Source organism: Anolis carolinensis, chromosome 3, assembly GCF_035594765.1.
Source record: "Anolis carolinensis isolate JA03-04 chromosome 3, rAnoCar3.1.pri, whole genome shotgun sequence".
Lineage (NCBI taxonomy): Eukaryota > Metazoa > Chordata > Lepidosauria > Squamata > Dactyloidae > Anolis > Anolis carolinensis.
Genome location: NC_085843.1, coordinates 88,205,031 through 88,349,209, shown reverse-complemented (window position 1 = coordinate 88,349,209; position 144,179 = coordinate 88,205,031). Strand labels below are relative to the sequence as shown.

General features: G+C 40.7%; 1 protein-coding gene and 1 long non-coding RNA gene across 2 annotated transcripts; one reads left to right on the top strand and one right to left on the bottom strand.

Annotated features, from left to right (window-relative positions):
• The first annotated feature begins 79,036 nt into the window (after positions 1-79,036).
• Positions 79,037-80,159, top strand: LOC134297495 (uncharacterized). Its single transcript, XR_010004253.1, has 2 exons — positions 79,037-79,580; positions 79,666-80,159. It is a non-coding gene; the product is annotated as an uncharacterized LOC134297495 (long non-coding RNA).
• Positions 80,160-88,548: 8,389 nt separating this feature from the next.
• On the bottom strand, positions 88,549-143,677 carry tmem47 (transmembrane protein 47). Its single transcript, XM_003218915.4, has 3 exons — positions 143,019-143,677; positions 114,349-114,489; positions 88,549-94,586 (listed from the first exon to the last, which is right to left on the bottom strand). The coding sequence occupies exons 1-3, from the start codon at positions 143,242-143,244 to the stop codon at positions 94,408-94,410; spliced, it is 546 nt and encodes a 181-aa protein (XP_003218963.1). The 5' UTR covers positions 143,245-143,677; the 3' UTR covers positions 88,549-94,407.
• Positions 143,678-144,179: the final 502 nt, after the last annotated feature.

Below are 144,179 nucleotides of genomic sequence, written 5' to 3'. Positions count from 1 at the left end.
CGCGATCTTGGGAAGAGGCTCTGCCCCCACCCCTAGCCCTGCCCTTTAGTCCTAAAAGTCCTCTCAGGAGAGGTATAGAGGCTCAGCCCTGTCTTGGGCTCTTGGAAGGAGGCTCTGTCTCGTTCCCTAGCTCTGCCCTCTGTGTTCCAACAAGCGCCTCAGGAGAGGTATAGATTCTCAGCCCTGTCTCAGGCTTTTGGGAAGAAGCCGCACCCACTCCTCTAGCTCTGCCCCCTGTGTGTCCTAACAGGTGCCTCAGTTGCTCAGCCCTGTCTCCAGCACTTGGGAAGAGGACCCTCCCCTCCTCTGGACCCGCCCCATGTCCTAATAGGTGCCATCACCGCCCCCTGGATTGCTCCAGCACCCACCAGGGGGTGGTAGTGCCCACTTTGGGAATCACTGTCCTAAACCACTGGTGATTTTCCCACCCCTAGCTCCCAATCACACAATTTTTAAACAATATACTAGTTGCAATATAGCTCCTCATATCTTCAGGGGGAAAACAATGTAGCATATACATTACAGATCACTGTTGCAGATCCCTAACCATTCATGCTCAGTCATCCCATATAGTCAATGCTATAGCATTCCGTGTCTCCTCCTCAAACCCCCCTGCAAAATTTCCTGTTGTTCTGTTTGTTGAGCTGCAGAGACTGAATAAGCGCCCACATAGAGCAACCTTCTGCTAAGTGCACCTCCAAGCAAGTAAATTACTCACTGAAAAGGAAAAGCCTTGTTAACTTATACCGCTGCTTTTAAACTTTGGATCCCAACCCCAAATGAGGTTCCCTTAGCTCATTGATGGGGTCCTGAAAAATTCGGCGATAGTAAGTGTTTTCTGAATGTCACCTGATGACATTCAGAAAACATGTCCCCTGTTTTAGACATTTGCACAAATCTGTGGTGCAGTGTTTCCAGCGGATTCTGTAGAAGATGCTTCAGCTATACTTCATGAAAAGGAAAATCAGCTTGCTTAGCAAATCTGGTAAATGCTGATTTGTTATTGGTAAATATTTGATGTTTATACATATTTTATATACCTATATATACCTACTGTCATGTAAAAAATTATTGTGCTAAGTGGAAAAGTTTAAGGAGCACTGACTTATACAGTTTGAGGAACACCTAGCCACAAACACACAGCTCAGCCAAACAATTAGCCTTAATTGTCAAGAGACAAGATCATCTTATTCTGTCTCCTCCACCATTTTCATTAAAAAAAACCATATCCTGTTGTCCTTATCATATTAGCTAAGCTTTTGTTTGCCACCCAGGGTCATTAATCAATATTTTTCTGTACTGTGAAGTGCAATGGATGTGAGGACTGTTGAAGTAATTGTTGTGCAAGTGCAGCACTGTGTCAATGTATGGTCACCACTGCTGATGCCTTTAATCTGGACTGTTTAGTCACCCGTTCTGTGGTTTTCTTCTTCTGGTGAAATACCACAGCAGAATGCCCTATTTCTCTTCTCTTCCCAGGGAACAGTCATCTAAAGTTTTGCCTAGTAAGTTTATTCAGCACCCATTGCTGTAATAATATCAATACATTCTTCTTGGGTGGCCACAACACTTCTCTTTCCTTATTATAAGTCCTCTTACTTTTTTGCCCAATCATTTTCCCACAGAAAAAATGTATTAGAGCTCATACACGCCAAGTGGTTTAATGCATTTCCATTATTAAATGCATTAAAGACATTTCCATTATAAAATGCAGATTGCTTAGGAGAAGGCTTGAAATGAAACTCTAGTGACCTTTTAAAAGGAAGAAGCTCAGCTGGTCACAGATCCTCAGCTGCTCTGAAGTGAACCTTTCACCGTAATGTCTTCCGCTCACTCAGTTTGGCTTAAAAACAATCTCATTCACCATGGTGATGGCCTGACCCAGAACTGCAACTTCTTATTTCTGCAAAACCTCAAACAGAGCCATATTGACAGAAGAAGATGGAATATTCAGAAAAGCAGCTAAAGATTCAGCTGCTTATCTAAAACCATTTAAATTACAATAGCTGAATGTCATATCATATCATGTCAGTGTTACAAACCTTCTGAAACCTTCTATGTTTGAAGGATAGTCACTCTTTTTCCTGAAATCATGGAGACATTGACTATATAGCTAGATCCAACCTATCTCCTCCATGTCTTAAAACTAGAAGTGGGCTGGGTTACCATAACCATGTAATACCAGATGAGGCTGAGTCCAATTGTTGCCTCCTGCCCAAAAAAATGGAGTATATGTCAATGACTATTGTCACAGCTCTCTCTGGAAGCTACAGTTCAGCATCGTAAAAATTTCAGGGCCAGTAGATGAGACAAAGGACCTCATCACATGGAGGAGTTTTCACAGGGCGATTTCCCAGCCTTCATGGCAAATTGATAGGGCAGGAGGGCAGTCTCGGTGCCCTATAACCCATCACGCCAGCAGCGATGCTTCCCCATCACATGTGGGAAAGTATCAATGTGCAGCTTCCTCCTACACTGCCCCTCTTGTTTCCTTATGGGACATAGGAGGCCTCCTGTGTTCTGGGCCAAGCATCATAGGACATTTGTGCCCCAGTGTACCAATGGAGACCCGCCTGCATTATGTGTTGGCTGGCATGGGGTTCTGTCCATCAGCTGTGCTACAAGCGATCAAGGATGCTTGCAGCCTATCGTGTGATGAGGTCATACATGATGCAAGTGGAACAATCACTGGACCCCACTCAATGGAACAACTTTCAGCCTGTGTCCAATCTCCCCTTTTTGGAACGTGTGGTGGCCTCACAACTCCAGGTGTTCTTGGAAGAAATGGATTATCTGGATCCAGCGCAATCTGGCTTTAGGCCAGGACATGGAACTGAAACAGCCTTGGTTGCCTTAGTGGATGATCTGCATAGGAATCTCGACAGGGGGAGTATGACCCTGTTGGTTCTCCTGGACCTCTCAGCAGCCTTCAATACCGTAGACCACGGTATCCTGGGGCGCCTTGCAGGAATGGGTCTTGGAGGTACTGTTCTACAGTGGCTTCAGTCCTTCCTAGAGGGCCGTACCCAGAAGGTGTTGCTGCGGGACACCTGCTTGGCCCCGCAGCCATTTAATTGTGGGGTCCTGCAGGGTTCAATACTGTTCCCCATGTTGTTTAACATATAAATGAAGCCGCTGGGAGAGATCATCCGGGGTTTTGGAGTTGGGTATCATCTGTACACAGATGATGTCCAACTCTATCATTCCTTTCCACCTGTTGCTAAGGAGGCTCTTCAGGTCCTGAACTGATGTTTGGCTGCTGTGACAGTCTGGATGAGCGTGAACAAATTGAAATTGAATCCAGACAAGACAGAGTCACTCCTAGTCAGTTGCAAGACTGAACAGGGTGTGGGGTTACAACCTGTGTTGGATGGGGTTACACTCCCCTTGAAGACACAGGTTCACAGCCTGGGAGTGATCCTGGACTCATCACTGAGCCTGGAGCCCCAGGTTTCAGTGGTGACCAGGGGAGCTTTTGCACAACTAAAGCTTGTGGGCCAGCTGTGCCCATACCTTGGGAAGTCTGACTTGGCCACAGTAATTCACGCTCTGGTTACATCTCGAATAGATTGCTGCAACACGCTCTGCATGGGGTTGCCACTGAAGACTGCTCGGAAGCTTCAACTAGTCCAATGCATAGCTGCCAGATTACTAACTGGAGCAGGGTACAGAGAGCACACAACTCCTTTGTTACACCAGCTTCACTGACTACCAGTCTGCTTCCGAGCAGAATTCAAAGTGCTGGCCTATAAAGTTCTGGCCCATGTTATCTGTCTGAACGTGTCTCCCTCTATGAGCCCACCTGGAATCTAAGATCATCTGGGGAGGCCCTGCTCTCGATCCCACCTCCTTTGCAGGCGCGATTGGTGGGGACAAGAGAAAGGGTCTTCTCAGTGGTGGCCTCCAGGCTGTGGAACTCCCTCCCCAGTGACATCAGATCTGTGTCCTTCCTCGTGGCCTTTAGGAAGAAACTAAAAACCTGGTTGTGGGACCAAGCCTTTACTCAACAGTAATAAGAGACATTGAACCATACATGCAATGGAGAACTGACATTGGACTGGCCTTGGATTGATGCCTTCGGATTGTGTGATTTTAGCTGTACTTACCTGCAATGTTTTAATCTGTTTTTACTTGGGATGTTTTAAATATTATGGGTTGACCATTTTTAACACTATGTTCATTGTTCATATATTTGTTGTAAACCACTTTGGGTCCTCTAGGGGAGAAAGGCGGTATATAAATGATGTAAATAAATAAACCATTAAAAATAGTTGCTGAGATCCATTGTGTTACAGAGAATTATGTCCATGACATTGTATACTGGTTGCACTGCACCACTGTTATTACAAATAATAATGCTGCACAATCTTGTATCATGCATAAATATACAGTTACACATTGGATGAGAACACACAACTGGCAGCAGAATAGTTACAGAATTCTGCTTGTGGGGTTGTGAACTGAACACACATCTATTATGCAATGGTCAACAAAGCACAACATAATGTGTATGACACCAACTTGTACATGGGAGAATAAAATAACAATTTGGATTTCATGTACGATTTTCTAAACACGTGTTATGTGCAACCATCAAAGGGCTTAGTTGTCATTCTTCTTCTACTCTGAGGGTACCCACATGTAGTATAGTTAGCTACTCCTCCATCTACAAATATTTTTTTGTTCACACTGATTTTAGAATCCTTTAATCCAGTGGTTCTCAACCTGGGGCTCCCAGATGTTTTTGGCCTACAACTCCCAGAAATCCCAGCCAGTTTACCAGTTGTTAAGATTTCTGGGAGTTGAAGGCCAAAAACGTCTGGAGACCCCAGGCTAAGAACCATTGTTTTAATCATAAAATAAAACATGATTTCTCCTCCACCAGCACTGTTCATCTTGAGAGTTTTCTCTGTGAATTTTCTAAGACATCAACCATCACCTTAATAATTCTCCTGAGGTTTATAATCAATGGGGAAATAATTTTGAAGGCATGGTCCCATTACATTGGATCTTCTACAACTTTCCTCCCTTCAGCCTCACTGGTAAAATGCAAGAAAATAATCCATTCCTTTCATATATTTTTTAGGATTCAGAATGCTGGAACACATTTCAAATCTGTTTGCATACACTAGGCCTTCTATTATAGTCATACTAATAGTGGTTCTTCCCAGTGTTTGAAAAATATACAGTTTTAGACTGCAAATCCCCAAATTCATTAGCTAGCCTGACCAGTGTTTATGCTACCTAGGAAATTTTAGAATCTTTGGTTCAAATGTGTACCTTTTCCAAGTGACAGTTTTGATGCTGTTGATGTGTATGTCAGTCTGGAGGGGAGGTAAATGAGAGCTACCTAATTACAGTATTCTATTTTGGTTTTTTTTAATCTTTCCAGTAGGTTTGGCTCTGCATGTGATGTTAAAAAGGACCCTTGGGCACAACTATACTTTCACCCCATGGAATTTGCTTTTTAAAACAGTTATTCCATGATCTAATCCACACATCACAACTAGTTTCATCTCCACCAATAGAAAATCATTCATCTTCACAACTGTTTATGATATTTCCTCAAGATTATTGGATTTAATCTTCTTGCAAATAAAAAAAAGCAAGTGCATCATTTTTATTGTTCTCTTGTGATGTATTACTCTAATGATCTAATGTTAATATAAGCCTTGTTTCTTGTATTATGATTCTGTAATGACCTTCTTATTTGTGATTTCAACCTGGGAGATATTTTGTTCCTTGCAGAGATATTAATCTATGTGAATTACAAGATAAAGCAATAAAATAGCATTTCACATGAATTTGAATACTGGACGAGAAACTGCCATTTGTGATCCCAATTTGTTTTAAAATGTAAAAGATTGTTCCAAAAAAATCAGACACTACCATCCCACCAATTGGCTGAAAAACAGACATTCATAACATTCTTCAGTATGCATTATACTATGTAGTGCCAATAGAAAAGTGATTAAGATGTGTCTATTTTTAAATACACACACTAAATATTTGTGTATGTTTGCACTGGGACCTTGATGTGCACACTCTCTCAGTGATAAATAAAGTCATTCCCCCATTACTTTGATAAAATTGATAAAAAATACAGGGTTCGGCAATAGCTTAAATTACTGTAATTTGCTCTGAATTAACTAGTTGTTGGGTTTTTTGAGGGGAAAAAACCAAACAAACCCAGTATTGGCTCTTGGTATTTATTTTAACATTCATCTATGGAATTGAGTCTGCCCAAAAATAGCATCACTTTTGTCAACTAGATTGTGTCATATTATATATTTTACCTATAAGACTTAATAAAAGCTACAGCCCTACACACATGGTGGCAATGTGATTGTATCAGTTTTTCCTGAAAGATAGTACAGCAGCCCTCATGGTCATCAGTGTTGGATGTTGTAGATAAATAAAAGTTTTACCATTGCTTCTGTACCAAAGTTTACCCTGCAGTGTAATAACATGCCACTCAGGTTTGTGAAATAAGTAACAGTAACTTTACTTCAGTTCAATAGGTCAAACAGAGCAATAATATATACAGTAGTCTCTCTGGCTTCTTACAGAGAACAGAGGGAATAAACAGTCCTTTTAAAACAGTCTTTAAATATGCCTCATTGCTTTAGAAATGATCAGACTTCAGAGAGTCAGCAGCCATTAATTCTCTAGCTGATACCTCTTTGCTCCCTGAGGTAAAAAATGCCTGCTCAAACCGTTTCTCTCAGCAGCAAGCCAGAGACACTAGCCAATCAGAATGTTGGTTCCTGGCACACTTAGCCAATCAACTGCTGACACATGTCTTTCCAGTCAACCCATTACATCATGGTGCCTTTTACAAATCCCCACAATCAGGACTGAACACAATTAACATGTTTATATATTTCATATGAAGTAAGAGGAAGGATATATGAAAAAGGGTGATCAATTTTAGTAGCACACGATCCTGAGTAAGTAAGCATGCATAAAATGAGTGGGATATTATGGAATTATCCATGAACCCTAAATACATTTGGCCAAAATCCTGCATCATCAGACATAACCATGTTGACAAGAGTTCTGTCGTCACAGTAACATGTCTTCTCAAAACTAATATTTTCAGCCTGGCACTGCTCATTGAATATCTATTCTGCTTTCCTCCTGAAATGGGATTTAGACATGTATTTGGAATATTTAGGCCACCAACCATTAATAAAAATGTCCTGTCTACAGCTCTCTTCCAGTTTTAAAACAGTAACAGATGTTTTCATTATTGTAAAATGCCATGAGTAAGCTTATCCCATGAACATAGAAAAAGGAAATAGCATTAACATTCCACTTCAACTATTCTTTTAAAATACTAATACATCATCATGGTATCTCAGAACTAAACATTTAAAATAAATATCCCTATGACATTAGACTCAAAAATATCTTGGTTGAATACTCTATTGGGTTAAGTAACTGTACTCTGATTCTGATTGATGAAGCAATGTACATAAACAACTCCATACTATATATTTGTTCTGACTTTCCAATACCACAATTTAGTATGCAGTTGTAGACATAGCTACCAGTCAGTACAATTCTATCAAAATAAGAGGTTCTTGCTTTTGAATGATATGCTTATGATTATTGTATCTCTTTAATTCTTCTCATGACTATGGATTCCAACAGTGTTTGAGTTTCCCACTTTACATCCATATAGCAGGTCACTGTGGGCCATTGCAGCTCCTTCAGACCATTTAGTAGGCCTATCAACTAGCTGGTTGCCTAGCAACACAGCAACCCCTTAATCCTGAAGCTGTAGCTGCTACAGGAATGAAGGTAGGGAGTAATAAAGCCTCTGAGGCCCCTTCCACACAGCTGTATAAAATCCACATTGAACTAGATTATATTAGATAATTCAGTTCAAAACAGATATTGTGGATTATCTGCCTTCATATTATGGGTTATATGGCTGTGTGGAAGGTCCCAGAGGCAGCAGCATTCTGGAGAAAGTAATGGGGGGCGGGGGGGGGGGAATTGCAGAAAACTCTCCTTTGCCACTTTCCCATATCCCTCTGGAGGAGAGTTAGGAGGCCTGGAAAGCCAGGAGTAGGGCAAAGAGCACACCAAATCCTTCATGAATACCAAGGGAGAGAACGACCAGGGGGAAGGCAAGATAGTTGAGGAAGAACTCACTGGAGAAGCTTGTAAAAGCAGGTCATCTGCCCCTTAGAAGTTAGTTGTGAGCCTAAATTAGACCATTGGCTTGATCCTGCTGAAACACAAACAGCTATACCTGTACATATGTCTACCAGAACTGAATCTCAAACTGTACATGTGCTTAGCCTCTACTGTCCCATCCTGCAAGGGCAGCATCTGGGCTGTAATCTGCCCCTCATTATCCTGATGGGACAGGTCCTTCAACCAATTGCTGAGTCCAGATGTCCGATTCTGAAACAACATGCCAGCAAGAAATACGTGATCATGGATGAACTGGGGAGGGGGGGGGGCACATTCCTTTGTTTAAAATGCCTACTGTGATAGTTGACCAAGTCTAGCAGCTGGATTTTCTAACTACTTAAAATAAAGAATGATGTACTTTAGAGTCAAATCACTGAGTTCAATGACCAAATCTAGAAAAAAACTTTGTATCAGTTTCTGCTCAGTCCAATAGACATTAATCATCAGGTGGCTATATAATGAACCATACTGATCACAACATGGGTCTTTTTCCAGAGCTATGGTTCCCATTCCATGGAATGAATGAGACTGGATGCAATGGAAGAGAAACATGCAACTTGTTTGTAGTTGGAGAAGTCTAATTGAATGTGTTCACAAACCTTTAATTTGTTAATCAAAGATATTATTATGATACACACTTTACCTAGGATAGGTATATATGACAATCTCACAGTTTACATCAAAATCTTCAAAGACAAGAGGATCCATAAACTAGAAGTATACATTTATCATTCTTAATTATTACAATCATGATGCTATTGCCATAATCACAATGTCCCTAACTTACACCTAGCAGCCACATTGAGTAACAGAGGTCTCTTCTGCTGTTGATCAGGGAACAGCAGGATTATGTTTCTAGCACTCTCACACCAGTGATCTGTGATGTGACAATCAGAAACAGGGCCCCTGTCATAACTCTTCATAACACTGCAGATCACTGGCAAGGAAAAGCAGGATATGTCATTTCATGCACCCTGATTGATCATCAGCATAACAGATTTCCATTTCTCGGGAATAGAAGCAAGATGGATTTTGAGGGGGTTGTGTGAAGGGAATGTGTTGAAGGCCTCTCTACACAATGGTAAAAAAAAAGACATAACATTGGTGTAACAGATCCCTTTATCCAGATTGGTCCAGAACTCCAACACTAAGAATCCTGCCACTCATTTTGACTTTGTTCATTTAATTATCTCCTTGTTATTTAGGCCAGTTCCACACACACATACATAACATTGGTGTAACAGATCCCTTTATCCAGATTGGTCTAGAACTCCAACCCTAGGAATCCTGCCACTCATTTTGACTTTGTTCATTTAATTATCTCCTTGTTATTTAGGCCAGTTCCACACATACATTAAACCAACTTTGGAGCAGTCTTAAGAAACCCGCTCCAAGGGGGGGGGGGTTAAATTCACACATGCCAGGGAAAAAACGAGCTTTGCCTGTTGGCTGTCCACATGACATCCCAAATATTCTTGGGATGACATGTGGCCATCCAACCCCACACCCCCAAAAAAACCCTCAAAAATAAAAAGGAAATTCACCAAGAGCCATTTAGCACCTCTTCCTGTCTGAAGGAATATACCAATGACATATGAAAAGACGGGGGTGGAGAGGAGAAATTTGGGGGGTCCCCTTTTTTTCGGGTATCATTAGTATATTCCATCAGACAGGAGGAGAAACCAAACAGCTCCTGGTGAGTTTCCTTTTTATTTTTGAGGATTGTGTGAGGGGCTTTGGGGAGGGAGTGGGGGCCATCTTGCATCTCTGGTCTCCAGGAGCCCAAAAGGTGTGAAATGGGTGCATGGAAAGCCCTCTGGGCAGTCCTAGGACTCCTTGGGGGCATGTCCACATTAGACTCGAGCCTTTCACAAAGGTGTGGAGCTCATGGACTATCAAATTAATACAGAATAAAACAGGGCTTTCCTGCTTTGTCTTGAATTAATCCTCTTTTACTGGAGGCATCATTTGGATGCCACCCGGAAAAAATATGAGAAGGCCTGGGATATGGGCCCTGTCTGGATGGGCCCTTAGTCCCAAGATGGACCTGTGTCTAGGTTGGTTTGTAACTTTTTTATTTTGGCGGTATGTGTGCCCTGAATCCAATCCAGGTTTGATAGAGAGCCAGAAACAGGTTTAAAACAACAAGAAAAGATTTGTTAAATACAGTAGTTAAATAAAATTCTACTAAGCAACCAAACCATGGGGAGTTCTCAATTCTTTCTCAGGTCCAAAGCTTTTCCATTTCAAATTCAATCCTTGTCTGTATCACCTGCAACCCTGTCTGAGACAGCTTCAAACCCTGTCAGTGCAAGCTCAAAATGTTTTTTTGAATCTCACAGAGGCAAGCCTCTGCTTTTATCACATTCTGGCCCTCTTCACCTTTTCCCCTCACCTCTGATCCATGATTGACTACCTTCACATCATGTGCCTAATGCTTCTTTCACAATTAGCAAGTAGAATGTCAGCCAATTATTTCCATTTTTCACATTGTGCAAGTCATTCACAAATAGTTAATCCCGTCTTCTATGTATACTCTGAAAGAGAAATGGTAGGACTTCAAGGATTTTTCAGCATTCATTCCTAATATTATTTCTTAAGATATTATCCTTTTCATTTGCTCAATGATAGGCTTGAACTCAGGCAAAGACAATATTATCATTCCAAGACATAATGGATAAACTCTTGGGATGTTATAAAATGTGGATAATTAATACAATCTCGCTGTAATGTTTCTTCTCACATTAATTTTATGAATCAACATGCATCAGTGACATACAGAGTCCCATGCAGATGAAAAAACGCTGTTCACCAGTGCCATTAAGATTCTATCATTACTTTGTTAAAAGCAGACTGGCCACTCTGTTCAACATTTTTAAATGCAAAATGAGTAGAGTCTTATATTCAGCACCAGTAGACACCAAATCTCCAAGGATCTGTTCTGTTTCTAAATATGCCATAATGTATCTGCTTCATGTCTTGTAGAGAAGTACTGAGCTGCAACAATGCCAATGTACATTTTAAAAAGAGGCTTGCATCATCTTGTCTAATTTCCTGAAGGCATAGTAGTAATTCACCTTTTTTCACCCCTTTAAATATTTAGAGTCAAGACTTTTAAGTTCTCACTTACTTATTTTATCCATATTATCTATTTGAAAAGTAAAGCAATTAAATAATTGAGATGCATTGGTAATAGGGTCAAATAATCTTGTTTGTCACAATTTGCCTTGCTGGAACAAATTCAATTCAAGCTAAAAACGCTCCTTCTGTACTTGATTACTGCAACTCACTGTCCTACTTGTGGGCTCAGGTGTGAGTTCATTCTACCAAAACTACACAAGAGATGCAAACAGTGTGTTGGAAAATGTAGGATGCCACAACTTTATTGGTTAAATGCCAGGTAGTGAGCCCTGTTATCCCTGGAAACACCCATTCACTCCAGCCAGGCAACACAAGTCAATGAGCTCAAACTCAGAGGTTTAATCTCATTGACTGACATTTCTTTCCTTTCCCAGTGTCGCATGGATGTATTGAGAGGAGAAAACTGATCTGCAACCACTCCACACCACAAAAGTCACACAGATCCCATTATCTTCTATTGACATAGAATGACATCCCCTCCTACTAAAATCCCCATGCCCATGACAATCTATTGTGGAGGGAGAGCAAAGAATGGGAACTGAAGTAAGCCAATTTATTTATCTACTGGGAGATGTTCAGGGGCTCCTCTGACTAATGGAATGAAAGAGAGAGTGGAACCATTGTTTTATGATGGCACTGTATCTGGACTTGCCAGACCCCCAATCCAGAATCCAATAGTTCCAGCACATAACAAAAGGAAGAGTCGTGGTGTAGTTGTTTATTTGTTCAGTCGCTTCCGACTCTTTGTGACCTCATGGACCAGCCCACGCCAGAGCTTCCTGTCGGCCATCACCGCCCCCAGTTCCTTCAAGGTCAAGCCAGTCACTTCAAGGATACCATCCATCTATCTTGCCCTTGGTCGGCCTCTCATCCTTTTTCCTTCCATTTTCCCCAGCCTTTCCAGTCTTCTCATTATGTGGCCAAAGTACTTCATCTCTGCCTCTAATATCCTTCCCTCCAGTGAGCAGCTGGGCATTATTCCCTAGAGTATGAACTGGTTGGATCTTTTTGTGGTCCAAGGGACTCACAGAACTTTCCTCCAACACCACAGTTCAAAAGTATCTATCTTCCTTCGCTCAGCCTTCCTTGTGGTCCAGCTCTCGCATCCATAGGTTACTACAGGGAATACCATTGCTTTAACTATGCAGACCTTCGCTGCCAGTGTGATGTCTCTGCTCTTCACTATTTTATTGAGATTGCCCATTGTTCTCCTCCCAAGAAGTAAACGTCTTCTGATTTCCTGGCTGCAGTCTGCATCTGCAGTGATCTTCGCACCTAGAAATATAAAGTCTGTCACTGTCTCCACTCTGTTTGCCAGTTATCAATCAATCTGGTTGCCATAATCTTGGTTTTCTTGATGTTTAACTGCAACCCAGCTTTTGCACTTTCTTCTTTCACCTTGGTGATAAGGCTCCTCAGCTCCTCTTCGCTTTCAGCCATCAGAGAGGTATCATCTGCATATCTAAGGTTGTTAATGTTTCTTCCAGCAATTTTAACTCCAGCCTTGGATTCATTGACTTTTTACTTACTTAGGCAATCCCTCGTAGCTCAAGGACGATTGTCTTCCATTCTTGGTGTCTTGGGGGTGGGTTCTTAGGTGACTGAAGAGACCTATTCTTGACCAGCATATTCTCCCGCAGTGAGGACATTGGTTTCCAGGTGGAAGGTGGTCCCGGTCGGGGTTAGCTTGACGCTCCTTCCTCTTGGCACGTTTCTCCCTTAAGCCCTCCGTTCGTACCTCTTCGAACTCCGCAGCACTGCTGGTTACAGCTGACCTCCAATTAGAGCACTCAAGGGCCAGGGCTTCCCAGTTCTCAGTGTCTATGCCACAGTTTTTAAGGTTGGCTTTGAGCCCATCTTTAAATCTCTTTTCCTGCCCACCAACATTCCGTTTTCCATTCTTGAGTTCGGAGTAGAGTAACTGCTTTGGGAGACGGTGATCGGGCATTCGGACAACGTGGCCAGTCCAGCGGAGTTGATGGCGTAGGAGCATCGCTTCAATGCTGGTGGTCTTTGCTTCTTCCAGCACGCTGACATTTGTCTGCCTGTCTTCCCAAGAGATTTGCAGGATTTTCCTGAGGCAATGCTGATGGAACCGCTCCAGGAGTTTGGTGTGACGTCTGTAGACAGTCCACGTTTCGCAGGCGTAGAGCAGGCTTGGGAGGACAATGGCTTTGTAAACAAGCACCTTGGTATCTCTACGGATGTCCCGGTCATCAAACACTCTCTGCTTCATACGGAAAAATGCTGCACTCGCAGAGCTCACGCGGTGTTGTATTTCAGTGTCAATGTTGACTTTTGTGGAGAGGTGGCTGCCAAGGTAGCAGAAATGGTCAACATTTTCTAATGTTACACCGTTAAGCTGTATTCCTGGCTTTGCAGAGGGATTAGCTGGTGCCTGTTGGAAGAGCACTTTGGTTTTCTCGATGTTCAGTGAGAGGCCGAGCTTCTCGTATGCTTCTGCGAAGGTGTTTAGAGTGGCTTGTAGGTCTTCTTCTGAATGCGCACAGACTACGTTGTCATCAGCATATTGGAGTTCTATAACAGATGTTGTGGTGACCTTGGTTTTGGCTCGCAGTCTGCTGAGGTTAAATAGCTTGCCATCTGTCCGATAGATGATTTCCACTCCGGTGGGAAGCTTTCCATCAACAAGGTGAAGTATCATAGCGATGAAGATGGAAAATAAGGTGGGGGCAATAACACATCCCTGCTTGACACCCGATTCCACCTTAAATGTGTCACTTTGGGAGCCGTTGCTGTCCAAGACTGTTGTCATCATGGAGGAGCCGCAGGATGTTCACATATTTGTCAGGGCACCTGATTTTTTGGAGGATGGTCCAGAGAGCGCTGCGATTTACTGTGTCAAATGCTTTTGCAAGGTCAATGAATGCCATGTACAGAGGTTGGTTTTGTTCCCTGCATTTTTCTTGGAGCTGTCGTGCAGTGAAGATCATGTCCACTGTTCCTCTGGAGGGACGGAAGCCATTCTGGGATTCTGGGAGGGTGTCTTCTGAGACAGGGAAAAGGCGGTTTGCAAGGATTCTTGCGAGGATTTTCCCGGCAGAGGTAAGAAGGGAGATACCACGATAGTTCCCGCAGTGTGTTCTGTCCCCTTTCTTGAAAAGGGTGATGATGGTGGCATCCTTGAAGTCTGCTGGGATTTTCTCAGTCATCCACACCTTTTCAATGAGCTGGTGGAGTTGTTGTATCAGCTCAGGTCCACCCTTTTTGAAGATTTCAGCAGGAATCCCATCAGGTCTGCTGGCTTTGTTGTTTTTTTGTTGGCTGATGGCATTGCTGACTTCTTCCAAACTAGGCAGTGCTGCAAGCTCATCCCTGGTTTGTTGTTGCGGGATTTGTGAGAGGGTCTCTTCGGCCACATTGGAGCTGCGATTCAGCAGGTTCTGGTAGTGCTCTTTCCAACGTAGTGCAATTGATGTTTTGTCCTTCAGAATTTTGGTTCCATCTGATGAGCGTAGGGGCTGTATGCCATGGTTTCTTGGTCCATAAATTATCTTTGTGGCTTTGAAAAATCCCTGAGCGTCATGGGTATCTGCAAGGTGTTGGATTTCTTCAGCCTTCTTTGTCCACCAGATGTTCTTGAGTTCTCTGGTCCTTCTTTGGACCTGAGCTTTTGCACTGGCATAGATCTTTTTCTTGGCAGCACAGTTGGTGTCTCTCTGCCATGTTTGGAAGGCTTTCCTTTTGTTATCAATTAGCTGTTGGATCTCTTTGTCGTTGTCATCAAACCAGTCTTGATGTTTCTTAGTTTGGTATCCAATGGTTTCTTCGCAGGCTGTGATGATGGAGGTCTTCAGTTTGTTCCAATGTTCCTCAACATTTTCGGGGTGTTCTGTGGGTAGATGATCCTTGAGTGTTGTTTGGAGAAGAGTTCGTTTGGAAGGCTCCTGAAGGGCTTGGGTGTTCATTTTGCGCCTTGTTTTTCTTCCTTGGAGTCTGCGTTTGGGGACGATCTTGATAGCCATCGTGGATCGGATTAACCTGTGGTCTGTCCAGCAGTCATCAGCACCTGTGATCAGCACCACCTCTTGTGAGAAGCACATTGCGGCGGTCTCTGGCACGTGTAATAACATAGTCCAAGAGGTGCCAATGCTTTGACCGGGGATTCGTTGAGCCCCGCACATCGCATGATGTGTTCTGAAAGGATGAAAGTTTACAGCCCTGCCATACTCCTTTCCCAATCTTGAACCAGTCTGTTGTTCTGTGATCTGTTCTTACTGTTGCTACTTGGTTGTTATACAGATTTCTCAGGAGACAGACAAGGTGACTTGGTATTCCCATACTACCAAGAACTTGCCACAATTTATTATGATCCAGACAGTCAAAGGCTTTAGAATAGTCAATAAAGCAGAAATAGATGTTTTTATGAGACTCCCTGGCTTCTTCCATTATCCAGCGGATATTGGTAATTTGGTCTCTCATTCCTCTGCCTTTTTTAAACCCAGCTTGGACATCTGGCAACTCTCGCTCCATGTATTGCTGGAGTCTGCCTTGCAGGATCTTGAGCATTACCTTTCTGGCATATGAACTAAGTGCCACTGTATGAAAATTTGAGCATTCTTTAGCATTTCCCTTTTTTGGTATGGGGATATATATATATATATATATATATATATATATATATATATATATATATATTCCAAACTGATGGCCATTCTTTTCCATATTTGCTGGCATATGGCATGAATCACATTGACATCATCATCTTTCAAGGTTTTAAACAACTCAGCTGGAATCGTGTCAACTCCTGCTGCCTTGTTATTAGCGATGCTTCTTAAGGCCCATTCAACCTCACTCTTCAGGGTGTCTGGTTCTAATTCACTCACCACACCGTCAGAGCTATCTTCTATATTATTATCCTTCCTATACAGATCTTCTGTATATTCTCGCCACCTTTTCTTGATCTCTTTAGCTTCTGTTAGGTCCTTGCCATCTTTGTTTTTGATCATGCCCATTTTTGCCTGAAATTTACTTCCAATGTTTCTAATTTTCTGAAAGAGGTCTCTTGTCCTTCCTATTCTATTGTCTTCTTCAGACAACAATTCAGCCAGATCGCCAATCCAGAATCCAATAGTTCCAGCACATAACAAAAGGAAAACTAGTGGTAGAAAGTAGAAAGTAAACACTGAAGTAATCTCCCTAAAGTTCCTTATGGGTATGTTTATTTCATTCAAAATTCTTTAAATCTCATCTAATGTATATAGAAATTATATTTTCTCATTTAACACACAGACTTCATCTTTCTTATAGTATTGCTAGGACCTCATCAGAAAGCCCAGGCAAAGCATCCCGCTTTGCCAGGCTTCTGCGAGGAAAAATGGAGCAGCAGGGGGAATCTCTCACCCCATGCACAGCTTCCTCACTGCAATGCTTTCTCCATCAAAGGGGAAAGCATTGCCCTTGAGGGGAGGCCCCATGTTGGGGTGGAAGCATCCAGCAAGGTTTTCAACCCTGTTGTGGGTGGGTTCTCTGCTGGATGTCACATAACATTATTTGTTGTCACACATCTGTCTCTGTCCCGCAGACAGGATGAAGGCATCCTAGGATGCTAAAATCACCCAGTCTTATGAAGTAGCAAGTGAAACCAATAATATGTAATATACTATTCAAACATTTAAGCCCACCATCTCATGTGTAGGTGGGAAAAAGATATTATGTTATTATATATTGCTGTGATATGTTTCATGAGTCTTTTGTTGTAGTCTTCTAAAAACAATCTATAAATGTTAATATATTAAAACACGAACTATTCTGTCCTCCAGATGTATTGTCTGGTATTTCATTTGCAATGGGTCACTATGTCAGGATCAGTGCTGAAGACAACAATGAAGGGCCTCTCTGCCTGGCATCTAAGTCTGCAGCAGAGTTGGAGCAGCAACATCATCCTGGAAATACTAGTGCTACAGGGGTGATTCAGGAGCTTCAAAAGAATAAGGAGGATGTGTAAGGGCAGGATCAGGAAGTCCCAGTGGAAGACTCGGAGTTAAGCATCCCAGCTTGGCTGCAGTTGAAGACCAAGGGCATTCAGCTGAGAAGATCTCATCAGTTGGCTCAGCAAAGAGCCAGCAAGGGAGAGCACTTGGGAAAGTGGTATAAAGAGCTGAAGGCTAGACAGGTTCTGTGCTGGGAGTAATATTTGTTGAACTGTAAAGACAGAATCCCTAATGGTGAACTCTTGCCTTGACTCTTGTTGGATTGACTACACTTGCCTTGAACTGTGACTCTTGTTAGATTGACTATGCTCGCCTTGAACCTTGATTCTTGCTGGATTTGACTATGCTTTTGAAGATGGTTTTAATTTGTTGATACTACTTGGCTTGAACCCTGGACTCTGTGCTTTGCCTCTGCTGAACTGATTAATGTGTATGACTCTGGACTGCCTGACATTATAACTGGTGAGTGGCAGCTTTGGCAGGGATTCCCAGTATATGTTCCTGACACACTACTGTTATGCCATGGATCTCCATGAAGCCGAATAATGCCCTTTTAGTTGGTGGGGAAGACATGTAGTGTTACAACATACCAATGGGACTCCTTTCTCCATTGTTTGATATTGCAGGGCTGATCCAGTAGCCAGGTCATCAAATCAGGACCACATGTTGGCCAAACAGGGACTCCCTGAACTGCCTTGGAGGTGTCAGGGAGTCTTAAATGCCCATCCATCCCAAACATGGTTTGGCATTACTGGGCAGCCATCTCAGGGGTTCCTCCCACCTCCCCACCATATGTCACAGCTGTCCTCAGCTACAACAGATTCCACCTGAACATTAGGAAGAACTTCCTCACAGTGAGGGCTGTTCGGCAGTGGAACTCTCTTCCCCGGACTGTGGTGGAAGCTCCTTCTTTGGAGGCTTTTAAACAGAGGCTGGATGGCCATCTGTCGGGGGTGCTTTGAATGCGATTTCCTGCTTCTTGGCAGGGGGTTGGACTGGATGGCCCATGAGGTCTCTTCCAACTCTACTATTCTATTATTCTATTCTATGAACACCCCACCTACCTTGTCCTGGGTGCTTGGGTGACATCACATTAAGGGAGCTAAAAGGGAAAAAGCCTCTAACCACAACAACCCACATACAAGCATTCCAGCTGACATCAACCAGGATGTCCAAGGGAAGAAATGTGGGGTGTTGTGGTTGGGACAGCTGTGATGTGTAAAAGTCAAGATTCAGGGTTAAGTCAGGTGAACCCCATGCAGTATGTCGGCACTGTGAGACTGATTCGATCTCACTGACCTAAGTAGATAGATGAGCCCATGGAAAGTAGATCTTGATGTATTGGTGGCATGCAATCATTCTTGTTTCTTCATGTTTCACATGAAATGCTCTGTTTTCTAGCTATTTACCACTGCATAAACAGTGCATGCCTCCTTTTTAAGAGCTGTGATTATATTGTGTTACAATTATTTAGCTGTTCAATAATATCTCTCACAAGACCCTCTTTGAAACAACTATTCAGGGCTAGCAATGAGATCAAAATAAGAGGGAAGAATCACTTGAGTGGAGCCATTCACTTCTTGTTTACCTTGCATGGCTGTATGATGCCACTTCTTTTACATCCTTCAAATCCCTACTGAAGTACAACTTTTCCATTAAGCCCTTGTCATAGCCCTTGAGTTTTCTTATCTTATCACTTTATCTCCTCAACGCAAAACTAGGTCATCGAGATAGAAGAGTCTACTTGAGATGTGTAATGGTGCATATGATTAGGTTTGGTCAAGTTTCTTTTTAGGTTATTAGAAAAAGGAGGAAGTTAGATCCTTTGCATTTAAGTAAAGCTGTTGATTAAAAATAAAATGATAGTATGGATATGTGTATACTAGTTTACCAGCTGTTAGGATTTCTGGAAGTTGTAAGTTGAGAACCATTGATATATATATATATATATATATATATATATATATATATAGAGAGAGAGAGAGAGAGAGAGAGAGAGAGAGAGAGAGAGAGAGAGAGAGAGAGAGATTAAATAAGTGGACAGGATTCCAATTTTGAATATTGAAGATGTGTTCAGTTTATGGTGCTTAGTGGATGGAAAGTAGCAAAAGGAGGGGAGCAACCTAGTGTGGGAGCAGTTGAGACATGTGGTCTCACCCAGACCCCCTCCCCAGCTTCCCCTGGGTGAAACACTTGTATAATTGGACACTTCAGACAGATATCTGATAAAGATGCCTAAGAATTAGTACTGATTTACATATTAACACTCTCTAGACAGCCTTTTACTGTGCAAATCCTTTGTTGTCCTCATCATCACAATAATCTTGTAAAGCAGAGTGGTGATGATGTTTGGTTTCACATTTTATAGATAGGCAATGTGATGGAGATAAACTCACACAGAAAATGCCATATGCTCCCAGCTAAATTGGGGTTGAGAGAAAAATGCTTTCAGGAAATCCAACCACAAACTTCTGACAGAAAATTTTAATCAGACCTCATTTTTCCAGAGGATTGAACAGCCTTTAATATTTTGCTTAGTGATAAAAAGTTGATTTCCAAAAGAAAAAAAACTTTCCGCAAAATAAATGTCTTATGAATCAACAACTCTGCCTGCAATGAAACAAAATGAGAAGACGAGGGTTAGCAAAGAAGCTTTATTGAAGAAGATGCTACATTTACTGATCTGTTTCTGATGCATCAATATTTACTTATTCATGTACATCAGACCTAGAGAGAGACTCAAATTGTATTTCTCAAGAAACAAACTTTCCTGAATACACTTGAATACACTTCTAGGACCACTCAGATGTGCACTCAGCCTGCTTGTTTCTCAAACTCCTCTTTCAAATTGTTTCTGCTGTGATGGACAGAAAGAAATATGTGCTATTGTCAAAAGGTTTGATGGTTACCTTTATGCTACAGTAAGTTTTCAGGGAGGAAGTGTTAGTCACTTTGATTATGTTAACTCAGTTATTTGGAATTTAAATATACCATGCAAGGGGAAAGGGCAAGAATGGAGTATTTGCTAGATGTGAAATATTGACAAATTGTGTCATACAAAAAGAGAAGAGTCACAATCTTGTAAGAGCAGGACTGGGCTTATAGGAATAGAAAGGAAATGTGTAGGTATCTGAATATTATATTGTTACCATAAATGATGATGCACTATTGAAATGAGCCAGACAAGTGCTTTCAGGGTCAATAGACACACCAGTGACAACTTTAACAAAGGAAACAACTTGCATTGAAATGTTATTGGATCTCTTAAAATCATCCCCTTGTCATAAAAAAAAAAATCAGGCTAGCACAATATGGAAAAATTACCTTTGGGGCTGCATATCCAAGAATCCTTCTGAAAATGTGAACAATCGCTTTGCTGGGGGGTTTCTCCTAGGGATTCAGAAAGTTGTCCCCTTTCTCAAAAACACAAACTTGCAAGTGTGTATCTGTAAATTCTGGTAAAATAATTGTACTTGAAAACCCTCCTGAGCATCCCCCCTATCAATCAGGATTGATAAGGAGCAAAATGGAATAATGCAGCATTCTAATTGATACAACATCTGTTGGTAGACAATTGGAACATGAGGATAACAGTGGTCCTTGCTACATCCCTAGAAACTGTTAAGTTTTACACAGTTAGAAAAGAGCAGTTGAAAGTGCTAGTAAAAAAAATTATTTAGCATGATATTGGCAAATGAAAGAAACTGGGAAAAGTGGGAATATATATGGGGAAAATACATGATAAGCAGTTTCTGTAGGTTTGTTAATGTGTGCATCCAAACTGTTAAGTTTTACACAGTTAGAAAAGAGCAGTTGAAAGTGCTAGTAAAAAAAATTATTTAGCATGATATTGGCAAATGAAAGAAACTGGGAAAAGTGGGAATATATATGGGGAAAATACATGATAAGCAGTTTCTGTAGGTTTGTTAATGTGTGCATCCAAATGTGTGACACACAATATGTAGATATATGATATCAAAAACATGATGCAAACTTCTTCAAGGAAGACTATGGAAATCTACTCATTTCTCCTCACTTGGTAAGATTCTTTTTCTCTGCTCTTTCATGTAGAAAGATCTGTATAAGCTAGCTCATACTATATAGTTCTTGATCACAAAATAATACACCAATATACAGGCAGTCCCTGAGTTACAAATATCCAGCCAACAAATGATTCAAGTTAAAAACAGGAATGAGAAAACAAGTTAGATAAATCTAAACCCTCAAAAGGGAAATTCACTCCTGGGGAAATCATGGGAAACGGTATCTCCACTGAAGTTTTATCACCAATCCTTGTTTTCACAACAAGCCAATTTTTTCAAAATCTAATTATCACAGGGACAGAAAGTCAGGCAAAATTTTCTTCACAGGGGCACAGACAGCTAAACAAACACAACGGGAGTGTTAATCCTTCCATGTGCTATCCAAAACACACACACACACACATCTATATATATATAAAAGAGTGATGGCATCACGGCAATTCACAAAACAACAAAAGTACAGGCCCCCCAACCTCAAAATTTGACAACACAACCCATCATCCACGCCTCAAGGTTGATACAACAAAAAGAAAAGAAAAATAAAGTCCTAATTAGAGGGAGAGCAATAATTTTTTTTATCCAATTGCTGCCAGTTTAGAGGGCTAATCTCTGCCCACTTGGTTGCCTAGCAACCAAGGGACAGCCAGGTTTCAGTTAGGGGACAGGCAGATTTAGGCCTCACTTAGATTTCTTCCACAGATTATCTAATTGCACTGGATTATATGGCAGTGTAGAATCAAGGTCCTTCCACACAGCTATATAACCCATTTATAATCTTATATTATCTGCTTTGCACTGGATTATCTTGACTCCACACTATCATATAATCCACTTCAGTGTGCATTTTATACAGCTGTGAAGAAGGGGCCTCAGATAATCCAGTTCTAAGCAGATAATTTAAGATTATCAATATACAGTAGAGTCTCACTTATCCAATGTAAACAGGCCGGCAGGATAAGTGAATATGTTGGATAATAAGAAGGGATTCAGGAAAAGCCAATTAAACATCAAATTAGGTAATCGTTATACAAATTAAGCACCAAAACATCATATTATACAACAAATTTGACAGAAAAAGTAGTTCCATGCACAGTAATGCTATGTAGTATTTACAGTAGAGTCTCACTTATCCAACACTCGCTTATCCAACGTTCTGGATTATCCAACGCATTTTTGTAGTCAATGCTTTCAATATATCGTGATATTTTGGTGCTAAATTCATAAATACAGTAATTCTATATAGCATTACTGTGTACTGAACTACTTTTTCTGACAAATTTGTTGTCTAACATGATGTTTTGGTGCTTAATTTGTAAAATCATAACCTAATTTGATGTTTAATAGGGTTATCCTTAATTCCTCATTATCCAACATATTCGCTTATCCAACGTTCTGCTGGCCCGTTTATGTTGGATAAGTGAGCCTCTACTGTACTGTATTTACAAATTTACCACTAAAATATCACAATGAATTTAAAACACTGACTACAAAAACATTGATTATGAAAAGGCAGACTGCGTTGGATAATCCAGAACATTGTATAAGCGAATGTTGGATAAGTGAGATTCTTCTTTAATATGAAATAATTACTTGGATAGAATAATGCAGAACAATATAATCTCTAAAACCAGGACAGTAAATAAACAGGGGAATTCCAGACAGGAAACAATCAGGGCCAGCTAACACCTCCCAACAAAGTATTCCCATCATCAAAGTCTGGCAAATCCTGTTTTTTCAGGGTCACAGACAGTAGAAGCACATAAAATATCGCAAACAACACCACTCTGAAAACAAGGGAATTCCAGACAGGAAACAATCAGGGCCAGCTAACACCTCCCAACAAAGTATTCCCATCATCAAAGTCTGGCAAATCCTCTGTTTTCTCAGGGCCACAGACAGTAGAAGCACATAAAATATCGCAAACAACACCACTCTGAAAACAAGGGAATTCCAGACAGGAAACAATCAGGGCCAGCTAACACCTCCCAACAAAAAATTCACTCAGGGAGGAAACAGCCAGGCTTTAAAGCTGCAAGGCCATTACATCCTAATCATTTTTCCTAATTGCAGCATTCATACTTGCCTCCAACAAACAAAAAAAAAACCAATCAGAAATATTGTATATTCACAACCTTTAGGAAATAATATCCCCTGATGGCGCAGCGTGTTAAAGCGCTGAGCTGCTGAACTTCTGGACCAAAAGGCCACAGGTTTGAATTGGGGGAGCTGAGAGAGCCCCCACTGTTAGCCCCAGCTTCTGCCAACCCAGAAGTTCGAAAACATGCAAATGTGAGTGCATCAATAGGTACTGCTCCAGCGGGAAGGTAACGCCACTCCATGTAGTCATCCCACATGACCTTGGAGGAGTCTACGGACAACGCCGGCTCTTCGGCTTAGAAATGGAGATGAGCACCAACCTCCAGAGTCAGACACGACTGGACTTAATGCCTGGGGAAAACCTTTACCCTTTACCTTAACTACCACCAATTCCTCAATACTTTATTTCCCATACCACCATACTTCGCCACAGCAACGCGTGGCCGGGCACAGCTAGTATATCTATATAGATATAATAATGTAATGTTCGTTTTACTATGGAGTAAACAACAAAACCACTGAACCAAATCACACCAAATTTGGCCACAAAAGACATAGTCATCCAAAATATGTCTTGGATACAAAAAACCTAGAAAAATTAAGCCCAAATTAGAGGATGAGAAAGAACTGTTTTTCCCCCTTGCTGCCAGTTAGAAGGGTAGGCTCAGCCCACTTCATCTCCTAGCAACTCACTCAGCCAGAAATGGCGCCCAGGGCCTGTTCACTCAGGCCTTTTGCACACTGCCTATAAAATACATTATCTGATTTGAACTGGATTATATGGCAGTGTAGACTCAAGGCCCTACCACACACCTATATAACCCAGAATGCCAAGGCAGGATAATCCACAGTATCTGATTTGAACTGGATTATCTTGAGTCCACACCGCCATATAATCCAGTTCAGTGTGGATTTTATACAGCTGTGTAGAAGGGGCCTCATATAATCCAGTTCTAAGCAGATAATATGTTGCACCCCAAGGCAGCATGAGCACTCGAAAACCAGACAAGAGCCAATATAACACACTATATCTTTATTAAAGCAATTATATATCCAAAGGAAATTAGGTATAGAGTCTGAGTAAGGAATAGTTCTTTTTAGAAAGTCAATGGTAGTTCCAAATGGGTAAAGGAAAAGGTCCAATCCACAATGAGAACTCGATAGCTCTCCAAAGAAACCAAAGTGTGCATGAGCTAAAACAGAGAAACAAGGCTGGCTGAAAACAGAGTTCAATCCACTGAAAATACTTCGTAGCAATCAAGGCAGCAAGGTTGTCAAAGCTGAGGCAAACTTGAATCAAGAACAAGGAAACAACTGGAGCAAAGTCAAGGTCTACTCGAGAGTTGCGGCACGGCACAGCCCGACTGGAACTGAAAAACTTGGCTTGGAAACGAAGAGGAGCTGGGGACGGAGAACCTCTCTCAAGGAAGAGCTACGTTGACACCGCAAGAAAATCTACTCAGAGAAAACTTTTAACAGATTCCAAACTGTTCACAATTTAGGGAGTACAAACTCCCAAAACTTTCCCATGGGAACACTAACCATTATCCCATCTATTTGCCAGTCTCTGGCTCCGACGGACCCCTTGTTTTGCAGTTATCTCCCTGGTTACAAAATCTCTACAATTAAAAACCCCGTTCCCAAGCGTCTCTACAACATCTGGCTCTATCTGTGAGGGAGGAATAGAAGAATCTTCCCTAATTAGCAAGTCTCCAGAGCCAATATCTTAGGGCACCTGCAGCTGCAAAGGCCCCTCCGTGGAGGGTGAAATGTCAGTATAATCCTCAGCATTATCTGTGTCAAAGTGCAAGTCCTGAAACACTGCAGGCACTGGTGCCATGGCTGGCTGGGATCTAACATAATATAAGATTATAAATATAATATATAATAATTACTGTGGTATAATAATACAGAACAATATAATTTCTAAAATCAGGACAGTAAATAAAGAGCAACAGGGAAATTCCAGAAAGGAAACAACCAGGGACAGGTAACATCTCCCAACAAAGGATTCCCCCAGGCAGGAAGCAGGAAGACTTTGAAGCTACAAGGCCATTAAATGTTAATCAAGGTGGCTAATTGCAGCATTCATACTTGCTGCACTGAGACTATTAATTGCTATTCAACCTGGCCAACGAAGAATTCCATATGGTAGAAAACCCTCAGGTTTTGAAGCCATGAGGCTATTCCGTCCCATTCAACCTGGCCAACGAAAGATGCCCCTATGTAGAAAGCGGCCAGGCTTGCAAGCAGCAAGGCTATTCAGTGCTGTTCAACCTAGCCAACCAAGATTTCCCCTAGATAGAAAACCCTCAGGTTTTGAAGCCACGAGGCTATTCAGTGTAATTCAAATTTAAATGTTAGAAATCATAGCATTTCAAATAAGGCATACTCAACCTGGGTTGCTGTGAGTTTTTCGGGCTGTATGGCCATGTTCCAGTAGCATTCTCTCCTGACGTTTTGCCCGCACCTGTGGCTAATGGCATCCTCAGAGGTTTGTTCAGAGGTTTACAATATGTTTCAATACTGTGTCCAATTTTGGGCACCACAGTTGAAGGGAGATGTTGACAAGCTGGAAAGCGTCCAGAGGAGGGCGACTAAAATGATTAAGGGTCTGGAGAACAAGCCCTATGAGGAGCGGCTTAAAGAGCTGGGCATGTTTAGCCTGCAGAAGAGAAGGCTGAGAGGAGACATGATAGCCATGTACAAATATGTGAAGGGAAGTCATAGGGAAGAGGGAGCAAGCTTGTTTTCTGCTGCCCTGCAGACTAGGACACGGAACAATGGCTTCAAACTACAGGAAAGGAGATTCCACTTGAACATCAGGAAGAACTTCCTCACTGTGAGAGCTGTTCGACAGTGGAACTCTCTCCCCGGGGCCGTGGTGGAGGCTCCTTCCTTGGAGGCTTTTAAGCAGAGGCTGGATGGCCATCTGTCGGGGGTGCTTTGAATGCGATTTCCTGCTTCTTAGCAGGGGGTTGGACTAGATGGCCCATGTGGTCTCTTCCAACTCTACTATTCTATGATTCTATGATTCTATGATTCATATACACCATATATTCACATAGCCCCAGGTGGCACAGCAGATTAAACTGCTGAGCTGCTGAACTTGTTGACCAAAAGGTTGACACTTCGAAACCGGGGAGTGGAGTGAGCTCCCACCAACCTTGCAATTCGAAAACATGCAAATGTGAATAGATCTATAGGTACCACTCTGGTGGGAAGGCAACGGCGCTCCATGCAGTTATGCAGGCCACATGACCTAGGAGGTGTCTACGGCCAACGCCAGCTCTTCGGCTTAGACATGGAGATGAGCACTGACCCCCATAACTGGACATGACTAGACTTAACATCAGGGGGAAAACCTTTACTATTCACATGGTATGAAGTTAATTTTATGTACACAATGTTTCCAATAATTCTGAACAAACCTCTGAGGATGTCTGCCATGGATGCAGGCGAAACATCAAGAGAGGATGCTACTGGAACACGGTCATACAGCCCAAAAAACTCACAGCAACCCTGTGATTCCAGCCATGAAAGCCTCCGAAAATGCTGTTAGGGACATCAATTCAGAACCTTAAAACCATGATCCAACATTTAAGGCAGGCATGGGCAAACTTGGGCCCTCCTGGTGTTTTGGACTTCAACTCCCTCCATTCCTAACAGCCTACCATGATTTTTCCTAGATAGAAAACCCTCAGGTTTTGAAGCCACGAGGCTACTCTGTCCCATTCAACCTGCCCAAGGAAGGATGCCCCTATAAAGAAAGTGGCCAGGCTTTGAAGAAGCGAAGCTATTCAGTGCAATTTTTCCATCTATGTCAGGCTAGGCAACTGGCTCCCTACCTATCTAGGAATGACCTGGCTACGGTGATCAGGGCGACGGTCATCTCGAGGCTCGACTACTGTAATGCTCTCTACATTGGCCTTTGTCAGTGATCCAGAAACTGAAGCTGGTGCAAAATGCGGCGGCTTTTCTTCTCACTGGGGTGCCGGCGAGGTGACATATCACCCCAATTCTACAACAGCTGCACTGGCTACCGATTGAGTACTGGATTACTTTCAAGATACTGGTACTAACCTTTAAGGCATTATATGGTTTGGAGCCGGCATACCTGAGGGCCCGCTTATCCCCCTACCAACCCCAGAGATTACTTCGGTCCGAAGACCAAAATTTGCTTGAAGTCCCTAACATACAGACTTATCATTTGTCTTCTACTAGGCAGAGAGCCTTCTCGATTGTAGCCCCTCATTTATGGAATGCCTTGCCAGTTGAAACTCGAACTATCCGAGACCTGCTTGCCTTTCGGAAAGCCTGCAAAACCCTTCTCTTCCGACAAGCTTTCGATGGGTGAAAAACTTGGGGCTATGTCTGTTTTTATTGTTGTTTTTATTGTTGTTTGTATTGTTATTTTAAAGCTAATTGTATTGTTTTAATCTATTTCTGTAAACTGCTCCGAGCCAAACTGGGAGTAGTGGTATACAAGTCTAATAAATAAATAAATAAATAAATAAATAATAAAATTCAAATTGGCCAAAAAACCATTCCCCTAGAACGCAAGTACCCAGCCTTCCAAGCAGCAAGCCTATTCCATTGTATTCCAGCTCACCAAACAAGGATTCGCATAAGAAGAAAACGGTCAGGCTTTGAGGCTGGAAGGCTATTCACTGCTATTCCACCTGGTCAACAAATGATTCCCATAAGCCACAGCAAATGATTCCCATAAGCCACAGTGGAGTTACACTTTTAAAAGGTACCTGTTCTGACTTATAAACAAATTCAACTTAAGAACAAACCTACAGAACCTATCTTGTTCATAACTTGAGGACCACTGGCACATTCTGCGTCTGAGGTTGCTAATACAAATATGTCATGTTTTGAGTTGAGTGTTTGGGTCAACAATAGTCACTACTAAGCAATGGCTACAGGCAACACAACTTGAAAAACAAAAACCAACTTTGACCAATTGTCTTCAAGTTGGCATCAATTTATGGTGACCCTGTTGAAATTGAGCAATTTAAGGCAACCATGGATAGTAAGGTCCAGGCTGCAGGTAGCAAAACTTGAAGCACGGACATTGAGTTCCAGTAAGCAGATACTGGCAGTACTGGCAGCAAGCCACCTGTGAATCCGTGCACTTGGCAAGATGAAGAAGCTATCCCAATGTTCTCAAATTAAGAAATCTCACCAAGTTGAAGAAGAAACCATCGAGGTATTTTATTAAAGTCAGCTAAAGTGGATGCCAGCTTGCAGTAATCTGCCAAAGGAAGCTGAAATGCCATACAGTTCAAAAACATACACTTTTATACAGTAAAACCCTTTGATAATAATCATAATCATAATCATAATCATAATTTTATTTTTATACCCCGCCCCATCTCCCCGAAGGGACTCGGGGCGGCTTACATGGGGCCAAGCCCAGGTCACAAACAATATAAAAACATAACAATAAAACAATCAATCAACAATAAAACAAGTCATAGGTCAAGATACAATAAATATACTATGATAAAATCCTGGGTCGGCTCTAAAAAAGAACTGGGCCAAAAAAGTGCAATTAGTGTCAGATTCAATCAAGGTGAGGTAGATCCCAGAACTATTATCCCGTTAAAGTGCTGGCGAAGTCATACACTATGGCCTGCTAAAGGAATAGGGTATAATAAGTGAGATAAGCAACAGGTCAATCCGTTACTATGGAGATCAGTCACCAAAGACCTGTTGGAAGAGCCAAATTTTCAGGCTCTTCCGAAAGGTGAGCAGGGTGGGGGCCTGCCTGATCTCCCTGGGGAGAGAATTCCAGAGCCGGGGGGCCACGATGGAGAAGGCCCTCTACCTCATCCCCACCAACCACGATTGCGAAGTTGGTGGGATCGAGAGGAGGGCCTCCCCTGATGACTGTAGAGACCGTGCAGGTTCATAGGGGGAAATATGGTCACGAAGGTAGGTGGGTCCCAAACCATTCAGGGCTTTGTAGGTGATCACCTGCACCTTGAATTGGGCTAGGAAAATAAACGGCAGCCAATGGAGCTCCTTGAACAGTGGCATTGAACTGATATTCTTGCTCCCGCCCCAGCTGGAGCCAGCTTCACTATGATTGGCTAGGCTCTGTCGACATCATGAACAGCTGAGGGAACATTCCCTCCAGAGGCAGGACTGCGGGTGCCTGCTGGTCAATAGGACAGCTTTCTATGCTTCCAATGCAGATTTCCGCTCCCCAATGGCTGACGTGGGGCAGGTTGGTCCAGGAGAGAAAGGATTGTAAAGTACTGTTGAATGAATCACCTTTGTCCCAAAGAGGGACAGAGCAAAAAGGGGCTATCAAGTTCCATGCATTTTATGGAATGTCTTTATGTTCATGGGTGACCCATCAAGGTTATTAATTTGGTTCTGGGGTGGATTCTTTTTATTTGGCTTGGGTGGGCTGATACAGCAGACTGAACATCAGCTCCTGTGATTTACACATTGCTGACATATTTTATGATGTTCCTTTACAATATGCTCAATTACACCTGGAAGCTATAAACTTCTTAACCACGGAAATGAGGTATCTTCATTCTGTATGCACTTTCATTATTGAACTCTTCTCAGATGAACTTTATGAGGAAGAAAATGTACCTGACACCAGATGCCCTAAAACAAGGAGTGCTGCAAAACCTCATCTGATTTCTTATTCCTGGAGCATACTCATTCATGACAGCTTTTCTGTAATTGTATCAACACTTTTCAGTGAACTTTGTGATTTTTACCTATATATGACTGCTGCAATAATGAAATGCTTGCTAATATATTCAGCCTATATATGCTGAAAATAATCACTTAAAAGAGATGTTTTTGTTGTCTATAAGGTTTAGGGTGGAGTGGGTAAATAATCTTGGAGGGGTGCATACGGCTCACAGTCCTTAGTTTGGGGACCCCTGCCCTATAGCTATACATTATGAGATTTGCACACATTGTCTGAGTAATTCACCTATCAAATGAGTGCAGGTCATGGTCTTCATGTAATCCTAGGACCATATATGTGGCCACAGAGATTTGAAAAGAAACATTTTTCAAGATTTTCTTGTAATATATTTTTACCACAAAATGCCTCCAAATGCCTCTCCCCCCTCCTCACACACACACAGAAGAGGCTTTTTAGAAAATAGAAAGCAAAAAGTACTACAAGTCACTGCCCGTGGTTTAAAAAGACTACTGAGCCTAAAATGGTTAGGAGTGGGGACGTGGTGGAAATGCCCCTATGATTCTTGGAGTGCATTTGGATGCATTTCATGGGGTGTGATTGGGGGACTGCCGCACTACTTTCCCATTCAGGTACTCAAAAAGGACAAAAGCAGTGACACAGTGGAGAGACTCCAGGTAGTCAGTGCTTCTTTTAGGTCTTCTTGGAACAGATAAACCCATGCTTTCCAGTACTTAATTCTGAGAAAGAGTGGTTCTTTTTTTTAAAAAAAATAAGAGTTAAGATATAGTATACACATTGTTCTTTGATAAATCAAGCAAGGTTTTGGGGTGGATATTTTGACTAAAATTTCTAGACTTATAAATTAGTATATACGGTATTCAAGTCAGCAGTTTCTCTTTCTAGTCTTTCTCTGTAATTGTTCAAGGAGATAAGCAGAAGTATAAACAAAGACAATGGCCTCATTTCAAAACTTTATAAAGTAAAAAAAAAAAAAAGGAAAATTAAGCCTTTTGCTGATTTGAATGTGAAATTCTTAAGAAATGACCATGACTAGACTTATGTATATTAGTTAGTGGAGATGAAGTCGTATTTTCGGTTGTTGGGTATGTGTGGAAAGGGCTTGAGTAGGTAGCTGTTATAATTATTTGTAAAGTGTCCATGTAATATCTGATAAAAAATTTTTTTTCATGTGGCTACTTATCTATTGAATTACATTTCTTCTGGGAAAAAATAACATTAGTACTTTTGGTCCCATTTTTGCTCCCATTTACAGTTAGAATTTTGCCTTTTCCAACAATTATGTTCACACACATCTAAAGAATCACTAAATCATATAGCTGGAATAAAGCACAAGAGCCATCCAGGTGTGAACTGCAGAAGAAATTTCATTTTTCCACATATTGAACAAATTACTAACACTAAGGAAGATTCATCTTTCCTCCAATATAGTATCGCATTCAAAGTTATTTTTAAAAATTGTATAAAATTTTATATGGAAGGTCAAAATGACATCTTTTTAGCCTGAGATGGTCATTCTGGCTTTAGCTGTCCTTTGTAAATGAAAAAAAAAACTAATTGAGTATTTCCTATCCAGAATTTTATCCCTCAAGTATTCATTATGTTCTTATTACATAATTCCATTGGTTTACAGACTTCCAGATCTAATTTCTCAGTCTAATTCTATATGTTGGTGTTACTAACAGTGCTTTAAATCTCTCATTAATGTAGGAAGCTGATCAAGACTAACAACCTACCATAACCCATAACTTAAAACTGCTGAGTTTGTTACTACTTACTTACATGTCAGTAAGTAGGGTTGTGCACAATTTCATTTTTGTGTACCAGATTCAAATGATTTGGTGGATTCAGTTGCCGAAAGCATGAAAACGTGCCTGGCACAGGACAGCCGAAGCCTTAGCTGGTACAGATCACAGCAGCTGTCTTTTTTCAATTAATGGGGATCAGTTAGTGTAGATCCAGCCTGAGTTTTGGACCCTCGATAACTGACTTTTAGTAAGCAAATTAATTGCTTAAAAACATCAGTACTCAAGATCTGAAATACCTATATAATTAAGACAAGTATAATGATTTGCATCTTTCTGGATCCTGTTACATTTTGTCCAACATCCACAACTTAATTCCACTCAGTACTGCAGCCAAAAAAGTGTGTTTCTTGCATATCCATGAAAACTCAGGTGAGAATAAAAACTCATCAGTCTTAAGATTGCTGCCCTGTTTCTTTTTTCCTCCCTCTGCCTTCTTTTTTAATATGTAATTTACTCCTTGGGCCCTTCTACACACAAATTATAACCTGGGTTAAATAGGGTTAAGGGTGTGTGTGGCTAAACATTTAGCCAAAATGTGGGTGGAATCAGGAGGAATTGGGTTAAAGGCTGCTAAACACCTGCTTAAAAGGTGCCCTTTAAACCTGATTTCTCTTGAGAAACATGCACCTTCCCATGCCTGTGTACCCCTGCAGACATGGAAAACACATGTTTTACTCCCCCCCCCCCCCAAGTCTGGACTCCTTCCCTGGCTCCCATTTCTCTCTCAACTTACCAAAGCCTACAGCCCTTTCCTCTCTTCCTCCTCTTGGAAGAGCCAACAGGGGGACTTGGAGGAGAAATTCCCCTCCCATGACCAAAGCCCTCCTTTGGCTCTTCCATGGGAGGAGGGAGCTAGGGAGATTGCCTGCAGGTCAAATGGGGTTTTCTTCTGGTAAGTGCAGGAGGAAATGGAGAGCGGGTGGGAGGTCTGGCAATGCCTATGCCCACTCCTGCTGATCTCGGATCAGCAGGCATGAGTATCTTTACATCACCCCTGCCAGGGTTTAAGCTAGCTGTGTGGCCTCCATCCTGAGAGGAAGTGGGACTTAAAATCCCATTTTTGGGCTGTCTGAAAGGGCCCCTTGATGCTGATAACCATTTGACTGAAATGCAGCTTCTGAATGAATCTTTCTATTTAAATATTTCACAAGCTAAGCAAATAAAAGATTGCACCACACAATTACTCAAGGTTAAATTGTACTACAAATGAAGATAGGGCTATTTTATCATTATTAATATTAATATTATTTTTATTTTTTGCATTTATTACTTCTGAACCATTTCTAAGACTTGCTCATTGAATGAAAGTTGCATTTTGGCTCAGGTTAGATTTACAATGCCAGGAGTCTAACTATTCATTTTCATTCCAAATAGAAATGAAGCATTAATATACTGTTCATCATAAAGGATAACTTTGCAGTATTAAAAAACAGAGAGTAATAGCTATAGATTTTCCCAAACTATGTATAAACCTCATCTTAGTATAACATGTACATTCTGCTGTTTTTCAGGTTGCACAGTGTAAGCAAAAAGAAAAGAAGTGGGTCTTGTCACAAACATTAAAGTCATCTTAGAATTAAGAAGAATTGACACTGCCCAATTACATTTTCAGCTGCTTTCTCAGAAGAAAATGATCCAAATCAAGAGAAGCAACCTAGTTGCCCTTTGTGACCAATGTCAACACATATTGTGAAGACACTGTGAAAAATTACAAGCAGTCCAGCCTTGCAAAGTGGTTTTAGCAGCAGTAAAGCAGAAAGTTGAACACAGCCAATGCTGTAAACTTTTGCTAACAATATGGGAAGACAGAACTTCCTTGCAAATATTTACTTTTCTGAAATGCAGGTAAACATTGGTACTGATATAGCAAGCACATTGGAACACATCAGTTGACCCTTCTATAAATCCACAATGTGTTTAGCTTTAAGAACCTATCTTCACTGGCCACATTGGGTGAATCTACAGTGCAGAATCAATGCAGTTTAACACCACTTTAACTGCCATGGTTGAATGCTATGGAATCATGGGAGTTGTAGTATTACCTTCTCTGCCAAAGCGGAATGTCAAACTGCATTAATTCTACAGTGTAGTTGTACTCATAGTCCAAGCTCACCCACAGTCACTCCTGGGTGTCCAAACTATGTCCATGCACTTCCAATCCTTAACTGCGAGTTGGTTCTCGCAGAAGCAGAGGAAGCAGGAGGACATTTTTGCTCCCTGGCTTCAGGTAGGATTTGGCTAAGATTTGGCTAAGATTTTAAACTGAGTTTGGGCTTGGCTCCTGTGGTCAAAGTCTAACTGTTGTGTGACTGTTGTGTTGAAAGAGAGCCAGGTACTTAAGTTGATTGACAGCAGGCATTGTCCCCTGTTAATTGAGTTTCTGGGAAAGCTTTATTTGCCAGTGTGAGTTTCTGCCAGAGCCTGATCCCAGAAGGGCAGTTGGTTCTCGCAGAAGCAGAGGAAGCAGGAGGACATTTTTGCTCCCTGGCTTCAGGTAGGATTTGGCTAAGATTTGGCTAAGATTTTAAACTGAGTTTGGGCTTGGCTCCTGTGGTCAAAGTCTAACTGTTGTGTGACTGTTGTGTTGAAAGAGAGCCAGGTACTTAAGTTGATTGACAGCAGGCATTGTCCCCTGTTAATTGAGTTTCTGGGAAAGCTTTATTTGCCAGTGTGAGTTTCTGCCAGAGCCTGATCCCAGAAGGGCAGTTGGTTCTCGCAGAAGCAGAGGAAGCAGGAGGACATTTTTGCTCCCTGGCTTCAGGTAGGATTTGGCTAAGATTTGGCTAAGATTTTAAACTGAGTTTGGGCTTGGCTCCTGTGGTCAAAGTCTAACTGTTGTGTGACTGTTGTGTTGAAAGAGAGCCAGGTACTTAAGTTGATTGACAGCAGGCATTGTCCCCTGTTAATTGAGTTTCTGGGAAAGCTTTATTTGCCAGTGTGAGTTTCTGCCAGAGCCTGATCCCAGAAGGGCAGTTGGTTCTCGCAGAAGCAGAGGAAGCAGGAGGACATTTTTGCTCCCTGGCTTCAGGTAGGATTTGGCTAAGATTTGGCTAAGATTTTAAACTGAGTTTGGGCTTGGCTCCTGTGGTCAAAGTCTAACTGTTGTGTGACTGTTGTGTTGAAAGAGAGCCAGGTACTTAAGTTGATTGACAGCAGGCATTGTCCCCTGTTAATTGAGTTTCTGGGAAAGCTTTATTTGCCAGTGTGAGTTTCTGCCAGAGCCTGATCCCAGAAGGGCAGTTGGTTCTCGCAGAAGCAGAGGAAGCAGGAGGACATTTTTGCTCCCTGGCTTCAGGTAGGATTTGGCTAAGATTTGGCTAAGATTTTAAACTGAGTTTGGGCTTGGCTCCTGTGGTCAAAGTCTAACTGTTGTGTGACTGTTGTGTTGAAAGAGAGCCAGGTACTTAAGTTGATTGACAGCAGGCATTGTCCCCTGTTAATTGAGTTTCTGGGAAAGCTTTATTTGCCAGTGTGAGTTTCTGCCAGAGCCTGATCCCAGAAGGGCAGTTGGTTCTCGCAGAAGCAGAGGAAGCAGGAGGACATTTTTGCTCCCTGGCTTCAGGTAGGATTTGGCTAAGATTTGGCTAAGATTTTAAACTGAGTTTGGGCTTGGCTCCTGTGGTCAAAGTCTAACTGTTGTGTGACTGTTGTGTTGAAAGAGAGCCAGGTACTTAAGTTGATTGACAGCAGGCATTGTCCCCTGTTAAGGCACCTTTACTAACTATCCTTTGCAGTACATACAGGAAACAAAGCAACATAAACAAATACACAAAGACGTGGTTTGTTGCAGTCTGCACATAAAGTGCGTGCATATTACTTAACTGTACAAAGATCCCACTTGGCCACCACGCTCACCAAGAGATGCAACAAAAGCAAAACATTCCCATCACATGCACCAGCTGTGGCATGTTCCGCTTTTTCACACAAAAACTCGACAACTACATCTGCTCCAAATGCAAACAGATGACTCTGATGGAGCAGAGGATCCAACAGCTCGAGCACCGTATTAAGACCCTTAAGGACATTCAGGCACTCGAGCTCTTCTTGGACACTGCACAACACGCTGCTGTAGATCAGCAGCCTGCATCACACCAACACCACCAAGACCATGATCAGGAACCTTATGGGGAGATCAACTCAAAGGTAGACAACCCTCAGGCTTGGAAGGAGGTCACCCATAGAAGGAGACGCAGGACCAGGCAGCCTCCGCAGAACTCCTCTGCTCAGCTGCATTTACACAACAGATTTGAAATTCTTACATCATTAACATACAATCAGGAAACACATCTTGTGGAGGACCACAGTTTCTTAGATACCACTCAGTGGACCATCCTGGATCAATGCGCAGGGGATAGCCCTGACAGGGACAGTGCATCACCACAGTCACACTTATGTAATCATGCAAATGCTCCATCCCCAATCATAGACCAGGAGCAACAGGAACATCCTTGGGAGAGTAATGGGCTCTCGGATGTATCTCAATGGATTGTCATTGATGAATGCACTGGGGATGTTGAGGAGGAGGACAACACTTTACACCTACATGATTCACTTCAACAGGAACACTCTTCAGGGGACATACACACTGTCTTGCACAAAAGGGACCCTGTCAATCCTCAAAGGAAACAGGTCTTGGTAGTAGGTGACTCCCTCCTTAGAGGAACGGAAGCCATCATTTCCAGACCGGATGGGATGGCTCGAGAAACATGCTGCCTCCCGGGGGCAAAAATACACCATATCACTCAGAGGCTCAGCAGGCTCCTAAAGCCCCATCACCCTCCCCACCTTATGTTGATTCATGTAGGTACCAATGACACCGCTAGGCATACTTTTCAAAAGATCACAAATGATTTTCGAGCTCTGGGAACAAAGCTAAAACTGTATAATGTACATGTGATCTTTTCATCCCTCCTCCCCGTTGTAGGACATGGCTCTACAAGGGCCGGAAAAATAGTACAGGTCAATAACTGGCTCAGAAAATGGTGTCAAGAGGAGCATTTTGGCTTCCTTGACCATGGTCTACTCTTCCAAGAGGATGGACTACTGGCAAGCGATGGGGTGCATCTCACACAAGTAGGAAAACATCTTTTTGCACACAGACTCACAAACCTCATCAGGCGCACTTTAAACTAAATCCACTGGGGGAGGGGAACAACAGCCTGGCGAACACTATATTACCCACGACCACAGGGAACCGCCGTAAGGCTAAACGGAGGGCTGCACAAACACAGCAAGGACCAAGTACAGAGAGCACAATAATCCCAAATAAACAGTTCGAGGGGAGGTCACAGGGGCTTACATGTCTTTACACTAATGCTCAGAGCATGGGAAATAAGCAAGACGAACTCCAACTCCTAGCACAGCACCACACATACGATGTCATAGGCATCACTGAAACCTGGTGGGATGACTCCCATCACTGGAATTTAACCATTGAGGGCTATAACCTCTTTCACATAAATAGAACAAAGGGGAGAGGAGGGGGAGTAGCTTTATATGTCAAAAACAGTTACGTTGCAGAAGAAATGCAAGACTGTAATCCGGGAAACCAGCTTGAAAGCATCTGGATAAGAATCAAGGGAACCGGGACTCAAAAAGATCTTGTCGTGGGTGTCTACTACAGACCTCCGAGTCAGGATGAAGGACTTGATGAAGCCTTCTGTCAACAGCTGACCAAACAGGCACAAAGAAGAGATATAGTAGTCATGGGCGATTTCAATTATCCCGATATCTGCTGGAAAACAAACTCAGCCAAGAGTACAAAGTCCAACAAATTCCTCACTTGCCTTGCAGATAATTTTATGGTCCAGAAGGTAGAAGAGGCAACAAGGGGATCAGCAACTCTTGATCTAATCTTAACAAATGTGGAAGACCTGATCAATACAGTTGAAGTGGTTGGATCCTTAGGGGCAAGTGACCATGTGCTCCTGCAGTTTGCAATACAAAGGAATGCTGAAACTAAGACAAGTCAAACACGCATTCTGGACTTTAAGAGAGCTGACTTCCAAAAAATGAAGGAATTACTGAGCGGCATTCCATGGACGCCGATATTAAAAAACAAGGGAGTTAAGGATGGATGGGAGTTTTTCAAAAGTGAAATACTCAAGGCGCAAATGCAAACAGTGCCAACAAAGAAGAAAAATAAGACAAGTGCAAAGAAGCCAGAATGGATGTCCAAAGAACTTCTAACTGAGCTAAAGCTCAAAAGTGACATGCACAAGAAGTGGAAAAGGGGAGAAATCACCAAAGAAGAATTCAAGCGTATAGCCAACTCCTGTAGGGAAAAGGTTCGCAAGGCTAAAGCGCAAAATGAGCTCAGGCTTGCCAGGGACATAAAAAACAACAAAAAAGGTTTTTTTGCTTATGTTGGTAGAAAAAGGAAGAAAAAGGAGGCGATAGGGCCACTGCAAGGAGTAGATGGGGTGATGGTGACAGGGGATAGGGAAAAGGCAGAACTGCTTAATGCCTTCTTTGCCTCGGTCTTCTCACAAAAAGAAAGCCATCTTCAACCTCAGCAACATGGAATGGACGAAGGATTGGGGGAAATCCAACCCCAAATAGGGAAACAAGTTGTCCAGGAACACCTGGCCACTCTAAACGAATTCAAGTCCCCAGGGCCAGATCAGCTACATCCAAGAGTATTGAAGGAACTAGCGGAAGTTATTTCAGAACCACTGGCAATCATCTTCGAGAGTTCTTGGAGAACAGGAGAAGTCCCAGCAGACTGGAGGAGGGCGAATGTGGTCCCTATCTTCAAGAAGGGAAAAAAGAACGACCCAAACAATTACCGTCCGGTCAGCCTCACATCAATACCAGGCAAGATTCTGGAAAAGATCATTAAGGAAGTGGTCTGCAAACACTTAGAAACAAATGCGGTCATTGCTAATAGTCAACACGGATTTACCAAAAACAAGTCATGCCAGACTAATCTGATCTCTTTTTTCGATAGAGTTACGAGTTGGGTCGATACAGGGAATGCCGTGGATGTAGCATATCTAGATTTCAGTAAGGCCTTCGACAAAGTCCCCCACGACCTTCTGGCAAACAAACTAGTAAAATGTGGGCTAGACAAAACTACGGTTAGGTGGATCTGTAATTGGCTAAGCGAACGAACCCAAAGGGTGCTCACCAATGCGTCGTCTTCATCATGGAAAGAAGTGACAAGTGGAGTGCCGCAGGGCTCCGTCCTGGGCCCGGTTCTGTTCAACATCTTTATTAACGACTTAGACGAAGGGTTAGAAGGCACGATCATCAAGTTTGCAGATGACACCAAACTCGGAGGGATAGCTAACACTCCAGAAGACAGGAGCAGAATTCAAAACGATCTTGACAGACTAGAGAGATGGGCCGAAACTAACAAAATGAAGTTCAACAGGGACAAATGCAAGATACTTCACTTCGGCAGAAAAAATGGAAATCAAAGATACAGAATGGGGGACGCCTGGCTTGACAGCAGTGTGTGCGAAAAAGATCTTGGAGTCCTCGTGGACAACAAGTTAAACATGAGCCTACAATGTGATGCGGCAGCTAAAAAAGCCAATGGGATTTTGGCCTGCATCAATAGGGGAATAACGTCTAGATCCAGGGAAGTCATGCTCCCCCTCTATTCTGCCTTGGTCAGACCACACCTGGAATACTGTGTCCAGTTTTGGGCACCGCAGATGAAGGGAGATGCTGACAAGCTGGAAAGCGTCCAGAGGAGGGCAACTAAAATGATTAAGGGTCTGGAGAACAAGCCCTATGAGGAGAGGCTTAAAGAGCTGGGCATGTTTAGCCTGCAGAAGAGAAGGCTGAGAGGAGACATGATAGCCATGTACAAATATGTGAGGGGAAGTCATAGGGAGGAGGGAGCAAGCTTATTTTCTGCTGCCCTGCAGACTAGGACACGGAACAATGGCTTCAAACTACAGGAAAGGAGATTCCACCTGAACATCAGGAAGAACTTCCTCACTGTGAGGGCTGTTCGGCAGTGGAACTCTCTCCCCCGGGCCGTGGTGGAGGCTCCTTCTTTGGAGGCTTTTAAGCAGAGGCTGGATGGCCATCTGTCGGGGGTGCTTTGAATGCGATTTCCTGCTTCTTAGCGGGGGGTTGGACTAGATGGCCCTTGAGGTCTCTTCCAACTCTACTATTCTATGATTCTATGATTCTATGATTCTATGAACTAAGGGTAAAAGCAGCTAACATGATTTTATCCCATAATAAGACACTGTTCACACAGGCCAATGTTGCCATCATGTTTTCTCTGTGCCCCTGTGTCATTGTTTTCTCATCACAGCAGCAGCCATGGAGGTCTGTAGTATTCCTGACCAACACTGGGCACCACAACTTGAAGAAAGGAGGGGAATTGCATCTCTCCCTCTCCCCCTTTACCAAGCAATGTTGAGAGCAATGATCTAAATTTGAGTTTGATCACATACAAAGAAAAGATGAGCTGTCAGAAGATAAGCTCCAATGCTCAAGCTGCATGCTTTTGTTACTAGATAATACTATTAGGCAATGTAATTTTCATTAGTCCACTTTCCCCTCACCAAACATTGGCCCACATAGCTTTTCCTTATGCAAAGCTTGCTCTACAAACTGTGACTACTCATAAAAGGTCATGAGCCCTTAGCTCGGAGTCCCTTCCTATCCAGCTAGGCAAGATACTTCACATGCATGTGATTTTTCTGATTTTACCTATTTTTCTATAGGCTTGAATAGATTCTAATTTTGATCCAAGAAACATCTGTTGTATTGCATGTCCTCAAGACATCTGAAGCTGTTTATCCATGACCTGAAGGTAACAGTGTGAACACCTTTGTTGACATTGGCAAAAACACCCAGCAATGTCCAGTTTCGACCAGACAGAATGATGAGGACTCCATTGCTGTGGTTCAGAAGTAGAAGGGTGAAAACAACATGGCAGAATCCATGCTTCAGACTAGCCCTGGATTTTGTAGCCCATGTAGTTGGGCCCTCAGTCTCTAAGTTTTGATAAGACTAGGAACTCAGACCTGGATGAGGACAGACATACTGGGTTGCTGTGAGTTTTCGGGCTGTATGGGCATTTTCCAGCAGCATTCTCTCCTAATATTTCGCCGGCATCAGAGGTCTGTTGGCAGTGAGGCAAGTGGAGTGTATATATATCTGTGGAATGTTGAGGGTGGGAGAAAACCCTTGTCTATTTAAAGCAAGTGTGCATATTGCAGTTAGTAAGCTTGAATTAACATTTGAGTAGTCATGAAGTGTGCAAAGTCAGTGAAGGTATTTGCATAGAGGTAGCCTGGCTTTTGTTGCCTGGAGGCATTCTTAGTCTGGGAGGTGTTAACTGGCCCTTGATTGCTTGTTGTCTGGTGTTCTCCTGTTTCTGAGTGGTGTTCATTATTTACAGTCTTGATTCTGGTGGTTTTTTTTAATACGGGTAATCACATTTTGTTCATTTTCATGTTTTTCTGCTTTCTGTTGAAATTGTCCACGTTATGAAAGAATGCTGCTGAAACATGACCATATAACCCAAAAAAACTCACAGCAACCCAGTGATTCTGGCCATAAATTCTATAATTCTATTAAGCAGAGGCTGGATGGCCATCTGTTAAGGGTGCTTTGAATGTAATTTTCCTGCTTCTTGAGGTCTCTTCCAACTCTATGATTCTATGAAAGCCTTTGACAATAGACAGGCATTGAATATGTCCATATCCTATGTTAATATGGCTGCAGCACCCCTCCTAAGAGAATAATTGGATAATTGGATTTCTGTCCAATTTGTCACCTGGATATGTATTTATTCAGGCATTAAACATTTGAAGAACAGAGGAAAGAACATTATCCTTTCCCCTATCAGATGTCACTCTTGTGATCTGAAGAGTGATGTTTTATAGAAGAGAGCTTTGTTTATATCTTTCATCTTTAGACAGTCAGATACAGTGTGGGGAAAGAATGGAGGAAAGAGCAGTCTGATCCTGTCCTCATGTGATTATTTAAACTAAATCATATAATCTTGAAATAGGACCAGAGTGTAAAATCTGTAGGCATAACCAAAAGAGGTACAGTAGAGTCAACGTTCTGGATTATCCAACACATTTTTGTAGTCAATGTTTTCAATACATTGTGATATTTTGGTGCTAAATTCGTAAATACAGTAATTACTACATAGCATAGTATGTATTACTGCATAGCATAGCATGCATTACTGCATATTGAACTAGTTTTTCTGTCAAATTTGTTGTATAACATGATGTTTTGGTGCTTAATTTGTAAAATCATAACCTAATTTGATGTTTAATAGGCTTTTCCTTAATCCCTCCTTATTATCCAACATATTCGCTTATCCAACATTCTGCTGGCCCGTTTATGTTGGATAAGTGAGACTCTACTGTATTGAAGAATATTTGGAGTATTATATTGGTGGAGGGATTGTTTGCCATTGTTATGGTGAAATATATTAGTACAGGCCGGACACTATGAAATTGCAAACTTTTCAGTCTGTTCAGATTATTTTAAAAGGCAGAATTTAACTTAATATCACTTATATAGTATAAAATATAGTATCAGATTTAATTCAGACAGATAGATCTGTGTGAAGGGGTATGTGTTTGTGTGTCTCTGAAGTAATTTTCAGTTTGTGAATTATTCCAGGACAGTGGAATGCAAATAGGTGACATCCCTCTGCATCCATGGATTCTCCATCCCACTGATTTTAGCATTCATGTCTTGAAAATATTGTTGTTGTTGTTGTTGTTTTTAAAAAAACCTAAAAAGCAAACCTTGATCTTGTCATATTGCATAAGGGATACAATTTTATTTATTTATTTATTTACAGCATTTATATTCCGCCCTTCTCACCCCGAAGGGGACTCAGGGCGGATCACATTACACATATAGGCAAACATTCAATGCCTTTTAACATAGAACAAAGACAAACAAACATAGGCTCCGAGTGGGGCTCAAACTCATGACCTCCTGGTCAGCGTGATTCATTGCAGTTAATTGCACTGGCTTGCTCTCCCGCCTGCGCCACAGCCAGGGCCCAATTTTACCACACATTGTAGAATATCATTCAAAAGCGAGAAAATATAACAAATGCTAAAGTAATTGCTCTGGTTACAAATTCTCTGATGTTTGTCAATATTAACATTGGGCAATAGAGTCTCTAGTGTTGCCAAACCAAACATTTTAGCTGAAAAACCACAGTTATTATTATTCATTTCTTTTATGTCACACTCAAACTTAGATCAACACTGCTTGTTTGTTGTGTGACTTCAAGTCATTTTTATGGTGATCTAAAAATAGCCCTGTGATGGGGATTTTGTGGCAAGAGGTATCCAAAGATTTATGATTGCTTTTTCCTGACTCTGAGAAGTGTGGCTTGCTCAATGTTACCCAATGAGAATTGAACCCTGGAGTTCCAAAATCCCAGTCCAACAACAACAACAACAACAACAACAACAAAAACTTTATTTATACCCCACCACCATCTCCCCGCCGGGACTCGGGGCGGCTCACAGTGTTACAAAAGTAACAACATGAATACATTACCACAATATACAAAGGTTAAAACACAATAAGGTACTAAAACAAAAGTTAAAACAAAAGTTAATACAACAGTAATTAGACAACCACCAATACAATTCAGTCAAACTTCATAGGTGGGGGGACTGCAGCAGCAATATAAAGATAGAATCATTAGATTAAAATACCCAGATAAGAGGGACCTAGTAAAATTCAGAATAGAATTATAATGATTACAGTCAAACACACTAAACAGAAGCACATTTTGGGCCATTAATATTTTGAAGAGTTTGCTTATTTTGCCTGTTTTCCATTATCTTGGATTAACATTTTACTTACATTAGGTTCTTTGTGTTTAAAATGTATTTAAGAATGAAACAAACTAACAACAACAAAACACAAGAGTCAATAAAATAAAAAAATGTGATCTATCTGGGACTTTTTTAAAATGCTTAATTAATAATCTGCTATATATAAATCCACTGAATGTTTTGTGACTTCGTGTCTAGTTTGTGGCTGAGGTTGTGAACTGAAGACATTGTGTTCATGTATATTTCTATTTTTCATTCTGCTTGTACATATTATACTCATTTTGACCATTTTATTGGGTGTACAGTGGCCAGCTGCTTTCTTTCTGAATGGAAATTGTATTACTGGAATTTTCATCATGTGATGGTTTTAAATAGAATTCATCATCTAGAACAGTACAGTTTTTTGGTTTAAAGAACTGGATTTACTTAGGATTTGACAGGCGTAGGATTTGAATCACATTGAGATGCAGTGTTTATTCTCCCATCCCATCTTTCCACAGAGTGCCCATATTGTCATCATCCTAGCCAAAGAATGAATAAAACTGAAAGGTTTCATCAAGGCTGCATACTAAACAAGGCATACTAAACAAGACATGACTAAGCTGTGTCATCTGCCATATGGTATTTGCATTTGTTTACACTTTGTTTGAGACCCTTGCTTTGCTATAGTTACCAGATATCATACAGCCTGCAGACTTCCTGAAATACTTGGAGTGAAGTGTGTGCTAGGTTTACAAATACAGATTTTTTTCTTGGAGAGGAGAATGGAGGAACCCTTATTGTCCCCATCTTCTCTTTGTTGATCGCATAGCTCCACAAAGCTTGAAGAAAACAAAACAGGATTAGAGTCTTACAAGGCACTTTTTCAATAAATTTCATTATTCTTTCATTCTTCTCAGCAGAGGATAAAGATTTATTTGTCAGTAAACAAACAACCCTACCAGCTCTGCAGTGTACATATCATAGTCTTGCAACAACAAGGCTTGAAATTTGAGTCAAACTTTTTCATATTGTCTATTTGATATCAAAATATTAATCCTCCCCAGAGGCCTTCTACCTTCGATCTTATAAAAGACTGTTAGAGTGTTTGCTTTTATGTACAAATGTCATAAGACATGGTTTTATGTTTCTTTCACTGAAGTACTTTGTATGTTAAAGAAGAGGGCTCAGATTAAGTTCCTGCAAAGCAGTGATTGCAATGGTAGCTTATCAATTCAGCTCACAGTTGAATAGACTATGAAGATCACCAATACCTGCTTTGTATAGTTGTCCTACCCTAAGTTAAGGGCTAGATGCAGACAGGTGGGTAACCACTAGACCTTAATTGAATTTCTAATCCCTATGACAGTAGAATAAATTATTCAAAATAAATTAGCATGTACATAAATCCCTTATGTGTATGTGCACATCTGTGCCTTGAATCACAACTTATGGTTACCCATGAATTGCATAACATTTTCTTAGGCACTGAAAGGTCAGAAGTGGTTTTGCCAGTTCTTTCCTCTGAAATATAGTCTATAGCAACTGATATGCATTGGTGGTCTTCCATACAAGCACTAACCAAGGCTGACCCTGCATAGCTTCCATGATCAGTCAGGATTTTGAGGATATTTATGCTTGCAAATCCTTACTTGTGGTCTACCAATTTAATTCAGGTTTTAGGATCCCTTTTTGAACAAAGCATTGGCACTTGCCAAACTTGCCAAACTCTACCCAGGACTGGTGGTATGTGGTTCTGGTTTGGAAATATTATTTTTAGCAACAAATCCCCCAGTTATGCTGTCTTGGAGATTCTAAGAGATATAATCTAAAACCATAGCCATTCTAGACTCTGAGAGATTCAATATTCATATTGTTTCTATCCAATATCCTCATGAATAAACACTCTTTTTTCTACCTTGCTACTTTTGATTTACTTTATTTTCTTAAAACCTTTTGTAATCCCTTGTGTAACTCATTGGTGTCCTCAGCCTTAGCCTCAATGAGCTCACATATCAGGAAACACATGAAAACATCTATTTAAATGAAAGTACCTACAATGGGATGCGGTGAGAGTGCTCAAAAGAACTTACAAAACAGTGTCTTTTCCTACTGGGATCATTTAGCCAATGTATCCCGACCCTTCCTGAAGTCAACATTTAGACTGCAATTGAATGAGAGCTCGGCCTGGCAAGCATTTTGCTAGTTACTTGTTGCACAAACAAAAATTAAATAATTTCTCTATGAATATCTTGATATAAACATGTGCAACTCTTCATTTTAATGATAATTGTGGCTCAATCATGATGTAGTTTTGCTTGGGCAAGGAGCTCTGCTTCCATGTATTATCATGTGCATAGGGCATACTTCTCGCAATTGCCAGGTACTTTGGAAATACCGGAGAAGGTGTTCATGTGGGCCCACAATTTCTCAAAATTTCTTTTAACACTTAGTGGGGGTTCTTCCCTAGGACAAAAACAAATGACCTAGTTCATCATCTTTTGAGGCAGCACTTATTAGCCCAAAATATTTCTAACCATATGTGAAATTTCTCCTTGTGTGCAACAAAGGAGGCAAAAGTCTCTTCTCAATGGATCTGCATTAAATAAAAGTGAATCGATGTTAGGGGTTCTTGTTTTCTGCTGGAGCTTGGTTCCCAAAGCCCTTTGAATGCCAAAATACATGGATGCTCAAGTCCCATTATATACAGTGTTATTTGCTTGGAGGGTGTGGTTTGAAATATTGTCAAGTTGTGGATGCTGGAATCCATACAATATCCATTGCCAACTGCATAGTTTTAGAATTTTCTGCAGAACACACCTAATTTCTGAGTTTAAAATGAGGACAAGATTGTTATCTAAATGTTCTTCCTTTTAAAATGTTTTTTTTACTCCTTTTTCAATGTTTTACAATTACCTTAAGCACAATAATTGCTAGGTATTTTCAATCAATCTTGCTAGGTATTTTCCTTTCATATTATATTATCAAGACATAATTTATTCAGTCCTATCAGACATTCACAGCTTTTAGATGAGTACTCCCGAAGAAAAAAAAGGAAAAGACACAAGATGAAGTGCTGTTCTTCATCCCTACAGGGCATTATCACATCTGCAGTTTTTACCTTGATTCTATGGGATGCCTGAGCTAAAAATAAAAGCCTTCACAAATCCCATGAAATTTACATTCTCATCTTCACTGGAGATTTTCCTTTTGCCCACTTCCATGTAAATGCGAGGCTTTCAGCTTTGCAACCAACTTTGTCTTCTTGAGATGTTCTAAAATATGACAGCTCTAAGACTGAGAAGATGTGTGAGCATATGTGAGTTTGTGTGTACATGGGTGTGTGTAGGGAAGCTGTTAAAAGCTTTGTACAGTTTGAAGAACTAAACGTGAGGTAATAGGAAAGTGTGTCATGTGAACTTTAATTCCCTTCCTCCAAGGAAAGAGGCAAGAGGAAAGTATGCTTTTAGAATGGATGAATATTTTACAATCAATTTAAGTCTCTGTGGGAAAGGAAGAAATGTTGGATGAGGACAAGGAGAAGAAAAAACATTAGAAACTCTTCCTCTCTCTTTCTCTTTCTTTCTTTCTCTCTCGCTCTCTTTTTATCTCTCCTTTTCTCTCTCTCTCTCTTCTCTGTTTCTCTCTATATATACATAAATAGCTGGTAAATTTTAGAAAAATGGAATGAACTGATGGAAGGTTAAGAAATGGCTGAGATGACATAATTTCAATGTTAGGCCAGTGGAAGTGGCTACATCTTTTTTCACCATATGGTTGCTTAGATTAGAAGAATGTGAGCAGCTGTATCCATTGTTCATTTAACATGATGGTTTCCTTTTATTCTTTTAACTTTTGCTATATGGTTATGATTCATAGTTTCAGCTTGTTTCCATGGTTTTACTTCTGCTGGCAATGAGTTAGCTTCAGTCACCATGCTACAAGGCAAGCCTCATGGAATGCTGTGGGAATCTTGGGTAAATATGTTACAGGCATCATTTTGATAGCTCAGTGATACCCTATGCCAATGGTTCCCAACTTTTTTTACTCTAAAAAGGAGCCCTTTTTAGAATCAATTTCTATGGCAGAGCTTCTTATGCCTAGCCTATGTATTACAACTTAATGGTGTTTAGGAGTAGTTTATGGGAGGGGGGAGCAGAAGAATTGTGCTTCTAGTTGCCTTCATTTGAAATTATATGCTCACCCTAATGGAAGCTAGGGCTGTTAAAGGGATCCCATACACTTTCATGTAATGTTTAGTGTGTTCCCTATTCTCACTCTGTATTATAGAATGGGTTAAAGAAATAAATTTGGATGATAATTTCAGTAAAAAATCTCCTCTAGTATGTAATGATTTTAGACTTGAAACTTTAGAGAAACATGTGGGCTGCATCTAAGTGTGTGTGTGTTTTGTGATTTAAACCAGCTACTTTGTGTTGTGCATGCCAGTTCTGAGATATTTTTGAAAGTAGTTTGTATCATGGCTCTGAAGTGTAGAATAGAGTAAGATCAAAAATAACGCAAAACTTGATATACCATTCAATTTTTATTTATTTTGTTTTCCTGGAGTGGCTGCAGAGTCCCTGGGAAAGGCATGGTGAGCTATCAGCACTCTGCGGAGCACAGATTGGGAACCACTGCCCTATACTAAAGGTGAATTCACATTAGCAATATGTATCATGTATTATCCAATCCTAGTCTGACTGTCATTAGTACTACATGAACACAGTATAACACAAAGCTAACATATATTGACAAATACAACAGCTACCTCCAGAAATTACTTTGGAACAAAAAGGAGTGTCCCATCATTTCCATATAATTTCTACATTGGGTTATTCTACTGTGGACAATTCCATAATTTGAAAAAGTGGTGAAAGGGTCAATGAGACTATAGTCAAGTCAAGTGAGACTAACATCTCAATATGTGATTGAACACTCAGGGGAAATCAAAAACTGGGCACTGCAGTTGAAGAGAGATGTTGACAAGCTGGAAAGCCATATATTCCTGGACAATTTTTTTTCCTATTTGGGGTTGGATTTCCCCCAATCCTTCATCCACTCCATGTTGCTGAGGTTGAGGCTGGCTTTCTTTTTGTGAGAAGACTGAGGCAAAGAAGGCATTAAATAGTTCTGCCTTTTCCCTATCCCCTGTCAGAATTCCCCCATCTTCTCCTCGCAGAGGTCCTATCACCTCCTTGTTCTTCCGACGTAAGCAAAGAAGCCCTTTTTATTGTTTTTAATGTCTCTAGCAAGCCTGAGCTCATTTTACGCATTAGCCTTGCGAACCTTTTCCCAGGAGTTGACTATTCGTTTGAATTCTTCTTTGGTGATTTCTCCCCTTTTCCACTTCTTGTGCATGTCTTTTTTGAGTCTTAGACCAGTTAGAAGTTATTTGGACATCCATTCTGGCTTCTTTGCACTTGTCTTATTTTTATTCTTTGTTGGCACTATTTGCACTTGTGAAAAACTCTCATCCATCCTTAACTTCCTTGTCTTTCAGTACTGGCATCCATGGAATGCCACTCGGTATTTCCTTCATTTTTTGGAAAACAGCTCTCCTAAAGTCCAGAATGCGGGTTTGATTTGTCTTAGTTTTGGCCTTCCTTTGTATCGCAAACTGGAAAGCGTTCAGAGGAGGGCAACTACAATGATTAAAGGTCTGGAGAACAAGCCCTATGAGGAGCGGTTGAAAGAGCTGGGTATGTTTAGCCTGCAGAAGAGAAGGCTGAGAGGAGACATGATAGTCATGTACAAATATGTGAGGGGACGTCACAGGGAGGAGGGAGCAAGTTTGTTTTCCGCTGCCTGCAGACTAGGACATGGAACAATGGCTTCAAACTACAGGAAAGGAGATTCCACCTGAACATCAGGAAGAACTTCCTCACTGTGAGAGCTGTTCAGCAGTGGAACTCTCTCCCCCGGACTGTGGTGGAGGCTCCTTCTTTGGAGGATTTTAAGCAGAGGCTGGATGGCCATCTGTCAGGGGTGCTTTGAAGGAGATTTTCCTGCTTCTTGCAGGGGGTTGGACTGAATGGCCCGTGAGGTTTCTTCCAACTCTACGATTCTATGATTCTATTATTCTATTATTATTTTTCACTTCATTGGCCCAGTGAGACTCAGGGCCCATCCAGACAGGCCCAAAAAATGAAACATGTCACATTTTTCCAGAGGCGTCCAACGCCTCTGGTAAAACCAAATTAATTCGGAACAAACCATGTTTTCCCCAGTTTGTTCCAAATAAAAGACCTGGTAAAATCCGGATCTTATGGTAAGATCTGGGTTTCACCAGGTGTGTGCCCTGTGTGGTTTGGACCTGGGAACCAGGACACATGATTCCCAGACCCAATCCACACAGCCATCTCAGTTTTTGGGCTCCAGGAGCCTGAAAAACCAATAGGGCACCCACACCATCACCCAAATTTTCCTGTAAAAAGTAATAAAACCCCAAATTTCCCTTTAAAAAGTAAATAAAACTTACCTGGCAACCATAATGTTCCTCCTTGCGCCCTCCTGGCATGAAGAAATTATGCACCAGGAGACCCCAGGGGAGCAGAGGAGGGATTTTCCTGCTCTCCCCCCCCCCCCCGCCATCCCCCCCATTTCCTCATGCCAGGAAGGCACAAGGAGGAACGTTTTGGAAGCCAGGTAAGTTTTATTTACTTTTTATGGGGAAATTTGAGGGGCTTCAGGGTGGTTGAATGCCGTTCTGAATGTAATGAGGATGGCATGTAGCTGCTGCCCCTTCAACCGTGAAAGTCCAAGGTTTTTGGTGGACTTTTGGTGATAGGCAGATTTTGAGTCTGTGTGGAAGCACCTCAAGAGGCCAATAATCCTTTCCTGACCTTTATACCATATCCATTCCAATGAGATTCAGTGACCAATTCTTTCTATCTGATCCTTTTCCACCCTATCTGTAAACAGCAACTTAGTGCCCAATCCACTTTTCCATCTGATCCTTTTGAACCCCATCCACCACAGTGAGACTCAGTGGCTGATTCTCCCTCACCCCTTCTGATACTTTCCACCTCATTTGCCCAAGAGAAATTTGATGCCCAACCATTCCTCCCTTTTTTATTTTTACATGTCACCAAGTGCCAGCTCTATCCTCCCCATCTGACACATCTGCCCCGGTGTGATTCAGTGACCAAGAAAATTAAACTTGCTCAATGTCACTTGGTGGGTTTTCATGGCTGAGAGGGAATTTGAACCCTAACCTATGGAGTTATAGTGAACGCTAAGACCACAACACTCTTCTGGCTCTTATAAAGCAACGTACACACAGGAATTAACATCGATGCACAGCTTGCTAACAGCTTTTAAATCTTTTATCAGCACTATTCACCTGCTTATTGACAATAGAATTTGGTGGAGTAATTGGAGTCACAGTTAATCTGCAATAATATTGGGTGTTTTACCTACTTCCAGAAACTCAGCAAATTCTGCAATGTTGTCAATTTTGTACCCATTAGGAAAAAGTGAGATTAAACTAATCTCCAGTAGTAAAGGTAAAGATTTTCCCCTGACATTAAATCTAGTTGAATCCGACTCTGGGGCTTGTGGCCAGCATGACTGCATGGAGTGCTGTTACCTTCCCACCAGAGCAGTACCTATTGATCTACTCACATTTGCATGTTTTCGAATTGCTAGGTTGGCAGAAGCTGGGGCCACCAGGGAAAGTGCAGATGAGCTCTCTCTATCAGCTCCAGCTTCTTTGCAGTTTCTCAAGTCACTCCTGACATTTAAAAAAAAACTTCCTTAGGTCTTCCTTATGTTTGGAATGGATAAGTGGAAGGGATACATTTTTACCGCACTCTTTTTAATCATTACATGAATGTATTTAATCTTGCTTCTCACTTAAGAATCACATATTTTTAAAACTGTGAACTTTTGTTTGAATGTTTATGTTATGTAGTTTTACTATGATATGGCATAGGAATTCCATTGTAAATTGCTGTTTAATTTATAAGGGTGTCTCTCTGTTACATCAGCAAGAAGACAATGAATACTTATAGGATAAACAATACATGCTGAAGGAGGCTTACAAAGGCCATCATAGAATTCACATGAGCTGTGGATCTCAAAAATATCAAATATTAATATCTGGGTCTTGGAACCTTTATAGGATGCAAACGTTTTTATATAAGACATTTCATTTGTACTTAAAATGCTTATGTTAGTCACTTGCCTGCTTCTGTATAACTCCCATCTGCATTTTGGTGCTGATGGTTATCTCAGGAATACAAGAGCAGATGGAAGAACACTTTTATACCCCATTCATGAAGCACTAATTATTGCAGTATGGCCACTCTTTTATTGTAAGTGATTACACTGAGCAATTGCATTGTGTCTGGAAAACCATGGGATGTGATCATAATGCCAACTTCTTGGTCTCAGTGCTACACTGTTACTGAATATGAAGCTATCGGTAATAAAAAACAATCTAGATTGCCTCATTATTATTACTACTAAAATGAATGATGAATACTGAAAAGGGGACTCTGTGAGGAATAATCTGTACATCTAAACAGCACCCTCTTTGGCTGTTGGGGTGGCCAGAGAGAGACCAGTAGAAAAGGTCACTTCAAATAATAAAATTGGTGAAAGTTGAGTGCCAACAGCAATATTTGAAACACATCTTTGAAATAGCATATTTGCTTTTGTTTTCTCATCCTTCGCTGTGACCAGGTGGGCTTATTTATTAGGCTGTTGACAGAAATTCAGCCCGCAAATATTATATTTCACAAATAATCCCCCTTTTTGATAGAAAGGTAAGGATTGAGGCATGGAATAATCAACCAACAACTGCTAGAATATAGCTGCCTTTAGAATTACTTACTGAATATGCACAAACATCAAAAAAGGAAAACTGAATTAATCTACCTTGCCAAGTATTCCTCGCATGCCTCTCCCCAAAAGTACAGAGCTGTAAATCTGGCCACCAAAGTGGAAATCATAACAAAATCTGAGGCTGATGAAAGAGGAAAAAAGCCTCAGGAAGCATTTTGGAAGGGAAACCAGGCAAATATGGTGATCCCCTGACAGCTTCTCGGGAAGCATTTTGGAAGAACATTGGTCTACAAAAGGCTCAAGAGCAGTGGCTCTATATCTGGAGTCCCCAGACGTTTTTGGCCTTCAATTCCCAGAAATCCTTACAGCTGGTAAAATGGTTGGGACTTCTGGGAGTTGTAAGCCAAGAACATCTGGGGACCCACAGATTGGGAACCACTGCTCAAGAGGTTTCAGGATTGTTGTTTTTTTTAAAAAAAATTATGTAAGGCTTACCAAATCTTATTGTTTCATTTCATATGTGCATCAGATCTTATTGTTTCATTTCATATGTGCATACTGCTAGTTCTGAATAAAAACTTTAGTCAAGCAAGTTGAACTACTCTTATTTTTCCATGGCCTAGAAAAGCTTCTATTTTTCCCGTGATATTTGTACTTCTGATGTCATTTTTCTGTTAAAGAAGTAGTCTTCAGGAACAAACCTATCTTGTTAACTGCCTCAACACAGTTCTACTGTATTTTTCTCAAATGTTTCAAAAATACTTTGTTTTAGTTTACAGCAAGCTCAGTTGACCAACAAGGAAAACAAATATAGAACAAATTGATTTCTCTAAGGGCAGTTCCAGACAGGACTTCAATGCATGCCCAATCAGGTTTGAGAATCCCAGTTGGGCCTGCATTACAGTCCAGACACACACCAGAAAGCTCATGCTTTTCTTGGAGGGAGGGTGTCTAGATGAGCATGGCAAGGCACCTGAACACAAAAGATCCCCCCCTCCCCAGAAAAGCCTTTAAAAGACAAAAATAACTTACTCAACCAGCATTTCCCTGCTGCCGGCCCTGTCTCGGTGCATAGAAGTGATGTGCCATGAGAAGGGGAGGGAAGGAGTGATTTTCCTCCTTCCTGATTCTTCTGGCATGTCATTTGTACATGCCAGGAGATGGCTGGCAAAAGGTAAATGCTGGCTGGATACGTTATTTTTTCTGTTTAAGGCTTTTCTGGGGGGGGGGGGGGGGTCCGGCTGTCCTGCCGGGAGGTCTAGCAGGGCATCTGGACATCCTGACCCCCAGTAGGGATGTGGTCTATGTGCAAACAGTTGAAAATATATGTCCAGAAGACCTGGACAGATTACTGTGGAATTTTTTAAAAAATGTCCTGGCTATTTGATAGCTGATTCTTTAGCTGCTGATTACTCAATATGGTTACTCAGTAATGAAACATTTATTTATTTACAGTATTCATAGTCTACCCTTCTCACCCCAAAAGAGACTCGGAGCGAATCACAATGTACACATACATGGCAAACATTCAATGCCATTAGACATACAGACAGAGAGAACACACAGAGGCTATTTAACTTTCTCCAGCTTCCAAGCTTTTTGAGGGTATGCTCGATTGCGGCCACAGGGGGAGCTGCTGCTTCATCATCCACTGTGACACTGAGTCCTTTGATGGATTGCTTCCTCATTCCTTTCTGCATGCTGCTGGATGATTTTTTTATGGTGTTGTAAATTAGTTAAATTAGCCTCCCCACATAAGCGGTACCTAAATTTTCCTACTTGATAGATGCAACTATCTTTCGGGTTGCTTAGGTCAACAATGAGCTGGGCTATTTTTTTATGGTCAGGTCCTCACTCCGACACGGGCTGGCTTCGAACTCATGACCTCACGGTCGGTAGTGATTTATTGCAGCTGGCTACTAAGCAGCTGCACCACAACCAGGCCCAAACATGACTGTATTATCATGAATGCTGCATTGTAAAAAGCATGAAGATTTTGATAATCTACTTTATTAATTTTTCTCTGTTATCACAATTATAAAAATACAAAGACAATATTACAGCATATTTGAGATGTCATACATTTTTTTCTTGTATTAATTTTCTCTTTATTCTTTCAAGCCCAAACAAACTGAAGTAGCTTTGTAATTGTTAATAGTTATGTAAAGTGTTTCCAGTGAAGAAGGCAGCAGCCTTTTCCTCACACATATGACACCATAATCATGCAATAAAATCATATCAAAATCATGTAATAAAAAGTTGATCCAAAGCTTTATTTAGAGAAGTTAGGCCAACATAATATTTTAGGGTTGTTTTTTTTTTTAAAAAAAAAAAACAACAAATTGGCTTAAATGTAGTATGATCCATTGTTCTTGCAAAACTTTCTTGGATGCCTTTCTAAGCCTAGGTCTCATACAAATAATTCATCTCTCTGGGCCCAAACAGGATGGGGCTATCTCAGGCCCATTCGCAGTTTTACTGGAGGTGTCCAAACAATGCCTCCAGTAAAAGAGGATTAATTTAAGACAAAGCAGGAAAACCCTGCTTTATCCCGAATTAATTTGATAGCCCATTTGTGAAAGGCACAGGTCTAATGGACTATGGGCCCTATGTGCACAGGCCCACAAGGAGTCCTGGGACACCCCAGGGGCCTGTCCATACAGCCATCTTGCATTTTCTGGGCTCCTGAAGCCCAGAGCTGTGACATGGCCTTCACCCCCTTCCCAAAATCCCTGAAAATTCCATAAAAATAAAAAAGGAAACTTACTGGGAGCCATTAGGCCAGTCTTTCTGCCTGATGAAACATACTAATGACGTTTGAAAAGATTGGGGGGAGGGATCGCTCCTTGTTTCCCCAGTCTTTTCATGCATCATTGATATGTTCCATTAGACAGGAAAAGCGGCCTAATGGCTCCCAGTAAGTTTCCTTTTTATTTTAAGATACTTTTTTTTTGGGGGGGGGGGGGGTGTTGTATGGCCACATGCCATTCTGAAAATATTCGGAATGGTATGTGGACAACCAATGGGCAAAACCCATTTTTCTCCCTGCCTGTGTGTACTTAAACCCCCTTTGGAGTAGGTTTCTTAAACCCGCTCCAAAGTGAGTTTAATGTATATGTGGAACTAGCCTCAGTGTGTCCTTGCATGGGAACTTTAAAGCAACCCAAAATTATTTCTTATTAATTTCACCAAAATATGCATACATGTGGCATGGGAGATCCTCCTGGAGTTATTCACCTTTGTATAATATCCTTTGTATTTGTGTTGATCCACACACACACACATAATTCAGTTACTAAAAGAAAGATGTGTTACTCCCCAGCAGATGCCAAGACAACGGATCAATTGTAATTCATTTTAAAAAAGGAATGTGATAATTTTAATTCTTGAGGAGGCTGTAGGGGGAAGGTTTCTGACATATAATCTACATAAACCTATATCAGACATCAGTAATGTAAGTTGTGCCCTAGGACAAACATTCTAAATTGAAGAAAGCCTTGGGTGGCAATTAAAATGTATTAGAATCCAAATTGTCAGGTGAAGGTTTTGAAAGACAATTCCTTTTAACTCCTTGTTTAAATAAAATCACTCATAAGGGAACTTGATAGATTCTCTTTTAACCTACACCCTGTGCAAGGGCATTGTCATCCCACACACACAAAACAATTTGTAAAAGAAACTGGGGAGTGTGTGTGAGTCACAAACAAAATCCCTATGAAATGTATTTCTCACAATGAAAATGTAATATACTTTGAATGGGTCTCACAACTTTCTGGAATTGTTATGTTCTTGTTCAAAAAAGTGACAGAATGGCATTTCATTTTCCCTTCCGGTATGAAGGGCAGTGAATGCTTGAAAAGCAAGGGAATTAATGAGCTATAAATGAGTTTTGTCCAACAGCTCAGTCAGAGAAAGATAAGGTATCTAGCGACAAGTAGAAGTAAACAGAATAATGTTTACTGAACAGTCTTGAATAGAAATTTTGTTGTATAGAATCTGGTCAAAATTTTGCAGTTTGCAAAGATGCACATTCCTCTCTATATTTATTTTTGAAGGACCATAGAAGAAAAGATAAAGACTGTATTATAATATTAGATTTAACAATCCAGACTAAATGTCTTCAGACTTGGATTCTCTCTACTGCGGAGAAGCAGCTCAGTTGTTACATCCAAAGGAAGACTGAGGCACCTCTATCATGTTGCTCCAGCCTCTTTCTCCTTTCCAGGCTCAGTACAGTTTAAATACTAGACTCTACGTCAAATAAAATTGGCCCTTAACCTAACTCCCTCTGTGTCTATTCTCATCATTCCATGGTTGGTCATCAATCTATAAACTCAGGCTAAAGAACTACAGGGTTGGGTTCCTTCTCTGGTTTTTCACACATCTTCCTGGGTCTGTCCCAGTCAAATCTTTCTGTGTGGCTTACTATTACAACTGGAGCAATGAGTAGCACATGAATGAGTTTGATACGGCTAGTGTCTTCTCAAAGCACTGGCTGAGTCCCTTCAAACCACACAGCATGAATCTTGCTTCACAAAGCTGCAGCAAAAGATTGTCAGGTGATTGCCTCTTTCTTGACAGAAAAAAGTAAAATGAATGAGGGAAGAGGTTGAAGTTTAGTGACTGCAAAACAGAAACACAAACAAAGGATACTTTGATTGTGTTTTTCCTGCATGGCAGGGGGTTGGACTAGATGGCTCATGTGGTCTCTCTAGCTCAATTATTCTATGATTCTTAGTGTTCGGAAGATGACCTCTGCCTCTTGGTATTTTCTGTCCTGCCAAACTTATCCTGAGGCAACACTGCCTCCGTTCCCCACTCTTTCAACCTCATCATATGGGGTCATTTTGGCGGCATACACTAATTCCCCTCCATTTGAGCGACTAAGCCTGCTGGCTCCCATCCCACAACATTGAGCTACTTCCAGCAGGGCTCCGTTGCACAAATGGAGAGAAAACAGTGTATGCCACTGCCGTGACAACATGGGAGGCTTCCCATGTTGCTTAGGGATCAATTGGGGGGGGGAACCAGGTGCCAGATGTTTCCCCTATGGGATCAGGTAAGGGGGAAACCAGGTGAGGTGTGGTGTGGGGCAATGGGTTTCCCACACCCCATGGTGGCACCTCTGGATTCACCACGATGCGTGGTGATTCCTGCGGCCAATATGATAAAGTCCTTGATCTAAAATATGATGCATAAAATCTTAGGTTTCTCTGGGAAACCAAGGCTTGAGGTGATTAGTCAAGACATTCTGGGATAGGTTGGTGAAATAGTTTTATTTATTTACTTTATTTGTATACCACCTTTCTCCCAATGTTGGGACTTGAGACCACAAGCAACAAACATACACAATACTATCAAAATGAAGCAAATACATTAAAATGTAAATATAAAAATAAAAAAATTGAAATGACACCAGAGCCTTGAGTTACCCATAACCTAAAACCATTCTATATACATAAACATTTTACATAAAGATGAATTCTCCTCCCCCCCCCCCCCCCATATCAAATTGAATTATGTGGTCTTTTCTTTCCACATTTTGAAGGACTGATTCAGGAAATTCAGAGTTACCATGTTATTGCAAAATTTGTTTATTGGAGATTTTCAAGAGACGCTTTTCAGAACAATAGGTTGAACTCGAGGAACTAGCTTTATATCTGAATTCCCTGAAGTTATTACAACCTGTGAAAAGTACACTGCAGTCAACTGTACCCTTTGCCTTGCAGAATTTTGTAAATAGCTTTAATATTACTGGATGAATGCCATGATTGTTTATCAATAGCATCAACAGGCTATGCATTGAGGTATCTTAGAACACTGTGCCATGTTTCTGAGAATTTTTTAAAAGCAAACCTGAGATCCTACTCCTTGGAACTAGCTTCAGATTTCTTTTTTTAAAGAGGTGATTGGGGGCATCAAATAAATTCTTACTTTTACTATTACATTTAACTTTGTGGCTCATTTTTTAATAGTAGAACTGCATTGATACCAAAGAATACCCTATTATGTTCATGCTTTCTTTTTAATGAAAACAACAAATATACACAGGATATCACAGGATACCACTAGCCTGGAATATTATAAAATCAATCATGAAAAGACGTACACAGGTCCTAAGTAATTCACCAACCAAGTTGTTGCAATAATCTTTCTATCTGTATTTTGCTAGCAAATGTGTCACATCTTCATTCACTTCACTTTTCCCAAACACTGCAAACATTATAACATGTGAAAAATAATGTATGAGAAACTTGATGATGGGGTGGGCAAAGTGCAGCCACATTGGAACCTAGCTTTTTAGTCTTTGAAAGCCCCCCCCCCCACAACCCAAACATGAGAAAACACACAAATTACCTCTCCCTCACACCCTAGAAGCACTCCTTACCCTATATTACATCGAAAGACCTCAATTTTCTTTGTAGTTCCTCTCAAAATAGTGACAGGAAGTAAATGCCGAGAGAATAAGACCACTATATTTGAAGGGGATAAATGGTGTTCCCAGATTTTGTTTGAGATGCAAAAGTGTGGATAATAGCAAACCCTAATGAAATGAAGAATTTCTGCCCCAAAAATACTATAGTATCGTGACAGAGGACCTTGAAAATGCTCAGAGAGGACATATTTTATCAGAAGGGAATACATGAAATAGCAAGTACCAGCCCAGTGAATTATACTGTGTTTGTGTTTTTTGTAGGTTGCAGGTGCAGGGAGACTTGTTACTGGATCGCTGAACATCTTTTTATTTTTACTTGAATGATCACCAATATATACCTCTCATTTGTACTAGGATTATGATTCAGATAGAGAAGAGATCAAACATTTAGCCTGATGTAAACAGGTCAGTGCAATTTTCATCTTTCTACCAGTATTGTTCTGACAAAATATTTAGAATTTATTCCATACCATTCTGATTAATCCTGCATGTCCTCTTCAAATTCCCCATATTCTCAAAACACCTCCATTGTTCCACAATGTTTCATTTCATAATTGATTTTGGTAATCCAGGAGGAAGAGAGGCAGTGTGGTACTGTGGAAAACAAGGTTGAATTTTCCACTTTGCTGTGGAAACCCAACCTCTCGACACCAGAAAATCCCATGATAGCTTCACCTTAGGGGTGTCATAAGTCAGAAACAACTTGAAGGTACTCAAGAACAACAAATTCAGGAGAAATAGGACATCGGAGAAGGAGAGGTTAGTTCCCTCTCCCTCTCCCTACCAATACCAATATTACCTCCCCATCTTCATTTCTGCCTAGTTGGAGTTGTTGTGGAACAAAAGAAGTACTGCTTACTAGGGTATGAAATTGGGTTAAAAACCCATGCCGTTTTGAGTGTCTGGATTTCTGTGGTCCTCCTGATCTTTTTTTTTTTTTTTTTTTTGAGCCTCCAGAATTCAGACTGGCAAAATTCAGTTTATCAATATGGCAGCTGAAAAATCTTTTTACTCTGGGAAGGTCCAGCTCTTTGACAGCAATGGGGAACTTCCAAGGCTCCCCTTTCCATCATTGTTAGGGCATTCGTCTTAAGAAACCCCTTTTTCTGGGGACCTTTCCTCTAATATCCTTCTATTAGATCTGGGTAAGGCATCAGACTTAAGAAATCACATTTTCTGAGATCATCTCCCCTCATATCCTTCAACTAGACCTTGGGAGGAATTAAATTGTCCCTATGAAGACTCAAGGGAGTCAGGCTATCCCTTCCCTTCATTAAACCGCCCCAATATTTAAACAAACACCAGCCCCATGCTCTTTCACAGCCTTCTCCCAAATACATGCCCACCTTCACTTCCCTAACAAAATTGTAAAAAAAGAGAGAGAGAGAGAGAAGAAATGGAAGATATTAAACTAAGAAAAATAAATGAAATTGCCAAAGGAAAACATTGGAATTGTGTCCAAAAGCAAGCAAAGAGATCCAAAGAGCAGCAAAGGCACTGAGATAGAAGACTGAGCATGTGAGTGGCTCTCTTCTTCTGGTTGGCTCATGCAGGCAGCAGGGCTCACAGCCTCACAGGAAAACCCATGCAGGCATGCTGCTGCCTCTCCGTGTTCCACGTGTATCAGAAAGAAATCGAAAGCAGCCATTTTTGGCAGCTGCATGGTCTGTTGTGGGCTAAACAATTGGTGATAGTGCCCATGCTGTTACATCTGGCCAAAACAGCTGGAGCCCATTTTGAAAAACGGATACATGCACAGCCCTACTGCTTATCTCAGATATGTAGGCTGTACATAAGGCAAGCATCCTGTGAATTCTTAAGATGCAAAAACCCATGCATGAGAAAAACTCTGAAAAAGCAATTCGCTCATTTGATTTTCTCTCCTAATAAGCTCTCTGTGCAATCTCTCTGAACAAACACCAAAGCTTAGCATATTCTTATAATACTGATTGAAAGTTCCACCTCTGTGATAAATAGCAACTTCAGTATATCAATACAAACAAAACCTGAGATGAAGCTGAATGTTTTATGGTGCCTAGGGGGAACCAGAAACTAGTTAAATCAACTAGTTACTTTTTACTATTTGTTCTTCTAAAGAACTGGAATACGATTGCCTTACATTATGATTCTAACATCAATGCAACTCTATTTCTAGTTACATTTATAGTTTAGGGCAGGGGTCCCCAAACTAAGGCCCGCGGGCCACATGAGGCCCTCTGAGGCCATCTATCCGGCCCGCGGCCTACCCTGGGCGGGAGGGAGGAACAGCCAAGAGGAGGAAGGCTGCTGCTGCTACTGTACTGCTTCTTCTTAAGCGGTGCTGCTTCTGCTGGCTTGGCAGCAGGCGAGCGGAGGAGGGACTTTAGGACCTGCTCGCTCTCCTCCTTTTCCTCGCCTTCCTTCCTCTTCTCCCGAAGCAGCCTCCACCATCGCTTTGGAAGAGAAGGCAGGAGAGGAATAGGAATAGGAGGACAACGACGAGCGGGCCCTCCTCTGCCCGCCGCTTTGGAAGATGAGGAAGAAAGGAGAGGAAAAGGAGAACGGCGAGTGGGCCCCTAAAGTCCCTCCCCCGCCCGCTGCTTCAGTCATCAAGACAAACATTGTTTTGAAGGCTTTCATGGCTGGGATCACTGGGCTGCTGTGAGTTTTCCGGGCTGTCTGGCCATGCTCCAGAAGCATTCTGTCCTGACATTTCACCCACATCTATGGCAGGCATCCTCAGAGGCTCTGAGGATGCCTGCCATAGATGTGGGTGAAATGTCAGGGGAGAATGCTTCTGGAGCATAGCCAGACAGGCTGTAAAACTCACAACAACCTTTCTTAACAATCACTAAAAGCCTTCCAATTCAAGAAGAACACAGAATTTCAACCCATATCAGACAGGAATCAACTAGGGGCATTTAGCATGTCAAAAATTGCTATAAAGTAATTTAAAATTGGTTGTATAACATAATTATACAATTCTCCTCCCACACTGCAATAGATTAAGAGGAAATTAAAAGTTGAAAATTAATATAAAAACTGCAAGGGAAAATAGGATAAAACAAAATAATATGAAATCAAACGTTTGGGGGAAAGCCACAAAAGCCACATGCGTCTTTCCCAGACTGGGTTAAACAAAGCTGCTTCTAGTAAGTCAATCCAGGAAATGCAGTATATTGACACAGTGGAGGTGTCCAGGCAAAGGTGATCAACATGGGAAATGGTTATAAACCAAACTATAGATCCCAGTGTTTCATAGGATGGAACCAAGGCAGGTAAAGTGACATCACTCTGCTATAATTACGCAATGCATTTAGCCACTAAGGGCCCTTCCACACAGCCATGTGACCCACAATATCAAGGCAGATAATCCACAATATCTGCTTTGAACTGGGTTATCTGGGTCCACACTGGCATATAACCCAGTTCAAAGCAAATAATGTGGGATTTTATACAGCTGTGTGGAAGGGGCCTAAGTCACCTTTCTTCACATATTACAGGCCCTTCCACACAGCCCTATATTCCAAAATATCAATGCAGAAAATCCCACAATATCTGCTTTGAACTGGGTTATCTGAGTCCACACTCAGATAATGTGGGATTTTCTGCCTTGATATTCTGGGATATAGGGCTGTGTGGAAGGGGCCTCTGAAAAAAGAGAAATACTGAGTTGAGCTTTATCATACATTTAAAATACTATTATTAGTATTTGTTGTTGTTGCTGCTGCTGCTGTTGTAATAGTAGTCATACAGCAGTATTCCTAAAGGAAACACATTGCTAAATTTCTTTGAAGCTGTGAGGTCTGTTGGAAACTAGGCAAGGAAGGTTTATATATCTGTGGAAGGTCCAGGGTGGGAGAAAAAAACTCTTCTCTGTTAAAGGCCAATGTGAATGTTTCAATTGACCACCTTGATTAATATTGAAAAGCCTTGCAGCTTCGAGGCCTGGCTGATTCCTGCCTGGGGGATCAAATATGGAACCGGACATTGACCATCTTATTAGCCAAAAGCAGGCTCATAAGATATGTGCAGTGTGCATATACATTTGTTCGTAGTTTTTTAAAAAACTATAGTCCGGCCCTCCAACAGTCTGAGGGACAGTAAACTGGCCCCCAGTTTAAAAAGTTTGGGGACCTCTGGTTTAGGGTGTAGTCTTCCTAAATGATAAAGGAAGAATATTAAATGGCTCAACTGTCATCTTGTGCTGAGTCTTTCGCTGCCATCTCATGCTTTGTTGAGATTGTTGAGGCAATGAGGTGAATGGGAAGAGAATTTCTTTTCCACAATAGACCTGTGGCTTATCACAGTCATAAGGGTCTGAAGTCAGTAAAAATAATTAAGGTAAAGGTAAAGGTTTCCACCTGACGTTAAGTCCAGTCATGTCTGACTCCGGGGGTTGGTGCTCATCTCTATTTCTAAGCCGGAGAGCCAGCGATGTCCGTAGACTCCTCCAAGGTCATGTGGCCGGCATGACTGCATGGAGCGCTGGAACTAACAGTGGCCACTCATGCCGCTCCCGGGGTTTGTACCTTGGACCTTTCGGTCTGCAAGTTCAGCAGCTCAGTGCTTTAACACACTTCACCACCGGGGTTCCAAAAAATAATTCATGCTTTTAAATTTGCAATGTACAGAACTACTCTGTGAAATTCAACTATAATGGTAACTAACACCTTTCTTGAGTTTCCAAACACTAACAGCCAGTGGGGAATTCTGGAAGTTCCTACTTTATAGCTAATTGTTTTTCAAAATAGCCTTTGAAGCTCAGAATAAAATTTTAATTTTGATTTAAATGTAGAATCTTAGTAATGACATAAGCAATGTAAAGGCTTAGAACACAAAGGATAGAGATTATGACTGGAGGGGAGGTACAAGATCAAATCTTTTTCCTGCTCAGGATTTTGCCTTATGGGCTTCCATCAAAAAACTGCTTAGGCTTTGTGAAAAACAGGATGCCCAATTAGATAGGCTTTTCAAACTAGGGCCTCAGGTAGTTTTTTGGAGGGAGGGGGGAACTTACACAGTTTGCCTCTTAGTGGCAAAGTAAACGCATTGAATATCCAATCTCGTATACATTCCAGACAGTCTCCATTTGTCTAGAAAAGATGACACTCAGGAGACTATAATCATAGGTTCCAGTCAACACTACCACTATCCAATCAGCCATTGTAATCCTTGTAATCTCCACTCTGAAAGGATCTCTTTCACAGCGCTGCAACAGACAAGCTATGCTGCACTTAGCTATGTTCTGACCTGACATGACAATTTCTCATTATTTCAAATCGCACAAAGTAATTCCTGTTCTTAATGGAAGTAAACTCCAATCCCTTTTCTTTCCACTTGAGATGAAGCCATAAGTATGACCAGCAACAACCACCACCACAGGCAAAGAAAAAGAAGGAATTCTGTGAGGACACTGAATTTGGGCAGGTAATAGCTGGATCACTGAAATGTAAGCTTCAGAACATTTTCATTCTCAAACAAGAAACAGACCAAGCCAAGCTAATTGAAGCTGATTGATGCCAAGTAAACTTAAATAGTCTTCATCTATCCAGAAAAGATGACACCTAAATTATAATCATAGGTTTCAGCCAAAATTACTACCATTCAATTAGCCATCTTTCAAGCATAAAGCATGGCCCTTTCTATCAATGATGTACTAACAATAATTAGGACTAGGAACCATCTCAGAACCAATATCTGAAATCTGACTTTGAATTCATCTTTATTCTACAAGTACTACATCACTGCCATTGGTGGTGGCTCAAGTAAATGTTTAAAACATTTGAGGAAAGAAATTATCAGCTTGATATTAGAAGTACAGTGAACTCTTGGTATTTACTGTGGTTTGATTCCCAAATCTGAGGATGGTCAAGTTCCATTGTATTCAATGATGTCCTGTAAATAGAATGGCAAAATTAAGCTTTATTTTTTGAGTTTTAAAAAACATTTTCTAGCCATGTATGTAAAATTCCTGGACACACATCGGGCCACCTATAACACCTTTTAAATATGTACAATGCAACCAATAACCCAGAAGTATCATGGACTTTTCCGTGTTGGGAGTTTAAAAGAAAAGAATGGACAGACATAGTGCTATAATTCCATCCTTAGAGAGACGTGTTCTCTTCATTAAAAACAAATAGCATTTGTGGTTTTTATTTATATTCACAGTTTTTCCACACAGAGTTTATGTGACAACCCTTTGCGTTTTCCTGTTTCTATTACTGTCTCTTAATTGTCTGCCTAGAAGTTCCTTCAGGATTCTTTATAAGGCTCTGTCTTATTCTCTAACCTTTTTTTAGTTTCCCTCCATTTTTGCTTTTATGTCCTTTCTTTCTCTCCTTTTTGGATTACTTGACTCTGTCAGTTTCCCACTTTTCAATGTTCTTGTTTCACCTGTCCCCAATACATATTTGTCTTTAATATCCTGCCTCCAGCCATTCCATTTTCTTTCTCAACTTCCTGAAACTTCTCACACTCTATCTGTTGTGAATGAGTCTTCTGAGGCTGTGAGTAATAATGGTGAGATCAGGAGAGGAAGGAAGAATCCTCATGAGGAGGGTTCGCTTGGAAGATTTATATAGAAAGAGAATCAGGGAGATTGATGAGGAATCTTCTGAGGAAGTTTCATGTGAGGATTTGGGAGAGGGTGTTGAGGTGGAAATGGATGCTGAGGATCCAGTGGTGATGGAGGAAGCTGGCATAGATTGGGCACAGGCTCCGGAAGGGCTTGGGGAGGAATCTGGATCCATGGATGCTGTTGATGCTGGAGAGGTTTGGGTATCTTCAGAAGCAGATCCCACATGGTCTGCCTGGAGGAATGAGGGTGGTTCAACAGGTGTGGGCAGAGTTCGGTGTGGGCAGAATGATATTGATTCTGATGAAGAACTTGGGATGCCTGATCCAAGGGCGTTGGCTGTTTGGAGCTCAGATTCTGATGAAGAATTTGGGACATCTGATCCTAGGGCATTGGAAGTTTGGACGCCCAAGGAAACCTAAATAAATTGGGGATGTTTGGCCACTATGCTTTGCGTGTGGCAAGGTGTTGCTGGGCACCATTGGGTTTCCTGTACGTGACTCTGAAGACTGGCTTGGGACTTTGCAACAGATGTAAGTTTGATCCGGGTTATTCTGCAACGGAGGGCTGGAATTGTGTGGGTTTCCCTGGACTGCCATTCCGTGACATGGACCTTCTTTTGATGACTTCAACTCCTCGGACCTTGGACTGGAATTTGACTCGGCTTTGCTCTTCACTCCCAAAACGTGTTTTGGCGTCGTTCTCAATTCTGTGGCTGCTTTCTGTTGCTGACTACTGGCTTCGCTCTTGACCCTGACGCTGGCTGCTTATCCCGACTTCGGACTGGCTTGATGACGTTTTCCTGCTCTGCTCCTTCAATTCCTGGCTTGGCTTTTGCTCCTGCAGCGGTTTGACGCTGCTTGCTTATCCCGACTTTGGACCGGCTTGACAAGGCTTTCCTGCTCTGCTCCTTTAACTCCTGGCTTGGCCTTCACTCCAGCAGCGGTTTGCTGCGGGCTCGCCAGCGTCTTTCTGTTCCGCTTGCTTTGCTGCTCTCAACAGAGAGTTCTCCAGCCCAGTTTGGGTGTTTGTTTTGGTTTAAAGCTACTTTCATACTCCTGAATTTTGGGAAGGTTTTGGGGGCTTCGTAGCTGTTTGCTTTTGTTTGTTTCACCATTTCAAGCCCGTTTTGTGCTTTTGGGCTGAGTTCAAGTATTTTATGTTTAGTCCGGATTTTATCTCTGGTTAATCCAGATTATATGTCAGTTTGTGTTTTTGGCATTTCTTCTGTTTTAACTACTTAATAACACTGAAGTTTAAGTGTTTTAAGTTTCTGCTAATTCTTTGAACTATTTTTGGACTATTACTTTAATAAACTATATTTTGCTCTCAGTTGGCGTCTGACTTTTGACACTATCCTTTTTTTCTGTCTGACTCTTGATACACTTGACTGCTTTGCACCTCCACACCACTCTTAGACAGTAAAGCTGCATTATTTGAGTATACACTGAATATATAATGCAGTTTCAAACTGCAATATATGACAGTGTTGATGTGGTCTATGTTGGTCTTCCCACCCAACTCACACCTGCCATTGCTCACACTTGTAGTCTCTCCTTATTGCCAGGCCATCTTATAAATATGTGGTACTCCTAGATGGCCCAATTAAATTTCAGTTGCAGCTAGGGCAGTTGAAGTTGGGGCAACCCAATGGTTTGCTTTAAAAAGTAGTTTGGGAGTAAATTACTGAGAATGGAGGCACTAAACAAGAAAATAGTTTAGACATCTCAAGCCCATATATTTTCAGTGCAAAGGAGAGAAAAGAAAACCTGACAAAATTCTCCTCTTCCCGGTAACATTACAGAAAAGGTACTGTCTAACTTAGGCAGAAACCAGATGAGGCCATATTTGTGATTTATACTTTGGCCCATGGCTGCCAAGATATCATAAGCCTGCAGTATCATATGCTGCAAAAACCTTCCCAGCAAGTAATAGGAATTGCTGTTCTCTTTGCAAACATTTGCAGGAGTCTGCAGTCAAACTGAGATATCTCTGGACTTTAATGCAACTTGGCATGGCATGAATAATTTAATGTGATGAGCTGGCTAAAATGAAGAGAAAGGGAGGCCATGCTGGTCCTGATTGGATTGCCACTTTTCATCTGTTTTCCCTGCTCCTCTTGACCTGAAGCAGAACAAGGTGAATGGCTGAGCCTCCAGCATTTAGCAATTGGCTCATACCAAAAAACATCAAGACCAACTGAATTATTTATTAGTGATTCAGCATAACTCTGCAAGGAGGATAATAAATGACCAAAGAAGTCTGGGCACTTGTTTATTGTGTAGCATCTAGGAAACAAATCAGATTAATTTGTTTTTGAAGGAAAAGAAAAACTAGAATCTGCTCCACCTCCATCCTGAGATGAAACCATTAAATAATAGCTTCGTATGAGTATCTACTGACCAAGAGCCTTGAAGATATTTTAAAATACACCATCCTTTCATATTTAATCTAAACTGCATTAAACCACTGTTAACAACCCAGAATATATTGCTGAACTTGCACTTCCTGAATTCCTACATTTATCTCTAGGGAGGAAGTGCAAGATAGGATTTCTTTTAAAGAGCATTGCATTGGATCCAAGGTCAGAAAAAGCAAAACTCTGCAAACTGGATGATCCCATATGTAAAATGAATTTTTTTTAATTGCTCTGTCTGTAGCTGCCTAATGTCCCTTTATCTGCCCAGGAGAGTAGGGACAAAAAGGATATATAAAATGGCATTGATGGTTGTAAGTGGAGGGGGTGGGTGTGTGTGTGCAAAATTGTGTCCCTGCCCTCTTCCTCCAGCGAGAATCTTCTAATATGTGGTTTTGTCTATCAACAGAAGAAGTCCCTTTGTTTATAAATGGGAAAATCTGGATCCAATTCAGTATTGATACTTTTTTTCTTTAACTTTCAACCTGTCATCCCACCCCTCTGCTCAAAAGTTCAGATTAGGAGTCCCAATACTGAAAAATCATGGACTAGCTAGCTAGCATAAAAATCTAAAGCTAGACATGGACAAAATAATCTTAGTCTATTTATTTTAAAAATATTTTATACCAACATATGCATTAAGATAGGGTTTTTTTTCTCGAATATGCCACGTTATAATATTTTTAGTAAGTAATCAATGCCCTATAAGTACTATTCAATGTTGTTATGGTCCCTGAAATAGTATACAGAAAGATTTCTCCAAAAGAAAGAATCCCACACCTTATCAAAGGAGAATCTTCTCCCAGTTTTCTTGAAAACCTCAGAGATGGGTTCTTCTGCATTGTCTGAATGCTGGCATCAGTAAGGGAGAGGTGGAATGGTGTGTGTCAAGTATATATATTGTGAGCTGCCAGTACAACAACCCTGCTAAGGTACATGTATGTATATAAATGTCTTTATGTTCTAAAATTTAACATCTTTAACTGCTGGTTAGAAAGAGAAAACAGCCAGACCCCGTGTCAGGGACAGAACGCCACTAGATAAGATTCAACACAGTTTATTAAAGATACAGAACCAAAAATGCTCGTAAAAAACAAAGAGCTAGGCAAACACTCGCCTTCAATATGAAAAGTCACTCAAAAACGGTTCAAAAGATAAACCGGATTAAACAAGAGTTTAATCCGGGTTAAACCAAAAATGCTTACTTCAGCCTGGGACTTTAAACAAACAAAAGCTGGTAAACAAACATTCAATAGAACATAAATACTGGCAGCAGATTCCTCTCTGCCACTCAACAGCTGTGGTTGAGCAACTAAGTTGTTACTCCTCCGTGCAGCGGGCGAACTCCGGGTCCAAACACATCAATAAGGGTTGCAGCGGTCAGCGGGGTCTCAATCCGGTCCGAGGTCGATAGCCAGGTGCAGGCGTCTTAGGTTCCACGAAAACCTCCGATAGCCAAAGAAAGGGTCGTCCAAGATCGTAGACAGTCAGTCAGCCAGTCAGTCAGTCAATCAGTCAGTCAGCCAGTCCAGCGTCAATTCCGAGTAGGTAAATAATGTCCGTCAAGAAGACGACAGAGGGTCCAAGCTAATAAGATTAAACACAGGTTGCACAAGAAACGCCCACACAGTTCCTCCCGCCGTCTTTGCCCAGTGTCCTTGGTAACTTACGTATTCAGCAAACGAAACACACCCGTCTTCAGGAAATTCCCAACAAGAGCCCAAGCGTTCGTCCAGATTACCTTGCCCAACGCAATTAGCCCCGGATTCAAGACCCCATTTTATGCCAGTTACAACTCCTCATCGCTATCAGGTGTTACCCTAATTCCAGGTGCCTCATCATCATCATCCTCATCAGAGCTAAAACATCTTTGACTACGCCCCACAGCATCCCCAGCTGTGGATCCCGTTCCATCCCTCCAGCTCGTCCACGGGTCCGATCCTGCAACCCGCCAGTCGCTTCCCATGCTATCATTACCAGGAACACCCAAATCCTCCCTCACACGAGTCCATTCCATGTCATCCTCCTCTGAGCTAACCACCTCTTCCTCCATTCTCTCGGTAAAACCCTCAAAGGAGTCTTCGTCAGATGGTTCTGCAAAGATATCCTGCAGCCGTTTCCTCTCTCGCTCCTCAAGAGAGTCTGACTCTCGAGGAGTCTTACGACCACATCTCCCAGTATTGGAGCCATAAGGCTCAACCATAACACCCCGGCATATATATATATATATATATATATATATATATATATGGCTCCATTGTCTATCCTCACCAGGTGTCATTAATACAGATTAAATGGTTAGAACACATCTCCCAGATTTATGTCTCTCAGGTATGGCATTCTGAAGTTAGCAAATAATGCATTATGAGCAGGAAAGGCTACTGGTAAGAAAGGTCCCCTTTGGAACAGGGGTGTTAATAATAATTATTATTCTTATAACCTGTTTGCTGTTTCTGATAGGAATGTAAAGCTCACTTTCCAGAAAAGTCAACTGGGATGGAAGAGAGGTAACCTTTGGCATCCCTAAAACTATTTTCAGTTAGTCCTTTCCCTGCATGTTATAGTTCCCCCCAATCTGCTCCCACTTTCCCTGCTGTATGTGGATTAGAGAAAGTATTATATCGCTTTTACTTTCACCCATTTCGTCTTTGTCTTAGTAACCCCTAAACTTCAGATTTCATAACTCAAATCCAAGCATTGCACGTTTGCTAATTTCAGTTAGCATTCTGTCATTGTAAAGCAACAGTGACCTGTTACATAGTTTGTTTGTCTTTTTGTATTTTGCATCCACAGTTTGACATTTATCAAGCTCTGTCCTGATATGTGCTCTTCCCTAATGCAACTATTGTGTATACTTTGATTCCAAGGTGTCTAATAACGTTCCCTTGGAGATAGATCTGTCTCACTATGGTTATTGATTCTAATTTGCCTAAAACAAACTACAACTGAGGTCACAAGGTCCCTGAAAAGTATGTGTGATCAGAACATATATGAGTTTGCACATGTATTTTGAGAACATTCTCTGGGCATGTCAGGAACAGCAGAAAAAGTAGAAGAACAGATTGTTGTAGTTGCGCCAAGGGGCAGTTCTGGTACTACTGGTAAAATTGCTAGTAGGAGGAAAAGGGATAATGTTGAGCAGGTGTTTGATGAGGAACAGCAAATAACGCGGATTCGGGAAATACTTATGGCTCCTACTGATGAGGAGACGTTTGAAGGCTTCTCTAGTGAGGAGGACTCAATGGAGGAAGATGATGGGTTAACAGAAAGTAGAGGAACTAAGAGGTCAACTCGGGAGCAAGAGTCAGATGAGGAAAGGGAAAGAAAGAAGATTCGGGATATACTTACTGCTCCCACAGAAGATGAAACGCTTGAAAGTTTTTCTGAGGATGATGGGTCTGAGAGTGGGATGGAAGAAGCTGCAGGTTGGACTCAAGTAAATATGTGTGCAGCACCAGTTTCTGAGGGTGCATCGGGAGACTGGTATGCTACTGGTATACCAGAGACATGGGGAGATCTAAGTCTTGAACAAAGATGGAGTGATTGAAGGGCTGGTGGGCGAGGTTCACATATGAGATCAAGATCAGCTATGGATAATGATGACAGGGCGGAGGCCTCATCATCATCAGACTCCGAGGTGTAAGTTAAAAGTGGAATTGAAAGTGAAGGTTCCTTGCAGAAGGCAAGGTGTCGTTTTTGGGACATTGCTTGGTCGCTGCCTGTTCTCCTTGGGTCCTGGCTGTACAGCTTCGTGTTCTGTATCCGGATTGATTCCTGCTTTGGCGTTCCTGACTTGGCGTTTCTGGCTTGGCGTTCCTGGCTCCTGAATCCAGTTTGGCTCCTGATGACAGCGTTCGTTCCTGCTTTGGCGTTCCCGGCTTGGTGTTCCTGTCTCCTGAATCCAGTTTGGCTCCTGACAACAGCATTTTGCTTCTGTCTTGGCGATTCCAACTTGGCGTTTCTGGTTTGGGGTTTCTGGCTTCCACTGGCTCCTGAATCCGGTCTACTTCCTTACGACGATAGTGTTTGCTCCCGGCTTGGCATTTCTGGCTCCCCTTTGGCTTCTGAATCAGGTCTGCTTCCTGACGACGACAGTGTTTGCTCCTGGCTTGGCGTTTTTGGCACCTTTTGGCCTTTGAACTTGGCTTGGCTTTTGACAACTGTATCGTTTGCACTCATTATTTAAGAGCGTTTGGCGCTTCCCTAACTCTCTGTGCCACAGCATAGCGTGGCACTTGTTTCAGTGAACGTTTCTGTCAAAGGTCAGATGCCAGCCAGTTAGATAAATATAGTTTATTCAAAAATAACTCAAAAAAGCTCAGCACAAAGTCTTGAGAACTCACAACACTTTAACTTCAATGTGATTAAACAGTTCAGAGCAAAGAAACCTCAAAAACGCAAACCGGAATATAATCCGGATTATCCGGAGATATAATCCGGATTAAAACCAAAGTGCTTGAAAACAGCTCAAAATTGCAAGGCAGGGTCAAAACGGCAAAACAAACAAGGGCAAGAAATCCCAAAGGCCCAAAAGTACAGCAAAAAGCCCAAAACTAAAGAGAAAGCCCAAACCGGGCTAAATTTCTTCGCCAAAAGTGGCGCAGGCAAACAAAGCAGGAAAACGCTGAGGCAATAGCAACAAGCCGCTGCGAAGTCGAAAGCCAAGCCAGATGTCAAGGGAATGAAATGTCGTAGCGAAGTCAAACCGGTCCAGAGTCAGGATTGGACAACAGCTTTGGAGTCGAAGGTGAAGCCAGCAGGCAGCAACGGAAGTCAGCCATGGAGACGGGAATGATGCCAAGCCGAGTTAAAGAGCGAAGAGATATGCCAAGTCAAGTTCCGGTCCAAGGTCCAAAGGGTGAAGTCATCACAGCAAGGTCCACGTCACAGGATAACACAAAGAGCCAAAACAACGGAGGCGAGCAGCAGCTAATGCAAAATAGTAATAACAATGCAGTCCAAGAGAAAACCCACACAGTTCCAGCCCTCCATCGTAGAATACCCTGAATTAACTTACATTGGTTGCAAAGTCCCAAGCCAGTCTTCGGAGTCACGTACAAAAAACCCAATGGCGCCCAACAACACCTTGCCACACGCAAAGAACAATGGCCAAAAGCCCCTAATTTATTTAAGTTTCCTTGGGCGTCCAAACAACCAACGCCTTAGGATCAGGTGTCCCAAACTCCTCATCAGAATCCAAGCTCCAAACAGCCAACGCCCTAGGATCAGACGTCCCAAGTTCCTCATCAGAGCCAGAATCGCCCTGCCCACACGCAACCCTGTCCACACCTGTGGAATTACCCTCATTCCTCCAGGCAGACCATGTGGGATCTGCTTCTGAAGGAGCCCAAGCTTCTCCTGCGTCCTCAGCATCCATGGACCCAGTTTCCTCCCCAAGATCCTCCGGAGCCCGTGTCCAGTCCATGCCAACCTCTTCCACCACCACCGGATCTTCAACAGTCATTCCCACCTTAGGATCCCCTTCCAGATCCCCGAATGAATCCTCATCTGAGGATTCCTCAAGTATCTCCCTGATCCTTTTCCTGTGTAAATCTTCCAATGAGCCTTCCTCGCGAGGCGTCTTTCTTCCCCTCCTGATCCCACCATTAGTACTAACAGCCTCAGAAGACTCATTCACAACAGTTTTGGTTACATTTGAACCGGATTATCAAGCTAGATAATCCGGGTTATCTTTCTGTTCCTGTTTTGTGCCTTTTCTTGGAGCAAAGACTTTTGGTGGAAACACTGAAGTTAAGTGTTTCTGAGTTCAATTTATCATTTAATAAATATTTGCTAACTTTACTTATTGTGTGTGGCTCTTTAAGAGGAGTCTGTATTGTTTTTTAATAGTTTTTTCTTTTTAAAAAACAATTGACACAACACCAACATCAACAAAATAAGACAGAAACAAAAACAACAACACCCCCCCCCCCCCCAAAAAAAAAAAAAACCATAGAAGATAAACCCGTCTCTGAGATTACACAGAAAGAAAGTAGGTATGGACCGGGAAAGGGATGATACATACACTGTTTGGCATGGGATTAGGGTGGGAAAAAAGAGACATCAACTCCAATCAAATTGGGAAATTTGCTTAGAGTGAGAGGACGATCCAACCTAAGGTATATTTACCCTAACCCCAACAGAGGAAAAGAAAAGGAGAGGGGGAAAAAAAGAGGCAAAAAGAAAATAATAATAATAATGATAAAAATGACTTCCATCTATTGTATGATGTTGTGGATAATGTTCTTTGATTATGTTTCCGTCTCCTATCTTGTTTTTCTTAAAAATTGTTTCGGCTACCTACGCAGCTTTGTCTGAGGCATTTTTTTTCCTTCTCAGTCCTTGATTATATATGATTATTTTGCAATTTTCTTTTTTTAATAGTTTTTAATTTGTTCCCAATTTGTTTGGTTTTTTGGTTTACCTTGGTTTTGTGACAATAAATACGTTAGTTTATCCATATTCATAATATCTAAAATTTTGTTGTACCACATTTTTATCTCTGGCCTGCTTTTTTCCCTCCAGTTTTTAGCGTATATCATTCTTGCCGCCATTATTAAATAATTAAATAAAACCTCTTTGTTTTTGTCTTTTTCTATATCATATCCTAATAGAAAATATTTTGGTTCTAAATCAATTTTAATTTGTAACATCTTTTGTATTCTTTGGTGAATTTCCTTCCAAAAATTCCTGGCTGTGTCGCACGTCCACCAGCAATGGAAGAACGTACCTTCCTGTTCTCCGCACTTCCAACATTTATTAGAGATTCTTTTGTTATACTTTGATATTTTTTGGGGGGTCAAATACCATCGGTAAAACATTTTTATCCAATTTTCTTTAAGGTCCACTGAGTACGTGGATTTTAATCTGCAGTTCCATGCCTTTTCCCACTCTTCAATTCTTATAGTCTTCCCTATATTTCTTGCCCATTTGACCATGCATTCCTTTATTGTTACCTCTTCTGTCACGCACTCTAGTAATTTTTTAAATATTTTGGTTATAACTTTGTATTCTGCTTGCATTATTTTATCCCAGAATGATTCCTTATCCTCAAATCCTATCTTCTTATCTGTATTGAGGTAGTCCTTCAATTGTAAATATTGGAGCCACCCTATATTTTTAATTTTTTTTATTTATCTCTTCTTGGGATTTTAATGTATATGTTCCCTTTTCCCTTTGTAGTATATCTTTGTATTTTGGCCAGCCTGACCCTCCCATTTCTCTTCTGTGGGAGGCCTCTAAAGGTGAAACCCACAGTGGAATTTTTGGGAATAGGTATCCCTTATATTTTTCCCATATTTTAATTATTGCAGAACGGATGAAGTGGTCCCCGAAGTTCTTTTCTGTCTTTCTTTTCCCATACCACGCATATGCGTGCCAGCCTGCTCTCAGATCTACCCCCTCTATTGTTAATAGTCTGGTTTTTTTTTGGAGCGTTGTCCACTCTTGAGCCCACATTAAACCGCAGGCATCATGGTATAGCTGTAGGTCAGGGAGGGCCATACCTCCTCTTCTTCTCTCATCTATCATATAAGTGTTTCTTATTCTGGGTTTCTTATTTACCCAGATGAATTTATTTATATCCTTGTTCCAGGTTTTAAATCTCGTTATGCTTCTAATTAGCGGAATATTTTGAAAAAGAAATAGCATTTTTGGCAAGATTGACATTTTAATTATTGCTACTCTCCCCAGTAGTGAAATTTTGAGTTTATTCCAATTATCTAGATCTTTTTTAATTTCTTTCCATTTTGGGTCATAGTTGTTCTCTATCAATTGTGAATTTTTTGCTGTTAAAATTATCCCTAAGTAATGGATCTTCTTTCTAATTTGGATGCTTGATATATCTGTCAATTTGTCTTGTCTGTCCTTGGTCATATTTTTCGTTAGCAGCATAGTTTTATCTAGATTTACTTTAAGTCCTGATATCTTCCCAAAATTTTCTATTTTATCTAGCCATTTCCTAATTGTTTTTGTTGGTTCTTCTATTATGCAGATCAGGTCATCTGCATATGCCCTAATCTTATAATTTTCTTTCTTTATTTTTGCTCCTTTCAGCTCTTGATCTTCCGTAATGGTGTTCAGTAGTATTTCTAATGCAAAAATAAATAACAGCGGGGAGAGTGGGCAGCCTTGCCTGGTTCCTTTTGTAATTTTGATAGGTTTTGAATTCAGTGTATTTATCTTAATTTTTGCTTCTTGTTTGTCATATATTCTATTAATCGCATTACCAAATTTAAAACCCATGTCTAATTCTTTAATTAATAATTTTTAAAAATCCCAATTTAGGCTGTCAAAAACTTTCTCCATATCAATTGCCAACAATGCTATTTCATCTTTGTTTGTTTTTTCATAATATTCTATTATGTTTATAATTTCCCTTACGTTATCCTTCAATTGTCTCCCTGGCAAGAATCCTACCTGATCTTCCTTAATCCACTCCTTCAGGAACTCAGAGGAGTCTGTATTGTGACATAGACAGTTTTACTGTTTTACTGTGGAACCCCTACTTACGAGAATCCCTACTAATGAGCTTTTTGACTTATGAGTTGTTACTTGGCCCAGGTTTCCTTTTAACTTATGGAAACTAAGCAAGTGGGGTTATATATCTGTGGAATGTTCAGGGTGGGAGAAAGAACTCTTGTCCGTTTGAGGCAAGTGTGAATGTTGCAATTGGCCACCTTGATTAGCACTGAACAGCCTTGCAGCCTCAAAATCTGGCTGCTTCCTGCCTGGCTTTGAAGTTGCAAGACTTTGAAGCTGTAAGGCTATTCAATGCTAATCAAGGTGGTCAATTGCAACATTCACACTTGCCACAGACACGAGTTCTTTCTCCCACCCTGAACATTCCACAGATATATAACCCCACTTGCCTAGTTTCCAACAGACCTCACGATCTCTGAGGATGCCTGCCATAGATGTGAGTGAAACGTCAGGAGAGAATGCTTCTGGACATGGCCATACAGCCTGGAAAACTCACAGCAACTCAATGATTCTGGCCATGAAAGACTTAGACACCACAAATACAGTGATATCTTGGCTTAAGAATGTCATTCATTCAGTGACTGAGCTCTTAACTCAAAACACTCTTATCTCAAAACAGATGTCCCATTAAAATGCTATTTATCCATTCTGGCCTCCAAGCCCCCCCCCCTTCCACAATGTGTTCCAATATGGGGAAACGTGTAATGGTTTGAGAGTTGGACTAGATCTCAAGGAAGCCAAGGTTCAAATCCCCGCTCAGAAATGGAAACCCACCTGCATGGTCTCGGACCCAGCCTCAAAGGAAGAAGGCAAAAGCCACTCCGTCTGAACAAATCTTGCCAAGAAAACCCCATTATAGGTTTTATATACATTTGGGGACTGAAGGACAATTCCATTAAGAGAAGCAGAATTCTTCTTTGGGGGCAATACCCTCATTCCCTCCCCAGTTGTGAGACCCTGGAGTTTGGGAGAGCACTGAGGTGGGGCAAATTAAAAATACAGGTCAAGGTCACATACTTTCACTAGTAAATAATAAATCTATCTTTGAGATAGAAAAATTCATTATATCAACCTCTTCCTTACAAAATGTTGCTAAAGGTATTTTAAGAGAAAAACCGTGTTCATCTTATAATAGAACAAATTAACTGTGAATTGACAGGGAATCTCCATGAATAGACAAGCTTAAGTTGCACCAGGATTGCTTTGAATGCTCCCATTGACAGTATAATTGGAGTTTCTTAAAAGACCCTATTAGTTCATGTGAAGAAACGACAAGTGCACCTCAATTGCACTCTGAAATCTTGTCAACTTTTACTCACATCTCACAACACTGTTATATTTTAAGGTAGACATGCCAGTTAAATGTAGAGTGATGTGTTAAAAATAGTTGGAAGTTGAACGCTGCTTGCAAGGCTGTTGGAGCAGTGGTAATAAACACAATAAATCCCAAACTGCCAGTTCTTGGAGGAGAAAAGATCAAGTTTGCATATATTTACATAAAATATCCACATAAAATATTAATTTTAAATGCTGTCCCAAAGCTCTGTTTTGTTTTCTGGTTTTTCTGATTATTCAGAAACACATCAGTCTGACTTACACCCATGTATTAATGCTAATTCAGACTACAGCAGGGACTACCCCTGAATCAATGGAATTATTATTATTATTAACTTCATTTATATCCCGCTCTTCTCACCCCGCAGAGTACTCAGAGTGGCATACAACATACATTTATGCAAAAATTCAATGCCTCATTATACAAAGCAAATAAAAAACATAAAATAATAGAAACAATAAACATATAAATACAATTTAAAACCATTATCATATTAAAACATAAAACAGCATTTGGATGCACCCTACTAGGCTGGCCAGCAGGCCGCCCCTCCCCCCCATGATCTGAAGGTCTTCTTTGGCTCTCTTGGATGGTGCTGGAATGTATGTAAGATTATCAATAAAGCTTAACCATTTCCTCCTCCTCCTTGGTTTTACAATCTACCAGATGTTACCAGTGGGTGTTTTTGACAATCAATAATTCAGTTCAATCCATGAATCTAGGAATCACTGAGTTATCATTGGGCAATGTGATACACTAAAAGTAGTGTTATTTGCCATTGTGCTAGTGTAATGTAATGATTTCATTGGAAGGGAAGAAAGCAGCAACCCATTGTGGCTCACTAGCAAGGAAGTCCTAAAGCCTGAGAGCAGCCATCAAGAAGTCTCTCTCCTTTCTATCAGTCATATCTTCCTGAGCAAGCAAGGGAGTTAAAGTGTTTCTTTAAAAAACTTAAATTTTGGGCAGGCTCATATTCAATAACATTTTTGACTTTTAATTCAGTTGGTTTAACACAGGAATCCCAAAACTAAGGCCTGTGGGCTAGCTGCAACCCTCCAGGGTCATTTACCTGGCCCCCAGCCTACACTTTAGATTTAGGGTTGCCCTAAGTCTGAAACGACTTGAAGGCACACAACAACAACAACAATCTTAATTAACTTGACTATCTCAGCAGCCAAAAGCAGGCCACACTTCCCATTGGAATACTAATAAGTTTATGTTGGTTAAAATTGTTCTTCATTTTAAATATTGAATAGTCCTTTCATGTTCTTTTGAACTATATATGCAGTCTGTGTTATGATTGAGCCTCATGGCTCTGCTACTGGCAGACGTGGGCGTAAGACTCCTCGAGAGTCAGATACTCTCGAGGAGCGAGAAAGAAAGAGGCTGCGAGATATCTTTGCAGAACCATCTGACGAAGAGTCTTTTGAGGGGTTTACAGAGAGAATGGAGGAAGAGCTGGTTAGCTCAGAAGAGGATGAGATGGATTGGACTCGGGTAAGGGAGGAATTGGGTGCCACTGGCAATGATGGGATGGAAGATGATTGGGGACCTTCAGGACTAGACCCATGGACAAGCTGGAGGGATGGGACGGGATCCACAGCTGGGGATGCTGTGGGGCGTAGTCAGAGGTGTTCCAGTTCTGATGAGGAAAGTGATGAGGAAACGCCCGGGTTAAGGAGAACAGCTGATAGTGATGAGGAATTGTAACTGGCATAAAATGGGGCTTGGGAGCAATAGCAAATTGCGTTGGGCAAGGTAATCTGGACAAACGCTTGGGATCTGTGTGGGACGTTTTCCTGAAGACGGGTGTGTTTCGTGTGCTGATTACGTAAGTTGTTTTGGAATTTGGGTTCAGACGGCGGGAGGAATTGTGTGGGCTTTTGTTTGTGCAAACCTCTGCTTAATCTCAATAGCTTTGACCTTCCGTCGTCTTCTTGACGGACGCCATCTGCTACTCTGGATTTACGGACTGAACTGACTACGGGCTCGGATTCTCCTACTGGACTTGGGAAAACTGCAAACGTCTGCTTCTGCCTATCGACCTTCGGAAAGAACTGGGACTACTCTACTGCTTCAATCCTCGGCTGTTGTGTTTGTATTGGAAATTTGCCTGCTGTGTGTAGGAGTGACTTCTAAGTTACTCAAAACATAGTACTGGCAGCAGAGAGGCATCTGCTGCCAATTAGTTACATTCTTTTGAACTCTTTGTTTCCCAGCTTCTGTTTTGTTTGTTCCCAAGCTGAAGCAAGCTGTTTTGATTTTACCCGGATTAAACTCCGGTTTAATCCGGTTTATCTTTTGAATGTTTTTCTTGCCCCTTTTTGCTTTTTGAGGCTAATATTGCCTAGCCCTTGTCTTTTACGGGCATTTTGAGTTCTGTAAATCCAATAAACTCTGTTATCTTTGATCTTGTGGCGTTCTGTTCTTGACAGTCTGCATTGGAATTTGTTCATTCCCCCCCCCAAAGTATAGCCTGGGCCCCCAACAATTTGAGGGACCATGAACTGACCCTCTGCTTAAAAGGTTTGAGGACTTCTGGCCTAGCAACTGGAGTTGATGCAAAAGAAAAACACAAATATTTGCCATCAGAAAAAAATATGAAGGAATTGTAATGTATATAGAGAAAAAGAAACAATAAAAGTATAAATTTGATAGCAATGAAAGCAAACATGACTCAAACACAAAGGAAAATCTATTTTTGAAACAAGGGGAAGAATGCTTTTTAAAAGATAAAAAATCCCTAATAACTTAACTGCCTCTTGTTACTTTTCTAACAAATCTAGAAAGGAAAGTTAAGGTCTTTGTAAGAAACAGAATCCCATTTTGTCACCAAACAATGCACCATTTATTAAAGCCTGCTGTGATTTTCAGATGAAGGTTGCAATTGTACTACAGCATCAGTATAAAAAATCCTCTATAATATATTGGAAAGTCTATCACCCTGAACCAGCAGAAGAGGCATATGCAAAGAAGTAGCCTTTTCTACATTTTCATAATGCTCATGATGACATATGTAAATGTTGAATGGACTGAGCGTGTCTTTTGATGTAAGACTCCACCCTGTGACACAAGCTGTTGTGCATGGCTAAAATTGTTGTGATGAATGAATATAACTGCACAAGCATTGGCATTTCTTTGAAGGAACTGCTTTCACTTGCTGTTATTGAACAAACATTCCTAAAGTGATTATTCATACTTCCAATATATCTTCCAAACTTGTACTGGTCCCCAACACATATAATTCAAAACATTTTCTTTATCTATGGATGTTATCCCACCATAACCTTCCAACGTTTTCTTACAGCCTTCATACACTGAGAAAAACAGAGTCCCACGAAGGCCATCCCAAGACACACAGGCACATTGGGTGGCTGCCCATGGGAATCCATCTTGCTAGCATAAGAAGATAGTAAGAAGACTCCACTTTCAGAGTTGGGTGTTCCCCAACTCCCGATTGAAGGAAGCAAAGGAAAGCTGGAAGAAGAACATCTTGGGATGGCTGGCCATTCCTGAAAATGGACCTTGGTGGGGTAAAATGGGTTCCCACTCTTCAGGACACTTTCCCCTACTCCCCCCGCCTTCCCTCTCATCCATGGGATAATGTCGCAAGTGAATTCAATGTTATTGCAGTATATAGTTCCACCTTTTGGAAAAATGCTGATGTATGGCTCAAAATCAAAAATGATTTTATTTTTAAAAATGGTGAGCAAAGAGTTAAATATTGTTCCAAGCAAAAACTGACTTCGTATAGCAGCTGTAAGTTCCTTTGTGGTGAAATAGCAGCACTACCAGCTAGGTAACAGCTGTACATACAGATTTCAAGCCCATAGATTTCTTGCTATGCCAGTAGCATTAAACATTGATTTAAAATAAACACAGTAGGTACCATAAATCATATGGAGAATCAGAGGATCATGTCTCACAGAGGTAATTCATAAGGTGTTGGAACAGATGTATCCCATGCGTCAGACATCAATATTAAGAGGAGATGAATCTGTTAATTCAGCTTTCTTCATGAACACAGCATCCATGCAAGGCTGGAAATGTTCCCTACTCCTATACAAAGGAAAAGGGAAAAAATCAAGTTGCACTTTTGAACACAGATTCCCTTCTCTACTTGGACTTCAGTGAATGGAGATACTATACACATATCTACAATACTGGATACATTTGCCTAAGTCCAATTGTTAGAGCAGGCCCATTGAGTCAATAGCATTTACATAAGTGTTGGCTTACCATGTTTGCATGAATGCAATGGACCTATTCCAGTTTGGGGCATTAACTGGTTAAAGGCCACTATATTTCTAAGAGGCTGAAAAAACATTGTAACACAGAGGATAATGCTCTGTGGTTGTTTTAAAAAAATATTTTTAAGTATTTGTGGAATACTGATTGCAACAGTCTGTGGTATGTCCCAATATGGGAAATTGTGTGTTTTCCCAATTAATATGTGGAGTCTGCCTTAAACAAAGAAATGAAGTATGAAATGAATTGTAACAGGAAAGTGATAGCTATGAGTTGCACCATCAACTAACATCTGTGGATTGTATATGACCAAAGGACAACTTTTATGGCCCCAGTGGCCTTTTTACTAAAACAGGGAGTGACTCTCTATTGCTTAAAAAATGTTCCATGTCTATAATGGAGTAACTCCCTCTTTAAAAAAAAGGCAGAAAACATCCCCAAGCCCCTAGAGAAAGCAAATGTGTGAATATTCATTGTGCATTGTTATATTGATATTAATTCATTTCTTTATTGGAACTGAATTATTTCTATTTCATTGAACTAAGTTTCTTATATTTAGTTCCTGTTGAACTGCATTGATATTCTCTGAGCATACTTTGAAGCCAGCAATGTATAGAAAGGCACAGCATTCTGGTCTGATTCAAGTACTATATAGAAACAGCTCAATAAATATTAATGAGGTGTTCGATTCAATGCTTTTCACATCCGGCTGTCTCAGATCCAGCATCAAAATAATAAGCAGTTGAGTGCAAATTAGTTTTCTTACTATCCATCTTGAAACCATGTAATTTCAGCCTTTATATTTTGGAACCTCATTATACTATTTAATTCTAGAGCAAATAATATCTTTTTCGCTCACCTTCAGGAGCCAGTTGCTGTTTTCTTTCTGCCTCTAAACAATGTATTCTCTGTTGCCACACCAGAAAACTGGGTATTTTAGTGGCAGTCAAATTTTAAAATAATTTGTATGCTAAATTGCAAAACATTTTTACCACGATCTTCTTCCTTACATTCCAGCACAATAATGCTGAAAAACTGAAGAAACAATTACAACTATTTAAACCAACAATTTTCTGGACAGAAGCACTAGTTCACAGGGAAGTGGGTCTTCAACATTCTCTTATACAAAATTAAAAATAGCTCAGAGAACTGGAAGTAATCTGAACACTTCCTCAACCATTCTTAAGAAAAAATATTTGTATGGCATTTTTCTAAATGCCCAAGTGCTAAAGAAAAAAAATTCCCCTCAAAAGAGTTGGTTGAGACTTCCAGTTGGAATATCATGGCAGATCAACATCTGTGCCTGAGCTCTGTAACTTACTCAACAAAATAAGCTTCTAGTGGCTTTTCAGTGGGGGTTGACTGCTGAAAAAAAAATCTCCCTGGAATAAGGAAGAGCAAGAAATAAACCAGACATCCAAACTGCTTGTCACAGGCAAAATGCAGAGCCTTGGCAAGATTGCCTGTGAAAGGGAGTAGGATGTTAGGCTGGATTTACATTGCCCTGTGTCCCAGGATCTGAACCCAGATTATTTGTTTTGAACGGGATTATATGAGGTTCCTTCTACACTGTCATATAAAATCTAGATTATCAAAACAGATAATCCACATTATCTTCTTTGAACTGGATTATATGAGTCTACACTACCATGTAATCTAGTTTAAATCAGATAATCTGGATTTTATATGGTAAAAGTCCTGCAAAACATGGACTATCTACAGATGTCACACTCAACTCCTGGAAAGATTCCATCCGTGTTGCCTCTGGAAAATCCTGCAAATCTCTTGGGAAGACAGGCAGACAAATGTCAGTGTGCTAGAAGAAGCAAAGACCACCAGCATTGAAGTGATGCTCCTACACCATCAACTCCGCTAGACTGGCCACATTGTTCGAATACCTGATCACCGTCTCCCAAAGCAGTTATTATACTCCCAACCCAAGAATGGGAAACGTAATGTTGGTGGACAGAAAAAGAGAGTTAAAGATGAGCTCAAAGCCAACCTTAAAAACTGTGGCATAGACACTGAGAACTGGAAAGCCCTGGCCCTTGTGTGCTCTAAATGGAGGTCAGCTGTTACCAACAATGATTCAGAATTCAAAGAGGCATGAATGGAGGACTTAAGAGAGGAACATGCCAAAAGGAAGGCAAGTCAAGCCAACCCTGATTGGGACTCCCTTCTGTCTGAAAACGGATGTCTTCACTGTGGAAGAACATTGAGGGTCAAGAACAGGTCTACACAGCCACCTACACATCCACCGCCAAGACACTACACTTGGAGAACCATCATCCTCGAGCTATGTGGGATCACCTAAATAAGTAGGTAAATAGAAGGGGCCTAATACTGTGATATCGCTCTATATAAAGCTTGGAAGAACCTATTTGCAAGGGCTAAAACTTACTTGTATGTAAATGACAACAAGAAAAATGGCTACGGCTAGGGCAAAAAGGAGGCATGATTCTTTGGATAAAACTGAAGGATACAATTCTTTTGCAGATATACAAATGATACTGGAAGAATTTCAAATCTTTCATGTTGATTTGCAAAAATTAAATTTTCTATGGAAAGAAGATAAAGAAGTCAAATGATTTACTGAAACAGGAATGTAGATAAGATATGGTTAACTTGAAGCAGACCTTTCACAAAGAAGGATCTGATCCCAGATTATCTGCTTTAAACTGGATTATATGAGTTCCCACTACCAGATAATTTGAGATAAGAAGATAATCTGGGATCAGATCCTGGGATACAGGGATAGTGTGGAAGGCGCCTAAGGATACCATCACAAAATTGATTGGGATATTATTTGTTTTGTCTTATGGCCGTCATAGCTAGACATGCAACATTTCTTCATTTATTCTCCTGCAAAAATACTTTTTCAAATATTCTGCTAAAATATAATGGGGAATCATCTTTATCCAGTGCATATATACCAGCAAAGAAGTTACAGGATTAATATTTAAAACAAAGGGGCCAAAATCCAATCTAACATCATAATAGAGTGTATGTTAGTGTATGGTTCCTGTATTTTCATTTGTTTCTGTAGTTTCATTTATCCCTGTCTGCCAAAATACGTATATAATAACTAAGCAATTTCAGGCCCTCCAGTACAACTCTTAAAATGCCCTACATTCCAGTAGGATTTGCTATTATCCACAGTTTTTGTGTATCCATGTAAAATCCAGGAATGTATTCTCTGTGGATTAGGAAGTCATATTGTACTTTGACGAGGACAATCTTCATCTTCTTTCTGCTCCAAAGCCCTTTCCACCATCTAAAAATCTGTTTCATTGATTGGGCTTTCTCTGGAACCAGTTTTGAAAGTGCACAATGGACTTCAGGGGAAAGAAGAATTGGGCCTGGTCTGCACTGCCATATGAAATCCAGATTATCTGCTTTGTACTGGATTATATAGCAGTGTAGACTCATATAATCCTGTTCAAATCAGATAATGTGGATTATCTGTTTTGATCATCTGGATTATAGGAGCTTCCCAGTGGCGCAATGGGTTAAACCCTGGTGCTGACAGGATTGCTGATTAACAGGTTCGAATCCTGGGAGCAGGGTGAGCTCCCGTCTGTCAGCTCTAGCTCCCCATGTGGGGACATAAGAGAAGCCTCCCACAGGATGGTAAAACATCAAACTTCTGGGAGTCCCCTGGACAACATCCTTGCAGAAGAACAATTCTCTCACGCCCGAAATGACTTGCAGTTTTTCAAGTTGCTCCTGACATGAAAAACATCTGGGTTATATGGCAGTGTAGAAAAAACCTCAGACCCCTTCTCCAGGGGAAAAAGCTCCATCAGCAGAATGGCCACACCAGATCCCATCTAGTGGAAGCAATGAGATTCTGCTTTATACTCTACATGAGAAAATTATTAGTGTGGAAATCTTTGAAAAAATGAAAGACAAATGTGGTGTAATGTGTTGGTGTTTTATTGTAAAATACAAAAACCAGCTTTGTCCTTCTTTAGTGTATGCAATCTAATGAGGTCAGCCCTTCAGCTGCTGTGGCAGAAGGAGAGGCCTGCATTGTGTCTCTTTGATAAAAATCCTGTGCTTGGCAGGCAAGTCAAAATTACATCAGGACTGAAATAGATTTAGTTGGGACACAGTTATGGTAATTTGGAAAGCAGTCCAATTCACCTGAAAACCACTTTGAGGGATTCAACATCAGTCTGATCCAGAACCGTGATTGCTCCAAGAAATCCATTACTTTGGGTTGAAGAATTGATCCTTGGAAGTAACAATAGCAGATTTTTATTTATTTTGTTACTTAGTTTTTAGTTGGATAAAATTTTAGACTGGTATATTCTTTGGAAATGAAGCCTGACTAAATTTTAGACAAATGAAAGTATACATGAAAGCAGCCTTGCAAGATGGCTCTCTGTTTTCTTGAGCTTGCACATACTTGTGTACATAAAAAGAGAGAGTTGAACACATTTTCTCAGCTCTATCCATTATTATTATTATTATTATTATTATTATTATTATTATTATTATTATTATTATTATTATTATCATTTTCGATGTCCATTGGACTCCTCTTTCTCCGAATTCTGGTTGCAACTGCAGTTTAAAGGAATTCAGTATCAGATTGTTTTTAAAAATCCATTATGCTTGTATAAAAAAAATTAAACTTTGTCCCAACTTTGTTTAGCATTCCTTGTTTCTTAACCTATTATTATTTCAAACAGTTTTCAGATACATGAAAACATGCATTCCTTGTTTCTTAACCTATTATTATTTCAAGCAGTTTTCAGATACACGAAAACATGCATTCATGTTTTTTTGAAAATCTAATCTCAGTTGGGGAAAATATTGCTTTTGTAAGTTCTTTTTTAAAAAAAGGTTCTGTCCTTGACTGGCAAATGGTTGTGAGTCACAAAGTATGCTTGGCAAAGTTAACGTCAGCTGCACAGCCCTTATTGAACAAAGAGCACCATTTTTCTGCTTTTTATTAGTTTTGGCTTGAAAAAGCCACACTTCACCCTTCCCAGCTGAACAGTTTAGCCTTTGTTCCCCAGCTTGCATTGTACAATTAATATGCTAGCCTGATAGCAAAAATGTGTGAACCATAAGTGTTCCAGATGATTGGTAGGTAATTAACAACTAGAGAAGCTATGCTTTGAGAACCACAGAAAGGATGATCTGCGGGCACAGCTTTAGTTAACCTTAGTCTTTTGTACGGTGTCTCATCTGACAAGAATAAACTGTGTTACTTTCAGAGATGTCAGTGCTTGAATCTTAGCGTATATATACACTGCTAGTATAGAATACTCCAATATGTTGGCTCAATTGCTTAAGTACAGGGTGTTACAAAATGATGGATCTAATTTCAAATCGATATATCTCTGCAATCACAACACTATTTCTGCTTGAAAGTGTAGGGCACAGAGTTTCAAATGATTACTGCTAGATGCCTCTCCCATTGCACAAACTGCCCCTAGTCCCATGTGTTCTTAATCTATGTATTTTAAATGGATCTATTTTTAAAATTATCTGTTGTATTTTAACTCTGTGATCTATCCTACCTCAAGCCTTGAGAAGAGGAGGGTAAGAAATAACATATTGCTTATGCTGGATCTCTTGATGAGTTTCAAAACCATACACTGGGGATTGGGATTCCATTCCTTCCAAAGTTGTGAGCCCATAATTTAGTTCTGAGGGATTTATGTTTGGCTCTAGCCTATGTTTGTGTTCTAGCCTGTGTAAGGACTTCATCCCACAAGCAGCGGGAAAGTGGGGGAAAGCAGGGGGAACTGTCTTCCTCCTTCCCATCAAGGTCTGACTTCTGGAATGGCCAGCCATTCCACATCCTTTCCCTGCTTTTTAAAGTTATCGAGTCAGGTACATATTCTGGGCTCCCTTTCCATGCGCTTTAGAGAGTCCCACAGAGTCCCATCGGAAGTGCCCTTATGTCATTTCATGGCCTCCACTGGACTCCGTTTCTGAAGTGCATGGAAACATAGCCTACACTGCATTGGATAAGGACCTTATTCTACATCTACATGGAACCACTGGGAGAGGTTGACATGAGGTTTCAGGTCTGGCGCTTCAACTATGCTGATGACACTTTATTCTATTTCTATTTTCCATCAAATTTAAACCTCTATCTGACATAAGTGATTGATTGGATGATGGTGAACAAACTGATGTTCACTTCCACCAAAAACAGAGATGCTGCCAATCAGTCAAAAGGTAGAACAGACTGGAGGGAATTACTTATTTTCTAACCTGTAAGAATTCCACCCTGCCCGGTGGATATCCATACATATTATGGATGCTTGCATGGAAGTTTTCCTAAGGCACACAATGTTGGTTCTTAGTCCCCTCAGGACCAGAATGACAATGTTAAAAACAAACTCATGAGTCTGTAACTTCATACAGTCAAGGAACACAAACAAATTCAAATATCCCCGAAGAAAAAAAGTAGAAACTGGTCCTTTGCTTGACATAATTTCCACCACACACACACACAGAGTGATACTGTATATACTGATGGTATTTAAGTGTGTACATAAGGCAAAATGTAACTTACAGTCATAACAGGATTTTTAATTATTATTTTTATTAATTTTTTTCAACATACAACTTTATGTCAGCTATGAAAGTTGTGTAATGATAATGAAACTGTGAACTGAAGAGGGAAAACACTCCACTAATTTTGCTGCTTTTTTCTTAAAAAAGAGTACATTTACATCACTTACCATGACTAAGGTGAACAACAGTTTGATGAATCATGTAATAAAATGTAGCATATATTTAGGGAAAATTAAAAAACAGAAAAGAAACCAATCCCATCAACAGCAGCATGGAAAACCCTTCATTACTCATTGTCAAGAGACAGAAATGAAATCTCTAGGCACAGTTTTAGGCATTATAGAGGACACAGAGGCAATAGGTTAGTGTGCACTGTTCTGTACAAAAATACAGTCTGAATAAATTACATTGCTAGCCATAAGATTAAACTTCACTTATCAGTCATTTCATTGCATGTTCAATAATATACAGTCTACATGCTAATCCATATATTTATGTATGTAATTATTTATATATATCTCACTTATATTTCAAACACATAGATCTCTCTATATTTATTTATGTCTTTAAAATTTACATGTTAAGCTTACAAAAGCTAAACGTAGTTGTGCAAGAAATCCAAGGGGGTGCTACATACTTGTCAGCACCGGACGGCATACTTTAAGCTTTAAAAATACAAATATCTAGCCCTGGTTGCAACTTGGTTCTGCGTGTGCATGTGTGGATGTATGCATGTACATGCACACACACATTTGCAAGGTAAAACAATATGTGTGTTGTGTAAGAATCCATCCTGTTAGTGATATAAAGCCATATACAACTGAGGTGCTAACACTTGAATATAATGATAATTATACATTAAAATGTGATCTTTCACAAATACAATAAAAAACTTAAGTGTTTAATTTTTCAAAGGGAAAGAGGTATTTCTGCCTTGCATTGCACCTACTTGTAATCCAGTGCTGAAATCTTATGCTTGATTGAATGACTTAGGTTAAAAATGTATAAATGAGGCATCAAAATCTGTATTTATATGACAAAAATAGACTGAGTAAGATTTTGTCATCATAATTTTTATGTGTCAATACATATAAGATTGCTCTCAATATTATGCTAGGAGCTGTTGTGCCCCATTCATGAGATGAGGAAATATCTCAAAAAGGGACAGCTATTACAAGGCTATCTCATGTAGCTTGGCTAGGGGTCTACATAAGGCCCTTACTTGGTATGCTCATTGCATCTTCCTAGTTTCTGCAAAGCTTGGCATGAAGACCCATAGAATTAAATCAGGCCACATCCTTATTGCATCATCTAAGGTTGCACCAAACATGAAAAGTTTAAACCCCTTTACAAATTGGAGAGTGGGACTTGACAACACACTAGTCTCTGAAGCAAATGTTTAAAAAAAAATTCAGAAAGGAAACTATCTTTTCTATCATGTCGAGAGTAATTTCTAAGGAAGTAGCAGGAACATCCTTCTCATACCAAACAATATCTGATGGTATACTAACGAAACTGCACTTCTTGCTACAAAGATAAAACCAGTCCAAGTGCTTTGTAAACCATTGAGTTATTAATTCATAGTCTCCAATTTGTTAGCAGCCCACACTTTATTTTGGATTAAACTTTCTGTTGTCACTGCATTTTTAATTAATTCAATGAAGATGTGGCCTGACTTAATTCCATATTGTGGACTCAAGTCCTCACACAAGGGCAAGGGACAAATCCCAATCCTGAATTAACATCACATAGTGCTTCTGAAGGCCATCCAATCTGGTCAATGTTTGTTCTGATGAGACTTATCCTACATAATACCACACCGATTCTACAAATTCTTGATATGGAAAAATCTAGAGAATAAATGACAGACTTATTGTTACCATCTCAATGTGCAAGAGAAGGCACTAGTAAGGAATGAGACAAGATTCATGCCACTCCAATCACTTGAAGCTAATATTATAACATAATAACTGAATTCTTGTAGCTGCGATATGAATCCCACATAATGGTACCTTCTCTGCAAACTTTATCCACTACGTGTATACCAGCAATCTTGTAGAAAAATAAAAATACGATGCTGCTAACAGGACTGTTTCTAGCTGTCAGAACTGGAGTAATCACTCAAAATCTTATCTAGTTTATATTTGGAAATAGGCAGTTGGGCCTATTTGAGTCCCTCATATGGTGAAAACAATAATCTATTTCTGCTTTGGCTTCATGGTGTGAAATATGAAAATACAAAGGTCTAAAATATACTGACTTCAGGAAATTCCACTGAATCCAGCTTGACTGATTAGGACCTTACTAAAAGGCCATCATTTTGAGGCTGGGGAGTTGTGTGTCACTGGCTTTACTGGGGGTCACTAAAAGAATCAATGATTAATCTTGGGAATTTTGGCCCAAGAAACTTGTCCCTAAATTGCAAACTGAGTGTATATCAGCTTCATCTTATAACCACTCTTCCTCTCTGGTATAATTAATGATACGAATTCAGCAACTATCACTTCTATTTTCTTCCAAAAGAATCTGTAATACTGAAAAACTAAGGCAGAAAACCTGTCAATGAAGGGGAAATTCACTAAAAGCAATCTCTGTCACACATCTAGAAAGAGCATGTGGATTAATGGCTCTAAATTATGCCACAGAGTTGGCTTTGTTTACCCAGTTGCTTGTTTCCTTGTCACTAAACAAGAGATCAGTGGCATGGCATTTGAGAAGTGCTATTGGTTTATCTAGTCCAGTATTATCTGCTCTGGAAGAAGCTTCCTCAGTTTTTCCCGACCACTATTAACTGGTACTGTTCAAGGTGGAACCTGGGCCTTTCTTCATACCGAGGCATTCTCACTATTCCTTTAAATGCATATAAGTGTACACAATAAGAAGGCAATAACTCCTACTTTAGACTGGAGTGTGTGTCATAATTGTTAACATTGTCATGACTGCTTTTAACACTGGTTCAAATTTCAAACTTTGCAATGACATCCATGCATATCGGATAAAGGGCTTAACATTCCTGCAATGCCAGAACCCCATGCCATATCTTTATAATAACATAACCCAAACTATTATTATTATTGTCATTATTATGATTGGTGTCTTAGTTTTTAGGCCTGTTCCTGGGCTTATTTGAGGTGCTGATTCAAAAAATTGCATCGGATGGACCACATCTGCTCTAGTTACTTAGATATGGTTATCATGCTTTTCTATAGGTGAGTAGATGGCATATGTTCTGTATCTCAAAAGAGTAGAGGTGATCAACATGTGGCCCTCTTCACTTTTGGCAATGCCGTGTGTTTCTTACCTATTTAAAGAAATGAAATGGCATTGAACTGAATTAAATTTGTTTTGCCTTGGCAGAGGCTACCAGCATCTATCACCATGGATGGTATATTTAGGTTGGGGAGAAAAAAAGAAGTGGGGATAGCATGAAAAATCTGTTGAGATCTTATACATAATTTCCAGTTACACTGAATGTTTAAGTAGTTACTACTACCCAGAATTCACATACAGCACCCAAGTTTGGATGTATTGAAAGTATTTGTATCTAGAAAATGTCTTTTGTAAAAGATCAGAAACCAGATTCTAGGTTTAAAAAAAATACCTTGATTTCTGGTAATGTATAATACGTATAACTTTCTATATTGTGTGATATTCTGCAGAATACTCTGCCTCTCTATGTCTGTGTGATCTGTGTTAATTAAATATACTTTTGAGGTCTCGGTTTTAAGAAATATAAATGTAGAGTATCAATTCTGAGCAGTAGTTTTATCATTATGAATATTATGCTCTTGGAGGATACAATTTTAATTTCCATGTAGCAAAAATAACTGTTTCTAAATTTGTATATTAGAACAGTATACACTATACAATTCTTTTTCAGAATAAATTGAAAACATCCAACAAAAATGATATAAACAGAAATAAATCTTAAAGTTTATATAGCCATTTAAAATATAGTCTTAAAGACTTCACATAGTTTTTGCACAATTTCAAGAAGTAATAAATAAAAAACGCAAAAAGTGTTAGCTAATCCATTCTGCTAAAAGGATAAAATATTATCATTTTATACTACCCTGATAAAAATGTCTAATTTTCCTAATTAGTTCCCTGCTAGTCACCTCATAGAAAGGATTTTTTTTTTTAAAAAAAAAATCAAATCTAAACAGGAATTTTTCAAATGGACACAACTCCCAACCTCAAAAACAATGTATTTTCTAGAAATTAGAGCTGTCTTCTTTTAAGTCATCTTAACATATTAATATTTATGAATGCATCCATTAAAAAAATAATACAAAGAAGTACTTACATTGTTTTTTATATTCATCTGCATCACTAGTGCGATGCTTATTTCAAAATGAAACATTGGCTGTGTTTGGCATCATGATAAACTGTGGGTTTTCTCCTGCCTCTGTGAACTTTCACTTTGTATGCCTTCTGCATTCTAACTACAATGAACCTTTGCTTCAATTTTTGATATTACATCTAGGATCCAAACTGTGGTTAAATTTGACTATAATTTCTTGAAATCAACTAGCTCCACAATTTACTGTTGGCTTATTTCCAACAATGTTTAACTAAAGCTTTTCGGGTTTGGTGAAAGAAAGAAAGAAAGAAAGAAAGAAAGAAAGAAAGAAAGAAAGAAAGAAAGAACCTAGAACTGAAACTTTCTCATTTGTACCTTACAGTTGTTCCAGACAAAAAGGGAGTGGGTGAGACACTGAAAGCATGAGGCTAACTATGCCTCTTCCCACCATAATTTGGCATAATATCCAAAGGCAATCGATGCCATGTTTTCTAGCTTTGCAGGAATAAAGCCACAATTCACTCTTATCTACAGTTTTAGCAGATGGCACACCAGGGTTTAGATTAAGCAATATGAGATGCAATATATTATAGGAAGGGATTCTCCAAAATATTTCAAGCCAACTCAGTACACAGAGAAGACTTGTGAAAATTTAGATTCTTACTTACTATAACTAATATAGGATTTGTTCAGAATATCGTATGTTTTCTCTATACTTTTATCTTTATAGTAATAACCAATAAACATCTTCTATAAAAATAGTGGGAATGTTGCTTATGAAAAAATTGCCGCAGTGTTTTGAAATCAAAATATGCTCTAGGAAATGCAGCACATGCATGTCTCTCACTCTTTTTATTCTCTTGAAGGAGTTAACAGATTCAGTGTGATTCTTCATGTTATTTTCAATACTTGGTTACATCTGAGACATAATGTCCAACCACATAATTAGAAGAATATGTTCCATGTTTTGACTTCCTGTTATACCACCAATGGCTGGAAAATGTGGACTGCCAACTTCTCTTGCCAGGAAATTGCTGAGTGTACATATTAAATATTTATCTTCACTCTTCTCTGCATCTGGGCTGCTTAGAGGTTTATTTCAACAAGAATCCCTGGGAGCCAATACAACATGGAAGCAGAGACTGATGACTCTCTAGAACATTTGGATCATATGTAATATAAACAAGTTTCTACATGACTCTTGTCCCAGCAACTCCTCTGAAGGCTACAGCCAATGCAGGTAGCCCACTTTTCATTCCATTTAATTTTCTCATGAAGGCTGAGGCCATCTGGATCCATCAATGGTGCTGATCTTCCCTTACCAAAGATAGTGTATCAGCAGCTTACAAAGTTGCCTATGGACTGATTTTTGTTATTCATTTAACAGGATGTTAAAAAGCTACTTGCAGTAGTTGTAGCCAAAAGGTAAAAGTTCGTAAATCAATATAGCAGACTGACACTCTACAAAAGTTCTAAAAACACCAAGTTAGAAAAGACATAACAATCTTTGTGTTATTCATTTCCTTTTGTTTGTTTTTTTTTTGTTTTAAAAAAGTAGCTTCCTTCAATAGTAGTCTTCATAGTTCTTGGGGTTCAGGCAGTAAAGTATGGCACCCCCAAATGAAAATATAGTTGCACCCCAGGCTAGGCCATAGCCCCAGTTGAACTCATGGTATATTCTCAAGTTGACAGTTTCGATGAACTTGATTGGGTAAAGGACGAGGCTGCACACTTGAAGAACCACTGGAGAAAAAAGAAAAGGGGGAAAAACAAATATGAGCTTATTTAATTCCCTTAAAAGAAATAAAACAGGTTATTTTTACAGGATCATTTCATTTATACATTAGATGAAGTGGCAACTGGCAGTTTCCATGTTGATAGGGAAGTGAATCCACTCTGGGGTTTAAACCAGATTATGAATATGGTGCTGACTCACATCTTTAAATTAGTTTTAGCACCTTGGGTAATTTAAGTTTGAACTAAAACCCAGGATGAATTTACTTTCCTACATACATGGAAACCACATATCCATATGATATGCTTAGAAATATCATATACAGCTCTTTCTGAATTCTCTAAGGGAGGTATATAATGGGGGCATAAAAAACCACTCACAATGAAAAGAAAGGTCTTGTTCAATAAGGTGTTGGTTATTTTTATTTTTAAATAAACAACATTTTTCTCAGTAAGCATGACATCATTAATGGAATAAATTAAATCATAGTAAGTGATCAAGTTTAGGTAAAAAAAATAACAGCAACAATAACTGCAGCAGACAAAAAATTAACAAAGTAACCAGTATTTTGTTCAGGGATTTATATTTATTGTGTTGGATGGGAACTGGTGGAAATAGTACTTGAAGATCGCAAAGATGTTACTGCTGAGGCTGCAGGTTGTAAGCTTCTTTATTCCCTTTCCTTTACTGCCATATAACAACATTTCTGCAACTTGGAGTGATAGTAGGGTTGCTCAGGCAGTTTGATGGTATCTTGTTTTTATTTCCCAGCAGAAGCCCAGCTGGAATGATGTTGCATCGAGCTGCTGCTGAAGCAGCAGCATCCTTGAAGTATTGTAAGTAGGAAAGTTGGCTGCTCTATATGCCAAGACTGTGGGAAGGGATGGTGTCAGAGAAAAGAGGGTTTACTCTGTGTCACTTCATCTAAAAAAGTAGTTCTCAAACTGATCTCCCCAGAGGTTTTTGGCCTACAACTCCCAGAAATCCCAGCCAGTTTACAAGCTGTTAGGATTTCTGGGAGTTGAAGGCCAAAAACATCTGGGGAGCCCAGATTGAGAACCACTGATCTAAAGGGTAGTAATCTTGCTCATGAATAATATTGTTTAAGCATATTCCAACACATCACCATGAAAAACAAAGTAAAAACCAGGCTTCAAAGATGAGAGGGGCTTTTGGTCAAGTTTTAAGTAAATTCTCGACAGAATACTAAAAAAGAAAAATAGAAACAAGTAAAAAGAAAAAAAAACAACCAAGTCATTAAAACAAGGTAAATTCAGCAATTAAAACACTTTTTAAAAGCATACAACCATTTATCTCCTCAAGGCATAGTACCCTACACACTTCTGTATAAGTTAACCTCATGCGTAACCTAAGAGCAGGTTTTGATGTAAAAATTATTCATTTTGATATGACTTGTGGATAAATTAAGGGTTATTCAATAGAGAGAGGAAAGCATCTACACTGGCTCTTAGGGGGGCAGCCATCCCTGACTTCCACCACCACCACCATTTTCCTACCCAGGCATTCAAAAAGGCACTACTCTACTTAGAGAAGGGGATGGCTTCTTTTTTCATAAAAAACTATTTTACATTATTAACTATTATCAAAAAGGAACCATTCCATTTTCTCAGTAGATTGGCAAAAAGACAACAGCTTAGTCCAGGAGTCCTCAAACTAAGGCCTGTGGGCCAGATGTGCTCCTCCAAAGTCATTTACCTGGCACCCACCCTAACCTTTAGACTCAGGGTTACCCCAGGTCTGAAATGACTTGAAGGCATACAACAACAACAATCCTAATTAACTTGACTATCTCATCAGCCAGAAGCAGGCCCACACTTTCAATTGAAATATTGGAAGGTTTATGTTGGCTAAAATTCTTCATTTTAAATATTGCATTGTTCTTTCATGGACCCCCCCCCCCCTCCGGCAACAGCCTGAAGAACCATGAACCAGCCTGCTTAAAAATTTTGAGAACCTCTGGCTTAGTCCATGCCAGGAGAATCTAAAAGAAGCAATGACCTCTATTTTCAATACTTCTCTCCTTAAAATCACTTTCCTCAGCAGGGAATTGTTGCCCAAACATGCCTGAATGAGATTTATTTTTTGCCCGAGAGTAGACCGACAATGAAGAGGAGACCAACCAAATTTCCCTTGGAAGCAACTCCACAATCTGGGTGCAGCTACCGAAAAGGCCCTTTTTTCTGTGCTCTTCAAATATATTGGGCAAGTATGGAACTGAGACAAATTCTTCCCCAAAGAAGTTAAAGTTCAGACAATTCATATGGAGAGACAGGGTCTTTCAGATAGGTCTGACCTCACATTATGTAATGTTTTCAACTTACCAATGGCCCAAAAGATCTCTCCAGCTACTACAAAGATAACCACCTGAAACCTAACCCTGCCAAGACACAAGTGTGTACTTTCCACTTATGTAACTGTGAAACCAACAGGAAATTAAGAGCTCGAACACTGTTCCCATCCTAACTATCTCAGTGTCACCTTCAATCAAACATTACCATTTAGGAAACACTGTATGAACACCAAGCACAAAGTAGTTTCATGCAATAACATCCTGTGGAAAGTTACTGGCAGCACATGGGGTGCAGACCCCAAATTAATAAAAACATCAGCTCTTGCCTTGACTTACGCAACTGCTTAGTATGCCTGCCCTGTTTGGCACAAAGTCTGTTCATGTGAAGCACGTAAATATAGCACTGACTCTATAAGCTAGCTGGCATTGTCCTCCTCCCCAATGTGCAATGGGAAGTTGTTGCTAACTGTGAAAGAAATAAGGTTGAACACCGTGAAAGCCATCCACTGCATGTCTAGCAGCCTCCTCCCAGTAGACTTAAATAAAGGAAAAGCTTCATGAGAACCACCACTCCTCTTAATGTTTCCCCAGCAACAACAAAAGTATTCCTCTGGGCAGCAACCAGGAAATTCCAAATGGATACCCACCCCCCCCCCCCCAACAAGGGTCTACCTCCAGGGACAAACCAAAAATATGCAACTTGGAAGTCCCTGAACAGACTCAGAAGTGGAGTGGGCAGATCAAAAGACAACCTGGCAAAATGACAGTACCTAGAATAATCCTCCACTTTGTGTGACTGTGGAGCAGAGCAAACAACTTCACATCTGTATGCTTGCCCACAATGCCCTGCCTCATGCAGAAAGGAATAATTGTTCAAAGCTACAGGCAATGTAGTCTCTGTTGGTTATTTTTGGCCTAAAATTATTTAGCCACTTGTGCTCCCTCTATTTTATCAGTTTTATACTTATTTATGCAATGCTTTTTATAGGAAACAAACAAACAAATAAATATAATATAATATAATATTTTCAACTTCTGGAAATATTCCATCAGCATTGCTTGTGAAAAAAATCCTGCAAATCTCTTGGGAAGACAAACAGACAAATTTCAATGTTCTAGAAGAAGCAAAGACCACCAGCACTGAAGTGATGATTCTCCACTATCAATTTCACTGGACTTGCTACGTTATCTAAATGCCCAATCACCATCTTCCAAAGCAGTTACTCTACTCTCAGCTCAAGAATGGAAAATGGAATGTTGGTGGGCAACAAAAGAGATTTAAAGATGAGCTTAAAACTAACCTTTAAAAATGTGGAATAGGCACTGGGAAGCCCTGGCCCACAAGTGTTTTAGCTGGAGGTCAGCTGTTACAAATAGTGCTATGGATTTTGAAGAGGCACACATAGAGAGCAAAAGGGAGAAACATGCCAAGAGGAAGACTCATCAAGCAAACCCTTGTTGGGACTGCCTTCCATCTGGAAATGTCCCCACTGCAAAAGACCATGCAGATCCAGAATAGCTTTCCACAATCACTTACGGATCCACCACCAAGACTCTACCCTTGGAAGACAATCATACTCGGCGACAAATGATAGCCTATGATGATGATGACAAAATTAAAAAGGAAAGGTTTTCTTTTTTCTTTTTGTACAGACCACTCAGTTATAATACTACACAGATAACTAAACTAATGGTGTCTATAAATAGATCATAATGGACCTTTAAAAGGTAATGATGAAATGTAATCCAGGAAAGCTCATTGAACCTGTTTGATTCTCGATGATAAATAATATTACTTAGAACCTAATTATAACAGAATTCATATGAAATTGTGTATTAAATACATAAACTTCCAAGTCAAATCATGATTAATATTTGTCATCATACCTATATCTGACATATAGCATTTTCATTCTGATAATTTCTATGTAATGAAAGTGCCATGATCATTTATAATATTAAGATATTTGTTTTGGCCAAGATTCACTTTCATATATGATAAAAAATCCAAACATTCTGGTATGACACCCACAATTTTAATATACTATTCTATGTAGTCACCCCGGCACAATGTTTAGAAATAATTTGAATGTGGAATAAACAGTGTGAAGTACAAAACTAACAATGGGTTTTCAATTTCAGACATTTAAACTGTCCAAAACCATGAAACTCAAGTAGAATGGCTGTAACTCGAGTTACGAATTACATCTTTGAAAAGGCATCCAAAGCAAAAAAAAAAAAAAAATCAAATCCATTTAGGTACAAAATAATGTATTCTAGACTCTATCAGGAAGCCATCTAAACACCAATAAGTTAAGAGTAAATTAAATCCAACTATTAATTCAACCTAAAGTAGATTTATTGAAAAAAGGGATCAAATCTATTGATTCAACATCTTTAGCATTTTTCAGGCACTTTCAGTACAACCGTATTTTCAGGTTGATTTTGTATATTTGATGTTTAATACTTAGTTTGCAATGGTTTTATTGTTTCCTATAGAGGAGAATGTGTAATGTGATTCTAAGAGAAATCAGTCCCTTTTCTTCTGAAATCTAGATTAACTGGATGATAGTCAACTGGATTAACTAGATGGTAGGGTTGGCAATAACAATCCATAATCCAGGGTCATATATATCCTTCATTGGTGATTCAAGATTTGCACCTATATCCTGTTCCACCCCACTTCCTCTAATCCCTCCCTTGCTTGTTTTAAGCTTTTTTCAAATAGAAAAGAAACCAGGATCTCACTTCTGATTGTGAAGAAAACAAGCAGGTGGAATAAAGCTGGGATAGCCCAAACCTTAAGAGAGCAATGGGCATTTGGGTAAATAACTGAAGCACTTTGGGGCTTCAAAAATGGCCTGGGGGCTGTATACATCACACGAAGCTAACCCTTTCTGTTGTTCAAGCAGAACAGACAGTTTACCTTGTAAAGGGAATTAAGTAGATCGGTTTATTTTTGTATAAATGACTGTGCTAGCAGTTTTGCAACTTGAGGATGCTCATGACATGCCACTGCATCTGACATCTCTGGGACAGCTCTGGCAATGAGAAGGGTTTCAGAAGACTGCCAAAGAGAAGTGAGATTGTTTCCCACCTGTTTTCTGGGCTGTCTAATGTTTTTCATGTCTTGCTAATTGCCAAACTAGATCACTGCAGGTTATTCTTTATGGTTGTTCTTGAAAATGACATGAACAGTTCAATGAATGCTTCAATGAATGCACTTGCTTCATTTTGTCTGTTCATGCATGCCTTCACGTCACTTGGTGACTTGTGATAACTCCATTACTTTCACAGGACAAGAAATGCTCAGAAGTGATGTCATCAGTTGTTTTTCTGAATTGTATTTTGTATTTTTAATTAGTGTTTTGTTAGCTGTCTGAGTCCTGTTGGCAGGAGAAATAATGAATAAAAATGAGTAGCCACAACAACTGCAACAACAATGATTGTACAGCATCTAGTATTCATTCATCCAAGTACTAACCAGCATTGACTCTGCCTAGTGTCCAAGACAGATGACATCTGGTGTCTTTAGGGCATTTAGAATCATTTCCTGGGGGAAATTGGGAATTTTCTGATATTTTGGAAACCCAGTTGCATAAGAAAACAGAGTAGTGAGAATTTTGTACAGTTTTTGCTCAAAATTCACACATCATGAAATGTTCATTTTCAAAAATACTTCTGCTTTTCCCTCACAAAAATTGTGAATGCACAAAAATCCCCATTCATGAATATGAAAACAGTGGGATGTGTGCAAAAGATGGGATTTCAGCACATAAAAACCCTGATTTCTGTACAGAATAATTTCTTGAAAGAGAATATGTGAAAACCAAAGTATTTGCTACCACCCTCCCCTACAATGGGAAAACTGTATAATTTTTATACTCACCTAAAGAACAATCATAGTGAAATAGTTACATCCCTGCTCATTAATGCAAACAAGTATGAATGCAACATGTGTCTTCACAGGCAACCAATTCGTTTCTGGTTCCAATTTAAGATACATACCTAGCTAAGCTTTAGGTGGGGTGAACAGTGGCTGTGAACGGTGAGCTAAGGTCACCTTGAAACATCATACCCATCTCCATCATATAGCTGATTATTTAAAAAAATGTTTTTTGTAGCTCAAAAAAGTTTCCATACACCCCCTGGAGACCATAAGGGGCAGCTTCATCATGTTTCATGGCCTTCTTGGATTGACTTCAGGATGCAAAATGGAAATCAGTTATTTTATCCACATGTGAAAAAACATATCACCTGGACTTAGAATATGGCCATGCTGTTCTCCATCTCTATAGGGAACTGTTATGGTGTCCTGGGGCACAAACTGTATCAGGGGGTTCACATGTGCTTTTTGCACCCTTTGGTACTTTTTGCACCCTTGGAGAATGTTGTTTCTTGAGAAAGTCTGAAATTGGTCCCAGCAGAATGAAAAATCATTTCCCAAGAGCTCAGCCAGTAAACTTTTAAATAATAGTATCAGGCTTTGGTGATTTGAATATTTTGTTATTATCTTTTGGCATTTTCTTTTGCTGTTTTTCTGAGGTGTCATTTAAATGTTTAGGAACTATACATTATTTTGATTGTATGGTGTAAATCTGTTGATGAAATGTGTTGTTAAAATTAGTAAATAAGTTGTTGAAACTTATTTTACTAATTATGAATATGCTGCCTTCAAGTACGGTTGAGTCTCCTTCTCTGAAGGTTTTTAAACAGAAGCTGGGTAACCATCTCTCGGGAATTACTTGACTGTGATCCTGCATGGCAGAAGGTTGGAGTAGATGGCCCTTGGGGTTTCTTCCAACTCTATGATTCTATGAGTCCATATAAAACACAGAAATCAAAATTTTATAGGGGTCGATGACTTTCCTTTATTAACTGCACCTAGGCAGCAATTCAGGCCTTCAATGGCTATCACGGATGCTCACAAATGTTCTGTAATGCAACCTTCATGAGCTTGTGACTTTTGTATTATTTATGCCTATTCAGGAGGGTTTTTTATATATATAACCAAACAACAGGAATATTCAGGAAAACAGGAGAAACGAATGAAAATGTGACTAGCGTATCACTATGATTAAAGGCTGTTTAATTGTTACTGATGTTTGTTTATGCTCACATATATTTCCACTATGGGCTGTTTTTATTTATTAGTTCCTTCCATTATCCACACAATCAGATATCCTTATTCAAATGAGTGAAGCCTTTTACTTCGTGCTTTAAAGTAGCTGATGGTTCATCCTTGTTTTCTTTAATACACTGCTGCACCAACCACATTACTCACTGCAGAGATATTTGAATACCCACTATTTCTAAAAAACAATAATAATAAGAGCACAATAATGTTCCCCTGAAATTCAGGAGAGAGAAGTGTGCTGGTACAGCTGTACCAGAAACTTCAGCTTTATTTTCTTTCTGCAAAAGTTTGCAATCATAGGACAGGCCACCTGTCAATCACCATTAAGTTTGGTTCCGCCCCTTGTTCAGGGCTCTGGGAGGGAAGGAGCCATTTTTAAGTTAGCCTTACTTAGGAAGCTCATCTATAGGACGTAGACCAGCTCGTCCCGTAAAAAGCTTCATATTTCAAGACCACCGGGGATAAAGACCACCAGGGTTAAAGAACACCAGGGATATTGACCGTCCCAGGATACAGAACAACAGCACAGAAACATCTGAAAGCCTCGGCTGGTAGGTCCACTCGACAACCAGACGCACTTGGAGTCAGTAGTGGGTCCCAGACCAGCTAGGCCCAGATAATAGATAGCCTGGGAGGGGTTATAAGAGGGTTTTCACAGTTATTCAAAGCCTATTGCCTGTCCTGTGGGACAAGACTCCTTGAAGATTTATTATTTGTTCATCAATAAAGACTTTGTTATTTCTTTAAAGACTTCAAGGCCATATTTTCAGGAAAATTCCTCAATGACCCTTCTTTAGGCACCCTGGCTTCCCGCTGGGCGTAAAGCGTACGTCCTATATAATAGACAATCAGTCACAGGCCCAGCACGTGACAGAACAAGAAGAATAACTGAATTTTTTTTAAAAAAACACATATTGTTTTTTCTGCAGCCAAAAATACAGCTTTTTCTTTCAACAACTTTATAAAATTGTGGCAGTATTAAAATAATTCTTCTTACTTCTCTACAGTCACTTACGGACCTATCAACAAGACTCTACTTCTAGAAAACAATAATACTTGGCCATGAGGGATTGCCGATGATGATGATCTTCCTTCCAAATCTGATTTTGCATACAAGCAGAATTTGTGCTTGATAGATTTTAGTTCCATTATTTCTGATTATGGTCCAATCCTGGAATTATTTACTGAGTTGTAAGCCTTCTCAGCCAGACTGACTGATAACTGCAAATAAAGGGGGAAAACATGGAGGCAGTGACAGACTTTGTATTTCTAGGTGCTAACATTACTGCAGATGCAGACTGCAGCCAGGAAATCAAAAGACATTTACTTCTTGGGAGGAGAGCAATGACCAATTTTGATAAAATAGTGGAGTAGAGACATCACACTGGCAACGAAGATCTGCATAGTTAAAGTAATGGTATTCCCCGTAGTAACCTATGGATGCGAGAGCTGGACTTTTAAGGAAGGCTGAGAAAAGGAAGATAGACACTTTTGAACAGTGGTGTTGGAAGAAAATTCGAAGAGTGCCTTGGACCGCAAGAAGATCAAGCCAGTCCATACTCCAGGAAATAAAGCCCGACTGCTCACTGGAGGAAAGGATATTAGAGGCAAGGATGAAGTAGTTTGGCCACATAATGAGAAGACAGGAAAGCTTGGAGAAGATAATGATGCTGGGGAAAATGGAAGGAAAAAGGAGGAGGGGCCGACCAAGGGCAAGATGAATGAATGGTATCCTTGAAGTGACTGGCTTGTTCTTGAAGGAGCTGGGCATGGCGACAGTCAACAGGGAGCTCTGGCGTGGGCTGGTCCATGAGGTCACAAAGAGTCGGAAGCGACTGAATGAATAAACAACAAAAGGCCTTCTCAATATGTCAAAATACACTTATTCCCAAGTAAGTGGGATTTTAGCTAAGTAAAGTATGCATATTTCCCATAATTTTCTGTCCAAACCAGAAAACATTAAACAGACAGCTACACACATTTAGATTTTTAGTTCAGAACTGTCATAAATATAATTAGCATGGATGACTCAAATTAATACAATGGAACCTAAAATAATTCAGCTTATGGAGGCTCATAATTCCATCCTCAACCATGTAGCCACTTGAAATTCCTGAAAATTCCCAGTGAGAAGTCATACCCACTTCTACATAATATGGGATGGGGTGCAGCAGGCTGCAGGATTATCATCAGTCATCATCATCATCGTCACCACCACCACTACCACCATTTATTTATATAGTGCCATCACAGGACATAATGCTTTCCAAGTAAAAGAACAAGAAAAAAACAGTTATCTGCCTTCAGCCTCACAATCTAAAAATATGAATGCAATTGCTTCAAGCAGTAAATGATAGAGTAGGGAAGGAAATTGTTGAAGGACAGGGATGTGAACCTTGCACCTGCAAGCCACTCTGCTACTTTCTAGTGCAATGCAAGAAGCATTTTCTCTACCAGTACTGAAAAATTATTCAATTGCCAATCCAGCCATCTTATGTAGTTGAAGTGAGAAGCCATAGCAAAATGTCTAAGATCGACCCAAGGTGGTAGTGATTTGGAAATAAATGGATTAACTTTCCTTCTCTGAGTTATCTTAAATTCACTTATTTTAGGTTCCAGGTCAATAAAAAGATCAACTGTTATAAATATGACTTGCCCTTTCGCTGGATTTTACAAACAGCTGAGGTTAACAATCTCTAAATCAGTGGTTCTCAACCTGTGGGTCCCCAGATGTTTTGGCCTTCAACTCCCAGAAATCCTAACAAGCTGGTAAACTGACTGGGATTTCTGGGAATTGTAGGCCAAAACACCTGGGGACCCCCAAAGGTTGAGAACCACTGCTCTAAATTGTGTTGTTGAAGGCTTTCATGGCTGGGATCATTGGGTTGCTGTGAGTTTTTTTGGGCTGTATGGCCATGTTCCAGTAGCATTCTACATGATGACTACATGATAAAGCTAGGTGTAGAGCTCATTATTTTTTTGTTTTAGTACAGACTGAAAAGTTCTTTTATTCCTTGATAACCTTCAACATACCTATCAAACACTGTTTCCACTACTTTTCATCCATGTCCTGCACACTAATCAAGCAAAGGCAATGCTCGGGGGGGGGGGGGGGGCAAAGACTGCTACACAAGGTCCCAGGGATTGTACACTTCTGTAACAGAATAGCCATGACAGAGTACAGCAGAGAAACTCCAAAATGTCAGGAACAAGGAGGTTGTGCAACCTCTGACCTTCTCTCAATAAGCTTGGGGTTTCCTCCCCTCAGGAATGAGCTACTTCAATATTTTTTACAAGATTATGACAGATGATACAACATTGGGAAGGGTAGCCACTGCCAGCTAGCGTATTGGAAAATAGAAACAAAATTTAAATTCTTCTGCTTGCCAGCACAGAAGAAGGGAGTCCTGTTGCCCTACCTCCAGCCCTGCTATCTTCCTACTCTGGGGTAAGGAGGAAAAGAAGAAGGTGGAGGAAGGCCTTTAAAACACCTGCTTTTTGACACTTCTTGCTGCTACCACCTGCTGCTTGCCAGCACAGAAGAAGGGAGTCCTGTTGCCCTACCTCCAGCCCTGCTACCTTCCTACTCTGGGGTAAGGAGGAAAAGAAGAAGGTGGAGGAAGGCCTTTAAAACACCTGCTTTTTGACACTTCTTGCTGCTACCACCTGCTGCTTGCCAGCACAGAAGAAGGGAGTCCTGTTGCCCTACCTCCAGCCCTACTACCTTGCTACTGGAAGCCAGCCTAAGTCGGATGTCGGTTAGAAGGGAGGGTGTTCAGACTGATGGGGGGGGGAGTTGTCCAGCCGAGGAGCCCCCATTGAAGTAATTCTGGGGCGGGGGAGATATGGGAAAGGGAGACCAAAACAAATTCGGACTAGGGAACTAATTCGGCCCAAAGTAAGATTTTTGGTAGAATTAAAACAGTCTCCTGATATGATAAAGTTGGATGCCCAAGTCGGCGGATCCTCTGGATTAAGGGTGGTGCTGCTGAACGCCAGGTCTATCAATGGAAAATCGGCTATTATCCAGGATTTGATCCTGGATGAAAAAGCAGACCAGGTGCCCTATCCCACGGTCAACCTCGTTCGAATGTCTCTACCTGAGAGTGGGTGGCCGGGACAGGTTAGGGATTCTGTTAGTGTACAGTCCACCCCGCTGCACTACAGTCTCCCTGCCTGAGCTAGCGGGGGTGGTCTCGGGCCTGGCGTTGGAGTCCCAGCACCTTTTGGTGCTGGGTGACTTCAATGTCCATGCGGAGGCCACCCTTTCAGGAGCGGCTCAGGACTTCATGGCCACCATGGCAGCCATGGGGCTGTCCCAAGTGGTATCTGGCCCCACACACAGTGCAGGACATACCTTGGACTTGGTTTTCTGTCAGGGATGGGAAGATGATGGAGGTGTGGAGGAGCTGACCATCGCTCCCTTGCCATGGACCGACCATTACCTGCTCAGGTTTAGACTGGCTGCGCCCCCCAACCTCTGCAGGGGTGGAGGACCTATTAAAATGGTCCGCCCCAGGAGGCTTATGGATCCTGATGGATTCCTGATGGCTCTTGGGGAGTTTCCCGCCACTTCGGCTGGCGATTCTGCCGATGCCCTGGTTTCTCTCTGGAATAGGGAGTTAACCAGGGCAATTGACACGATCGCTCCAGAACGCCCCCTCTCGAGTAGCGGAGCTCAACCATCTCCTTGGTTCACTGAGGAGTTGGCAGCAATGAAGCAAAAGAAGAGGGGTCTAGAGCGCGTGTGGCGTTCGAAGTGGAACGAATCAAAACGAAGTGGAACGAATCAGAACGAAGTGGAACGACCCCGCAGGGGTTGATATTGTCCCCCATGTTGTTTAACATCTACATGAAGCCGCTGGGAGAGATCATCCGGAGTTTTGGGGTAAGATGTCATCTGTACGCAGATGATGTCCAGCTCTGTCACTCCTTTCCACCTGTCACTAAGGAGGCTGTCCAGGTCCTGAACCGGTATCTGGCCGCTGTGTCGGACTGGATGAGGGCCAATAAATTGAAATTGAATCCAGACAAGACGGAGGTCCTCCTGGTTAATCGCAAGGCTGAACAGGGAATAGGGTTACAGCCTGTGTTGGATGGGGTCGCACTCCCCCTAAAGACGCAGGTTCGCAGTCTGGGGGTGATCCTGGACTCATCGCTGAGCCTGGAGCCTCAGGTTTCAGCGGTGGCCGGGAGAGCCTTCGCACAACTCCGCCTCATGCGCCAGCTGCACGCATTCCTTGGGAGGTCTGACTTGGCCACGGTGGTCCATGCTCTGGTCACATCCCGGCTGGATTACTGCAACGCACTCTACGTGGGGCTGCCTTTGAAGACGGCCCGGAAGCTCCAGCTGGTGCAGCAGGCGGCAGCCAGGTTAATAACGGGAGCAGCTTACAGGGAGCGTACAAACCCCCTGCTAAGCCAGCTCCACTGGCTGCCGATATGCTACCGAGCCCAATTCAAAGTGCTGGTTTTGACCTACAAAGCCCTAAACGGTTCTGGTCCTGCCTATCTATCCGAACGTATCTCCTCCTATGAGCCCGTTAGAACCTTAAGGTCTTCCGGGGAGGCCCTGCTCTCGATCCCACCTGCCTCGCAGGCGCGGCTGGTGGGGACGAGGGACAGGGCCTTCTCGGTGGTGGCTCCTCGGCTGTGGAACTCCCTCCCCAGCGATATCCGGCAAACCCCATCCCTCCTGGGATTTAGAAGAAAACTAAAAACTTGGCTCTGCGCCCAGGCATTCAGCGAATAAGCTCATTGGCTGTTGTAATCGGGTCGCAAATCTGTAATTGTAGCTGTAGTGAATGACTGAGGATGGTGCAATATCGCTGCTTTGCAGCGTTTTAATTTTTGTATACTTTTTATCATGTTTTTATCATGTTTTAATTGTTTTGTTTTTATAGTATATTTGTTGCTGGCCCTCGTGGCAGAATGTAAGCCACTCTGAGTCCCCTCGGGGAGAAGGGCGGGGTATAAATGCATGTAATAAATAAAAATAAATAAATAAAAGGAAATTGATATATTAGAAATTAGCTAGCTGTGCCCGGCCACGCGTTGCTGTGGCGAAGTATGGTGGTATAGGAAATAAAGTATTGAGGAATTGGTGGTAGTTAAGGTAAAGGGTAAAGGTTTTCCCCTGACATTAAGTCCAGTCGTGTCTGACTTTGGGGGTTGGTGCTCATCTCCATTTTTAAGCCAAAGAGCTGGCGTTGTCCGTAGATTCCTCCAAGTTCATCTGGCATGACTGCATGGAGTGCTGATACCTTCCGCCAGAGCAGTACCTATTCATCTACTCTCATTTGCATGTTTTTGAACTTTAGGGTTGGCAGAAGGTGGGGCTAACAGAGGGGGCTCTCTCCGCTCCCTCAATTCAAACCTGCAACCATTCGGTCCAGAAGTTCAGCAGCCCAGCGCTTTAACACGCTGCTTCCTCCTTGAGTGAAATTTTGTTGGGAGGTGTTAGCTGGCCCTGATTGTTTCCTGTCTGGAAGTCCCCTGTATTTCATAGTGTTGTTCTTTATTTAGTGTTCTGATTTTAGAGATTGTATTGTTCTGTTTTATTATACAACAGTAATTTTTATATATTCTGATTTTAGTGTTTTTGAATACTTAGAGCCAGATTGTATTCATTTTCACAGTTCACAGGAATACAATAATAATAACAATAATAATAATAATAATAATAATAATAATAATAATAATAGTAATGATAGTAATAATAATGACTTTGGTAATACACACTGCTTCACTCCCTTCTCAGCTTCCTTTCTGGAAGAATCCTTTCTTGGGAGGAGTTAGCTGGCCCTGATTGTTTCCTTTGTGGAATTCCCAATTTCCCTGCTTTCAGAGTGTTGCTGTTTATTTACTGTCCTGGTTTTAGAGATTATATTGTTCTGTATTATTGTACCACAGTAATTATTTCATATTACAGTAGAATCTCACTTATCCAACATTCGCTTATCCAATGTTCTGGATTATATAACGCAGTGTGCCTTTTAGTAGTCAATGTTTTTGTAGTCAGTGTTTTAAAGTCGTGATATTTTGGTGGTAAATTTTTTAATACAGTGAATACTACATAGCATTAATGCACATGGAACGACTTTTTCTGTCAAATTTATTGTATAACATGATGTTTTGGTGCTTAATTTGTATAATGATTACCTAATTTTATGTTTAATCGGCTTTTCCTGAATTCCTTCTTACTATCCAACGTATTCACTTATCCAACGTTCTGCCGGCCTGTTTATGTTGGATAAGTGAGACTCTACTGTATATTGATAATCTTATATTATATGCTTAGAACTGGATTATATGAGGCCCCTTCTACACAGCTGGATAAAATGCACACTGAAGTGGATTATATGGCAGTGTGGAGTCAAGATAATCCAGTTCAAAGCAGATAATATAAGATTATAAATGGGTTATATAGCTGTGTGGAAGGGCCTTGAGTCTACACTGCCATATAATCCAGTTAAAATATGATAATCTGTATTTTATAGGCAGTGTGGAAGAGGCCTAAGTGAGGCCTAACTCTGCCTGTCCCCTGGGCTGAGTGGGTTGTTAGGAGACCAAGTGGGCGGAGCTTAGCCTTCTAACTGGCAGCAATTGGATAAAAACAATTATTCCTCTCCCTCTAACTAGGACTTTATTTTTATTTTCTTTTTGTTTTATGAACGTAGAGGCATGGATGAGGGATTGTGCTGCCAAATTTAGTGTTTCTGAAATGTGTAGTTTTGTTGTTTTGTCCTAGGCCAAAATTTCATTACCCTTTTATATATATAGATAATAAAATTAATAAATAAATGAAATTCAACAGAGGCTAACACAAAATTCTACATTTGGTGCAAAAAAACCAAATGCAAAGGTATAGGATGGGACGATGCTACGTACATGTGGGAAAAGTCATTGGTTTTTATTTATTTATTTCGTGTCAAAAGAATTGTACAACAAATACATTTCAAATAATGGGGAAAAAAAGAAATCACAAGCAACTAAATAGTTTTGGACCAAAAGCGGGCAACAGCAACCGCATTGTCTGTAGCTTTAAACAACTCCTCCTCCGTACATGAGGCAGGGCATTGTGGGCAAGCATACATATGCTGTTTGTTCAGCTCCACAGTCACACAAGGTGGAGGATTCCTCCAGGTAGTGCCACCTTGCCAAGTTGTCTTTTGATCTGCCCACTCCACTTCTGAGTCTGTTCAGGGACTTCCAAGTTGCCCATTCTTGGTTTGCCCCTGGAGGAAGACCCTCTTGGGGGGCCATCCAGTTAGAATTGCCAGGTTTAGCTGCCCAGAGGGAGGGCAAAGTCATTGGTGTTATTGCAGAACATGGGCAAGCAGTGTGAGGCAAATGCTAGCTTAGCCTGCAATAATAGCTTCCAAGTCCAATGATATAATTGTTCCTACATTCTGCACTGGGGAACCTTCATGTGTTCAGTTCTGGGCACCTCCTTTTAAATTATAATATCGACAAGCTAAAGCGAATTCTGAGAAAGTCAACTATGATTGTAAAAGGTATAGATAACAAAACATATGAGGAGAGGTTGAACAATTTGGGTATATTCAGCTTGATGAAGAGAAGACGTGATCACTGTAAGAGGTGGTGGGGTCTCTTTTTCTGCATGTCTTCAAAATAGGGTAGAGCTGCATGGGATGGTCTAGCTGGGGATTCTACACAGAACAGGAGTTTGGACCTAGTGACCTGTAAGGCCCTTTCCAACTCTATGATTCTATACAGCTTGGGCACATTTATTTAATATACTCTCTGTAAACTCTTCTCAGAAGCTAAGTAGGGTCAAGAATTGATAATACTAGGAAGTAAGACTATCAGCCCAGTGCCCCCGTGGTACAGCGGATTAATCTGCTGAGCTGCTGAACTTGCTGACCAAAAGGTTGGCAGTTCCAATCTGGGGAGCAGGGTGAGCTCCCCCAGTTAGCCCTGGCTTCGGCCAACCTAGTAGTTTGAAAACATGCAAATGTGAGTAGGTCAATAGGCACTGTACCAGTGGGAAGGTAACAGCGCTCCATGCAGTCATGCCGGCCACATGACCTTGGAGATGTCTACGGACAACGCTGGCTCTTCAGCTTAAAAATGGAGATAAGCACCAACCCCCGAGTCGGACACGACTAGACGTAATGTCAGGGGAAAACCTTTACCTTTACCTTAACCCTACCAGCGAAATGTTGGCTACATTCAGAGGAACGCAGTGGCAAACCACTTCACTGTATTCCTTGCCTGAAATTGATGGGAAAGTACACAACAAAGTTCACAGATGACAAGTTGGAATGTGTCCAGAGGAGGGCGACTAAAGTTATCAAAGGTCTGGAGACCATGCCCTATGAGGTACAGCTTAAAAAGCTTTCAGAGAAGACTGAAAGGAGATATGATCCCCATGTTTAAATATTTGAAAGGCTGTCATCAGGAGGGGAGGGAAGTTTGATTTCTGTTGTCCTGGAGACTAGGACTCAAAGTAATGGGTTCAAATTGCAGGAAAGGAGAGTCCACCTCAGAATGCTAGAATAATAGAGTTGGAAGAGACCACATGGGGCCATCTAGTCCAACCCCCTACCATGCAGGAAAAGCACAATGAAGTACTCCTGACAGATGGCCATCCAGCCTCTGTTTAAATGTTTCCAAGGAAGGAGCTCCCACCACACTGAGGCAGAATTCCACTGCTGACCATCTATTACAGTCAGGAAGTTCTTCCTAATGTTCAGGTGAAATTTCCTTTCCTCTAGTACGAATACATTTCTCCAAGTCATAGTTTCCAGGGCAGCAGAAACCGCCTTGAGTCCCCTTTGAGAGATAGGGTGGGTTATAAATAAAGATGATGATGATGATGATGATGATGATGATGATGATGATGATGATGAAGCTTACTTTTCTAGTTGGCTGTAAGTACATGCAAATTTTAAATGTCCTTGGTCAAATTCATGCCAGTAGATTGTCTAATCCTGCTTCCTCCATTATTCATGTCTACTGCCCTTTTCATCTTCCTTGCTTTCTGCAACATGCTGCATTTTGAATAGAACTACTTTATAGTTGACAATTATACCAGTCAAAGTCACAAAGAGAAGTGACCAGATAAATTCAACAAGAAAATGGAATCTGACATGTTTCTTAAATAAATTATGTTTACTGTGGTTTTCACTACGATTGTCTGAAGAACAAAGCAAACTATCACATGAATCTGTTTTTTTAAACAAAGCAAAATAGTAAGAGACCAAATATAAGTAAAGATTCTAAACTAAACTGTAGTAGTTTAAATAAAATAGTATAAACAGCAGGGGGCAGTAGGATTCCTTCCATTATAATTTCGATTCTTGAAATACTAAAGGCCTATCTTTCCACATCCTTGTAAATGGGATTTTTAAAATCCATCTAGCGGAGTAGATGGTTCTGTCATTCTTTCCATTATGGGCTATCAGACAGGCTTACTGTTTGAACATACATATGATTGACAGAATGAAGGGAAGCTATGCCTGGAAATTTCAAAAGGGAAAAAAAAACATTCTGTTATTATTGGCCAAGCAGAAACATACTGGAATGCATATTGAGAGATGATTTCAGTATGGCCATTATGCATTAGATTGGAAAGCATTCTTTGGATAGTCTGTTTATTCTGGTCTTTAAAAAAGTATTTCTAAGCACATACTGTCTCCTTAGATGCTTTGCAAAACAACATAAAGCCTTTAGTGTGATAGCTATTGAAATTTATAACAAAAAGCAAAACTGACACAATAAATGGAGTATATAAACACCTTTCAATTTAATCCCATTTATTTTCATGTGAATAGTTTCAAGAGCTAATACTTAAGTATTTTCTAAAGTAATAGAAAAGAATATAATCAAGCTTATCAGAAAATAGGGAAAAGGAAGGCAGGAGGGAAGGAAGATTTTTTTAAAAAAAACCCGAATACGTTTAAAAATTTGGCTCTTGTGACCCCTACAGTGGCCTGGAATTTCAGCAGTTGTGATTATCCACAATAAATTTCAAAGCACAATAAAAAGTTTTTAAAAAGTAATATCTTTTTAATAGCAATGTAGGGTGTATTCACTTTTATAATCAGACCGAGTTGGCAGTGGTTGCCACCTTGGTACCCCACACAATCTTGTTCAAGGATACTTGACACTGTGGACAAAGCCTACTGTGATCAACAGTGCTCTATACATAGACTAAGCAGTGATCACCATATTCACAAGTACTGTATAATGGGTAGTCATAGTTACAGCTCCCCACTCATTTAACTTGATTCACAATAGGCATTCAGCTCATAAGCAGGTACCTAACTATACAGAATAATTTGGCAACACATATTTACCCCGTAGGATGGATAAAAAGTTAGTTTGAAAAATCTAACAGAAAAACCTAACATCATTGAAAAGAAGTAAAAATGCAGTTCTAGCCAAGAGCCAGCAGTACTAAGCTAGCAAGGAGTTGTTATGAATCCAAACCACATCAACTGGAAATTATTTTATACTGTCTTCACCCCGATCTAACTTTGTGCTAGCACTAGGGCTGTGTTTGTAGGAGCAAAGAGGTTTGGACCTTGATTAACTTGCTTCTTCCCTGCTCTTGCCTCATCTCATTTTTAACTATTCTGTCAGCAAAATTTCAAAAACAAAACAGTTCTCTGGGAATAAGAGGCTTGTACTTTATTATAACCCAGCATTTATATTTATATGTTTAGTTAGGTGTACACTGAAATAAAAATTGATTAAACCAATGTCCCCACTGTGGAAGAACATGCAGGTCAAGAATAGGACTCTACAGTCACCTACAGTATGTATCCACCGCCAGGACACTACACCTGGAAGACAATCATACTTGGATAACGAGGGATCACCTAAGTAAGTACTGATCAAGCCCTATTTAAGTGTTCAATAAGTAGTATGAGTGCTCCTCATTTGAAGATGTGAGCGAACTACATCCCCATCATGGTTAACTAGAGTATATAGCCTATTTTATACATGGCAGCTCTTCACATACACCAATTTTTCTGTATTCTTATTCATGTGGAGCACCTCCACAAATGTAACACGCTAACCTCCTTGAGCATGTTGGTTTTGCAGGAAGAACATGACAACAGAGAAATTTAATGAAATGTGCTCTCTTCTTTGTGTGTAGAACATGCACACACAGCTATCAAATATGTGAAAAGTGCTTAGATCAGTAGAATTTCTTGTATATTTATGCTGTATACTCATCACCTTCTGATACACTTCTGGATCACACTATAGAAATCACATCCATTTTCTGCACAGATGTAAAGCTACAGTTTTCAAGTATTAATATTCTTCAGAGAGGCTATTTATTTACCTGCTGCAAACAGCATGACAGCAACTGGTCTGTAGAACCGCCTTCGTGATCCCACACAGATAGAAATTAATCCAACCAAGAAGGCTATAAGAATTATAGCAGCACCTCCCAACAGCATAGAAAGTGTAGCAATCTGCCAATCTGTAGAAAGAAAAGAAGAAACAAATAGTTGAAGCTAACTTACCGAAATGGATGCCTATGCAAAAGGTGAAAGGTAAACTAGGCCACTTGTAAATTCAATCAGATTGTTTTAATATCTTACCCATGAGCGAGTTTTCATCAGATTAAGATGAAGCCAATATATTTTATTAGCCATTTTCTTAATCTATATACCAGTTAAAAGCCTTCACACGTCTGGACATAGTGACATAAACACCTAATTACACAAGATCATGTCTGAACTTTGAAACCAAACATGGACACTCCTGGTTAGGACTTGGATCAGAGACCACCAATGAATACAACAATGCACCAGCAACATTTCAAAGAAAGAAAATAATGAAAACACCTCTGAGCATTTCTTGCTAAAGAAGTCTCTATGAAATTCATGGAGGTTGCCGAATTCACCAGATGACTTGGAGATATATACACACAAACACACTCCTGCATAGTTAACAGGGCCGGTTGATACTAGGCGGCCGCTGACGCGGCCGCCTCGGGCGCTGGCTGCTAGGGGCGCTGTCGAGGCGTCGACAGCGACCCGTAGCGCCACCGACGCCTCCGGTGTTGGCGCGGGCCCGCGGGGCTTCAATCCCCGCGCCCGCGCCAAGCACCTAGGCCATTTTGCCCTTAGTAACAAACTAAGGGCAAAAATGGCCTATCTGTGCTGTGCGCATGCGCACAGCCAGATAAGCCATTTTTGCCCTTAGTTTGTTACTAAGGGCAAAATGGCCTAGCTGTGCTGTGCGCACGCGCACAGCACAGCTAGGCCATTCGGGCCTGACTTCCTGGTCGCGGCCGGCGACCGCCCGGGCGATCGCCGGCCGCGACCAGGAAGTCAGGCCCGAATGGGCTATCTGCGCTGTGCCCGTGCGCACAGCGCAGATAGCCCATTCGGGCCTGACTTCCTGGTCGCGGCCGGCGATCGCCCGGGCGGTCGCCGGCCGCGACCAGGAAGTCAGGCCCGAATGGCCTAGCTGTGCTGTGCGCGTGCGCACAGCACAGCTAGGCCATTTGCCCTTAGTAACAAACTAAGGGCAAAAATGGCTTATCTGGCTGTGCGCATGCGCACAGCCAGATAAGCCATTTTTGCCCTTAGTAACAAACTAAGGGCAAATGGCCTAGCTGTGCTGTGCGCACGCGCACAGCACAGCTAGGCCATTCGGGCCTGACTTCCTGGTCGCGGCCGGCGACCGCCCGGGCGATCGCCGGCCGCGACCAGGAAGTCAGGCCCGAATGGGCTATCTGCGCTGTGCCCGTGCGCACAGCGCAGATAGCCCATTCGGGCCTGACTTCCTGGTCGCGGCCGGCGATCGCCCGGGCGGTCGCCGGCCGCGACCAGGAAGTCAGGCCCGAATGGCCTAGCTGTGCTGTGCGCGTGCGCACAGCACAGCTAGGCCATTTGCCCTTAGTTTGTTACTAAGGGCAAAAATGGCTTATCTGGCTGTGCGCATGCGCACAGCCAGATAAGCCATTTTTGCCCTTAGTTTGTTACTAAGGGCAAATGGCCTAGCTGTGCTGTGCGCACGCGCACAGCACAGCTAGGCAATTCGGGCCTGACTTCCTGGTCGCGGCCCTTAGTAACAAACTAAGGGCAAAAATGGCTTATCTGGCTGTGCGCATGCGCACTGCCAGATAGGCCATTTTTGCCCTTAGTTTGTTGACTAAGGGCAAAATGGCCTAGCTGTGCTGTGCGCATGCGCACAGCACAGCTAGGCCATTCGGGCCTTACTTCCTGGTCGCGGCCAGGGCACGGGGGCGGGGCCAACTCTGGCCCCGCCCCCCGCACTATTCGCCCTGGCCCCGCCTCCCACACAGCGTGGGAGGCGGGGCCAGGGCACGCTGGGCGGGGCCAGGGCGTGGGAGGCGGGGCCGGTGGCGGGGGCGCTTTTTAGCCCCCCGCTTAACATTTAAAAATATCTCCGGCCGGCCCTGATAGTTAATACAACCCAATACAAGTATGTTACACAGAGTTCAATGGGGAAGTCTGCATAGGAAAAAAGCTTTAGTTAACATAGGTTTACTTTGAAGGGCTTAATGTAATTCGGTATGGCAAATTTTACTGGGAAAACTCATTGTAAAATCAAGAAGAAGAGCTACTGGCACATGGACAAGCCATCCTTTGGCCTTAAGGGACAAATATATCCTAAATCCATTTGAAAGAAGAATGAAACATGAGGATGCCAAGAAGAATTACATTTCTCCATGTCTATTTCAAAGATATCTGTTTAGGCTCCAATCCTACAATCCAAGCTCTGCCTTAAGCCAAAAACTGGACTAGTCAATTGGCTGTAAGATGTATCACAGGGGAATTAAATCTAGTTGCCAAAGTTGATTTTGGCTTGTAGGACATGTGTAAGCCAAAAGATAAGCAATGAAGCAGTGTACATAAATGGAGGAAGATGAAGATGACATCACCACCACCCCCTCCGCTCTCCATCTGCACCTTTAAAGAATCTCTGACACACCTATGGGTTTTTTTTTTACAACTAAATGTTATGTAAATATATGCCAGTGTTCTAATAAAAGATTTATTATTGTTTCTGAGTATTTTCTTTAATATTCATAGTTTAAAAAAAGCTTCAAGGTGAATAATTTTGTGGTTCAGTGAATTTTCTGTCACATTTTTGCATCCAGTTTGGTGTCATTATATTTTATTTATTTTATGTAAGACTCTATAACTCAGAGATAAAACCTAAAATGATAATGAAAAAACTAATGATTTCAAATATATATAGTCATACTTCCCACATTAGGAATTCAAACAGCTGCTCTTTTTGGTTTTGTTGGGGATACTTCATCACCTCTGTTCCAGGGGAACTGCTCTTTTTAATGTGTGTGTGTGTGTCTTATAGGTGTCATTCATCTAGTGATCAGTACCAAAATGGGAACAATAAAAGTGACTTGTTTGTATGAGAGGAATACCAATTTAGACTACAAAATAACAGGCTTTATGGTAAAACAGAAGTTTCCTAACTTAGTTTGTATGCTCTCTATGCACAAAGTGATATTAATTTCAAAACAAGACTTCTTTGCAAAAGAAATAGGACATCATGTTACATAATTGATGCCACAAAACCAGGTTGAATCTAGGTTGAATACACCAAATAATTTTGAGATGATATTTTCAAAGTCAATTTAATGAGTGTAGTGGGTTAAATCCCCCAGTTAATTTAGAATATCTTAATGCAGGACTTCTGAAGGCTCTTGAAGCTAATGAAATCTAGCAAGAGCTGTGGTGGAAGAGCTCCTAAATAAAATGCACAGAGTATGATGTATGTGTATATATTTCTTATATTCCATTCATTAAAAATACACTAAAACAGGATTTAAACAACAGGCTGTAAAACAGTGAGATCAACTTTGAAAATATGGTAGTGGAAGCTAGATTAAACTAAACTTGGGCCCCATCTACACTGCCACATAATGCAGTTTCGGAATGCAGTTTAACTGCATTAAACTGCATTGTATGGCAGTGTAGACAGATTTATGCAGTTCAGTGCAGTTAAACTGCACTGTGAAATTGCATTACATGGCAGTATAGATGGGACCCTAGTTTGTCTTTCATGCTCATATGAGCATTCATACTCCATGAATATGGGGGAGAATGTGATATTTGGAGGCTTTAACTGGCAGAGGGCATATTTGAAAAATTTTAGAGGGTGTCACATTTAAGTATCTTACCTTTAAATATAAGGTGCCCAAAGGTTCCCCCCCCTTTTTTTTACTGAAAAAGAAATACCATCTCAAAAAGCAGCTTATCTGCATTTTTGTGGCAGGTATGCTGTGTTATCATTTAAAGTACATTTTAAATGTCTTCATAACTGGGTTGCTGTGAGTTTTTTGGGAACTATATATTGGAAAATATATCAGAAATTATATAGTTTCCAATATGCCTCACAACCTCTGGGGATTCCTGCCACAGATGTGGGCGAAACACCAGGAGAGAATGCTGCTGGAACATAGCCATACAGCCTGAAAAACATAACAACCCAGTGGTTCCGGTTATGAAAGCCTTCGACAACATGTCTTCTTATCAATTTTTTGCTGATTGTCTGCTGAATATTTTTTTTAAATGTATACTGTATATCATTTAAATATCATTTTTCTACTTATACTACATAGTAGACAGAGCCGGCCCTAGGCAATTTTCAAGTGTAAGCAAGCAGCATTTTGGTGCCCCCCCTCCTGAAACCAATCACTGAAAAATAAAAGGTAGAAGGTAGAGGTGAATAGAATATGTGTGTGTGTGTGTGTGTGTATGTATGTGTGTGTGTGTGTGTGTGTGTATGTATGTATGTGTGTGTGTATATATATATATATATATATATGTTATACATACACATACACACAATGTGGAGAATATGTGGAAAGGTAGATAGATAAGTAGGGATCCACAGTGGAGGAACCTTCCCAGGAGCAAGGCCTAATTATAATAATAATAATAATAATAATAATAATAATAATAATAATAATGTGTTGTCAAAGGCTTTCATGGCCGGGATCACAGGGTTGTTGTATGTCTTTCGGGCTGTGTGGCCATGTTCCAGAAGTATTCTCTCCTGACATTTCGCCCACATCTATGGCAGGCATCCTCAGAGGTTGTGAGGTATGGATAAACTGTTTATGGATAAACAGTTTATCCATACCTCACAACCTCTGAGGATGCCTGCCATAGATGTGGGTGAAACGTCAGGACAGAATACTTCTGGAACATGGCCACACAGCCCGAAAGACATACAACAACCCAATAATAATAATAATAATAATAATAATAATAATAATAATAATAATAATATAAAAAAATCATCCCTTGCAATATCCAAGATGGCTCACTGCTACAGAATCTTGGGAGTTGTAGTTTGGTATGGTACCATTATTGGCAGAGAAAGCTAAGCTGTAGGAATTGAAATCCAATCATTTATCCTCCCTATAGAATCTATTTTATATGCACTTTTAGCTATGATTTATTTGCTATTTTATTGTGTTGTGTTTTTATTATTGTATGTGGCATTGAATATTTGCCTTTGCATTTGGAAACTGCCCTGAGTCCTTTTGGGGAGAGAGGGCAGGTTAGAAATAAAATAGAATAATAATAATAATAATAATAATAATAATAATAATAATAATAATTATAAAATATCTGGAGGACTAAAGTTTGCCCATGCCTACTCTATACTGCACTTTCCAGAACTTTCCCATCACAATCTGCTATTGAGCTGGCTACATGATTAAGACATTATTTCCAGCTTACTGAAGTTGGCTGTATATGTTTTGGCTCAGGGGGCAGAAATTGCCTTAAAGCCATCTTGTGCAGCTTCCAAAGCCCAACACTTGAGAACATTTTGCACTATAGTCAGATATTTCCAAGGTCATACCCAAAGGGCTTGGCAAATATACCCTTTTTTGAGATGGATCTAAATCAGGCATGGGCAAACTTTGGCCCTCCAGATGTTTTGGACTTCAACTCCCACAATTCCTAACAGCCAGTATTTGAGAACACAGAAATGCTGGACCACTCTAAAAGCCACCATGTCAGACTACACAGATAAGCCATTGAAATCCACAAGAAGCACATGGACAATTTCAACAGAAAAGAGGAAACCTTGAAAATAAACAAAATCTGGCTACCAGTATTTTTTTTTAAAAAAGCTAAAATCAGGACAGTAAATAAAGAACAACACCCAGAAAATGGGAATTCCAGACAGGAAACAATCAGGGCCAGCTAATACCTCCCAACAAAGGATTCCCCCAGGCAGGAAGCAGCCAGGCTTTGAAGCTCCAAGGCTATTCAATGCTAATCAAGGTGACCAATTGCAACATTCACACTTGCCTCCCACAGACAAGAGTTCTTTCTCCCACCCTGGACCTTCCACAGATATATAAACCCCACTTGCCTAGTTTCCAACAGACCTCATAACCTCGGAGGATATCTGCCACAGATGTGGGTCAGGAGAGAATGCTTCTGGAACATGGCCACAGAGCCCAGAAAACTTATAGCAACCCAGCCAGTAGGCTGTTGCTGAACAACCTATGCACTTTTAGCATTAAAAGGAAAAATGCCCAGGATTTTCTCACTTAATATACAAACTGTTGGCATGTCTGGAGAAGAAAAATAGAATGCTTCTATACCAGGCAAGGGCAAACTTTGTCCATGTCTGGTGTTAGGAATTGTGGGAGTTGAAATCCAAAACAATCTGACAGAAAACTGGGAATTGTAGTTTGGCATGGTACTGGCTCTCTTCTGCAGGGAAGGCTAGGGACTTTGTAAACTACAATTCACATGATTACATGGCACTGAATCTATTGCAATTGAGCTGGTGCCATAATCCTTTCCGGGAGCAGGAGCTGTTTTGGGTTTGGCATCTCCTCCTGGAGATATCTCTTAAAGGGATATCCTCTGGCTCTAAGGATTCCCATTAGAAAGGCTCACCTGCCTCTGGTGTTCCCCTTTAAGGCTAACTGGCTCCTGGGTGAAGTCTGGAGGGAGATACTTTTTTTCTTAGAGGGAGAAAGAGGCTCTTTCTGGTTCCCTTCTCTCTTTCCTTCCATCCCTCCCTGCTTCTCTCTCTCTCTCTCTCTCTCTCTCTCTCTCTGCGACCTCTCAGAGAAGGCTTCCACCTTCCAGCAGTGAGCATGGCTCTCTCTTCCCTCTCTGCTTCTCTCTGCTTCTCTCTCTCTCTCTCTCAGAGAAGCCTTCCACCTTCCGGCGGTGGGCATGGCTCTCTCTTCCCTCTCTGCTTCCCTCTCTGCTTCCCTCTCTCTCTCTCTCTCTCTCTCTCTCTCTCTCTCTCTCTCTCTCTCTCTCTCTCTGTTGAAGCCTTCCACCTTCCGGCAGTGGGCATGGCTCTTTCTCTCTCTCTCTTTCTCTCTCTCTCTCTCTCTCTCTGCGACCTCTCAGAGAGAGAGAGAGAGAGAGAAGCAGAGAGGGAAGAGAGAGCCATGCCCACCGCCGGAAGGTGGAAGGCTTCAACTGAGCCGGTGGTCCCCGGTGGAGGGGGAGACGCCTCAACGGCGCCCCAGGGGACCCTGCGCTCCAAGCGGGGGCCTCACTGGCCTCCATGTTGGACCGGGCCTGATAGTAGAGTAAAGGTGAGAATGCAAGGAAATAGGTGGAAATAAACAAAAAATAATACTACTTCATGGCATTGCATCAGTCCCAGGGCAGAAATAGGGGGAAAGCAGGTTGACTTCAATGTAAGGATGAGATCAACCTCCCCCCCTTCGCCCGCAGGAATATTTCTGGAAATGTGGCTGTATCATTATGTGGCCTGGTTCTAGGGATATTCTGTCCCAGGAATGTGGCCAAAGAGCTAAGCTGTCATTTGAAATGAAAACAATGCTTTTGATTTTGTTTGGTAGAAGAGGAAAAAAATGGCCTTGAATACATTTAAAAGTTTGAACAGCCAACCAAAGAACTCTTAAAATTAGTCCATTTTTGGGAGGTATTTTCAACACCTCCAATAATTTCTGTAATTAAGTCTTTGGCATAGCATTATTTATACAAATAATCAAACATTAAATTCCTCCAAATAACAAGGCAAACAAAGGCTTTGAAAAACTTCCTGACGCTAGGGAATTTCTCTGTGAAGATAGGATCCCCTAATCAGGATGCCATAATGTTAAAAGGACCTATATGAGGTTCTTATCCATCTCCTCGCTGATGATAGAAGAGTACAAAAGACTATGTCCCACAATTATTTCAATGTCCAAGTTGTTTCCTAAGTCCCAGGACATCTAGGGCTCTTCCACACAGCCATATAACACAGAATAACAAGGCAAATAACGCATAGTATCTGCTTTGAACTGGGTTATCAGAGTCCACACTGTCATATAATCCAGTTTAATGTGGATTTTATACAGCTGTGTGGAAGGCCAGCCTGTATCCGGGGGGGGGGGGGTTAGGGATTCAACCCCCCCCCCCTGAATTTTTTCAGGTTAAAAAAACCCTGGTTTACTCGTGAATTTTAACTGGTTAACCAAATCCCCATGCTAAGTCTATGAGATGCAAAAGATTAAGAGTCCCTCCAGGCACTGTCTCAAGCAGATATTGACAGGTCTGTAGCCGGGGGGGGGGGGGGGGTTAAGGGTTCAAACCCCCCCCCCCCCCCCCAAAAATAAAAAACCCCACTTTTTTTCTGGCTATGGCCCTGGTGGAAGGGGCCTTTGATAATGAAAAGACACTCCCAAATTAATTTTGATAGTACCTGGAAATGGACTAGGAGCCAACACTAAGGTTTTAAAACTCACAAGATATGATCCATGTTCCACACCAAGCAACACTGATATTTTGTTCAAACTGACACTTTTGAGCAAGTTTCAGAGGTAACTCCATGTAACATGAACTACAGTAATCTGTAACATGTTTCTTTACTATTGCTATGTCCCCTTAAAATGATCTTGTGAGCTAGATGAGATAAAGAGGTACACTGGGATGCTGTGAGTATTCTGAGCTGTATGGCCATGTTCCAGAAGCATTCTCTCCTGACATTTCACTCACATCTATGGCAGGCATTCTCAGAGATGGTGAGGTTTGTTGGAAACTAGACAAGGGAGGTTTAGATATCTGTGGAAGGTCCAGGGTGGGAGAAAGAACACTTGTCCTGTTGAAGGCAGGTGTGAATGTTCCAATTAATCACCTTGATTAGAATGGAAAAGCCTTGCATCTTCAAGGTCTGGCTGATTCCTGCCTGGAGGAATCCTTTGTTGGGAGGTGTTAACTGGTGCGGATTGTTTCATGTCTGGAATTCCCCTGTTTTCAGATTGTTGTTCTTTATTTGCTGTCCAGATTTTAGAGTCTTTTAATACTGGTAGCCAGATTTTGTTCATTTTCATAGCTTTCTCCTTTCTGTTGAAATTGTCCACATGCTTGTTGATGTACATTTCATCCACAAAGAGCCAAATCCCAGTGAAATTAATTGCACATAAATTAGTTACATATAAGGTCCCACCTACATTGACCATTTAATCCAGTTTCAAACTGGTATTGAAAAAAGTGGTTGCTGTGTAAATTATTACATTGGAAATCTTGGAACCAGTTCGAGGCTTGAATGATGGTTACACAAACCACTGAGTACTGATGCACATTAAAGGCTTTTATATGTGTGTGTGCTTTTGTTGGGGTTTCTTGTCTGGCTGCCACAGTTTGAAACTAGCTTAGAACTGCATGGAACAGGCCCTAAAATTGGAAGAAAGCCAGGATTAAAGAATGGGGGTGGCTAGATAACATTTGCTGAAAATGTGCACTGAATTGCATAATCAGCTGCAAAACATGGGTTGAAAGGGAATGCTTAAAATCCAAGATTTTTAAAAAATGTGCATATTTGCATCACTGTATATCCCTGCACTCACAAAAAACATGTGACTTCATTGTGATTTACTGGTATGGACTGCTCCAGTGCATGTGCACATTTAAAAATCCCGAAACAGCTGATGAGGGCTGTAAACAGACGGAGCCACGGACACACAGATGGCTAAATGGAAGCACAAATGGAAAGCGATTCCCATGACAACTCTCTTCAACCATTTCTTTGTTCTCATATTTATGAAATTAAACAGAGCTTGAATTTGCACCAGCACGGCAGGCAAGTGACCCCAAAGAGAGGCAGGGTTTAAAAGGGTAAACGTAAAAGTAGCAGGAGGGTGAATAGAGATAATGACAAGAAATCTGCTTGTTTAAACCTTCATATATCTAGATCAGCGCTTATGAGATCCAGCGCATCTCAGAGAATCAATAAAAAGTTAAAAGAAAACTTCCAGTGAATGTCACATGTACATTTTGCGGATTTCTAAAATCTGCTACAAACAAACCTTTCAGGACACCAGGGGACTATTTAGCAGGATTGACAGATCTGTATTTGGACTTACTTTCAGGTACCACAAATTTTTGCCCCACTTCTTTGTTCCAGATTATGAGGCTATCTGGAAGGGCCCTTAGTTGTTTTCAGTTGGGCCTAAATACCATTAACTTTCTCTAAACTTGGACCAATATTTTTGAGCACAATCTGAAATAGGTTATTAGATGGTAAGCGAGGTACTGTGTATATAATGACTGATTTCTGCTCATTTCATAATGTACAAAGATCACAAATAATCACAACTCTGACAATGTGTTTGCTGCAATTGGTCAGTGTATCTACATTGTACCATGATGTAAACATGCAAAGAAGCAGATAACCATGACTTCAGCTCTTATTCAGTAATACAAATATCATTATGCTGAAATGAGCACGAGATTAGATTAGGGTATTCTACATCAACACACAATACTATGTCCACTGTAACATAGGTCCCAAATTGAGTCTTTTGAAAATACATAAAAATTACTGTAAAATTATTATTTTATTATTATTACATTTATTTTCCAAATTTGACACATCAGTATAAAGGATAATGCTTGTTATTCCAATTTCAGAAGTATACTTATGTTTGTCATTGGAAAACTCTAAACAAATAATCCTACAGTGATATTTTAGCAACAGTGGTGCAGGTGTTGTAACATTATACTTGGATTACTGAAATGCTTTTAGGTAATACTGTTTCCTATCGACATAAAATCTCTGGTGGTGATTATAAAAGCATTTGGTGGAATGCCATCAGTATGCTGATGACTCCCTGCTCTATTTCTCTTTGTCACTGGAATCAGCTGGGATTGTGCAAGTCCTATACAAGTGCCTGGATGCTGTAATGGGCTGGATGGGGGCTAATAAGCTGAATCACAGTAAGAAAGAGGCTCTGTGAATTGGTAATTCTAGGAATTTGTAGTCTGGGAATTGGACAAACAGCCTAGGTTAGATAGGTTGCACTTCCTCTGAAGGAACAGCTTGGAAGTGTTCCTAGATCCATCTCTGTCCTGGAACGCCCAAGTGGGCTCTATGGTTCAAAGTGGTTGGCACTAGCTTAGACTGGTGCAGCATCTACCATGCACTGGTAACCATCTGATTACATTAGGCTGCCCTTGAAGAAGAATCAGAGTGATTTTATTTATGTATATTTTTGTCTATGTGTGAAAAAGAAATAAAAAGTATTTTTAAAAAAGAAGAATCAGAAGCTGCAGCTAATGTAAAATTGAACACTATATAAAGAACATATGCCTGTCTTAAAATAATTTTCTGACTGAACTGAAGGTGCATATGATGACATTAAAAGCCCTAAGGTAGAGATGAAGGTTCTTCTTTGGGGTCAATACACTCTACGCCTAGAGGCATTTGGCTTCAACACCTAAAGAGGCTTTTGTAAGACATTTATTTCCTCTAAGAGTTTGTATACTTTTAGCAAATAATACTAAGCTACAATTCTACTCACAATTTGGAAACAACCTCCACTGAAACCAATGGCACAAAAGAGGGCCTTCTCAGTGGTTACTCTCAGAATCTGGAACTCTCTCCCAAGAGAGGCCAGGATGGTCCTCCGTTTGCCCTTCTTCCATTGGCAGAAGAAAACATTTCTGTATTATCAGAATTTTATAAACTGACTAAGGTTGGGCTTTTAAAACTGTGTGGTTCTGTTTTTGGGGTCCATATATAGACTTGAGATAATCAATACATTTAATGTGTAAGTTGTTAAACTTTATACATTAATTGTTTTTAAATCGTATACTTTAATCATTGCAGGGTTTTTAATTACTTCAAATATATTGTTAGTTGCCTTAAGTCCCCTTATTACAAGAAAGGCAAGATTTAAACGAATACAACTTATTTTTGAACAGACATGTACTTTTGAATAAACATGCACACCACAGTTGTGTGAATACAAATGTTCACTGATTTGGGGGCAAGACTCATGACTAACATAGATTTCATATTTTTTTAAGTAGTCCCCTCCTGATTCTAATGTATACTCTACGCATGTCTGACCACAGTACTTGCAAATCTTTCCTGAATGCTAGATTCAGCATACCTCTACAATTTAAAAGAGCATTGCTATCGCTATTTCATGTGGGTGAAATATCATTTTTCAAAAGCATTTTATGTATTTTCTGTATCTCAGAAGTTGATTTCTTAGGAACATACATTTTCTCTTTAAGTGCTACATCAAAAATACAATAAAGAAACTGTAGTTCCATTCAACATACAGATTGCACATTAAGTGAATATCCATAAAGAGTGGTAAAAACATTAAGAGGCAACAAAATAATATATAGTAAATATATCTATAGTGTGCTTCAGTTTTTACCTGGAAATATATACGTAACATCTCTCTATAATTGGCTTATGAAGCCAAAATAAAAGAGGAAAGTTTTTTTAAACCCCTGCAGTTTGCAAAGGTTTGTGTGTGTGCTTTCATGTGAGTTATGAAACCCTAAGAAGCTCAATAAGAACCTTTCATGGCCAACAGCCACAAACCACTGGTGATAACTGGCATGGAATGGACTATCCTGGGGAATGACATGATGGGTTGAAACAAAAAGCCAAGAACAATCCACATTTGCCACATTTGGTTGCAGATCTTACTTGTTGACTACAGGATCCAAATAATGACAAATAATGGCTCTCTGAAACTCTTGTGTGTGTGCCATCTCTTCTGAGTGCTTCACCAGAGCAAAATGAAATGGTGCAAGAGAGGTTCTGTTTTTGTGTGTGGCAACAAATTTTCTAACGGAGTGTAAATTCACATGGTAGAATTGATGCAGTTTGACACCTCTGTAACTGCCATGGCTCAATGCTATGAAATGATACTTGTAATTCAACAAAGTCTTTCGCCTTCTCTGCTCAAGAATGGTGCCTCATAAAACTGCAACTCTCAAGATTCCAAAGAATTAAGCCAGTGCAGTTAAAGTGGTATCAAACTGCATTAATCCCACAAAATTAAAAATGACCTCACCCTGATAGTCTGAAGTAGTAAACAAAATCTGGCCTAATAGATTTTTCTACCTAAAAAGGCTTCAAACTTTAAAATGTTGTATTTTAAACAAAACTGATACATTGGTAATCACAAGTAGTTAGTGTATGTTGTTTATGTAAATGTATGTTATTTTGTCGTGGCACTATAGTGAGCTTTTTGTGAGCCACCTCAAGTCCCTTCGGGGAGATGGTGATGGGGTATAAATTAAATGTTGTTGTTGTTGTTGTTGTTGTTGTTATGTCTGCAGTTTATTTAAACCACTCTTTAGTAACTCATTTTTTCAAAAGTAACCAAATTAGTTACTTTTTAAACAAACAAAAATCTTGAATAATACAAGCCACTCTGCTCCCATTCACCACACTGGAACTTCAACAATCATATGTTATATTCCTCCTCCACTATTTAGAGTGAACATACCCCACATATCTATGAAGGTCACTAAAAGGTTAACACTGTACCACAAAAGGAGTGAAGTCATGCATCATTAAGTTACAACTGCAGTAACTTAATATTTGCTACTGGATAATGGAATTCCAAGCTCTGGTTTTCCACTGCCCACAATCTTTTTGTATCATAATCTATAACCTGACTTGAAACAATGTATCTAATCTTTGGAACCTGAACTGAAACATTTTAGTAAAAGTGCAGCAAAACTTAAAACATGATTTCAAATGAAGTATGTCACGCTTAATGTTTGCTCATGAAACCTGATACCAGTCTGTGTGCATCTATTGCCACCACCACAGGTTCCCATCCTGCTTCTGCATTGAGGCAAATGTGCAGTTAAATTGAAAGTACAGCTCAAATTGGCCTATATTCTCCATAGTGGTAAAAGGTATTTTTTCCATGATCAAGAAACAAAAACGTCCTTCCCTGTAAATTCACAAATTCATATAACCAAAGCAAAGGATCACAGCTTCTGTGCCACTTTATTATCAGATTCTAAACATCATGCTGAATTTCTTACTCCTACAGTGCTTTTTCACAGTAATCTATGCTCCCCTTTGCACCTGCGCTCTGCCTTTGCCCACTTGCTTTCTCTGCCACTGCCCACTCTCTCCCATAGATAGAAGCTTAGAGTTAGCCGGATGCCCTTTGGTCAAATTACTGTTGGAAGCTGAGTCAAATTATTTCCTTTTCTTGAGGGTGTGATTTCTCTATAATACCAGAGTACATTTATTTTTAAATGTTGACTCGGTTCATCCAAAAGAAGATTTTTAAAATGGTATATAAAAAGGTACCTCAAACTGAGTAATGACTACATCCACACAATCAATGCAATTACCTTGAATACTCCCTTCACTAATGCTTCCCATGGTCAAATGGTAATGATTTCTGGAAAAAAAGAGAGGACAGTATTTTGGTGAGCAAATTTAATGCCTTTTATGGCTTTCATTAAGTAAGAATTTTGTCTTTCCTCAACTATTCCACTTTTCATCTTTATCTTAACTTGCTGTTCAGATGTTGGCAAATGTACATTTATTTCTTTGTGCTTTAGCCATTCAGGCTAGTGAGTCCTGGATCCCATATGCCAATTCACATTTTTAATTAGAAGTTGAGTTGGCCATGTATTGGACCATTGCTTGTAACACAATGCTATATTATAAATGACATTTTGCATTTAAAGATTTGGGTTTTTTATTTGATTCACACTTTTCATACAGTTTTTTTCCTTATCTAGAGTCATTTTAGGTGTGCTTTCTTGTATGTTTTATTATAAATTCTTGGCCTGAACTACTATGCTTAGTGACTATGCTTCTACTGAATTCAAAAGACTGGTTTTTACTACCAATGTTTTATACTTTGTTTGACTATGAAAAAATATGGCAAAGGCCTGCCTTTCTGATTGCTTTTTGGTGCAAATTAGTACATTGCTTCCAAAGCTGTGTCCTCTGTTTTGGATGTTGACTTTCCCACACATGCTTTGCAGCTCTGCATTCATTTTTGTAAGACTGACCAATGAAGTTTGAACAGTTTTGCTCCCATCATTCTTCTGACTTCTGTATTATCCACTTTCAGCTATTTTGAGTTATCATACTGCTATGCCGTTGGAAATATATTGCTGCTCTTGTTAATGTCTGAATTCTTCTGCTCTTACTCATTTCCAGCTTAGATTTTTGTAGCCATGCTGTTGCAGATACTCCTTGCTAGGATGAAAAAGGCAAGATTAAGCTATGCCAAGATTAAAAAGCTCAATCACATCAATCACTCGTGTGTGTGTGTGTGTATCACAAATGATAATAAAAAAACTTGACATTTCAAGATATATGCTTTGCCAAATGTACATATGTAAGTAAGGAAGCATTATGACTAATAGTTAAGTAGCCATATGCAACAGAAGAGACATTAAGGATACGTCTATCACATCAGAATTATAATGTCGAAATCTTTTACTCATTTATTTTATTTTAATTGATTATCCAAAACTTGAAATTAAGCTGCTGTTGTTGTTTTAAAAAAAACTACACTTACAGTAGAGTCTCGCTTATCCAACGTAAATGGGCCGGCAGAACGTTGGATAAGTAAATATGTTGGATAATAAGGAGAAATTAAGGAAAAGCCTATTAAACATCAAATTAAGTTATGATTTTACAAATTAAGCACCAAAACATCATGTTATACCACAAATTTGACAGAAAAAGTAGTTCAATACACAGTAATGCTATGTAGTAATTACTATATTTACGAATTTAGCACCAAAATATCACGATGTATTGAAAACATTGACTACAAAAATGCGTTGGAAATGCGTTGGAACATTGGATAAGTGAGTGTTGGATAAGTGAGACTCTACTGTATTTGGTTCTCAAAATCAGAGGCAAAAGATTTAAAGTTACCACTGGCATGTATTATATGGCATAGTGCTGCAACCAGGCCAGAATCATTAAGTTTTCATTTCAAAAACTGAATCATATTGAATGATTGCTTAGTGATGTACAGAAATGAAAAGCATATTCAAAAATGTGAAAAAATGATAAGGAAAACGTCAGTTACCATATTCTGGCAACAACATGGTGTGGTAGTTTTGTACAGAAAACAAGATTTCATTCCAGTATAAACTGTTCTTTCAGATACAGTAGAGTCTCACTTATCCAACATAAACGGGCCGGCAGAACGTTGGATAAGCGAATATGTTGGATAATAAGGAGAGATTAAGGAAAAGCCTATTAAACATCAAATTAGGTTATGATTTTACAAATTAAGCACCAAAACATCATGTTATACAACAAATTTGACAGAAAAAGTAGTTCAATGCGCAGTAATGCTATGTAGTAATTACTGTATTTACGAATTTAGCACCAAAATATCACGATATATTGAAAACATTGACTACAAAAATGCGTTGGATAATCCAGAACGTTGGATAAGCGAGTGTTGGATAAGTGAGACTCTACTGTAGTAAGTTTGGATACAATTTAATTTAAGCATTTTCCAGCTCTAATGATTTAAATCAGGAAGCCTTGTCCTTAATATGCCCACTGAAATTAATGGGGCTTAATATGCATTTAACTTTATGAATAATAAACCAAAGTTTGATTGTTGTATTTTTTATTAACTCTGGTGAAACATCACTCTTTTTCTTCTTTACACTGGTCTTTCAGATAACAAAAACTATTGTTATATATTCATGTGCTGTTAGGGCTGGCAGCTTCTGAACTAACCCTTCAGGTATGTCTTTAGCAGCTGTTTGATCTGAAAAGTTTCACCTGCTGAGTCTTGCACATCAAACTGATATTAAAAGGCACATGGATGCACAAGACTGGCTTGGTTGCTGTTCAGTTCTTTCTTAGCCTGTTGGCAACTCTATATGCCATTCTGCCCAAATGCTTCCTAATCCTTCTTATTTTTCTTTAAATCCTCTTTGGATTACTTGTATCTTTCTCAAAACACTGGTGATTTAAAGTGGCCACAGTTCTCTACTTGAGGTACAGAGAGACACAGTTTCATTACAACCTGTGGCTGAGGGCCAAATGACATATAACACAAGGAGATTTGTTAGCAAGATGCCCTATGTGTATTTGTTTCAGTTTCTTTAGGTGAAAAGCTACCAGTGCCAATCCTCGAGTCTGGACCAGTGAGGCTTTTTCTGCAAGGTAAATACATCATTCTCTAAAGGCAGAGACATATTGTTGTGAATGCACCTTCAGAGACTGTGGATGATAGTGGTGGGATCAGAAGAGGAAGGAAAAACCCTCGCGAGGAGCGCTCGTTGGAGGATTTGTTTAGGAAGAGGGTCAGGGAGACTGATGGGGAGTCTTCTGAGGATTCAGATGGGGATCTAGAAGAGGAAATGGATGCTGGGGAACAGGTATTAATAGAGGAACCGGACACGGACTGGGCACGGGCACCGGAGATGCTTGGGGAAGAATCGGGGCCCATGGATGCTGCTGATGCTGGGGAAGCTTGGGTGTCTTCAGAAGCAGATCCCACGTGGTCTGCTTGGAGGAGTGAGAGGGGGTCCACAGGTGTGGATAGAGTTGGGCATGGGTAGGATGATTGGGACTCTGATGAGGAATTCGGAACACCTGACCTAAGGGCATTGGCTGTGTGGAGTTCTGATTCAGATTAAGAAGTTGAGACACCTGCCCTTTGGGTGTGGATAGTTTGGAAGCCCAGGGAGACTTGGATATATTGGGGTTGTTTGGCCATTATATCTTGGGTATGGCAAGGTGTTGCTGGGCGCCATTGGGTTTCCTGTGTGTGTTACTGAAGACTGGACTGGGACTTTGCAAAGGATGTAAGTTTAATCTGGGTTATTTTGCAACGGAGGGCTGGAATTGTGTGGGTTTTCCTGGACTGCGCTGTTATTACTATTTTGTATTAGCTGCTGTTCACCCTTGTTGCTTTGGCTCTCTGAGCCATTTCGTGTTGTGACCTTCTTGGATGACTTCAACCTCTCGGACCTTGGAATGGAACTCGACTCGGCTTTGCTCTTCGCTCTCAAATCGTGGTTTAGCATCATTCTCTACTCGGTGGCTGCCTGACTGCTCATCCCGACTCCGGACCGGCTTGACGACGCTTTCTCGCTCTGCCCCTTTAACTCCTGGCTTGGCGTTTGCTTCTACAATGGCTTAATGCTGCTGGCTTATTCCGACTCCGGACCGGCTCAACGACGCTTTCCTGCTCCGCCCCTGGTTTGGCGTGTGTTCCTGCAGCGGTTGCTGTTCCGCTGGCTTGTTTGCTCTTAACTGAGAGTCCTTTAGCCCAGTTTGGGCATTTGTTTGGTTTTGAACTCCTTTTGAATGTTTAAGTTTTGGGAAGGGTTTGTGGGCTTCAATACTGCTTGTCTTAGATTTTGCCCTCATTTTTCGGCCCATTGTGAACTCTTGAGTCAAGTTCTAGGACTCTAAATTTAATCCGGATTATATCTCTAGTTAATCCAGATTATTTGCCAGTCTTTGTTTTTGGGGTTTTTTCTCGCTCAATCTGCTTAATAACACTGAAAGTTAAGTGTTTTAAGCCTTTTTGTGTTTGTTGAGCTATTTTTGGACATTTGCTTTAATAAACTCTGTTTTGCTCTCTTATTGGCATCTGACTTTTGACACATATTTAGTTTCTACAATCCGAAGTCTCAAATCCCCTTCACATCTTATCTCTGTAAAGTGGACTCCATCAGTAGAAGTAGGAAGACCACTAGCTCGATGATGATGATGATCACCATAAACATCCATTATTATGCTCTTTAGCTCCCTGTACTTATCCCCTAATGGTCCAGGCACTATGCATAGTTGTGTCTGAGTGGGGAATACATCCATGAAGGTTTCTATATGTATTGACATTCCACTGTTCAAAAATCCATATCCAGCCAGTGATCTTTGAAGAGTTGCGGCCAAACAGCTTGCTCAGCAGTGTTGGCTAGAATAGCAGCACAGCCCTGCCGCCCCTTACATATGTGGAACCTTCTCCATACAATCAGTTTCACAGAAAGTAATTTGATTTCTCATTATTTTTTTATTTGCACATTGTATCAGACAAGACCGCACAGTAGTCTGATGTCAGAAGCATCAGAATCCACTGTACAAAAGAGAGTGATCTCTTTTACATGATTTGTAGCATCTCATCAAGGCAATACATTTGTTCCAGGATTTAGATCAAAATTTAGAAGATCTATCCAAGATGTTGAACCTCCTGGAGACAGGGACTGCTAATGCAGAATTAATGCAGTTTGATACCATTTAAACTGCCATGGCTCAGTGCTATGAAATTTTGGGATAGACATTGGCACTATTTGGTAAAGAAGGTCAAAGTCCTTGTAAAAGTACAACTCCCATGTTTCACAACATTGAGCCTTGACACGTAAAGATGTGTCACACTGCATTATGTCATGCAGATGTTCCCAGGGTTCCATATTGGATAGATTCTTGAAAGTTCAGGCTAAAATCCAGAGTGGAATCCTGGGTCACAGAAGTAGATGTATTCAAACAAAACTCTATGGTGTATCCGGTTCTTTCCTATTATATTTAAATTAATGTTCTTATTACTTACGCAACATTATTTCATTTTATACTTTGTATCATTTGCTGCACTGCTTAAAGTTTTATAATCATGCTGAAGAACAGACCAGCCAAAGGAAAGGACATTATATCTCACTGATTTCAACAGAATGTAAATCACATGACTACTTCTCCCATCAAAATCAGTGAACTCTAGAAGCACCATCTTCAACTGGATTGTGTCCTTTAGGTTCATATATGCACTTTTTTCACTACATTATGCTGACACTGAACTGATGGGATTATTGTAGAATGCCACCTGTTACTGCTGTACATTTTGACATTAATCCAGTAATTGCCACTCTTTCTATTAGTGAAGAAAATAATATTTCATAAAATAATGCATCCTTACTCCCCTAGATTATGAATAGGAGTCCTACTGCATCATTTTTTCAACAGGCATCAACAGACTACAAGTTAAGGTTACAGTTCACTTGGTTCTAAGCATAAACCTCATGAAATATTTAGGCTACTTATATTATCACTAGCAGTAAAAGCATCATTTAAGCTCCACAAGCCCAATTAAAACGTATTTAAAGGAGTAGTAGGCATTAAAATTTTAAATGCTGCAATACACAAAAGCAGTTAGAACAAGATAAATTAATTTAGAATATACAACACTGAAGTTTTATTCTGAGCTTTAAAAATGCACTGTAATTTAAACATCTTGTATATCTATCCAATATAGTGATACACTTATAAACCACGTTGAGTCCTGGTTTTTAGGGAAAGGTGATATATAAATGATATCATAGGAAATGTCTGTATAACAGACAGGTTTTAAGGGAAGGAGACTCTTTATAAATAATAATAATAAAACTTTATTTATATCCCGCCACCATCTCCCCACGGGGACTCGGGGCGGCTTACATGGGGCAGTGGCTCAAACAACATAAGAACAAAATATAAGCAACACAATACAATCACAATATAAAAAGATGAAACAATAATACAATATATCAATATAAACAACAATACAAGATAAAAATTTCATTTAAAACACATAAATGGTAAGACCATAATAAAAACAGGATAAATTATTAAAAACCCACTGGGGCTGATTAATTAATGACTATCTCCGAAGGCCTGCTGAAACATCCAAGTCTTCAGTTGCTTCCTGAAGGAAGGTAGAGAGGGAGCCAACCTAATCTCCCTGGGGAGGGAGTTCCAGAGTCGGGGGGCCACGGCCGAGAAGGCCCTCTCTCTTGTCCCCACCAAACGCAGTTGTGAGAGGGGTGGAAGTGAGAGGAGGGCCTCCCCGGAGGATCTCAGCGATCGGGTGGGTTCATAGGGGACGACGCGGTCACGAAGATAGGCAGGTCCCGAACCGTTTAGAGCTTTATAGGTAATAACCTGCACCTTGAATTGGACCCGGAATATTATCGGCAGCCAGTGGAGCTGCTTGAACAGGGGGGTTGACCGCTCTTTGGATTTGGATAGTAACTGTCCATCTGCTCCTATTTCTGTATATCAAAAAGAGAAGTATGCTTGCATTTTCCTTTCATATCTTAATTAAAGTAACCTGGATAATAATGCTTTATTTAATGATGACGAGCAACAGAAGATGGCAAGCACTGGTTTCACCTCTGTAGATGTGTGCACTCATATAATCTCTATTGTCCTTTCCTTTTCTGTGTTGTCGAAGGCTTTCATGGCCGGGATCACAGGGTTGTTGTATGTTTTCCGGGCTGTATGGCCATGTTCCAGAAGTATTCTCTCCTGACGTTTCGCCCACATCTATGGCAGGCATCCTCAGAGGTTGTGAGGTATGGAGAAACTAAGCAAGGAAAGTATATATATATCTGTGGAAAGTCCTTGGTTGATTCATGTTTGGAACTCCTCTGTTTTCAGAGTGTTGCTTCTTATTTACTGTTCTGATTTTTGAGTTTTTTTAATACTGGTAGCCAGATTTTGTTCAGTTTCATGGTTTCCTCTTTTCTGTTGAAGTTGTCCACATGAAAACAGAGGAGTTCCAGACATGAATCAACCAGGAGCAGCTAACGACTCTGAACAAAGGATGCCTCCAGGCAGGAATAAGCCAGGAGGTGAGGCTATTCAATTCTAATTAAGGTGATTAACTACAATATTCACACTGGCCTCCAACTGACAAGAGTTCTTTTCTCACCCTGGACTTTCCACAGATATATATAAACCTTCCTTGCTTAGTTTCTCCATACCTCACAACCTCTGAGGATGACTGCCATACATGTGGGCGAAACATCAGGAGAGATTACTTCTGGAACATGGCCATACAGCCTGGAAAACATACAACAACCCTTTCCTTTTCTCTTTCTCAGCTGTCATTAGTCATCATTGGTATTTGTTGTGTGAGCCTTCAAGTTTCCTGATTTATGATGACCCTAAGTGACTGTGTGGAGATTTTTCAAGGGGGACAAGATTTGTTCAGAGGAACTGCACCTTTGCCTCCTATTGAAAGCATGACTTACCCAGGGTACCCAGTGGATTTCCATGGCTGAGCACATATTTGAACCCTAGTCTCCAGTGCTTAAACCACTACACCATGCTGTCTCAGAGATTTGCAAAAAAAAAAAACAACCCCAAAAACCTAATTTGATTGACCTCGCAGAACGGAACACGCAGAAGACAGCAGAAAGTTTCTAAGTTATGCAAGTTGCTACCTGACATCATACATGCAGATGGGAACATTTATACATTTATTGATTCCACTAAGTCCTAATGTGCTGACACATAAAGCCATAATGTAACAGAAGTTGTTGGGTGTTTTTAATATTAGTGTTGGTGCTCTGCTAAAGGCCTTCCCTGTCTTAGAAAATTCTTAACTCCCCCAGAGGAGTCCACAAATTTGTTTTTAATTGGATCTGGCTCCATTGATCTTCTTTCACTAGATATATGTAGGAACATTGATGCTATTCCTATTGGCTAAGGGAAGTTCCTTGCAGGATGAAACACTGACATAGGGGTTGGGACTTGAACAACTAAGGGCCCTTCCACACACATATATAACCCAGAATATCAAGGCAGATAATCCACAATATCTGCTTTGAACTGGGTTATCTGAGTCCACACTTCCATATAATCCAGTTCAAAGCAGATAACGTGGGATTGTATACAGCTGTGTGGAAGGGGCCTTAGTATCAGAGCAATATATACAGTCATTTTTTTCCAGGGCTTCTGATATGAGATGCAGAAACACTTTTCCTATCTAGCAAAAACTTATCCAAATATGGAAACTGGCAAAGCCTCTTCTGCCACATGTAAATCACCCTTTCAGATTTGTCATGGAGGTACTGAGTGGAAACCTCAATTATTTTCTGTCACAAAATCTTTGATACAGATTTTCATATGAAGCAGTACAGCTCTGATGAATTTGGAAAAGATCCATATCCACATTTAATTATGTTGGATCTATGCTATTATTGAACAAAAACCAGGGGCTTTTTCATTTGTTTTTAAATCTGCTGTTGAGCACCTTTTTCTATTTATTCAATGGTTTGACTGTCTGGACTATTAATGTATCACCAGATTTTACACATAACATAAATATCCTTCTCAGATAGGAACATACAATATGTTTCCCATATCTAAGGATTTGATATTCACAATTTGACTTGCCCATATTCCAACTCCTCCCCCAGAAGTGTTTGTGGACCTATCTAGGATCTTCAGTATGATTTTATGGTATGCCATCAGGCCAAATAAAGTAAAAAGAAGAAGAAGAAAAAGAAAACAAGGTTTGCTATTATCCATAGTTTCAAGTATTTGTGGGGGAGTGGTCATGGAACACACTCCCCATGGTTGCAGGGATCATACTCTACTCACAAACCCAAAGGTAACTTGAGCTCGCTTAATTGGATCATGTGAATAGGCATCCTGAAGTTGCAAAAATTATTTATTTCCACTACTAAGGAGACAATGCTTAAATTATTTTCATCCAAATATATCACAATTAGTTACTTGAGAAAATATGCCAAAGAAAATCTTCTTTAAAATCCATCTTTTAATGTCTAAGTATGAGGCATGATTTTTATGTGGCTTGTTGGGCAGTTTGCGTGTTAAAGGTTTTTTTAAAACAAAAACAAAAAAACACAGCATTCGCTATTATTTTTCCATTCCATGTAACCACCATATTTCAGTTTCAATAAAAGACCATTTACATTGGTTGTGAGATTTCCAGTAAGCAGAGAAAGAACAGTGTGTTGTGACTACCAGTCTTGCTGAGCTATTTGCAAATATCCATCACTATCAAGTCAGTGAAAGCCATGATCTACATATTCCCAGGAGGGACCTCCTTTTGAGCTGTCAATTTTGCTTTAGAACAACTGTTCTCATGCAAAATAAGCAAGCATGTCAAGTGTGACTGTTAAAAACCAAGGTGAAAATTGAATATATACTTAAAACCAGAACCGTCCATTATTTTATCTTTAAGAGAGCAATTCACGTTGTGGGATTTGTCTTGCACTAAGATTTTTCAATCCTACATTTAGAGATTAGAGATTAGACAGGCAGATAGATAATTTTACCTGAGGTTATAAGAAACCTATTGTTCATAAATCTGAATATTAAATAAACATTGCAATGCAGTTCACCAGAGCAGGAAAACCCAGTAATTATAAGAATGGAATACTGTTTATTTATACATCATGTTCCTTTCAGTACATCATCAGAAACTCCCATAAAGCTTTGGATATAAATATATCTGTGAATGTTTTAGCCCAAATGTGTTCTCCCAAGGTCAAGCTATCATTTAATTAAATAATCCAAATATGTTATGGCTGATATGCATTATAGGATGCCGAACATAATTCAGAAACATAAGATCCAACAATATGGGCCTCAGGAATATTATGCAAGTATGTCATGGACACTTACCACATTCTTTACATGTTAAATCCCATAAAAATTCACATACAACTCTGATGTATGACTGAACCAAATGGCTATATTTAATAGCCTAATATCTATCTCAACAACCAAAAACAGGTTAAGAGATGATCCATCACAGTCTCAATACAGTGTTGTTCCACAGAAATCAAGGGAATTATTCTGAAGGGAAAGGATGTGCAAGCTTAGCTGAAAACACTTGTTTTTTCTCTTAAAACTGTGTATGAAAATATATATCTTTAATTATTTATCAGATTATTTGTAAAGATGGACAACAACTGCCTGTTAAGCTTGTTCCAAGCAACTATAATATGCCTATATTCTCCTGAAATATTCTCCTGAAATATTTAAAATACATGCCCAAACCTCTTTCCCACTTTAGTATTAGCAGTGTTAGCAGAACATATTGATGCTCAGCATTACAGAAAAACCTGCAAGACTAAAGCATACTGTTCAGTTAACAAGGGATATGCTGGCCATTAGCAAAACTGGACAAAGAGGCTATTTTCTGGTACAATTGATCTAAACACTCAGAGGACATTCTCTGCTGCAAATGCAGCTGGATTTGCCCTCCCTGAGAGCAGCCGGGGCCTAAAGTCTAATTAAGACAAAGGTTTTTAATTAAACCTTGGATATGCTTTAGCAGGCTTTGGTGTTTGCCTGTCCTTGATAGTGCCACTTAAGGTGCTCTCCTTCAAGGGACAATGAAACAAATATTTTAAGACATTGGGAGAAAGTGCCTTGTGCTATAATTTTTCCTCTTTCATCAATTTCATTAAAATGACAGCAGTAGAGGAAAATTGCTGTGGAAAGACTTCCATAGTAAACCCTCAATATCCAGATAACTCAGAATATGACTATTCTGTTCTGGGAAGATAGAGTATTCAAATGGGAATATTCTGTTTTATGAAACAGACCAGATTCTTAACAACAAAGTGTTCTCTTCAGAGCAGAAAGCAAACCACATGATGGATCAAGGGCCCAATCCATTATTTCACAAGTGTAATGGGAACCTTGTGACAGTTTGTGCTTTGAATTTGCTCCTATCAAAAGACAGGCATGTGTTTAAGCATCAACAATGCAGATACAGCTATTTCAAGACAGCTTTCAAACCCTGTTTCCCAGCCAAGACAGTACGAAAGGAAAAATCTTCCTCTTACAGTCTCAGCATTCTTTCCTGACAGTTTGTAAAACTAGAAACTAGACTATTTTTACAACAAACATATGTGAACCTCACTCTGACTTTCTTAAAATGAAGAGACTTGAAGAAATAGGAAAGCGAGTATTTACTCTCCGTGTTTATTGATAATTTGAAAATGCAGTGGCCAACTTAGAAACAATAAATAATCCACAACACATTCAAATTTTTATTTTAAAAAATTAGAAAAGGTAGATTATTGCCAGAAGCAATTAGAGAGATCACTAAGACTTTTTAAAATGCACAATTCAACCTTATCCCCTCTTTCCTCCCATTTGCAGAATACTTTTGAAGTTAAAGAAATAAAGAGAAAACAAAAAGAGATGGTATAACTGAAACCTGGTCACACACACCCCAACCTTATACAACCCACCTAAAAAAACCTATGCAATAAAGGGAATATTTTTTTTAGGAGACACAGAAAGGGGCAAAAGATCCTTGTTGCTAAGGAGACATGACAAAGCTGAAATTCCTACATAAATTCCAAAGAGGGGACAGAGGGAAGAAAAATAAAGCTCTCCAACAAAGTTTGCCTTGACTCCCTAGTAACTGAACAAAGAAGTTAGTATTTAAAAAGTAAAAAAACATAGGCAATTGAAAGCACACCACACTAAAATCCAAATGTTACTTAATGGAGTAATAACAACTACAAAAAGAAAGAAAAGAAAGAAAACCTTCTGCTGTAGTTCCAAAGCAAAGGTCCCTAAGAACAATGAACAGCAGTTTCATAAAAGACATGAGCCATACCCACACAAAACTATACAATAGGCACATGAAAACAAAAATACAAGATATTTCTTCTATTTAAAAAAAACAAAAACAAAGATGAATCCATTATTCAAAAACTGATTTGGGGCTTAGTAGGCATGAGCTGCAAGTTTAACTTGTAAATGTTTCCAAAGGAGCTTATAAGAGCAAGTAGTGGAAAATAAAAAACAATTTCCAAAAAGGCTTTTTAGGGACATAGAGGAAACTGGGGTATCACCCACTATAGGAAGGTGTGTGATTTTGAAATCATTTTACCCATATGGAGTGACAAATGCTCATTTTTTTTTCATTCATGAATTGAAACCAACTGCTGCCTCAAAAATGTCAAGAAATACACACACTGGCATTTTACAAAACAGGAGAAAAAAGAAGGGAGATCTGTATGTTTTCTTGGGAAATTTTTCAGCAGAGACAGCAGAGGGGAGCATAAGCGATGTTTTAAAGCATTGAGTGAAACAAGAATGTTGTTTCTAGTGTTAGCTTCAGAGTTACGATAGAAAAGCTACAACTTTTCTACTAGATGAAGCTTGAGACTGAGAACTAAGCTAACCAACAACTACCACCAGCTACTCCCTGAATCATAACCACACCAAAACAGACAAAATCCAAGCTGCTTTCTGAATCAGATAAACAAATTCAGAAATCCAGATTGCCACCCATTCAAAATGCTCAGCTAAAACCAGTACTGTTTTCCAATCTCTGCTATAGATTAGCTTCCAAAGCAGATAAAAAAGGGCATTATGGGGTGCCTTGTGTGTGTACAGAAGTACACTAAACCACCTGCTGTCAAACAGGCCTCATTTCAATGTTGATTTGTTGGTTACAAAGATGAAGAGGTGGAAGGCCAGACAGTGGGAACATACAGGCAGACATAAAGAGAGCAATGCAGCCTGAGCAGGAGGAGAAGGCAGAGAAGAGCGGAATGCAGATCAGCAGACTAGAGATTTAAGCTTATGGGGTTTGGGGAAGGAAGAGCATGAGATGTATACAAAGCGTTCTTATGCTCGTAGGAATGGGTTTGGGGATGAATAAAGGAAATCTGGGACGAGGAGAAGGACTGGCTAGTAAAGTAGGAGATAACTGACCAGAAAACTGACTTTTAAAAATGAAATTCTGAAATAGGTGTGCTCTGGTGTGAAGCCAGAGTGGGTGAATAAGGAAGGAAGGGTGCTGGGGAAGTCCCATCCAGATAACCCTTCATGGACAATGGTGCAGCAGTCAGGAGTAGATGGAGGGGGGCAAAATGGGTGCTTGCTGTGAGTAGCAGGAGAAGGTTGGCTCCCTAGGAGGGAGGGCAGGACACCTTTGTGGACTCATGCGAGAAAAGTATTACAGGTGAGGTAAAGGGATAGGGAGTGCATATGGGGCAAGGGATGGGAGAAAGACTTAGGGTAAGGGATGTAGGATGAAGGACAAGAGATGGGGGCAGGCACAGGAGCAAGGGGAAGAGATAGTATGGAGGATGATTGCGGTAAGGGCTTTCCTGGCTGGAATCACTGTGTTACTGTGAATTTTCTGGGCTGTATGGCCATGTTCCAGAAGCATTATTCCTCACGTTCACCTGCATCTGTGGCAGGCATCCTCAGAAGCAATGAGGTATATTGGAAACTAGTCAAGTAGTCCCACCCAGAACATTCCACAGATATATAAACCCCACTTGACTCATTTCCAACATACCTCATTACCTCTGAGGGTCCTTCCGCACAGCCCTATATCTCAGAATATCAAGGCAGAAAATCCCACAATATTTGCTTTGAACTGGGTTATCAGAGTCCACACTGCCATATATTCCAGTTCAAAATCGATAAGGTTAGATTTTATTCAGCCTGATGATGCCTGCCATGGATGCAGGTGAAACGTCAGGAAAGAATGCTTCTGAAACATGGCCATACAGCCTGGAAAACTCACACCAACCCGGTAATAATTATTGTTACCTGTCTCTCCTCATGGGTCAGTATCTGGTACAAGGATAGCAAAAATACAAAAATAAATACAAAGGCAAGAGATGAAGATGAGGATGCAAATTTATCACTCAGCTGGCAAAGGGGGCGAGGGCGGGAGTGGAAGGTCCCTCAGGTTCCAGACCCCAGTGGGCAAGATCGGGGTGGGTGGGGGCGGAGATGAGTGGGGTTCATGCGGGGAGATGGGGGACAAACCTCGGAAAGGGGGTCCGGGGGGGGGGGCGCTGCTGCAGTGGGTGGGGTCAGAAAAGAGGCCACGGGGGTGGGAGGAAGAGAGAGCCATGGCTGAGCGGGGGCGGCGGGAAGGCAAGGCAAGGTCGCGCCCCCTCCCCCTTCCTTTCTCTCCCCTCCCCTTCCCCTCCGGCGCCTGGGGCTCTCTCTCACCGCTGTTGAGGGTAGTCTTGCAGCGCCAGGTGTCGGACTGGCCGAGTTTGGTGCAGGACTCCCAGAGGGAGAGGTAGGACTGGTGGTCGGCCGTGACCCAGGCCGGGCTGAGCACGGCGCCCAGGTCCAGGCACAAGGCCAGGAAGATGCAGACCAGCCCCACCAGCTTGAGCGGGGTCAGCACCGAGGCGCGCACTTCCTCCATGCCGCTGGTGGCTGAAGCCATGGGCGGGCGGCGGGGGCTTCTCGGGCCAAGAGAGACGGGACGGAGAGCGCTTCCGAGGGCCAGCCGACCAGCGCTGACGGAAGGAGAGGAGCGGGAAGGGCAGGAGGCGAGGGCAGCTCCCTCCAGTCGTCGTCCTCCCCGCCGCCGACGCCGCCACTTCTCCGCTCGCGCAGCCCCGCTCTCCTCCTCCTCCGCCTCAGCACCTCACTCCTCCCCTCTCGCCTCGCCGTCTGGGGAAGGGGCGGGGGAGCGGCGGAGGGCCCGCACACGTCACGCCCAGGTCTTGGGGGGGGGGGCAGCAAAAGGAGGGCGGGAAGAAGGGTTCCCCCAGACCCCAGCGGCCAGCCCACAAAAAAAGCAGCTTCCTCGGCGGGAAGGGCGCCTCTCCTCTCCTCCCTCTGGCCCGGCTCGGCGCTCAGCCCTCGGGGCCTCCGGGCAATGCATTCCAGCCTATGAGGACGAGAGGGGCGGGGCTGGGAGTGGGGGCGCTGCTGCCTTTCTGGCGGGCTCAGCCGGCAGAGACCCCGCGGGGAAGCCGAGCTGAGCCGAGCTTTCTACGAGTTGGTGAATGGAAGGGGCGCGAGGGGGTCACTCTCCCTCTGGGCTGTGGGAACGAGTTTTTGGGCGGGCGGCGGCGGCCTGTCCGTGTCAGTAAGTGGGGGCGGCCTCCCAAAACGGACATTCCTTTGAGCCTGAGCGAAAGAGCTCTCGGTGTGCCTCCCTCCAGAGATGCTTTGGCAGGCCGAGCCGGCGCGGCAGTGGCTTTGAACTGGTTGTGCCGAGACGCTCCTCTCAGAGCACTGGTTCCCAACCTTCCTAATGACGCGCAACCCCTTGACTCATTTCCTCATGTTGTGCTGACCCCAACCCTAAAATTATTTTCGTTGCTACTTCACAACTGTCATTTTGCTACTGTTAAGAATCCTCGTGTAAAT

Excerpts from the sequence above, each read along its gene's own strand:
- tmem47 (XM_003218915.4), bottom strand. The coding sequence starts at position 143,244 with ATGGCTTCAGCCACCAGCGGCATGGAGGAAGTGCGCGCCTCGGTGCTG. Across the intron at positions 114,490-143,018 it reads CAAGACTACCCTCAACAGCG|ATTGGCAGATTGCTACACTT; the intron begins GTGAGAGAGAGC and ends TTCTTTCTACAG. Across the intron at positions 94,587-114,348 it reads TGTCATGCTGTTTGCAGCAG|TGGTTCTTCAAGTGTGCAGC; the intron begins GTAAATAAATAG and ends TTTTTTCTCCAG.